Source organism: Nyctibius grandis, chromosome 10, assembly GCF_013368605.1.
Source record: "Nyctibius grandis isolate bNycGra1 chromosome 10, bNycGra1.pri, whole genome shotgun sequence".
NCBI classification, from domain to species: Eukaryota; Metazoa; Chordata; class Aves; order Nyctibiiformes; family Nyctibiidae; genus Nyctibius; species Nyctibius grandis.
In genome coordinates this window covers 25,403,948-25,544,491 of record NC_090667.1, presented here as the reverse complement: position 1 = coordinate 25,544,491, position 140,544 = coordinate 25,403,948, and the positions used below count along the sequence as shown (strand labels likewise).

Genomic DNA, 140,544 nt, shown 5'->3' with positions numbered 1-140,544 from the left:
TGCAAAATATCAAAGCTCTGGATGCATTTATTATGTGCTGAGTAATTTCCTAATGAATTCGTAAAGCTCAGAAAACGTCCCATGCAAGAGGTTCCTTTACATTAGGCTGCTGTTTTCTCACCAGAGCTTGAGAGGGGCCTCTGAGGAGGAACCTCATCGTGTCAGTAGGTTTGTGGTGCTGAACACGCTGCGTTTTGTCATTCCAACCTCGGCAAGACAGATTCTGGCTGGAGGGCCTGGCAGATACCTGTATGGTATTTCCCGTGTATCCACGTGAAGCCCAAATGAAAATTGCTGTTTTCCCAAGAGAAAAAAAAAACAAGTAGCTTTTCAGAAACAGCCAGTTCCAAAGCAGCACTGATGCCTGGGCGAGCTGCATGATGTTGACAAGAATACCAGAAGATGATCCAGCTTTTGGGTTTCCTCGTTGTCCTTTCTGGTAAGCAGAAAGCCTAAATGGTGCGTGCACATCCATGGTCCCGGTGCAGCCCCCAGCCTGGGCGCTGCTGCGGACCCTTTGTGGCCCAAGTGTCTTTACCCAAACACATCCCCACGTCCTCTGGGACAGAGTCAGGATCAGACCGACTGCTATGATAAAAATCACCCTCAGTGCTGAGGTAAGTGCCTTGTGCTCAGGGTCATGCAGACCGCAGCATAGCAGCGAGAAAGAGAGGTTTCCCTGCCCTGTCAGAGTCCAACGGTGCTTAATGCCACCAGGGCCAAACTGCTGCTGCTGCCTGCACTTCTGCAATTGATTTGTGATACTCAGTGGTGAATGATGGAGGGTGAAGCGAGAGGGCAGGTTCCTGCTCAGGAGAAGCAGTGATGTGTTAAATGTGGCAAAATACAGGCACGTGCACGTACATCCCTGCATGGGGCTGTAACCCCCAGCACTCCGTGCTGCTGGGACTGGGCAGAGGAAAACAGGGATGGACAGGGGCTGTGTGAGAGCCTGGACACCCATGAAGGGTTCCCGCCATCCCCAGCGAGTTGCTGGTCCCCTGCAGTGCCACATAGTTTGCCCCATGCATCAAGGGTCCCGGGGTACCCAGCCACAGAGCTGCCTTCCCTGGGGCAATACCGAAGGGGCCAGAGCTAGATGTCTGCCTTGCTGTGAGGCTCCCAGACACAAGCCCAGGGCATCGTCTCCTGAGCAGCAATGACAGATGTTATTCAGAGGGACGTGTTGCATAAGGGAGTCTCTTACAGCAACAGACCCTTCCCCTGCTCTGGGCACACTTACAGCAAGGCTGAGAGTCTTTACACTCGACCCTGTGCAAAACATTGAGACTCCTCCCTCTCTGCGCTGAAACAGCTTCATCCTGCCCCTGGGTGTCTGCCGCGGCAGCGGAGCTGGAGGTGAGCGCCTGGCAGCCTTTGTGCCGTTGATACAGCACTCCACAGTGCCCTGATCTCTCGCAGTGCATTACACCCTATTTAATATGATCCGTAAATCCCCACGTGCCAATAGGGGGAAATGTCTGGTCGGTCTGTAAGGTGCTCAAAGGACACATCTTTTACTGACATCTTCTGTTAACTTCCAGCTCGTGAGCAAAGCCAACACATGCCAGGTGCTGAGACACCCAAGAGGAACGTGTCAGCTCACATCGATCCATCACTCTGTCTCCTGCTGCAGCTTCCCCTCCAGAGCCACCTGCAAGCTACACGCGCACAGACAGAAGGTATTTATACCTTCCTCCGAGTGAAACACGGGGCTTGGTATTACTTTGTGCACTGATCATGTTGAATGTTATCATGGGAACACTTTGCCACTGTTACAAGTTAATGACGCACTGTTTAAATGGGAAAGAGATGTTTGTAGTCTAATTTATAGCTGGAGTTGTAACCCTGAACCCCGTGGCAGGGAAGCCACGCTCAGCCCCGGCAAGGCTGGTGGCCCAGGGGAGCTGCCGCCCTGGCCTCACTCCCTGGGACACGCTGTACCCCTCCTCGGGCTCTGCTGGCCCGGACCCCATCCATGTGCACCCCAGGGCACCCACAGCCCAGAAAGCCTCGGCCACGGGCGTTTACAGTTTCCTGCACAAATGACCCCAGTGCATCCCGAGCAGCCCAGTGAAAGAAGGATAATGGTGCTAATTCATGAATTTGCTTTCCCTTGCTGGTCCTCTGATACCTCCAGCTCTGCAGTCCTCTCAGCTGTAAAGTCGGTGCCATGAGATTAAAACGTACAACTATGTGACACCTTATAAACCACATAAATATGAACTGGCAAGGCCCCTTAACCATGAAGGATTTTGCACAAAATCTTCAGGCACTAATTCACTCTCAGGGCTCTCCTTCCATTGCAGTGGGTAGGCAGTATCATTAGGAAACCTTGACTGAATTATAACCTTTTATTCTTCGAAGGTATCTTTTTTCTATATATCTGCAACAAGGTTTTATTTTGACCCAATCATGAACATAAAAACCATAAGAGATACAAACACACTTCGTGATAGATTTGTTTTCTTTGGAAGAAAGTGCAACATTGTGATGCTAGGGAAACAGCTATTAATTTGAAGGATATTTCAAAGCTAATGGTTAATTATTATCCTGTGGGATTTTTTGCCAATGAAGAGTTTAGTTTGCTGAACCCTTTCCATTTGCAGTGCTGATGTTCTCTTCCCCTGCATTAACATGTTACCATTCAGAATGAATGGCTGTGCTTTTGGCTTCCAGTTTTTCTTCCACATTTTTGACAATTGTTTTTTATGTCTTGTATAAATCACTGTAACACACGATAATGTCAAGCGCATTCAATGCCTGTGAATAGTGAAGTTACTGGTTCTCCTTTGTGCAATAGCCCATAATCATATTTTAAAGCAGTTACAGTCTTTTATCAAGCACATGTATTGGCATATGGTTGTAACTGGATTACTGAGCATACTCTGACAACTCTTAAATAGTTCTCACAGACTATCATGTAAATCCTTCTTAATTCGCCGTTTATTGACCACAGTGATTCTGGATGAGCATCTGGTGCCAATTCCCTCCTGTGGGCAGCGTGCCACCTGCTACCACATCCCCGTGGAAATTCCCAAAGTTCCTCTGGAAAGACCAGTTTGCGTGTTGCAGACTGTCACCGCTTCCATAGGAAAACCATGCCGGGGAGGTCGCGCCGTTTGCAGTGGGTTGATGAATGGAATAGCCCACAGCCAAGCAGACAGGAGCCCCTTAGTCCCACTGGCACCCCACAAGCTCTCTGGAAAAGCCCCAGTCTTGTGTGGTGCAAGGGAGTGGAAACACCCCATTCCCACAAGCAGGAGGGTCAGGTCCTGGGGAGGTGGGAGGTGACACCCAGCGCTCGGGGACATTTGTGGCTGTAACCAGCCCAACGGGACCTATGTCTGCAAACGTCCTGGGTGTCCCAAACCAGTTTATAGCAACACCCAGGACATCATTTGTTCAGTGAAATCTGCAGCCAGTGTGGGTGGAAGGGGTTTATTTTGTTCATTTTATGGGCTGATTTATGGCTTGTTTATTTGGATGCCTCACCCACCTTGCTAATGTTGTAATTAAACCTTGTTAAAGTGCTCAGGCCCCCCTCAGGCATGTGGTGTAACCTTTTTTCCCCCCGAATAATGATTATTATATAGGGTGAAAAAACTGCGTGGTGGGGAAAGGTGTCAGGCAGGCTTGGTTTTAATAAATACCTATTTAGCAGGCAGAGAATGTTTAGTCCTAAATCAAATTGTATATTAAAAGTGGAAATTGCTGAGACTGGTGTTTACCTGTGACACCAAAATTACTTCGTGAAGAAAATAATTATAGATGCAGACTCTCTAACAAACCAGTTGTGAGCCCTCATTAAATAGTTAAAATCAAGATGCTGCTGTGAAGCGCAGCATCAGCACATCATGCGTGTATGAGCTTGGAGGGATCTCTGTGGCAGAAGCATGCCAGTGGGCTGTGTGTACCTACCCCATAGAGCTCTATCCCACATTTTTCTGGTACATTGCAATGCCTTACAAGTTTAAGGTCTTCTAGGAGATAACAAACCCCATGAAGTAATATTAAATCAGGTGAAACAGGCCACAGGGGAGGAATCCTATTACCAGAAAAGGCTGATGAGTTCAGGGAATTAGTGGGGAAAAAATGAAGATTATATTAGTAATAGTTGTTTATTACCTGTAACGAGGTACCAAACCCCCTAATGAGTGAGTACAGAGGCACAGTGCTCACCCATGGCCACGGTGCCTGTTTTGCAGAAGCCCTTCACCTTCTTTTAAAGCAGCGTCAGTTCAGCTTAACTCAGTGCTGGATTTGCGCAGGGACTTCTCTTTCCCTGCAGAGGCAGACCCAGGAGTTACTGCCAGGAGAGAGTATCTATAGATTTGTGTCTATAGAGATACACAGCTAGATGTCTGTGAAAGCCGGTGGGCCAGGTGGGAGAGCCCCGGGATGTCCTGCGGGAGCTGCTTGGCTGCACATGGAGGAGGTGTTGGTGACCGGGTGGCAATGCTGATGGTCCCAAAGCAGCAGAAAACCCCACAATGCCATACAAAGGCGTATTCAAGGCTCTCGCAGGGCCAGGGAGCTGCTCGCTGTCACCTAAATTGCTGTCCTCCTGGGGACGCAGAACCAGGAACAGGGTGGCCCTTCCCTGTAACTCTCCTCAAGTGCTGCATGGTGAGATGGCTCTTCCAGGAACGGTCTCCTTGCGTTTGAGCTTTATGGCTGAGGCATGCTGGAAGCTCACCAAGAACTACTTGGATGTGGACTGTTTTTCAGTGAACCCTGTCCAAAAGCAGAGTCTGTCTTGAAATAGCAGGGGATCCTCCTGGAAGAGGGGTTTAAAGCCAGACCTGGGAGAGTAACTTGAAGGACAAAGATGCTGCCGAGCCTTGGAGAACGGTTTGGTCTGAACCCGGTGTGCTGCGTGTTGATGCACCTGTGCAGCCGCAGCCGGCAGCGTTGGTGCACACAGTGCTGCTCCCCAGCACATGTCATTAACGTGCTGGGAGATCAGTTGTTCACTGGCAGTTTGACAGGGTCTTAAAATTTCTGTTATTTGGGAAAAAAATTGTTGATGCATTAAAAACAGCAGCTCACCACAGTGCCTGCAGCGTAAGGGGCTCAGATATCGTGAGCTGAAGAAATATGGGTGTCTATAGTCTGGATTAGCACGTTCCCCTCCTGAGGATGACAGAGCTGTGGTGAGGGACCCCTGGCAGCCCAAAGACCTTGACTCTTGCCCCGCAGGGACAGTTTGCCTCAGGAGCTGCACCACTTCTCCATGCAGCTCCTGGATGGATACTCAGTGACTGTCAGCAGTGCGAAGAAAAGGGGGGGGTGGGGGGAAAGCTGAATTTTTCTTGTGGAGCTGCATGAAAAAAGTTCTTCATAGAGCTTTTCAGGCAATCAGCCAGCAGTACCAGATGGCACATGGAATTGTTCCTAAAAACGAACTGGTCGCGGTGCTGCCCGACGTAGACGTTAATGGACATTAAAGCCACGCAGTTTTCAAAGAAATGAAGACAGAAGCTCAGGCAGTTTGCAACCTGCTTGGCGCAGCTATACATTGTGTGTGTGTGCACACATGTGTGCTCTTTAAGGAGAGCCATTAGCTTTGGCACTGGTTCTCCAGAGTCCAGCTGTAAGGAGAGCCCAGCGGTGCTCTGGAAGTGCCGTTTATTGATGGGAGAACAACATCTTGCACTGCCTCAGTCATGAGGGAATTTCTTTAACATGTTACACAAGTGCCCCTCAAGTTTGGCCGGTCTGGCCTGAAAACGTCTGGATGAATTTGCACCTTTGCAAATTTTACGATTTCCTTTAGTAGCACCAGCCATTCCCTCCGGGATGGAACTGCTGCTGTGATGGCTTTGAACTCGTCACTGATGAACATCCTCTTGTGTACAGCAAACCTGCTGGGAAAACAAACTTGAAATATAGCAGGCAGGAGAAAGACTTTTCACCCTCTGAGACCATAATGCTTGAACTGTTGGTGCATTTTCACTGTAAGGGACGCTGGGCCGGGGGTCCAGCACGGGGCTTCATGCTCTCCCAGGCACCTCCTTCAGAAAGTGAGGAAGGCAACTCCAGCCTCCCACTCATCAAATCCTTCAGTGTACTTGTCTTAACTAAGAGTAAATGCTAAATAAACACATCTAAACAACTGAAAAGCACGTCAACATCCAACTTCAACATAAAATGCAGTGAAGTGTGAAATTATACCTTTTATTCCATAAATCTCCAGCAACCGGCACAGTTCTATAACTTGTATCACGCTTTAATACTGGCAGAGTTTAACACACCATGCAAGCCCCATAAAGTGATTACATTTCATCTCAACAAAGAGACAAAATCCCAGTTCATTCAACCCCCTCCGTCTGAGAAAGGATTATAGACAACTCAGTGCATGTCAATTTTTCCTGGTGATAAATCCAAAGCAGGTCACCAATGAAATGGTAATGTGGGTTCCCAAGGCAGCTGATTTACAGGGAAAAATAGAGATGTTATTTGGTGTCCTTCAAGGCAGTGTCACCCAGTGAAAGCCCGTTTGCTTTCTGAAACTTCCTGAGGTTTATCCTCTACTTAAAAGAAGCTTAAAAATGTAAAACTTACCTTGAATAGACTATTTTGGCACTTGGAAATTGCCCTTGTGCAAGCTGGTTATGTGCTTCACACCAGATTCCCGTGCAGCTTTTAAAGAGTTATTTCTTTTTGCAATAAGTGAGGTTATACAAGTGATGATGATGATGATAGAAAGCCAGCAGAAGACACTCGCAGATCCACATCTTGCAACACCACCCATCAAGCTCCCGGAGTTCGGACACTCCAGACCTACGGGTCAGGCTGGAAATATTTGTCATCAGAGCATTTGTTGGCTGCCCTTCTGCCAAACCAAGGGTATGTCTGTATACAACAAACCACAATTAATTTAATTTATCTATTAACTGCCCTCAAATAAAGCCTCCAAACTTTAATTAGACCATTGTGATTAAATGCAATTAAAACCCTTAAAGCAAGTCAACAAGGACTGCAGGCACTCTCATTTCCAAAGCCCAGCACAATTCTGCAAACACGTACAGGACCGGGTAATTGAGGGTGATAGCAAAAGATGCTTTTCCCCACCAGGCACAAAGCAACATAGCACCAAAGGCTTTCTACCATCCCCAACTCAGCCTCTGCAACAGGACAAGACCTTGGAAAGGAGACAGGACACAGTGGCCTCCTGAGAGATGGGGATGAGAGGATTAAATGTCCTGAAAGGGGAGAGGAATACAATTGTCTGCCATGGTCTGTGTTGGTGCACCAGCTCAAAATGTGATGATGTCCTTGAGCAGCACTGACAGCAACAGAGCTCGGTGATGGGACGGGCACAAGGGAACTCGCTGATGTTCCCTGTGAGTACACAGGGTTTTTTTTCCTTTATTCATTTCAAACCACTAGGCATCAGGTTGCTTTTCCTATCATGTTTACTTATTTGCATCTCAGGCCCAGCCTTGCTTCTGACCCAAGCAGACTCTACTAACAGGAAAAATGTTGCACAGTGATGGGAAACGCAGTGGGGAAAAGCCATTGCTGCTTCCCAGTGTCTGGTGCTGATGTATAGAGTTTGAGGTACAATGCAGAAATAACTTGCACCAGTGTTTCCATGCTTTTTTGGCTGATGTCCCTCGTGAATGTAGCTCAGTTCCCAGTTCACCCCAAGAAACAGAAGATTTCAAATGGTGCACGCAATTGTATTGCTGTAGTTGAGTCTTGTGCATGGAGAAGTAGGAGGGAAACCATCACGATTGCCAAGAGAGTGACTCTGGGCAGTAGCAGCAGAAAGGATTAAATTATGCTAAGGATCACCTGAACACAGAGTGGGCTGGTGGAAGACATAAAATTTGATGGGAAATTTTTGTATCAAAAAGTTCACAACTTTTCTGGGAGACCATGAGCAGTGGAAGACCAAAATGAGGCAGAAACCTGCAAAGTGAGCGCTATTCAACCTGCCCAAGGCAAAGAATTTGATAATATTATGATCAGTTATGATAAAATAGGCAAGACAAAACTAGAAAGGGCTCTGAGAGGCCAGAAAATGTCATTGGGGTGGGGGGCAGCAAGGAGGTGAGCAGCAAGCAAGAAAAATCAGGTTTCTGTATATAAACCTGAGCCAGATCCCTTGTTCCAGCTCTGGTCATTTCTTTTGCCCTTTAGACATTTCAAAAGCTGACACTATGCTCTAACTCTAACAACCCCAAATCATTCCTCCTAATGGCACCTGTATTCAGGTTTCTATTCGGTGGTGAGTTGGAGTAAAAGGAGAGTTGCAATAGGCACCCCACGGCACGCCGGCCACCACAGCTCAGGGCGTGTACGGCACCAAGAAAAACCCAGCAGGTGGAGAAGTGTTCCCCCAGTTATTTCCTATTCTCTGTCTAGCAATAAAGACACAGTTACACCGGGTGGTAACTCTTAGCAGATGGTGACTTTTTAAAGTTGATTGCTGTATAAATGACACTTTCTGAGTTTGTTCCTTTTAATTCAGATTCTCAGTAGTGTGTTCAAATGTCAGAGCGCATCATATTTCTATCTTTTATTTCCTTTGTGAGCAGAAATCTTCTTTAAGAAGTCTAGGAATTGCGGCGTGGGAGAAAAGATAGGCTCTCTCGATAGAAGTGAGCTACTTTACAAATGTTACAGAATACAATAAAAACAGTAGATGCAAAAAGCCCCACTGGCTTTATTCTCAGTGGAGAGTTTTAATTTCTATTGCACTTTTTAAAGAGACATTTTGTCTGCACCATAATGGTTTGCTGGATCTGTGAGGTCCATTAGCAGCACAAAGGCAGGATTTCCTCTGCTGCAAGCACAGGGAAGTTGGGGGGTGGGTGGAAGATAGCTAATTAATCAGCCTCTACTGTAGGCAAATAAAAATGAGGGGATGGCTGAGTGAGCACTTCCATTCACAGCGTTGCCTGTGGGTTTGTGTCACAGCCAGGTCCAGACAGGGACAGTGATGGAGAGCTCACGGTGACAGGACGGTCGGCTTCCTCACCGAGTCAGATGTGAAAATGGCTTCTGCTGAGGTGATGCAAGTCCTTTAACACCTGATTTAGCCCCCAGCTGCCCTGGAGCCCTGAGCTGGGGTGGCCACGCACCAGAGCCCCGCGGCGTGCAGGGCTTGTGGGGCTGTGCATGAGCCGGACTGGCAGCCACAGGCTTTAAGGCTGCACTTTAGCATAAACCGGAGTCAGAGAGACCAGAGTCAATGCACTTTGGCTCCAGCTGCAAATCCAAAGCCTGTGCAACACCTCCCGAAGGCGAGAGGGCTGTTATATTGCTCCAAGCTACCTACCGCCTACGGCCAGTGGGTTTACCTGCTTCCCCTCCCTTCTTTACTCCTCTGAGCAAAGTGGCTATTCACTGCGGTCACAAAGAGCTATGCCCGTACCTGGGAGCTGCAACTAGAAGGCTTTTCTGGTTTCCTTCAAGATGTATATACATGTTGTCTTTTTAATGGTGGTGTAGCTGGGAACTGTATCCCCCACCCAACCTTTGCAGAAAGGGAGGGTGTTCAAACCAGCGTGGGCTGCTTACACAAACTCAGGAGAATGCAGCACTCGCCCCCGAAGAGGAGCCCCTGCAAGGGCGATGGGTCGGCTCTGAGGGCTTTGCTCATCCACTGAATCAGAAAAGATACATCTGTCAATAACTACAACATATTTTACTGCAGTTTGCTGCCACCACTGCCAGTGCCAGGTGCCAGCAGCCCCGCACAGCCACGTCACATACACCAGACCCAGCCTGCATGAGTTTTTCCTGGGGAAAGCATAAAGGAGCAAATGAACACGGCCCTGCAAAGCCCCCTCCAACAGCCTGTCAGTGTGCTGGGATGCTCCGTGTCACTTCGGTGAGGGACCCTGCGGGGCTGGGAGAGCAGCCAAGGGCCCAGGCAGTGTCCGGCCCCCACAACCACATCCCCAGCTGCAGGCTCGCACACTCAGTGTCACCGTGTTTCCCACTGTGGTTCCTGGCGTGAGGCAGCCCGTAAGGGCTCACTGCCTAGTTACAGCAAGAAGCAGGCGGTTTTGGAGCATCCCAGTGATGCGTCCCCACAGTCCTGCTCTGCTGTAACCGATAAGCTAATCTGGCCAGCCCCATGCACAGGGTCACTGTATGCTCCTTTGAATGTTGCTTTTCAACGACAGGCATATCAGAACCGGCCACAAATAAACTCACCCGCTTGACCAAGCGCCGAGGACTGCTGCCTCCCGCTAACACGCGGCTACTCTGGAAAAAAAGGAGGTGACAAATGAAGCACCTATGTGATTTGTACTGCTGTGGATCCCTCACTGCCGTGGGACAGCCCCTCTGTACAGCTCAGGGCAGCTGTACCAAAATCGGTGCTGTCATGGCAAGCCGAGGGGATTCAAAGGGCTTTGGTGCAGCCGTACCCTGCCCTCTGCAATTCACCTCCCCTCGGAGTCTGTGTCTTAGCCCATTTATTTATTGCACCTCCTTGGCAAAAGAAGGAAAGACATCCCCTGGCCAGAGGAAAATGCCCCAATTAAAAGGCAAATGATGCAGCAAAACAGCAGAGCATTCTTGAGAGCAGCGGTGAAAGCGGCCGCCTCTTGTCCTCGATTTATGCTGCTCCCATCACCCTGGGCATTACATTTGTGCTGACAAGGATCAGTTTAACCCCTGCCTGCAATCTAATAAAAAGCTGGCGTGGTGGAAGCATGCATAATCCTTCTTCAGTGTCCTAGGAACAGGCGCAATAAAAAACTTCTGCTGCTACTGCTGCTCGGTGGCCACAGCCACTGCCTGGAATAAATAACTCCCTGTCCAAAGACCACAGGCTTCTCGGACCCTCGTCCCTTTGCACCACCGCAGCCCAGGGTGGGCAAATCATGTCAAAATACATAAAAATGCCAGAATTACTGTGTGGGTCAGACCAAAGTGTCTGCAATAACTCAGGAGCCTGTGGCCGGGAGCCAGCAAGCCCATCCTCTTCTCCTCCTCCTCTCCCACAGCCACAGGGCGCACAGCCTAATGCCCCAGAGCATCTGTGAGCACAGCACGAGGCCAGTGGTGGTCTCCCACCATCCCTCGGTGTTTACTAGGGGCACAGAAAAAGGAAAAGTCCCCAAAGCTCTGCCATCGGTAAACCACGGGATCTTTCCCCTTCTCGTCGTTAATTGACCGAATCAGTGTTGCAGAGCTGGCATTATGCTCCACTACGCTCTGTAATGAAATCACTGCCTGTGCATAAGAAACAAATTTAATGATATGATACTAATAGGGCTAGAAATTTCCCATGCAAATATTAATAATTTATATCTACTTTCATTTTTTAATACTGCTTGTGCTCTGTAACAAGGAAATACTGAGGTCTACCAGTCCCCCTCATCGATCTTGTCCGGGGAGGGTGCAGTCTTTATAGGGCTGCAGGCAGAGACCCCAGCACGATTTCACTGGAGGTGCAAATTAGCATTTGGAATTCATGTCCAGGCCTGCGACCATGTTTCAAAAAAAAGAGACGATGCTTAAAACACAAGCGCTACCTGCATGGCATCAGCTGGCAACAGGAGATGGACGGCGAGCTATGGTGCTGCCCAGGCCCCTTCCCACGGGCATCCCTGAAACACCCACACCAAGAGTCAGGGCTGCTAATTGCCTCTGCAACGAGCCTGGGTGAGATGAAGCTGTGGCCCAGGGGTTACAGATCACACCAGGCACCTATCTGTGCTTTGAGGCAGCTGGCAGCAAAAGGAGCAATGTTTGGGCTGCAGAGCCAAAGGGATTTGGGCACTGAGGGGGGGGGTGCATTTTGTTGTAGAAGTAGGGAAGGATTTGTGTTAAATGTCCTCTTTTTCAGCAGTAAAAAAGTATCTTAAAGGAAGGGCAGTGACTGGTTATCTGAGGGGTTGAAAGAGAAGCTAATTCCCTCGGACAGGCATAATTGCTGCAATTCAGAATGCTAAAAATGTGAAATTAAGAATAATCAATGGCTGTTTATGAGCTGTGTCTATACTGTGAATTCAGCTAATAAGGAGTAATTACACTTTGCTAATTCCTGGTATTTGTCATCATTCCATTGCAGAGGAGTCCTGCAAAACAATAAAAACAGATTGGCTGCGCTGGGCCCGCAGACTGGGGGCTTAGCGCTGCATGAGCTAATTTCTCTTTTAATGGTAAAAGCGGTTATGATTTCCCTTACTTCTTTCTCTCTCCCAGCAGTGAAGCTGGCGCCAGTGGGCTGTGCTGCCAGGGCTGCGCTACACAACAGCACCCCCAAAAGCCGGCACCTGGCACACCAAAACCCCTCGCCAACCAAACACCCATCCTTCTCCTCTTGTGAAACTGCTTTTTCACCTTTTTCGGTCCAATATTGTGCTATCACCCCTCCTATCCAACTTTGTCCTCGCACATTTCTTCTTCCAGCCCATCCAGCATAGGGTAACCCCGCTGGGGTTTCACCCAGATGCTCGGGGCTGGGCCCACAACCTATGGGATGTGCCATCACTTTGCTGGCATGATTCACTCTTCGGTCAATGAAATAATGCTGTTTATTAACCTGTGCAAAAGTGAGAGGGGAGAGGTGAGCACCGGAGCAGGATGGTTTGTTGGTGAGGGAATAATCCCCCGTGGTGGCACAGGAGGGGGGCTGTGGGGACAGCCCTCGCCCTCATCCACCTCCGCATGTGGCGTGCAGGAAACACAGGTGGTGTTTAACACCAGATGATAAACAAAACTAAAAGGCTCTTTCGTTTTAAAGGTGCTACATTTAACATCTGCAGTACGTGGCTTAGCCCAGCATAAGCAATCTGAAACCGTACAGCCACAGCACTTTTCAGGACAAAGTTTGCAAAGTGGCAGTGGCCAAACCTTCCCTAAGAGAATTTGTCATTAATTTACCCCAGCAAGCACCTCCATGCAAAGCAGCATGTCCCTGCAGGCACTGTGGAGCCCCGCAGACAGGGTATTTTCGGGGGGAGCCTCCCCCCAGTGCTGAGCTTTCATAGCAAACAGCTCCTGGGAAGGACAGTCCTGCAGCCACTGTATTTTTTGGCGGGAGCCACCAGAGCCTCAAAGCTCCCCACCACCTGCTGAGGTCCCGCACGGGGCCCATGCACCCTGCACTGGCACAAGGAGGGAGGAGGAGGAGAGCAGCTCCTCGCCCACCAGCTCACTCCTGCCCATCCCACCATGGTGCTCATCGCAGTGCGGTGACTTTGCACCACAGATTATTCATTCCCCAGCCTGGCAGCTTTTTGATATCACATCTATTATTTTTTTCTTAATTTCTCTTTCTCTGTATCATGCCGAAACCTCCCGCAGAGAGCCTGCAGATGAGGCTGATGTAATTCCGTTGCACTGCACCAGTTAGTTAATTATTTGCTGAGTTGAGACCAAGCTGATGCCCTGTTCCCAGCACTTGATGTATTCACTAACATGATGTGTGATTTAAACGCACCTTTCTGCTGTGTGCCACAGTGGATGGGGAAAACCTGGGCTACTGCAGGGCACAGGGACAGGACACAAGGGCTCCCCATGCCAGCACCAGCGCTTGGGCTCTGCCATAGCCATGTCCCCTAAGAACAGCACACAGCTCCTCATCCTCCTCTGCGTTTTCAGGGAAACACCTTGGTGACCAGCCGGTGAAATGTGCAGTTGTAGAGAGCAGAAACTGTACACACAAGATTTCTTTGTTGGGATGACGAGGCCCCCGGCCCTGCTGATGGTTTTTGCTCGTTTCCTCTGCAAGCAGCAACAACGTCTCCATCTCCACAGAGGACCCGGGGGAGCCTCAAGTCCCTTGAAGCAGGAGGAGAAATTCATCACAAAACAGGTTTCCCCCAGGGCACTACAAGCCCTGCGCCGTGGGCCAGCTCCTGCGCGGGTGGGAAGGGGGGACGGAGCAGAGACATGTGCTGCAGCATGCCGGGGCTTGGGGCGCTTCATTACTGAGCTGAGTCGTTATTGCCAGCAGCTAAACAAACTAATATGAAGGATATTTCCCCGGAGAGGGAGGAGGTTTCTGAGTTAGACTGTGCTGTTTAAGCCCAGACTCTCACCGCAGCTAAAATTTCCGAGGACAGTAATTATCCCAACGCAAGGCCTAGGCCTGTGTTTGCTTTTCTGCTCCCTGTCTGGAAGGTTTTGGTGTAGAGGCTGCGAGCTCCTCCTGCGCACAGCCCCGCACCCGGGGCACATCCTGCACCCCCTGCCCAACACGGGGACAGCGCCGGGGGGAGGCAAAGAAAAGCTCAGCGCAGAGTTTTCTGCAGAGAGCACCCTCAGGTATTAAACTAATGACCACGGAGCAGCGTCAGCCCCACAGAGGCTCCACTCCAAGCCCTCTGCGAGCTGCAGACCCAGAGGCAGCACTGTCACTGCCAGCCCGGTGTCTCCTCCGCTGGCTCTCAGCTGAAAATTGCTTTAAAAGCTCCAAGAGAAGCCATTTGGTTCTTCTAAGTGATGGGAACAGAAAAGAAAAAGGAAAAAGAAATGGGAACACTTGTGTTCTCAGCTGCCAGGTAAATGAGGTTCAGCTTTGGAAAATGTATGGAACCTCTAGTGCTAACTGCAGAGCTGGAGTCTCCAAGGAGCAATTTCTTCCTTCAGAAACATAATAATAACAATAAATGATTAAAAAGAAAACGGCCTAAATCTGTATCTACAGTTAACTCAGGGCTCCTTTGGAGTTCAGGACTGTTGCTGGATAAATAAATGCTTATTTGAAAAGGGAACCTCCAGCCTCCTGCAAACGAGAGGCAGCGAAGCAGTGCTCAGGGCCAGCCTGCACATGTGCAGCACAACCAGGGGGAAAACCCGCTGCATTGGGTTATTCTGGATTTATCCCATGCTGGGGGGACAGCAGTCCTGGCTTCATGCCCACCCGCTCCCATTGCAGCACCCTCCACCAGCCACACTGCCCAACGTGCTGGTTTAGTGCAAGTGCAGAGGGTCAGGCTGGTGCCCACCCTGGGAGAGGTTTTTCCTCTTCTGATACAGCAAAAAAAGCAAGTGCCAAAGTGGATAAAACCTCCAAAGGAAACGCATGAGCTCATGGCCACAGGAATTATTTTTTTTTTCCCTGCCACAGGACAGCTGCTCCTATCTACTGCCAGACACTGTGCCCCATGGGACGGCACGCCAGGGTGCCCAGCCCCATGCCGGGCAGCGAGATAAGGCTCGGGGAGGTGCCATGAGTCACGGAGGGCTGGGCCAGTCTGGGCAGCCACACTGCCATGCTGCCAAGCACATGGTGCCCCAGGTCCCTGGGATGCCCCGGCAGCCACGCAGCCTGCAGAGAGGGACAGCGCGCCCGGGACACTGAGCGGTACGTAGGCTTGTCCATCCCTGACCACAGAAATCAGGTTTCTAGAGCATGATTGAAATAATGCCTTTCTGCAGCACTTTTGACTTGCTGGCAGGTTAGAGGGTTGCACAGGGAAGGTTTTAGTTGTTTCTCCTCCTTGTACTGTGGAGGTGAAGGGGAACCCCACGCACTGGCATTCTCTCTGCAAGGTGCAGCTGTGCTGGTTTAATAGAGAATTAATGAACTACCTGTGTTAACAGCAAGGGCTAAATCCGCGTTTCCACGCATTATGGGATAAGTGGTGGAATCAGCTGTGTAATGTGTGGTCCAGGTCAAACCTCTTTATCCACCATGGCTTTGGATGAATCTGCAGGGTGTTTACTATGCAACGCTCCAGCACACAACCCCGACTGCTGGGACACCTCCCAGGCACCGACCGGGAGCCTTCGGGGTGCTGGCACCCAGGGCTGTGCTAGCTGCCAAAGATGCATTTCAGGTCCTCCCATATGTGCAATTACTAAAAACCAGAGCCCTTCGCCATGGCTGCCCAGCGGAGGGACTGCCACATGGCCCGCACTTACCCTGTAACTTTTTGTACAACTTGCAATCCACGGCACGGGGATCCTCACCGAGCTGCCGGATGCCGTTCCCATGCTGGTGGGGATGCAATCGCTCCCCTCCATCTCTCATCGCTGCTGCAGCTCTTGATTCACTGCTCAGGGAAACCTCACCGGGGAGCCGAGCTCATAGTGATTTAGCTTTGTGCTCAGCGACACGTACAGAGAACCGGACAAGCGGCCGTCAACAATAAAAGAACAAGAGACAGAATCGGTGGCAGCCACAGAAGGGTGATGCTCCTCTGGCATTCGAGTGCAGGACGGGGCCATGCCTGCCCCGTAGCAGGCAGTGGGCAGGGATGCACCTGCAGCAGGCATCAGCCCCAGCCTGTGCCCTTCGCGTCGGCCCCACCGCCCAGCTTCCCCGGCGGCACCTTGGGGTGTCACATCCCGCTTTGGCTGCGGTTCTGCTCCCAGACAGAGCTCGGCAAAGCGCAGGCGGCCTCAGCCCCGCACTCCTGCCCTCCACCACCGTGCATCCTGTCTGGCTTCAGTTTCAGGATCAGGGCCTCACCCCGGTTAACGATTGACTTGTGCTGGGGGCAGTTTCGCCGTCAGATGCCCTCCCCAGCCGTTTGGCAGATGCAGCAGCTGGCCAAGCGTGTTTATGAGCTGAGGAATTTACAAGCCCTCTGGCAAACAGCACTCCCCTGTTGAGTAACTCAGCAAAGCTCAGTTGGATTGACTCCTTTTGAGACTAAACACGGCATCACAGCATCCTCCATCCTCCTGTGGTGGGACCAGCCCTGGACACACAGTGGATGTGCACCCATCCCACACCAGCCTCTCTTCTGCACCCCCACATTTAGTTTCACAGGAAAATCCTGATTTTTGAAGCAGTGACTCACTGGGTATGGGCATGGTGGACATCTGGCAGCCGTCCTCTTTGGAGCTGCATCCCCACTCTGCACCAAAATGAAGGGTCATTTGTGGTCAGGGACCTGCCAGGAGAGAGCGGGATGTGTGGGGCTCAAAAGCAGGAAAAAAAAAAAAAAAACAACAATGCCAGAAGTTTCTGGGGAAGTGAAGTTTTCCTCCGGTGCTGGGAAGAAACAGGAACATTCACCTGCTGCATCCTGGAAAACCTCCCTGCGAGGGCAGGGATCTTCCCTGGTTTCTTCTTGGCAGCAGCAATAACTCTGCACTGCCAAGAGGCACTTCAGTCCTGAGCAGGCTCAGGGTGGAGCCTTCACCTTACAACACCACAGAGCTGTTTAGCAATACTTTTCTGAGAACCTTTTTGTTCCTGGAATGTTTTTTTAAGCAAATAAGTTTCAGGTTTATTAGACAAGTAACTCTGTTTATCACTCACCACAGTTCCTTCCTTTCTCCCTCTCCTGCAAGTCGCTCCCTGGCAGATGCCAGAATACAGCCATCTTTTTTTTCCAGCACAGTCCTGTCCAAAAAGAAAAAAAAAAAAGAAAAAAATCAATCTGAACAATTAAAAGAGATTATAATAGAAACCCCAGGGCAGGGCTACCCTCTCGTAATGCAATCAGGTTCCAGGAATTTCACCGCCCAGGGACTTTGCCCAATAAATTTTACCTGGGATTAAGGTGAAGATAAATAGCCCCAATGAATAAATGTCTTCCCTAAAGCAAGAGGGTTTATCATTTTACTTTTCCATTTTTCTCCCTCTGCAGTGAAATCAATATGTGCATAGAAAAACCACAAATTTGGCGAAGGAGATTGCTGTGCAACAAGCCCTGGTGAGGCTGATGTCCCCTGCAGTGGCAGGGACAAAACTGGGACGGTTTTGCAAACCCAGGGGAGTTTTGCTCCACTCTCTGTGTCCAATTCCCAGCCCAGGTCTGAATCCTCACCAGCTCCAGGCTTTGCTCAAGGCATTTGGAGGGGAACTCAACAGGCCCCAAAAGCAAATCCACACCAATTCCAAAGACTTTGTGACTTCCCAAGGGGGATTTTGAGGTCTGCTCTTCTGCCCCCATCGCACCCACCACCTCACCAGGCACCGGGCTGAGGACCCAGGCATGGGAGAGGCTCCCTGAGCTTAAAAAGCAAAACTTCATGCTGGAAGGAGCAGAAGGCAAGAACCTGGTGCTCTCCCACCAGATCCAGACACAGGCAGCATTTGCCCTTTAAACTGCCCATTTTCAGCTCTATGGCTCCTCCACCAGCTCAGTGAGACGGGCTTGTTCATGCCAGTTCCGACATTAAAACCCATTTCAGGGGTACCGTGCCAGGGGCTGCGATGGGCCAGGACAAGGTGGCGCGGGGAAGAGCTGCAGGCGCTGTGGATCCCCGAGCCACCTCCTGCAGAGACAGATTCCCGCTCGCAGCCACCTTCCTCCAGAGGAACAGCTGCAGAGAGGAGAAGCAAGATGCTGCTGGGAAGCAAGTGTGCTTAGCTGGTGTCCTATCATCAGAAACACACTGCCGCGATATGCAAGGGCACACAAATGCCTTCCAAGGCTTCCTCTGAAATGCAGTTAAGCCATGAGGCCACTCTCCCATGGGAAGCCACTGGCTCCCGCCAGGGTGGCTTCGGCAGCTCCTCCTTGGCACAGCCACACGGCAGATGTGGGCACAGCGGAGGGGTCTCACGGAGAGCGGTTCCAGGCTCTGGCTTGGGACAGCTGAAACGTCACTGCGGGGCTGCCGTGCCAGCCAGGCACCCTGGCCTGCTGCAAACTCCCTCTGGGGTCACCAGCCAAGCAGGAAAGCAGCAGCTTTCCTCCTTCAGTGCAGAGAGTTTTCCTCCTTGTTTTTAAGGCTGCCTAAAAGCCCCTTACGGTGCTGCTCAACCTACCCCAGGGTGAAGGGGAAGCAAAGGGGGAGCATCTGACCAGGGCAGTGAGGGGGGATGCAGGGTGCATCTCAGTGGGTGCCAAGGGAGGATGCTGGGCCCATCCCGCCCAGGGGACCAAAGGAGAACTCTGCACCATGGCCATGGGCAACCACGTGGCCACGGGCAGTTTCCCTGAACTTAAGCCCTGGGAGGGGACCTGGAACAGGGCTGGGCAGGAGGCAAAGCTCTTCTCCTTCCTCATAACGCAGCAGCTTGAAATCAACTTCCAGCCCAGCCCTGCTACAACCCGTTGCTCCTTATTTACCTTTCAAACAGGAAAAGTGACTCTCAGCATAGCTTTTTTTACAAATTTTCTATGCCAAGCCTCATTAAAGGGCTGCTTTAGTTAACATCAGGCTCTTTTAACTCTGAGCACACGTCTCACAGGTGACAATTCGCTTTAGGACTCCGGGGTCATTTCCTGGACGGACGTTCACCAGGCTGCAGCCCTGAATTTCGAAGGTAGGAGCCTGGTGCATGGGGTTACAGGTGCCTGTCCCATCCGTGGGGGTGGCAGCAGGAGAGAGGGGGGCAGACAGACTCGCTTGGGTGGGAAATAGTTCACACTCCAAATTACAACCACTCCCCATTTGCGTGGGTGAAGAAGCTGCAGGATTTGGACAAGTGGAAATATTTCTGGTTCTCAGTCAGGTGTCTCCAAAACTGGCTGCTCTGCCCAGCTCAGCGGCACTGCCCTTCTTCCCTTCCCTTTCGGGTTTTTAAGGAGGATGAGCTTGTTCCCGCAGATTCCTCTGACTGGGCAAGGCCAAATCGCAGCTTGTCCTCAGACAGCATTTTGCAGCCCCTAACATTTGAAATCTACTTTGCATCACCCCAGAAGGAAATGCAGCAAAGCAGTGATCAAAAAATACGTTCCTTGAGTTCATCACTGTCAGCAGAATAGAAAAGCATGATCTGTTACCGAGAAAAGGACGTGAAACGGGAGCGCACAGGGCAGCGGGCAGTCACAGTAAAGAGTTCAGAGGCTTAAAAATGAAACACGCTCAATCAGTGCAGCCTGCTCCAATGTACAGGAGCCAGGATTTCAACATCAGGGTGGGACCAAGCATGTATGCCTGATAGGAATTTATACATCTTTGGTGACCTCTTAGTTATTGCAAATATGCCTAAACACAGCAATCATTCTTTCATCTAATATCTGCCTGGCTGTGGTGAGTTACAGGTATGCTTTATGGCTTTCCTTCTTTGTCCTCAGGGTGACCTGTGACCGTTGGCCACCCCCTCGGCTGTGCTTTCTCTCCCCATCACCATGCGGGTGACAGGTAAGGAGGGACACAGAGATTTACTTTTCTCTGTCCGTTTTTCTATGGTTCTTTATGCCTCCTTCTCATTCACATGACCCCTTCAAAGCCAAGTTACCTTGACCTTCCCCTGCCAGGGCCATGGGAAAGGGCCTTTGTATATGCATCAGGTTGGGAAGATATGGCTATCGAGATGTTCCTGGTTCCATAACAGCCATTCAGCTGCAATATAAGTATATTCTTCTACTCTCTTTCCATGCAGGACTGGAACGTTGTGCTCCGATGAGCGCTGCTGTAAAGCCAAATGCCAATCACATTTGTATTAGCAGCTGCTCAGCTGTAGCTAGTGACTAATTGGGGGATAGCAGCCTTCCCAGCGCTGGGAATGTAAGAAATACTTGGATTTACATAGCTTTCTGACTAATTATCAGATTTACTTTAATGCAGAGAGAAATATGAATAGTACCTCCCAGTAGAAGGATAATGCCTATCTGAGTGTTGCCACACGCTCTAGAGATATTAATTAAGAGATCAGAGTCCTTTTAGAGGATGAAGGGAGGAGTGTTAGCTGCCTTCCCACGCCACATAAGTTCTGGCTGTCACCCTGTGCCTGGTGACCTTGGGATACACGGACCAAGTCCCCAAGAAGCCAGAGGGATGGTCCAGTCCCCAACATACGCTGCTGCTGCTCTCACCTGGCTCCTCTCCTATCCCTCACAGTCATGATCCGGTATGTGGCACTGCTCATCACACTGCTGGGCACATGGTTCATCGTGCAGACATACTTCGATCAGAGCTGGAAAACCATCAGCCTGCGGAGCTGGCTCGGTGAGGCACGGCAGGGCTCCAGCTTGGTCCAGAGGGAGGGTGCGGGTGGCCCCATTGTGAGCCAGACCCCAGAGCTGCGTATAGTTGCCACAAACATTTACACTTGCAGTCCATAGCCAAGGCTATAGCCACCAGCTCTGACCATCAGGGCAGGGAGGGGACAGCGCAGTGGGAAGCTGCACCAGGGTGGGTGGCTCCAGGGGTGTTTGCAGCCATGGGGAGCAGTTTTGGAGAGCCGTTGCCTGAACAGCTGCTCCTGGCTTGGGGAAGAGTCCGCAGCTCCCCGGGATGTCTAACCCTCCTGCTTGGTACCCACAGGTGCCACTGACGAGCCCAGCAGTGAGTACTGCTCTTGACTTCATCTCCATCACACGACACCACTCCAGGGCTGAGGGTGACGGTGGAAGCACGATAGCTGCCCTCAAGGGCCCCTTTCCCACAGCAAGAATCCCACCCTCCCAAACACGGAGGAATTTCCTTACTGCACACAGCAGCGGTGTCCTTAGCGGGCTCTACGAGCACACGAACTTTCGCGTGATTCCCCTGCCCCAGCAGAAACACCCCCGGGCCACAGGCTGCAGCAGGAAGCAGGTCACAGGCATGGCACAGGTCCCTACCCTGGCTGAGAATGGGGAAACTCTAGGCAGAAAAGCCCCAAGGGCTGGCCTTGGATGAGCGCCAGCTCCAAACACTCCCCACCACACACTCCTCTGCAATCCCCATGGTTCCAGCCATGCCGTCCCGCTGCTCACACCCAGAGTGGCATCCAGCACCTCAGCCAGCTCGTCCCATCCCACCCCAAGCCTCGGCACCATAAACCTCCAACAAGAAGCTGGTCCCAGCCCCAGAACAAGCCTCCTTCATTCAATAAGCTGGTCTAGGAGTTGCTCCCTTAGTGATCCACTGTGGCCCAGTGCCAGCCCTGGTCAGCCCCTCGGGGACACGGCCAGTGTCCCCCCCGTGGGACCAACGCCATGGCTTCCAGCTCCACTCCTCCCTCGCAGGTAAGCAGCCACCTCGGCACAAGTGCGGGAACCAGAAGAGCTGCCCCCAGAACCATTTTGCCTTCAAGATCATCAGCGGTGCTGCAAATGTGGTGGGACCCTCCATCTGCTTCGACGACATGATGTAAGCAGCCCATGGCGGGGATGGGGCAGCCATAGCCAGCCTCGGCTTGAATAGAGAAAGTTTGGCCTCTGCCAGGCATGTCAATGGCCATCACAGTGCATTTGTGGTTAAAAAACTTTGGAAATAATTTTCTTTGCTACCGCTTCTGGGGATGTTTACTGTCTGCAGCCACTTTGCCCCATCACAGTTTCACTGGCACCAGCACCTCCAGGGCATCCCTGCACTTACTGGTGCTCTCTGCTTTCCTTTCCAGCCTCATGAGCAGTGTGAAGAACAACATTGGCAGAGGTCTGAACATCGCACTGGTGAATGGTGAGTCGGGTGGGCACTAGCCCCCCTCTGCCCACAGCCAAGGCCCCTTCCTCCCCCAGGAGGGAACAGGCCACCAAGGACTCTGTCCCAGTCACCATGGCTGAGCCAAAAGCACATCAGTCTGGTGTTGCATGGGGTGCACACCAACAATTATGGTTTCAAGCACTGCCAGCGAGATGGGAACAAACCCACTTGGGTCATGCATGATGGCTACATGAACTCCACCAAGCAACACATTCGCCATCGCAGCAAATATGACACACTGAGTGAAAAGCAAAGCATTTCACAGCACGAACCCCAAGCTGGTGGCCAGGCAAAGCCTAGAGCCACCCCAATGCAAACTCACTGTGCTCTGTTTTGAATTTTAACCTTTCAGGAACAAGCGGGCAGCTCCTGAAAACTGGCGCGTTCAACATGTACTCTGGAGGTAAGCGCGGTCACTTTGCTGCTTGGTGGCTCTCAGCCAGGGCTCACACCGGCACCGCTGGCTGCTGGCTACTTCGGCCGCTCCTGGGTCGTGTATTTAATGATAAAGTCTAGTGGACTTTGACCAGGATTGCCAGCTCAGGCAGTAAAAGCTCAGCTTTCCCTGAGGCCATCAAGCTTGGAGTCCTCCTAATGCATCCACATCCAAGACTGGCTTCTCGCTCCTTTTACATGCACGTAATAGCCTGAAAAACATAATTCCACTAAACTGAATAAAGCAGGGCACTTGAGACCTGAGAGAGGCTACTTTCTGAGATCAGGTAGTTACACTAATCCTGAGATTTTGCAACTTCCAGCTCAGTCTTTGAATGCTGGTGATGGCTGGGCAGCAGCACCTTGTTTCCCTGCCTTTCGCAGGAGGATAAATGAGGACCTCAGGGCACAGCAGGCAAGATGTGGCCCCCAGCCCCAGCGAGGCTGGGCACAGGGAACAGAGCCTGGTGGCAGCAAAGACCATGTCCCTGTGCCTGCCAGCTTCAATCTTCCTAACAGCAAGAAGATGCCCTGAGCTGGGGCAGCACCCGCTCACAGCCCAGCTGGCACCGACTTGCAGGGTGCTGTAAATCCCACCATTGTTGCAAAGCTGTTACCAAACCTCTCCAGAGTTTTGGCAGGACTCCTCAAAATCACATCCTAAAAACCACCCCTTTAGTGCTTTTGATTTACCCTTTGCTGTTTGAGCCTTTTTAGGGATCCGTCACCCTTTCTGCTTTTTGGTTTCGCAGCCTGTTCTTAGTAACTCTGGAGTTTTAAGGAGAAACACCAATATCATGACATTTCAGGCTGAGTTTGAGCGAGACACACGGTGGGAGAGGCACTGGGAAGGAGACAGCAGTCGGTTCCTGTGCCACTAGATGGGGCGTTGGACTCAAGCATCCCACGGATGCCACTTGAGGAATAATTCCCACCACACAGCCAAAGGCAGGATCGCAGGGCAGGCAGCTCTGCGGCCAAGCAGGCTCATTTCTGGTGTTGGGAAGTAAATTCACATACTAAGATTTCACAATTAGTGAGCAAACTTTAGACGTAAATTCTCCCCTGCCGGTAGGAAGAAAGTGCCAGCCCCAGGTGCTGCGGGAGAGCCCAGGTGGGAACACAAGATGGGGAACGCAGCCTCTGGGGGCCTGTGCTTTCCCAGGCCCATGGCCCCAAATCCTGGCTGGCACCAGCACATTCAGGATATTTCCCACTGACCCAGAGGAGGTTGCCCCAGCTGCCTTGCAGCAGTCTCTGCTAAATCCCTTTTTCATTTTCTAATGCTCTTCTCCCCCAGACATCAGCAAACTGGATGCCTTCCTCCAACAGATCAAGCATGGCACCATCGTGCTGTTGGCCAGCTACGACGATGCTGCCACAAAGTGAGTTTGGCCCCAGGAGCAACACCTGGCTCCCCAAAACCAGCAGCTGGGCAGAGCTGGAGGTGCTGCTGCCAGCAGCAGGGAGGGGACAGGAGGGGACACCCACCTGGCACCACTCTGACACCTTCTTACCCTCTTTCAGGATGAATGACAAAGTACGGGCACAATTTGTGGAGCTGGGCAGCAGCCACGTGACCAAGCTGAGCTTCCGGGACAACTGGGTCTTCTTGGGAGCAAAAGGGCTGAAGAACAAGAGCCCCTTTGAAGAGGTACGTGGCCCTCCCCTGCCACCAGCTCCGGAGGCCCCCATCCTCTTCATAGCACCTCCCGAGCCACGTCTCACCTACTTCTCTGCAGAAGACGTGGGCCAGCGGAGTTATCCCCCACGTCAAGCCAAGCTGCAAGTTTTGGCATGCTGCAAACCTGCACTCTGCCACCAACCTCCTCATTCATTTTCTCTCTCTTTTTTTTCCTGCAGCACATCAAAAATGATAAGAATACAAATAAATACGACGGCTGGCCTGAGCTGCTGGAGATGGAGGGATGTGCCCCCAGGAAGATGGATTAGCATCAAGCCCCAGCCTGCTACAGAGGTGAGACCAGTCTTGCAAGGACACCAGCCCCATCGTGGGGACCCCAGCCCCATCACACCCATGCCAGCCCCTCCACTGCCTGGTCACACAGCCCAGCAGTGGCTGCGCGCTCTCAGGGACCGGCCGTTTCACAGCAGGGACTGCACAGGGCTTGGAGAAGAGCTGTACAAGTGCCTGCAGAGCCTGAGCAAACACCCGGCCAGGTTTCAGATGAGCTGTCCTCACCTATGGGTCAGTTTGGGGTATTTTATTTTCCTGTCTTTAAAGCAAAAACTGTGTAGAAGGTTTTTCAGATTTCTTAAATAAGATATCTAATTATAAAACTCTGCCTTCTCGCTTCCATTCTCAAGCATCACCCGTGCTTTTCCCTGCAGGCACAGCGTGCCATGTCCTCTGCCACCAGCCAGGCATCACCATCACCCGCCCCACGGCACTGCACACGGGTGCTCCCCCTCCCCACATGGCACAGGGCAAAGTCATCCCTGGGGATGCTCAGGCCTTGGTGGTTTCTCCCCGGAGCTCCTGCCAATCCCCTGCTGTCTCCTACAGCCACCATAAGGCCAGATGGCCACAGGAATGGCTTGCAGCAACACAGGTTAATATTTGCAGACTGAAGCATTTCCCCCACCTGGTTGCATCTTTCCTGGGTTAAATCCAAGCTAAATCCTCCATGGCACGTCCCCAAAGGTCAGGATAGCACCAGCAAGGTGCCAACCCGATTTTGCCTGGCCAAGAGGGAGGGATGGATGTGCAAGTTGTTCAGGCAGCTGAACTTGTGCAGCATAACCAATAGGTGGGAGCCTTTTACCGGAAGAGCTGGAGCCAGAATCCATCTGGAGCGATACAGCACACCCGGGTTGGCACCCACACACCCGCTTCACTCCGAGAGCTGCACCCCAACCCAGGGCCAGCCAACACTGCTGGGAGAGGAGAGATCCCTGCCCAAACGCAGGCCAGCAAAGCCCCACAGACCTCCTTCCAGAGTGGTTCCCATGCTGCTGCCCAACACTGAGGAGGTCCTGGGGGAGCATCTGCCCCCGACTCGTGTCTGGGTGCGTTCACCCAAGCAGCATCGGTACCCAAAGCCTCCCTGAGAGCGAGCAGTGCTGAGATCAGACAAGCTGCGTGAGTGACAGCCCGGGCTTATCTGTCATCACAGACAGGGACAAATTTGCATCATATACAGACTTTAATTTCCTTTGATTGTATCTGATTTTTCCCCATTCTTTAAAGCAGACCAGCAGTTTTGCAGAACATGAGAGCGGAGCATTTCTGCTGGAGCGCTTGGAGGTGTGCAGGGTAACAGGAGGCAATTCTGGACAGCCTGTTCTGCCCCTAACAGCAGGGTTTGCCCCCACACAGCTTCTACAGACAGTTCACATCGGTTACCTGAGCCCACAGGTCACCCCAGGGGAGCAGAAGAAGTGAGGAGCACTGGCAGGATAAGGCCAGAAAGAGACACAGCCTGTCCTGTGCCAGCACCTTAGGGATAAAACCCTGGATCCAAAACCCAGCACCACCATCCGAAACCAGCGAGGCAACCGGTTTTCCCTAAACAAGGAAAAATCCCAAAATAAATTGTGTAACACCTGTAAGAACTTCCAAAGGCAAAACTGAAATAAAACCCCTAAACAGCCATCACAGAGGAATTCCCCAATAGCCGTAGTATTTTATCCCAGCTTATCCTCCTGCGCTCTTAACGTGCACCTGACCGCACCAAGGGAAGCCTCCACCATAAATCGATCCCCAAACCTGCTGCAACAGCAGCGGTTAATCCCAAGCGCTGAATCATCCCTACCCGCGGCAGCAGCGAGAAATAGCACAACGCAACAGACACAACAGCCCTCACATCACACAGTCCCGCCGCACTGCCAGCATAAATATGCCAAGTATTTTAAGCCCCCTCAAAGGATCTAGATTCACTCATAAGCCAAACTGAAAACAGCCCAAGAGCTGCAAAGGCGGCTGCGCGGGGTAAACCAGCGAACAGCAGCAGCTACAGCCCAGAAAACAACCAGCCCCTTTCAGCAGCAGGAAACTCTTCCTAGCCCTGTGTGATGCACATTAGAAATCTGGTTTAAAGCCAAAATAAAGGAAATTTATTTTTCAGCATACTACAGACAGTTAAAACTAGCTCTGAATCTATCGCTGAGCAGTCACTAAGGTACACTGCTATTTTCAATAAATAGGGAGAGCTGGAAGTGCAACTCCTGTGCAGGGACCTTCATCATCAGCCAGTGTTTCGAAGAGACATTCCTACCAAAGTCACTGCATCCGAATAAATAAATCTGAGCTTTTCAGCTTTTCAAAGGTCCAGAATCTGGGAGGCAGGGGTACAAATACGGCTTCAGGAGACAAATTTAACTTGCTTATTTTCTTAAAAGATCTGGAAAGGTTGGTGAGTGCAGGGGCAGCAATCCCCAAATGAGGATTTGTAGTGCCTTGGCATTTTGAAAGCTGTATTACTGCAGAGACCGGCACCCAACTGGCTGGTTTTCACCGTGCCGTATCCCCCAGAGACTCAGCAAACACCAGCCCTGACCTGCCCGGCCTCCAGGATGCAGCTCCAGGTAACCTGGGCTCATGTGGGGGCCACGGTGGGCTCCAGCAGCACACAGGCAGCCTGGGGCGTTCGCAGGAACAAGGTTTGCAAAATCCAGTGCTGCAACAGGAGCCAAGAGCCGGGATGCAGGCAGGGAGCAGAGGGATATTCCTGCTGTATTTTTGGGGTATGGATTTATTTCGGCAAAGCTCCAAAGCAGCAGCCAGGAAGGATGCCACAGGCGAGGACCAACGGGTGCCAGGGCCCCGCAGCCGGGCGAATCCGCGTCCTGTGACATCTTGCCCTGTCAAGTGCAATTACTGTAATCTTCCACAGCCTCTCAAAATACGGATCCCAGCTTAGAAACCGGGCATCCGCAGCATGAAAGCTGCCTTTGTGCCCGGGCAGAGCCTGGGCGCGAGCCAGCCGTTAGGTGCATGAAGAAAATGAGTTCTCCACGTGCTGGGAGAAGGGAGGAAAAGCAAGCTTTCCCACCCGGCCCCGCTGCAGACAGGCTGGATTTCACCCGTGTCTCCCCGCTGAGGCCGCCGAGGGGCCGGGAGCTGCACAGCCGAGCATCCCCCCGGGCGTAACGGGGCTGGTGACCACAGGGAACCGGCCGGTCCCACACCCCGGGTGAGCAGGGCACAGCTGACACATCGGACCATGGGGGCGGCTCACGGGAAAAAGGTAACGGGGCAGTTTTATTCGGGGTGGCTGAAGCGGTGGCGGGACAATGGAGAAGGCACCATCTGCTCATGTGTTGCTTGTTTTGCCCCGCGCGTGTTAAGGCAGCTGATGGTAGCAAGGGATTAGAGGGAAGGGACCTGCTCCCGGGTGCAGGTGTCACTTGTCAGGGCTGGATTAAGTAATTCCATCTAATGGGCTCAGCACAGGGCCCTGCCGGAGCTTTCAGGATGGTGAGGAAGGGAATCATCACATTAGGACAAAGTTTGGCCTTCTGGGTACAAGCATCAGGCTTGCTCCGAGTGCACCCAGCAGCCTGCGGGCTGCAAGCCTGCGGGAGCAAGCTCAAAGTATTTCTTGACCCACTGAATTGCTGCTAGCTCCTCCCGGGACAGGGAGGAGCCAGGCCAGGTCCCACAGCACCCACACACATCTCCCTCTCCCCCAGATCCCCCAGGGAGAGCACCCAAACAGCTCCAAAAGGAAACAGGGCTTTACAGAGTCAGAACCATGCAGAGGTGGCTAGAGATGGTAGTGCTAAGGATGTTGTTAGGTGTCACTTTGCTTTCATGTCTGATGACGTCAGCGCCTAGAGACGTATCATCACTACTCAGTCGTGATGCCCTGATCCAGTATTAGGCTTCTGGAGCTCCAAGCTAAGAGAAATGCACTTGTGCACCACACTAGGTCAGTAACTTCTGTTCCAATGGGGACAGCAGTGACCCTTTGCCCCAGGAGGGACCCTGTGCACCCAACTGCACGTGGTCTGTGGCCTTCAGAGGTGTGGGCACATCCAAACCGGGTGCCTTGCAGAAGTTTGCAAGCCTGCTGTGCTTTCTTCTGAAACCAGAGCCAGACACTGTTGCAGGGGAAACGTGCAAAAAAGCAACCCACTGGCCAGCGTTACTAACACCCAGAAGGAAAATCAGTGCTGACGTGGGACAAGCAAACATTTATCTATTTTCCTGGAGCTCAGAGAGGTGCCAGGTACCAGAGGTGCTGCTCCCAGCCAGCCTTCTGTTTCCCCAGCACCCATCCGAGGGGCCGACGCCACACTGGTTCCAGCACGCAGGGGAGCCACGGTCGCTCCTGGGGCTCAGGGCTACGACAGCACACCCAGGAGGAGCTGCGCTCTGCCCGCAGCTAATCCCCAGACCTTTGCTCACGTGGCCATAACCTTCAGGCCTCGGCGCGTTTGTACGGGCATTACTGAAAGCAGGGAAATAAGCTGGTTAGGTCAGGCTTGGCCCAGTGCCACCCAGCTCAGCCCTGCTGCATTCAAAGCAATCTACGCCAGCCTCCAGACCCCCAGACCAGACAGCTTGTGGACAGCTTTCCCCATTGCTCCCTCCTTCCGAAACACCACGATCCCACCACAGCCCAGCACTGAATGACCTGGCTTTGAAACGCTCCCAGGAGCTGGGGCTCTCCTGTCATGCCAGCTCGCCCTCAGCTTGCTGGCAGCCCCAAACAGCTCTGAGACAGTTTTACTTTCATGGGCACTAAAAGGTCAGAGATTTCACTCCCATTTCATCCTCCCAAACGTTGCTCAGGTTGACAAAAGCCTGTGCCACCACACGGCTAGCACCAAGCAGGGACGTCTGTGCTGGCTCCCAGGTCAGTGCTCTGCCCTTAGGCTGAAGCTGATGGGGGATGGAAAAAAAGACAGCTCCTGCTGCATTTCCAGGGTGGGCATGAACAGCGGGCTCCAGGCCTCCCTGAGGACCAGGTTGGGTCCAGGTGATGGGCAGGAAAGCTCTCCTTCCCTCAGGCCAGGGCACAGGGCGGGGCAGGGGGTTTGCCAGGCACAACCCCCATCCACCAGCTACATCCCATAGGGGACCCGCATGGAGCAGGAGGAAGGCTTGGCACCCCTCACCAGCCCTGCCTGCATTAGCAGTCTCAGCTGCACCCGTTTTAAGCTTAGACCAGAGCAGCACTCCAAGGGGATTACAGTAGTGGATTGTGGAGTGCAAGACAATCCCCAGCTCCACAACAAAAGGGACCGGAAAGGCTGCCAGCGCGGCTCCAAGGACATTTCTACTTTCAAAGGCTGCAGTTGCTCCCAAAAAACCTGCTCCCAAAAAACGCAGTCCCTGGCTGGGGTACCCTTCACTGCCAGGCAAGGGCTGCAACAGGGTTCAGGGGTGCTGCAGAGCCAGGGCCAATTCCTCTGCTCTGCAGAGCACCAGCCCGGCTGGGTGCCAGACTGCAGCTAACATCCCTCTAACCACAGCAAACAGCTTCAAATAATCCCGCAAGCACAGGGTGCCCAGGCAGATGCTCCCAGACCCCCAGGCAGCAGAGGGGTTGTTTCCAGGCACCTGCCCCTCACCGCTGCTTTCCTCCCCAGTTTCTCAAGGCAGGATTTGCATAGCAGCCATTTCCCCAGGGAAAGTTTTCTGTCCCCAAATTCCCAAGAGTGTCAGTTTACACTAATATCAGATGAGCTGAGATTAGCCTTGCTGCCGAGCAGGGAGCTTTGCTCTGTGGCTGGTTTAAAACAACAAGAGGCAGCACGCCAGCGCCAGGGAGAGAGGCTCCGCTTGTTCAGGCAAACCGCAGTACCTGGCTGCCCATGCTGAAACCTGGGGCTTTGAGGGCACACTTTAAAACTCCTCCATCCGAGAGCTGCAGAGGGATGGGACCAGCATTTCTGGGTCTGCAGGTGCAGTGACTGAACTGGGAAGACCACACAGCAGCTCTGCTCCCTCCCAGTCCCCCATGTTGTCACCCACCCCACATGAAAATCCCATCAAATCCTAAAACGTAGCCACCTCTCCCCAGCACCACCCTTGCACATTCATCACCAGCCACCACTCTCCCCCTATTCCTCTGCAAAATGGTAGGAGGGGGAATAATTCTCTTGCTCTGCCCCTCGTTAGCAGGAGGAGGCTCTCAAACAGGTAAATAAGGGCACGGCCCTTCCAGCAGCTCTGCTGTGGGTAATAGCAGGGTCATGTTCCTACTAAGCATCTGTGTAGAAGTCAGCCATCTTGTCTGCCAGGAGAACGGTCTCGGTCTTAAAAAGGCCTGCTGTTGTCACAGGGCAGGGAGAGAATTAGACAGAAAACGTTGTGATCTTCAGGGTTTTCCACCCATCCTGAAGGAGGCAGGAAGCAGCAGTCATATTTTCCCAGCATCACTTAGTGCTGAGCAAGGGACTCCCCTCCCCAGACCCCCCACACAGGTGAACACCCAACAGCAGACATTCCTCCCACGGGACTAACCCTGACAGTTCAGCACCACATGCACGTATCCTGCTTGGCATCACCCCAGCACCAGGTCCATGCATGCAGGGTAACTCCAGCCACAGCAGCATCCACCAGGCTCAGCACTGTCACTTTTCTTGGCTAGCACCAGTTGCAAAAACCATGGTCCAACAGGGAGCAGAGCTCCAAAACACAAAGGAAACATTTAAGGGAAATTTTTAAAGTTCTGCATTATTAAATGAAAGATCCAGATTGACCAAAAAGCTGAGTCTCACCATCCAAGAGCTTAGAAACTCTTATCCCAACTACAAAAGTCCTGGGCCCTTGTTTTAGAAAGCACAAGTAAGGCAAACAAGAGGAGCTATGTCTGTGGCTGGCAGAGGAGAGGTTTCTAATGAGAAAGAAAAGGGCTGTTTCATGCCAGTGCAGCAGAGCACAGGGAGGAAACTAGCACAAAGGTACCAGCACGGTGGCTGTCCTAGTACACGGACATTGATCGCGTGAGGCCAAAGGAGGCAGCCCCAGGACCTGTCATCACCAGCATCAGCCCTTCAGCCACCAGCATGGGCAGCAGCTGGAATTGAAACTGCTTCAAAAATGATATGAGGAATAAGGCCCAAATTGCTCCCAGAAGGGATGGAAGAGCTTGACCACAGAAAGACAGAGAGGGATGAAACACAGCAGCTTGTGACACCCAGGAGAGGCTCCACAGTCCAGCAGCCCCTCTCACGTGAGAGGGGACATTACAGGGACGCAGTCCTCCGAGGCAATGGGCTGGGCACCACTGCCCCATCATGCACCGCAGACCGGCAGGCACAGAGGGATTTTCCTGGGTCTCCCTGACAGCTCTTTCAGAAAGCCAGTAGCTGGTCTCCCTGCCAGCTCTTTCAAAGCATCCATGTGCCCAGGCAGCACAAGAGCCCTCCAAGGGACCCTGCCTGCTCTGCCACTGGAGCAGCAGCCGTCCCCCCTCGCTGGCCGGGGCTGCCGCTCCGCTTTCAGCGAGAAGGGCTGCGGGTGCCAGGGCCCATAAGCAGAACAAGTCCCACTGACAGTCACTGAATGCCACCAGTTGTTTGGTGGCACTGGCCCCGGGAGCAAATCCAAAAATCAGATGGTAACCAGGAACCACTCCAGTCCTGGAGCACTGTGCTCTCAGGGACAAGGGTTTGCCGTGTGCTGCCTGCAACACGCCCTGGTTCAGAGGGACAGGAACGAGAGCTGATGACTTTGGACACCAGAGAAGTCTCAAGAGAGACTTGATGAAAAACCCACTTCGGAGCAAAAATAACATATGCCCAGAAAATAACAGCTCAGGCTCATGAGACAAACACCTGTAAGTCCTCTCATCTGTCTGACACAGCACATCAAAGAGCAGGAGAGCCGGGCCAGGGTAGTCCCAAAACCTCTACAGGAGCCCTCTAAGGTGACTTTATCCTGCCTTTTCTTGCCTCCTTTTCCTCAACTCTAAGTCCCACATGTGGTGACATCTGGGGGCTCTGATTAAGCAGAGACACTGCTCCATGCTTTTGTAACTTCCAAAGAAAGCAAAATAAAATGCTGTAGCATCCCAGCCCTCAGAAGCCAAACTCATTACAGTGGGCTGCTCTAGCTCCTGGAAAGAGATCACAGGTTTATTTCTTACCTCTTCATCCCAATTACCCAGGCAGCACAGGCAAACCAGCTCCAACACCTAACATAACCCACTCCCTGCCTCCAGAGAGGCTGACATTTTGGTCCTCAGAGGACTTATATGGGCTCAGTGCAGGCAGGGGACTACTTTGGACACAGCTGCCCCAGTTTAAGGCTCTGCCTTCCCCAACCTGCACTGCTGCTTCTGCACCTGCGCTGGATCAGCAGCCTGTGTGCTGCACCCTTCGTTGCAGCACAAAACCAGCTGCCAGGATACCCATCCCGGCTCTAGACAGCTGACTTCGCCCTGAAGCAGCTCAGGAGTGTGCACACAAGGGCAGGACACGCAGCCCCTGTGCCAGTAAGGCAACCAAGCACATCTCACCAGTCTGTGTGTGAGAAGCTGCGATACAGGGGTTTGATCTGTGGTTGAAGGTGCTGGGCAGGACGCAGAGGACCACGCTGCCAGCCCCTCCGGAGGACGGGCAGAGGCTGGCCAGCACCGGCCAATGCTGCCTGCAGAATCCAGGGCTGCAAGGGAGCTGTGGAAGAGGGCTCAGGCTGAAGGGAGGTGCGTGATGCGCTTGTAGGGAGACCAGGAAGGACACTGCATGGGAAATGCAGCAGCTGCCAGGGCTGGGATGGCTCAGCAGTCCTCAAATAAAAATGGATTAAAGCAATTAAAGGCTTCGCTGCTTCGCTCTGCTCCTGGGGGGCTTGTTTGAGTGGTGCCTGCTGCCTCCTCATGAGCCCTGTGGTAACAGGGATGCTTCACCTCTGCCTCCGCTGCCTCCTCCATCTGCAGCCTGTGGTGGCATCTCATCCCAGAGAACGGCCAAACCTCCTCCCTTTTGGCCCCTTCCCTTTGTGGTCCCCCCCACACGGGACTCAGCTGGCTGCCACTGGCGTACGCTGCACGCAGGGAACAGACCACCCCGCTCTGCCTCTCCAGCCTGCTACCAGCAGTGCCTGGGGCTGCTGGGGCTTTTCTGTCCTTATTTATCACAAACCCCATTTTTCTAAGCTAAGGGCCAATTCTAGCGACCCTGGTCAGGTAAAGAGCACAATAAGGTGGTGTGAGAAGAGCAGATTTCTGATGGCAGTGCTATCCTTGGCCCCTAACATATAGTCCCTTGTTGTGGAGTGATGATGCCACTGCAGCCCGGTGGCTCAGGACAGCATGGCACAGTGCCAGAAATGAATATGTTCCCTATTCTTTATGTGGCATAAGCCTCAGTTTTTGCAAAATGCCATTCTTCAAGGCACTTGAGTGTCTTAATTGTCTCTCTGCAGCATGGCAGCAATTCGCTCCAAAACTGCTGGAGCCCTTTTGTGCCAGTGACTGACGCTCTTCCCGTGCAGTCAGCACCATCCCCAGAAACAGTGGAGTAATCTTTCACAGTGGTACCACACTCCAGCACAGGGCAAAATAAGCTGCTGAGAGGTAACAAATCGTTTATCCATGGCAACATCTCAACTGCTGCTAACAACAATGAGGTGGGCGATGCAGGTATTGCCAACAGGGAGCAGGGCAAGAATTTGGCTTTGTCCTGGCATGCAGCGGTGCTATGGGCTCTCCTTGCTGCAAGGGACCGGATTAAAAAGCACCAAACTGCAAGCGAGGATTTCCTTAGGACCAAGTGAGAACAGCAGGTCCATCGGCACCACGCTGATGGCTGGATGTGCTGCTCCGGTTCTTGCTGGGGAGCTGCCGAGAGCCTCCCCGTGCCCTTCGCGGTGGGATGTCGGGCTTCGCGGTCAGCTTGGATGCTGACAAATGAGCTTTGCACACCGGCTGCCATGGGGCTGAGCCCTGTCACTGATTGCTCTCATTAATCTGCAGGAAATTTTTGGATGAGGTCTGGCACGTCGCACTCCATCTCCCCAGCCGCAGGGCCCCGCACAGCCGGGGAGCAGCATTTGCTCAGCTTCAGCGGGGGGTTCAACGGGGGTCCCTGCCCTGGGGCTGGTGGCTCCAGCAAGCTCCCCTTCCCATGCTGCTGCTTCCCTGCTTTAGCTTTTTTTTGCACTTTTTTCTGGGCAGTCTGTGAAATCGGACTCGATTTGCCAGCTTTCATGGCCGCAGGAGTGCTGTGCTTGCCTTCTGGGGCCAGCCGTGCCACCAGGATTCAGGAGGGGAGTGGCATGGGTGACAAAGGCAGGCAGAGGTCAGCGCAGCACTCATCTGTGTCAAATTGTGTTTTCTTTATGTATAAAATAACACCCAGTGCTATTTGAAGCATTCACAATTTTCCACTCGACTAGGCAGCAAAGTGGCCACCTGGCCGGTGCTCCCCAAGCGCGGCACGGGAGCCACAGGAACGCGAGCCTGGCCCCATACCCAGCCCGAGAGCCCAGCCTCCTTCTGCAAGCCTACATTTACAAATTGCTGTTGTCAAAAAAATCCCCAAGGCTGACGGTTGCCCTCGTGAGAGCAGCCGCAAGCATCTGCCCTCGGCTCTGCTTTAGCCCAAGAAATGCTGCAGACTTGTAGAGGTCAAAAGACCGGTAATGAAATGTTACACCAATAACTTGATATTTCTTAGAGTCCCTTGCAATACGATAGTGAAATCAGCTATGGTTGTGGCCAGGGACCAGGAGTAATACAAGCTCACAGCTTCGCTTGAAAAACCTGCTCAGCCCCGGGCAGGTGTGTATGAAGGGCTGGAGCCGGGTGGCAGAGTGGCGGCAGCCCGGGACGGGGAGCGATGGGGCTGGGCGCTGGGCTGGAGCAAGCACTGGATGCTGTGGTGGTTCAGAGACCCTGCTAAGACCCCTTCCCATGACAAGGGCAGTGCCGTGGCAGCAGATTCCATAGCTGCTGGCTCAGGAGCACCGGGACAGTTTCCCATAGTGAGCTGGGAGCAGATGAATGTGCATGGTCAAGTTCCCTGCCAGGGAGTAACCCTCCCCAACCCAGCATGGCTCTGCCCCTGCAAGAGAGAGGAGCCTTCATTTTCTTGCAACAGCCCCTATAGCAGCTACATCATGACTGCCACCGGGACGGCAGAGCCCAGTCTGCCAGCTCCGGAGGGAGGGGGGTGTTACACTGCCTTTCCTAGCCCTCAAGAAATTTTGGAAATTCATCCAGCACTTCCTCCAGCCAAGGCCAGTGGGGAATTAGCAGCGATATTAGGCGTTGGGGCAAGCTGCTGATCTTCTCTGTGTTTCTCCTTAACAAGAAAATGGTGTCACCTTGGCAAACATGTGTGCCAGCTTGCTGAATCAAAATAAGCCTCAACACCTCACACGGCAAGATTTCACAGCAACACAATCGAGCTGACAAATTTTTGTGCATTGACATCACAGATGGGAAAAAGTCTTACTAATCCTCCAAAGTTTTTTCCAGCGGATGATTTCACTGAGGTCCCTGGATCAGTCCCAGCTACTTCAAATGAGCACAGATAGACCAGAATTCAGCAATAACACAGGAGATTTAGGCAACAGCTTAGACAGTATCTCAGCATCCAGCAGCAAGAGACATTTTCATACAGAGCACCGAGAGCAGCAAGAGGGTATTTGGGGCTAATTGAAAGCAGTGGTAGAGTACCATTTGGCTAATCTCTAAATCATATGTTTTATGGCTTCATCACACATAGAAACGCTGGCTTCGATCTGCCAACCACCAACGCCCTGTTCCAGGTCAGGACAATTTCTTTCAAAGCCTCTGGGTTGAGCAATAAGACTATTTTAATCAATGGATGGGTTCATTCACTGAACACTGATGTCAGCAGCTGCTGCAGGAACTTACGGACAAAGTACCTTTATCTGAGCCCATCTGCTCCCAAATACATTGGGCAACTTCCACCTGGCTAATGCTGCTTCCCTTGCAAAACCAGGTCTGTGGGAGATTCACATCAGTTCTCAGCCTGGGTGGCATTTTGCCCACTTTAATACCTCTTTATCACCATGATCTGACTGCAGCAATTTCTTGCCTAATTTATTAGCTCAGTTGGCTGTAATGCAACATAGATGCTACGATACTGCACCTTAATGGCACCGTATTGATCTGAACCTGCCTGAAGCCATCCTCGTCACCCTTTCCATGACTCACACTCCAACCACGCTGGCGGCTCATTTCCCTAACTGCTTTCATCTAAGCACAAACATGGTCCAAAATCACCAGCTATCAATTTTGCTGCAAGTAAATATTAGAGCACCCATGTGTAGGACAAGTAACACTGATTAATGGTTTATACGGGGAGGCTGGCTTTAAGCTGCGGTAGGAGCATCGCACTCCCCAAGCAGGGAGCTATGGAGGAGGATGCTTGCTCAGAGCCGGTAGTTCAAGGCAGCCTACACCTGCCAAAATGCCTCCAGACATTTGCTGTAGGAGCTCTTTGCTGTGCATCAGAGTTGGGGCCAGGAACGGTCCTGCTGGGATATAATGATGCCCAGGATGTTTGGGAGTAACATAGAACAGTGAAAGTACATGAGACTACTTGCTATTTATACTTTATGTTGCTCTGTTGTGTTTAACCCCCCTAAATAGCCAGGCTAATTCCAGCTAATGTGGTAAGTGTCCTCACTGACATGGTCAAAGCAGGTTGGGATCCCAGGCAAGAGCTGGCATGTGGGTTGGAAGCAGTACCTGCTCCCATCAGCAGTGTTTCCAGAATCCTCCTTCTCTTGCTGGACAAATTCCCTGGCTGGGGCCGCTGCAGGTTGGTTGCTGTTGCCACCACTGAAAGCACCGGGCGGGCTTGGGACAGCTCCTCCTTCACCTGCCTGCCCCACATGCATCTGTCCTGCTCACCTGCAGAGGGGCACAGTGTTACCATCCGACACTAGATTTTATTACTACTTCTTACTCCTGGCAATATGCAGTCACACTGCACACAGAAGTGATTTTCATATGGAAATAAGAGGTGTTGGGAAAGAGCAGGCATTTTCCACGCATTTACTGCAATACACCCTCCTCATCCGAGCCCTCACTGTGGCAAACGAAGCCCTCTGACTCCTGGAGTACTCGCCTCCCTGCCCAGCTGGGTTGGGGACAGAGTCCCATAACCTCCTTTGTCCCATGGGGAGCAGGCAAAAGTCTCTATCATCTGGGCAATCGTTAACCGCCCCCATGAGCCGTGGAGGTGCAAGAAGCCGTCCTGCTCTGCAAACACACTAGTGGCTCGAGTGGAGATTAGCAGCAGTGTGTTTCCAGCCACTCCATGCCACAGAGGTGACGGGGTATCGGGTACCAGGCAGAGCTTGGACCAGCCTACACGTCCCCTGCCCTTGGCTTTGCCACTGCCAAGGTCACTGCCATGGCGCAATGAGCACAACTTCTTTGGTTGTAGTAGGACTGCACGAAGTTTGTGCTGGGGGACATGGAGCGGGAGGGAGGGCTGGGCTGCCCGGCCAGTCCCCACCATCGCAGGCAGCACCTCAGCCAACGTCTAGCATTAACCCAGCAGAGGAAATGTTTAACCAGCCTCCAAGACCTCCCTGCAGCAGGAGGTGAAACACTGTCTGCCTTCAAGTCCCAGTTCCAGGTGACTTCATCGGGGCCAGAATTTTGTCTGCAGATTGGGAGCCCGGACACGACTGGCAGCAATGCTGCACTCCCAACCCTGTGCTGAGAGTGGAGGTTTAATACGGATACAGGCAGGGCCAGGCAGAGCTGTCTGTTCTGTAATTCACAGCTTACATCGAGGCCCCTCAGTGCTGCAGCCGGGCGGACTGCAAGCCCAGCTCGGCGGCAGCGTTATCTCACTGTCATTGCACTCAAGTCAGCTGGCTGCATTACACAACCACGGGAAAGCCAGTATTTGTGTCGGGTACTCACTTGACGTGTCTGGGGTTTTTTAATACACAGGAGATGTGTCCACACAAGAAAGCTTCTGGTGCCACAGCAATTGGCTAGAGAAATGACAGCCAACATCGCTAGCAAAGTCACTCAGCAGCTAATAAGTCAATCTAATGTACAGCCCCAGTAACGAGGACCCAGCTGTGGGCTCCCCCACAGCCATCTTCCTCTTCCCAGCATTCATTAATTAATCACGCAGCCACCCATCAGTGATGCCCCGGGTGCACATTCAGCACAGCGTTATTTTCTCTTTATGTGTACATTGAATGAAAAGTCCACGTCTCTGCCTCAGCAGGGCAGAGGCAAAGTCCCAAGATATGAACCCTCTGTGGCCGCACGTCCCGGAGAGCCGTGCCCAGAGCCATGCCAAAGCCATGCCCAGAGCCATGCTGGAGCCGTGCCGGAGCCATGCCAGAGCCACGCCAGAGCTTCCCAGCTCTTCTGCCAGCTCCTGGCACGGGGACTCCCCTGGGATCGCTCCTCTGGGGGTGACACCTCCACACAAGACCCCTGCCTGCAAAGCCCCCGCAGCATTCACAGCAACATGGGACCATGCAGGGTGCAGGAGACGCAACGAGTGATGCTGGGATGAGCTCCCCGTAACACCTTCTCCTGGGAAGTGAAGCCACTTTATAAGAAACACGGGGGCAGTTGGTGAATGACACAACTCACTGTCTGCAGGAGCCACCCCAGATAAATATCACCCAGCAATCAACCGCCTTCACACAGTAACCTTCAGGGAGCTACAGGGGCATGGGGAATACAAGGAATACAAAGGCTTTTTGTTAATTCCAAAGACTCAGGAGCACAGGGTGAGACTGCTTACTAATTTAGATAGCAAAGAGAAGAGTTGTGCAAGGAGTTCCTAGAAAAAACAGCTTTGCCATGAAAAGTCCTTTGGTTCAGGACAGGAGGTCCTAAGCACCCCACAAACCCACTGCCCTGCAGAGAGGAGCCCAGAGGTGCAGCTGGTCAGGCACCAGGGCCTATCAGACAGAAATATGCCCAGAATATTTAGCTTGCCTTTTTCCAATTTCTTTTACTCAGTCGAAAGCAGGTGCTGATGGATCACAGCCCTTTTCCACTCCCGCGTCTACCAGCCACAACTACACTTACTCAGGAGCTCAAAGCGGGTTTAAATTGATGCTCTTTTCCCTTTGACACATCTCCAGTGAACTCACAGACCCAAAGCTCAACACCAGGTTGTTTAGTCTGTTCAAAGGCGACCCAAGGGGAGTAGTACAGATGTGATCCACCTCTTTTTCAGTTCGAAATTGAGCCAAATGGTTTTTTGGAGCATGCAAGTGAGCAGCCAGGCCACAGGGCAATGGGTGATGTGAAGGGAATCTGCATGGCCATGAAAAGCTCCTGGGGCATGTGTGGGCTACAAGGCAGGTTGCAGTTTGAGCAGACAAACTGCACAGCCCCCCCCACCTAAAGCCCTCTCTTCCACCACAGCCTTGGTCTAGGGGCAAAAGCTCTGTGGGATCTTCAAACCCCTGTCCGTGTCTGATACACAGCTGGTGGGGCCAGGCTGAGCATGCACACGCGAGCACACGTACGCACATACCACACGCAGGGGAATGCAGACCAGCCTGCCTCTCATCTCCTGCACTTGAGGCTCCATGTCAACTAAATGTAACAGCTCCTGGTCAGGAGATAAAAAAAAAAATTAATAATTTCTTCATGACAGTAGCAAATGACCAGCAACTCCTCCTAGGTTTCATCTCCTGTAACAGAGCAATACCTGTACAGTCCTTTCCCATTTCTCTCTTGTCTTTTCTTCCAGAAAGAATATTCCCTTCAGCCCAAGAGTCCGAGTGGAAGCAGGAAGCCCCGGAGCAGCGGCACGGGTGAGTGCCAACGGCCAGCGCTGCTCCACGGAGGGCTTTGCCAGGCGAGCCGGGAGAGGCTGTGGCTTCCGTTCACACCTGGCACTGCTGAGCCCTTGGCTGGAAAACATGGCTGGGATGGGGACAAAAAATGCTGGGATGTGGAGAGGAGCAAAATGTGGAGAGGTGAATATAAGTGAATATGCACCCTCGTGCCCGTGGCAGCCTGGCCCCTTTCTCCAGTCCTTCACGGGACAGGAGCGTCAGGCCAGGACGTGGCCGTGCCGGTGCATGCACCCATGGGTGCAGGGGTGTGGGAATGCAGCTGGTAGCTGCACCTCGGTGGTGCCCCCAGGCTTCCCTTATCCCCCTCCTCTGGGTGGAAACGGTTTCACCCCATTCCTGCCCACCTCCTGGGACCAAAACGCTGGGCATCTGCAGGCTGGCATGGGGTGACCTGGGCAGAGCCAGACCACAGTGCCCCAGAGCCAAAGGGAGCTGCTGGGGTGGTTTAACTCCTTCTCCTCCCCCAGCTTTGCAGCCTCTGGTTTCCCAGGCCACAGCAATTCAGGTACAGCCAACATGGTACCTCCAGCCACAGTGGGGATGGGGATGAGGGGCCCAATCCAGGCAGGGGCTGAATCTCAGCGGGATGAGACCCAGGGCAGCAGGAGCCCGGGGCAGCAATGCAGCAGCATCACACAGCCCTGGTGCCACCAGGATGCCCGTGGCGCCCGTGCAGGGGCTGCTTCTCCCTCCCACAGCCCTTACCCATGGGGTGCAGCCCCTGCTCCCCCTGGACCGTGCAGCAGTTGGTAGATGATGGGGTGTTGCAACATGCCGGGGAATGATCACGATAACTCGAGCGGTTGCCCTGGTGCCGGGCTTGGCTGTTGCAGTGGTTGCTAAAGAGAGTGGGCGTGCGGCTTCCTCTGGGGCGATCTGATTTCTCCGGGAGTGTGGTTAAGGCACGCTCAGGAGAAATAGTCCTCCGTGGAGCAGGGAAGCGACCTCTCCGCCGGCAGCAGCAGCCGTGCAGAGCGGGCTCCTCGGGCGTCTGGGCACGCACGGAGCTGTTTGCTTTGAGGGGAAAAAACGATTAGCTTGTTCATCCATCCTGGGAAAACATCATCTGACAAGGAAGAGCAGAGGGAGCAAGTTTTCAGGGTGGCAGTGAGACCTTTGGGACCGGCACCAAGGAGCGGGCAAGGCCACCAGCTGCTGCCAGTCGAGCTCCAGCCCTCGGTGGGGTCCTCGTGGGGTGGCGAGAGCAGCAGGCAGGGAGCACCAGTGCAGCGGCCACCTCCGTGTGACCCTCCGTCCCCGCTCCCGACAGAGAGACCTGGCAGGAGCCAGGCAGCTTCGTCAGACCCAGCCAAAAAGTCACGCAGGCACGAGCACAGCCAGGCAGAAGCGGCAGCCTCAGCCCCTGCAGCCCCATGTCGTGGGGCGCCGGGCAGCACCTGCCCCCCGGGCTCCCCAGGGTCACGCTGCGGAAATCAGGTAAGCCCAGAGCCCCCCAAGCTGTCCCGGGGGGTCCCCGCATCTCTGCTGTCCCCCGCTGTGGGGACAGGCTGCTGAGCCCCCGTGGGATTAGTCTGCACTGCATACATGTTTCCGCACAGGTGACTTTGGACCCTGTTTTAAATTTTATTTGCGATACCATGTTACTTTAATGCTTCAGTAGCTGGTTGAGAAGCTGCCCCTCTGCTTCTGCCCCTCAAAACGGACCCATATCCCACAAGAAATTCCCCAAGCAAAGCCACGCTGCGATTCAAACCTCCTTCTTGGAGAGGTGTTGGGCTGGACGGGGGCACTTGCTAATACAATCCCTGCAAATCAGCGTGAGAGGATTTCCACTGTATTCAACAAAATACCTTTGAGCTACCTTAAAACATTCATTAATGATTGATGTCCGTCTCTATCATAGGCAGGCAAATGCACAGAGCAAATATTTGATGAGATATTAAAAGTTAAGTTTGCCATTACCCAAAAAGCCTGCAAAGCATCTGTCAGTGCTTAACAAAACTCAACAAGCCTCTCCGCATGCCACTCGCAGAAGGCATGGGACAGACGTCCCTTGGTGACTGCTAACAGAGTGGGATCCCAGCCTTGTTCTCTTTGCTTATCACAGTCCAAGGTAATTAAATGAAACGATTAACCAGCACACGCAACCCTGTCTGCCTGCGGGCAGAGGGGAGCTTGCTGCTGCTTGACTGTACAGGCATTTCCAGCGTTAGCCAACACAAAACAGGATACCGGTAACTTCTGCACACCCAATAGCTCAGCTAGCCCCAGACCTGCCGGGATTTCTCTCTCCCAAATACACGTGCATGAGTGCAAAGCTCAGCAGGTGACTGTGGTGACATGTAGCGTCCTTTACGTTTGGTGGGTGGCTACAGCTGGTGGCACATGGGCAGCCCGGGCTGAGCCACTGCCTGGCCTGTGCCCCCCTTAGTGGGTGCAGTGCTGGTGTAAATGGGGGATCATGGCCCCATGGGCTGCAGTGCTGGCACGGCGCTTGGCAAGGCTGGGCAGGACTGGGGGACACTGGTTGGACCGGGGAGGCTGGCTATGCTGGTGGGCAGTACAGGCTGTACTGGTGGGAGAACCCTGGCTGTACTGGTGGGAGAACCCTGGCTGTACTGGTGGGGAGCACTGGTTGTACTAGAGGAAAGCACTGGCTCTACTGGTGGGCAGCCCCATCCCCTGCATGTGCTCAGCGGAGAGGCAGAGGCAGGAATGGTGACGCATGGCGGTGGGGCCGGGAGCTGCAGGGCCATGTCCCCCTGCCCTGTTGTACATTTTCATTAGGGTTTTCTTTCCCTTTCCGACCCCGCGACCTCGTGGGGTTTATTCCTGAACGTCAGGGCTGAGCGAAGGCGAGAAGACCTGGGGCACGCGTGTCTGCTGCCCCGAGGTAGCCACCCGATAGCTGGGAACTGCTTCTCACAGCGGCCACATTGAGTTACATTCACCCTATTGCATTATAAATACCAGAATTAGCCTTGCTTAATTATTTAAAACTATAGATTAAAAGCAGACAAAGGCTCTTTGCCTCCTCTCCGGAGCACGCGTATCATTTATCAGTGATACGGTCGTCTGGTGACAAGCAAGGGGGAGCGTGCCAGGTCCATCAGTATGAGATGCCCCCAAGCTGCCGGCACGGCAGGAACCAGAGGAGAGGAAAATCACGGTGAGGATGGGAGCTGGTACCATCTCGCCCAGGGAGGGTAACGATCAGCATCCGCCAATCTTTAGGCTTGCCATGTTATTATCATCATCATCATTATTATTATTATTGACATCATCACCATCCATCACCAGGGCAGTACGCCACAACAGCCATTAAGCTAATGTGAAGGAACAACAGGTATTTTGTCCTGGGCTCGGCTGCGTAAGAGCCACACGCGGATTAGTTGGGGTGCTGAGGTGCATGTTGTGGGCTCAGCTGCAGAGACTCACTTACCAATGGGCTTCCAGTCACCGTGAGCCCAAAGCCTCACCTCCACACTGGGCAGCACTCGCATCTTACCCGCTAAAGCCAGCACCTGGGTGCCTCGTTCTGCCCTGAACCTACCAACCACACAGAAAGTGGCTTTCAAAAGCAGGTGCCCAGCTTCACTCATCCTCCTAGCAGCAAATCCCCCCCAGCACGGTCACACACCCAAAACCTGCTCTCACCACACAAAGCTTTGGGGCTCACAGAGACTGACACGCAATTATTTCCCTGCCCCATGATGCTGACCCCAGCTATTCTGTGTTTCTAAAATACAGTTAATTAATGTTAGGAAAATCATGCAAATTAGCAAATGCCATGAACTCAAGAATCCAAAACAAAAGATAAATTTTCAGCTCAATTCTTTGTAAGACTTAACACCTCCACCTGCACATGCAAACCCTTGTAATCGGGCAAGGACAGGCTGACACCTCTCAGCCTTCCCGAGGAGGAGGGGTGTGAGGGCTGGGGGAAAGAGGGCTCCCCGGGGAGCGGATGTCATCGGGGGCCGTAGCCCAGAAAAGGGAAGGTTCCCCCCATGATTGCAGTTAAACATGTCAGAAACTCACGTTATTTCCCAGGCTCAGGTCACTTGTGTAAATAGCTTTAAACAGCTCTGCTGACCCGGACTGAGTGTGTTGGTTTTGCAGTTTCCTTACCTGCGGGGTGCGTATGACCAGCTTCTTTCAGCAGCCCTTCATTAGTCTGTTGGTTCTTTAAAAAAGAAGCATTCATGAGTAAACCCCAAGCACCCAGAAAACCAGAGGTTCTTCTCTGTAGCCACAGCTTTAAGTGATCGTTTCTGCCCAGGAAACGGTCCCTTGGGTCCGTGGTTTTACAAACCCAGAGCCAGGGCTCTGACCCTGGGCGGCCTGAGGCTTTTGCCCAGTCTCATCCCTTCTACCAGGTAACAGGGTTTCTTCACAGAGTTACAAAGAGCAACATCCTCTGAGCTTGGATCCCATTCCCAGAATAATGCCTCCTGCCTGTTTTTACATGGATGGCATTTTGCAGAGGCCCATTCTCTGCTCAGAAAGCAATTCCCATACAATATCTTTAACAAGAGACGTTTGGTCATCATCTGCCCCTACTGACAAGCCTCCCCCGAGATGCTCTAGTTGGAAAATCAGTTCTCAAATGACACAGACAGCAGAAATAAAAGACTGCGAACTATGTTTGCTTTATAGATTTCAGCTAAAGCTGAACACTGACCTGTGCTGCAGAAGATAATATTGACAGCTTTGTGAGTTCAGGATGCTGAGAACCAACAGGGCAGCGTTGCACAGGGCAGGGCACGCTGCGGAGCAGGGCTGCCCAGGCACTGAGGAACAGAAACTCGGTTTGCAGCTGGCGTGGAAAAGGGATGAGGGACACACAGGGGAAGGGCGAGCGGGTCACAGAGGGGCAGGATGTTGAGGAGAGCTTGGCAAAAGAAAAGACAAGGAGAAGAAAGCATTTCACACGAAAACCTGCAAAAAGCAGCCAGACGCTGACGCCCTGCTGCACCCTCCGTTCTCCTATACAGTCGCAAGTGGAGAGGTGCTGGGTAGGAGCCCAGTCCTCCACCCTGCAGCTTTCTAAACCCAACAGCTATGGATTAATTTTCTTTTCCATCTCTTTTGTTTTTCCCCTTGTAAAGAAAGACTGGAGCCAGGCAGGCAGCTGTAAGCAGAGCTGCACCCCTCGGGTTACCTGCCCTTTCCAGGGCCCTTAATCCCCTTAACATTCCTGGGGATTATTTCCATCCCGACAGAACGGTGAAGCCGGCTGCCAGCGGCAGCGTGGGGAGCAGCACACAGTCCCGGCACACAGGGGCTCACAGGGCAACCCACCACAGAGAGACAAGTTGCTTAATCCTAAATAAATGCTCTGTGAAGGGCATCTCCTCCGAGTGAGGGAAAACCAAAAAGCAGCAGCAGCAAAGGGAAGCGTAGCTCAGCTCCGGCCATAGCTGAGCCTACGTGCCCGATGCCTGTCCCTAGGCATGAGCCAGTCTTCCTCCTCCTTCTCCTCCTCCTCCTCCTCTCCAGGAGCAGGTTAAAACCTTTCTCCTTGCCCTGGGCTGCACAAAAGCCACTCAGCACCCCAAGCAGCACACCGCGTTTTACGCATATATTTAATGTATTATTTGCAACATTGAAGTTTCCAAAGGCATTTAATGTTGCACCAAAACTGCCCAATATCCTGTTCCCCAAAAGATTTGGGCTGAGCATAATCAGAGTGGAAACAATTTGGGACAGGATTGCAGACTCATGATTTTATCGCAAGTCTCCCAGGAACCGGGGAATTTATAAGCGTTTCCAGGCAGTCTGAGCAGGAATTTGGGTTTGCTTTAGGTCAGAACAAACCGAGATATTAAGACATCATTTTTCTCCTCTAGCCAGTCCCACACCCTGAGGCGGGGGGCGGGGGGTGTCGGTCTCTGGGCCATCTCAAAGATGCTGAATATTCCCTGTGGGGTCTCCTAGAAAACTGATCAAGACAGGGAGCTCGTTTCACAGCTGCAGTTGGGAGCGGAGATACACCACGCGTGAAGTCCAAGTATCTGCCAGTGGCCCTGGCCTCCTCATTCAGGCAGTCTTGCTTTTTGCTTACAGAAAAGTCACTCAGAAACATACCTTTCCTAGAAAGCCTCAGGCTTCTAGAAATGAGGAAAGGGAAAATATTTAAAAGCAAGCAAAAGACTATGTCGAAGCAAACACAGTTACTTTTTATAAGCAACTCTCCAAAGCAGATCTATTTAAAAGGTCACACTGTCTTTCCGAGTACAGCAGAGGGTATTAAAATGCACATGTATTTTTTTTGTTTATATCTTGCCAAGAACAATATAAAAATGTCTAACACCTTTTGCTGATTTATGATGGTGGCCAAGGAGGTGCCAGAGCAGAGCCTTGTTCATTGATCTACAGCTGAATCATGCAAAACCAGACATCCTGCTGTAAATCCACTGCAGAGACCTGGCTTGATTTACACCTCCAGCCCTATAAATAATGACAAAAAGCAGCCTGATAGCAGTCTGTCTCCCCTTAAACAGACATGAATTACATCAAGTCTTGGAGATGATAGATCTACTCCACGAGAAACATTTTGCACTGGGTCCCTATCTGCCAACCTGCAGGAGAAAGGATGCCCTGTCCTTACCCCCAGCGTAACTCCAAGCTGCGTTTCAGGCTCACCGATATTTTTATATTCTTATTTTTCTTTTTATGCTCAGTGCAAATGAAGACATTCCTTGAATTGTTCCAGACAAAGGTCTTCTGAAGGTTTAAAGCGTTGTTCTTGTAGTAAGGTTCAAGGCTCCTTCCACTGGAAGCCAAACCCTCCATGTCAGTGTTGGCACATCTAGCACAGTGAAAACCAAGCTCAGAGCTACCTTCTGTGTCCTGGCCCCCCTAGTGTTGTTCAGGCAAATCACACTCATTGTGAGGACCTTTCCATGCTGATTTAACAGCCGCCTGGCCAGAAATGCTTCCAGTCAGCTTCAATTCCTCCCACTCCTTCCTTCTCAGAATTTTCTCCATTATTTCTACCAGTTTCAAGGAAAAGTTCCCCATCTGCCTTCAGTAAATAAGTTGATAAATTGTGGCTTCTTTGCAAGCCTCAGCCACGCAATGTTAAATTGCTGCAGTCTGGAAATAACCACAGTAGCCGATTCAAAACCTCCAGGCTTGCCGTGGTGCTCCCCCAAAATGCTGCATACACAGAGGGTCTCCCAAGGTGGGGGGAGCCCTTCCCTGATCATCCTGGGTGTTTGTGGGGTGGAAACACCACAAGACCAAACTGAGGGGCCGGATGACAGCGTGCAATAGCGTTGTATGCTGCTGAGCGTTAGCCCTATGTGGATGTGGGGACAGCCTGCCCCAAGCAAATCTCCCAGGATCTGGGTCTTGGAGGTAGGGAAGAAGGGACTCCCACTCCTGAGTTGCAAAAGGAAACCCATACACCACCGAGCCGGGGGAAAACAGCACTTTATAAATAACAGTGTTGCACTAGTGCCTCAAGAGCTAGTACAGCTTAGCGGCAGGGCCTGAGAGCCACTTGGTATAGAAAAAAAACTCCAAAGTCACTAGAGTTACAGCCATTTACAGCATCGGGGTTGGTCCTTCAGGCTTGGTTGGCCACGTAATCCTTCCACACTCACCGCTCACTGCATGTTTCCCTAGCAGAACACAACAGGAGGATTTAAGACGGATAAATCCACAATTGACATACCCCAGCCCTTCTTGTGCTGTGCGACAGGATTTGGTACCCAGCTCACAAGCAAGTGCAGGCATGTCTGTCACTGGAGGCAGCTCTGGTCTAAACAACGGCACAGGAACAGTGGGAAAAGGGTGACAGGACAAGACAGGGACACTGAGGCTAGTCGGTTAGTATAGCTGTCCAAAAACAATGTTTCCATTAAAGACACCTGGCATTTTATTTAAGTTACTCCATGGAGAGACTTTATTGTTTGAAGAATGAAGACATTGCTTTGCCATGTGAAATGGGAGCTCATCCATTTCATTCACACCAAAACAAACCTTTGCTTTTGTACCTTCCTTCCTTGTCTTTTGTCTGCGTCTTCTCTTGTGAAAAAAGACAAAAAAAGGGAAGAAATAGAAGAAGAAAAAGCCAAAGCAATTTTACCTCAGTGAAAACCTGACATGTTTTCTCATTGTTCAAAACCTGGCTTTCATCTAACAAAAATTAGCTATGAAATTGTGCTGCCTTAACCCTTGGCTGTTCTTCAGTCCCTGCATCTCTCGGGAAGGCAGCGCTGAGCCCCCAGATTCAGCCTGTGGAGTCCAGCCCTGCAGGGGTTTGAGGCAGCCTGGCACTTGCCATCAAACATCAAACCACGCCACCTTCCCTTCTGCCAGCAGTGATGTATGATCCTAGAGGAAAATAATTTGATACAAGAAATAACTGGTTCCAGCTTCCAAGCACCCTTTAAATATGTACCAAACTATTCACCCCAATTACACTCATGTAATGGGCTCTGATTTGTTTTTCTCTGTTCCCAAAGCACTAGGGCATTGGCCACATTAACATTCAATGAGAAGTTGTTTGATATTGAATCCTTTCTTCAGCAGTATTATTCCTTACACAATTCTGTTTGATTGCAACCCACTTTACTTTTGATAAGTACTTACTGACTATGAAAGAACAACCTAGCCTGCTTTCTCTTGCCTTTTTTTATTGATTTTTCTTTTAAAAGGGTTTTATTCCTTTTATACATGAGATTGCAATAAGAGAGAGAGGCAACATTACTGAACAACTGTTTTCCTCGCTGCTCCACCAACTTCACACTAGGCCCCCAAAAATACTGCAATAATGAGATGCTTACAGGCACAGAGCTGCCTACACCCTTTTCCTGGGACTTTTTGTTCTTACTGGTAAACTTCCAAATTGTTCAAGCGAATAGTCAGGAAGAAATTGCTCTTTCTGAGCCTCTGATTAGACCATACACTGAATAATTGTAGGTAGCCCCACTGTGCTCCGCATTTAAAGACACAGCCCACCACATGCAGTTTGTCTTACAGCTTGTGCTTTGTACTCCCTTTGTACAGGGTTTTTTGTAAAGGAGAAATGTCGAGCACTTGGAAAATACCAACAGTGAATGTGCACTATGGTTTGCCTGAAATCCAAGCTGCCACCACTTCCAAAACAGTGGGCTCTTGTTCTCACATCCAGAACATACAAATTATTACAGCACGATCACACACTGCATGGGCGAATTATGCTTTTCTTGGCCTTGGGCTTGGTCCTGATTATTAGGCCAGCAGGATATCAGCAAAATCTTTCCTTGACAAGCGGTTTCAGATACAGCAGCACTTCCTCAGGCCCATGTTTCAGAAGCCCCTCAAATCCCACAGCATCCCCTTGTGCTAAGGGACTGATGGCCTCAGTAAGGACAACCAGAGCAGCAGCTCGGCGCAGTCCCCATCCACGGCTGTTTCCAGTTTTAGTTAGACCTATCTTGCATTAATTAATCCTTGGCACTAAATGCTGCAGCAACTGAAGTGAGCGGCTGGAAAGTAATTTAAGTGATCTAATTAATATGTGTCTCATCAACAATGCAAAGGGAATATTTTTTAAAACCTCTGAAAAACCTAGACCAGCACACAGAGGCATATGCACACAGACAGTGATGGAGGTCGAGCAGCTGGGGCAGGCACCATCTCTTCTCCTCCATCTTGCCCAGAGGAGGAGAGCTCCAGGGGGTTCCCGCACCACAGCGGGGTGAGACTTCTCATGCAGACACCTCTCTTTTCTTCCAGCATCGATGTACACTGAAATACAACGGGAGCGACCAGACACTGGGAATACCCTGACTAACCCAGACTACCTAGATGGAAACCCAGACCTCATCAAACCTAAAAAGCTCCTAAATCCTGTAAAAGCCTCGAAGAGCCACCAAGAGCTGCACAGAGAGCTGCTGATGAACCACAAAAGGTAAGAGGAGGTCGCAGCCTGCTGCTGAAGCAGTCTGAGAGGTGTTGAGCTATCGGAGCTCAGCAGCTGAGGCACAAGTGCCAGCTACAGCCTGCAAGTTGGATGGGCACAATAAACCCTTTCACTTGCAAACAAACACAGCGTAAGACTTGCTGTAGCCCTTTCCTCTTTTCTCTGATGTGACAGTTTCTTTTAAAAACAGAATGAAAAGCCCCCTGCTCTGCCACCCTGCAGCATCAGCTAGCACTTTTTGGAGTTGCTTGCTATTTCCACCCACCTCAAGCCACAAGTGCCAGAAGATGCGAGGCATCCCTACAGCCCCTTTCTTGGTGTCCCTCGCATGTTTTCTCCCCAGTCCTAGTTTTTCTGTCATCTCCATCACTGACCTGCCAAGTCCCCAGCAATGTACAGCATTCCTGTGTGCTTTAAGGTCAACCCAGAGGCAGTAAGAGGTGCAGGCTGGATGGAGTCATTGGAAGCTGGGAGAGTACCAGGGTGAGACCATCTGTACAAGGAGAAGGCTAATCACTGTCTCTCTGAAAATCAAACGGGTAAAGATAGGCTAAAATTCACATTCCTGACTTCCTACCCCATCACCCCAATTTCACTCTTTGGGGGTACAGATACAACATCAGGAAAATGACACCAGTGACTGAAAATCTATAACCACATCATTCCTTTGCAGCAACTGTCTGAACATCAGTGCAATAAAATCATATTCAGTTCAGAGGCTTTTAAGCATAGCAAGAAATCTGCTGGCTTTATAGTGACAACTTCTGAACACCCTGAAATATTCTGATACAATAGCACTTTGGCTGTCTAATTAAAAGGAGCAGACCCTCTGTTCAAAAGGACGACAGTCATCATGAGAACCAGACACATATATTAATTCAGCAAACAATCAAGCCTGCCAGCGGTGTGCATGAATCAATACTGGCACTGGCTGGGCTTGGCTTTGATTTGATTTTCCAGATCAGAAGAATTACAGGGACCATACCTAGGCTGTTCTCCAGCATCAAGCAGAGGTAACTATACCAGCCAGATATTTTTAAAATTCTCTGGCCTGAGAGTGGCCATACCCTGCCTAGTGATACTGCTCAGTTTAAAGGCTTACCCACCAGCATTGTCTTTGATCTCAAAGAACATTATTCCAGTTTAACCATGATGGAACAAAGAATCAAGAAATCCCTGCAACGGAGGTAGCAGAGACGAATGGCAGCAGACCCCACGGCATCAGACTGAGCTGAACTTTAACCTGGAAAAAAAAAGTATGTCATTGCTTTGTATTCTAGTCCTGTGCCTGTCACCATGTTACATCCACATGTGCCATCAGATGTTGGCAGGAGGCAGCTCCACTGCAGTCATCCTGCATCTCCTGACCCCTCTCCTTATAGTCCTGTATGTCCCAGGCATCAGTTTAAACCTGCTTTGGCTCTGGCCTCCCAAATATTTTTCAGCAAATATGTGAAGCAAACCCTACTGCAAACAATAATCCATCGTTGCTGGTTTCTTGTCACTCTCGAATCCACCAGTTTTGCTTCCTGCTACACATTACTGTAGAGGGAAAAAGGGGAGAAGGGGAGCGAGAAGGATCTGCAACTTGCTTCTGTTTCTGCTTTGCTGTTGGTTTTTCCCCTTAAGCAGCAGGGAGAAGCAACTCAAATCAGCAGCCTGTGCAACAAAAACCTTATCTTAGTCAACACCCCTGGGTACTAAAAACACAGGCTGATTAAATCAGAGAGTAATAACAAATCCACAGGCAACATTGCAAGCTGTGTCTCCAGCAAGCCAAGGCAGGTTTGCCTTCTCTCAGGCATTGGGAAAAGCATTTCTGCAGCATCCAAGTTCTTTCTGCCTTGAAAAAACATCATGAAAGCTCTTGGGCCAATATTACGGCTACCTTCACTAATGTTGCCGTGAACTTTGCCCTGTCATAAAGCAAAAAAATAAATTACAATAGGAAGCATCATTAAACATGGCACTGGAAGGACGCAAGCACTGGTCCCCAGCCATGTTGTGACAGTGCAGAGGTTTGCTGTGTCTGGAGACTGTTTCCCTCTCCAGCCTGCCAGTTCAGTTTCTCATGATGTGAGATACCACCTCAGTGCCTGCCACCTTGCCAAGAGGGCTCCATAGTCCACAGGGTTTGATGTCTCTGCTTTCAAATGACCTTAGCAGAAACCAACCGGCCTTTGGCCAACAGAAACCTTCCAGTGGTGAGGAGAAGCTTTGCACTAACAGCACATCCCGACCTGCTGTGCCCTGGGCAAGCCCTTAGCACAGACATGGGAAGGTCCCCTCCTTGCCTCAAAACAGACCTTCACCCACAGGAACACCAAACACCCTGCATTTTACAATGGGACTTATAAATACTCTCAGCCCATTTATTTAAACGAGTGTTAAAACCCAGCCCACAAAAAATGGCCAGGCCCCACTCCTTCCCCATGTGTGACAGCTACGAGGTCACAACTCTGCCTCCTCAAAAATACGTCAATCAGTTACTTCTAGTCCTGTATTTTCTTGTAAGATTAGTTACATTCCAGCTGCTATTGCAGAAGACAGCCTGCGTAAATGCAGCCTTGACCACCTCTCAATAATCTGTTCTTCAGCGACACAAAACTGTGCAGTTGCTATCAAGCCTCCCCTGAATTCAGCAAACGTTCAACTGACCAGAAGCTTCAGGTTTTGCCCCTCTCTGGGTAGAGCTCAGCAGGGCAGAGAGTCACTGCTTTTAGTGATTTAAGCCAGAAACATGATGGATTTTACAAGGCAGGTTCCTTTTGCCACAGAGGAGATGAGTTGGTTAAACCACTATCCTGGAAGGGCGTGAACCATCCCACGACCACACAGGAGCACGTCTGGACTTGTTCCACATTGACCCATAGCCCTACACATCCATAACTACTCCCCTGCTTCCAGGGGGCAGGAGCTGGTGGGAAGGTGGCCAGGGTCAGTTGCAGGAGGCAAATCTTAGTGTCTAAATTCAGGCACAGCAATATTCAAAGTGTTAGGTTCGTGAAATCTGTTTGAAGAACTTCTTTCATCTCTTTATCATGTATTCATGCCTTGCCTGCATGTCCTTGCCATGTCTCCTTCCCCGTGATCCCACCCCTCACAGAACAGGGCTCGGAGCAGTCCCGCTTCATATGAGACACTTCGGGGGCTGAAGGGGAACCAGGCACCTGCACCGTCAGTGAACGCTCTGGCTTCTAGGGGAAAAGGGTATCTTGCTTCGGCCTCTTGAACACAAATTCTCCACGTCAACAGGGAGATCACTCGACCTCGGCTCTGAAGCAAAGCTGGGATGCAACAGGGAGGAAGGGAACTGCCAGGACCAGGCCTGCAGCCCAACGCCTACCCCTGCTGGTGGGAAAAAGAGCGGCATCAGCTGAAATGTCCTCAGCACAGCTGAACCTGTCACTGATATCATTAAAACCAGTAACAGCAGGAGCCAGCCGAAGGCCCCATTTCCACACCCGACCCAGAAAGCTGTAGAACCTCGGTGTGATGGGATTAGGAAAACTTCCAGCACCACGAGCCCCGAATGCAGAGAGCAAACGCCGTGCACATCCGAGGCAGGCAGCCCAGCACACCGACCCAGCAGCGAGGTGCTCCCAGTAACACCCTCAAAGCCTTGCAGATGGATTTGTGGCCCAGGACTGGTTTGTTTCCATTTAGGACCGCGAAGAGTTTTGGGGTTGCCGGGCTGGCAGTGGTTACACCCCAGAGTGTAGGTGCTCCAGCCCTGATTTATCTGCTTTTTATCCACAGAGGCTTGGGTGTGGAAAGCAAGCCAGAGCTGCAGCGGGTACTTGAGCACCGACGGCGAAACCAACTCATCAGACAGAAGAAGGAAGAGGAAGAGGCAAAGAAATTGCAGTCTCCTTTTGAAAAAGAGCTATTAAAGAGGCACCAGAGGCTGGATCAGGTAGAACTGTGTTTTTGGTCATCCCCAGGTTATCCTAACCACCTTGCACGAGGCACAGACCAGAGGGGAGATGGGTGGGCTGAGGCTCAACTCAAGGTATAGTGTTGCTACTCCTATAAAACAAGGGCCACAGTATGTCCTTCACTGCTGCCCCATGCAGCTGCAGCATCCTCATCCTCACGGTGGGATTCACCTCGTTCATACCACCTTGCCCAGGACCCTTGCCACACACCACTGGCCCTGGGTCTCCTCCAGCTCTCACGTGGTGTCCTTGGGGTGTGATTTCCAGTTCAAAGCATCTGAAATAGCATGAGGGCTGTTGCAGCACACACCACAGAGGTGTTGAGGACCTTGGGGTGTGGGGTAAGAGGTTGCAGAAGTGCTGGAAAGTGCAAACTCTGTTGCAATCACACCCAAGCTGCTTTTGGGAGCAGTTCCTGGCATGTACTCTGGCCAAAAATATGCCTGGGGAGAGCAATAGTCAGTGTGGGTGCTTGTCAGCAGCACAGCCATGCCCCATGCCCCGGGTGCTCTGTGCCTGCCCTCTTACCCAAACCAGTGCAAGCAGCCATCAGCTTGTTAATGCTGAAAAGAAAGTCATTCCCTGTCCTACTTGCCACTTGCAAATGGATGAAACTAATTTATTTAGTTAATGACACAACAGCACCCTTGCAGTAATATCAGCCAAGCCAAGATCACTTGAAAATCAAAGCCCAGCACTCTCAGAGAAGAATCAGGAATATGAAACAAAGTGGTTTAGGGACAGATCCATAAAGACTTTGCATATAAAAGTCAGGCAGTACAATGACTTACCCCCCCTTAGACAATAACCTAATGCTGAGAGTTTTTTCCAGGCTCCCAGGCCTCCTTTGCTGGGAAGGATTCAAACCTCCTCCTCCATCCCAGGTCTGAAGTGAAGCACTCTCCTGCTTTTCTGCTGGAGATGTTCCACCCTGGAAAAAAAAAAAAAAAAATGTTTCAGTTGGCCAGAAAGAGACTCAGAGTGAACATAGCTGTGGTGGTTTGGAAAAAGAGAGCACCGACACGTGCATTACACACTCATTCAGCTTTGGGCAATAATAAGGGGACACCCAGCAATAATGAAGCCTACCTTTTTGATGTAGCTAATGCCCTCTTGTCCTTTAGCATGCACAGATAACAGTGACTCTTCCTTCTTACAGCTGGAGAAAGAGCAGGAGAAGCAGGAAGACCACGCACCAGAATTCATTAAAGTCAAGGAAAACCTGAGAAGAACATCGACAGTCACTGGGGATGAGAAAGCAGCGTAGCTTCTGCTAAAACTCAACAGGGATCCGACCAAGGCCAGCGCTAACACATACACGCTGACATCTCTGTACATGGTGGACATTCACAGCCGCATCGTTGGGGCACTTACGGTTATTAACACTTGCTGCAGTAGAAGGCACAAAAAAGGTTTTCCCAGCTCAGGAAGGTATCATTGTGGAAAAGGTGCAGTATTCATCGAAGAAGTACTCACACGAGGAGATGCAGAAAGAAATTATGTTATTCTCCCTCCAGATTGTGGGTGTACACTAACTTCCAGCTAACTCTTGGTTAACCCTTGAGACACAGTGACCGTTTAAGCCAGGGAAGTCTGTGGCAGGATGGTTTGGGGGACCCTGCTTCTTCCTGGAGGTCGGCTTGCCCAGCATGGGGTGACAGGAGGGTGGCTGCAGCTCTGGGGAACCTCCTGGAAACCTGGTGTAGTAACTAAAAGGGACAATCTGCGTATTATTGAGAGCAGCCCAGGTGACCGTAATGGCTCTCCCAAGGGTCACTAGTATTGTACCAGTGTGCGAGTCAAGCCTGGCTGAGGCTGTGTGTCCTGTGTCCCAGCAGCCCACCCGCGCTATTAGAAAAATCAGCCTCTGTGTGCCCATACCAGTGCAGCACAGGCAGATGCAACTGTTCTTCACGAGCGTCTTTAAACTGCATTTCAAACCTGTTTGAAAACAGCTATTTGGGCAGTTCCATGCTCAGGCATAAAATGCATCGGACTATACCAGCAACGCCCCAAGTGGGAGGCAAACGCTCCGCGCAGAAAGCAAAGGCTGGGTGTTGTCCGCGTGGGTGTTCATGGAAGCGTGCAGTGACCGGGCAGCAGAGCCCTGTGGATGCAGCAGACAGACAAACTGTTTCTTGTCCCTGGACTACTGAGCTTCAGCCCCTCACCCAGCAGCTGGGCTTGTGCTACCATAGGGACCCACAAAAATGTCCTGTGCTCGAGAGGTGGTAACATCATACTGGTGTCAGGCTGCTGTCCCGTTAACCACCCTGCACACAGCTGGCAACCGTAGGCACCAGGGGCTACGGGGCACGTAGATACTGATGCAAAACTATTTGTCAATGCTTCTTATGTCCTTTTCCAGAGGTCAGAGCTGCCTCGTTTCAGTTGCCACCTTGCAAAGCTAAAAATCTTCTTGCTGCTGCTATAGCAAAGCTGAGCTGGATGGTGCATTTGCACTATGTATGGACAGAGCCCACCACATTGATGGGGCATCTGTGCCCTGAGGTGTCCATATCTAGAGCTAAAATTGCTCCTTCACAAAGATCTCAGCTTCTTGCTTCTCACATCAGCCCTGATACAAAGCCTAAACAGCATAACTCACCAACTGCCTTTGAACACTGGCTCTTGAAGGGCAAGCCTCAATGGACCTAGTCAGCTGGGAAGGTAACACCTGGTTAAACGATATCTACTATCCACATCTTCAGCAGATCCATAAGTAAATTAAGGGAAACTGGACATTTATCACATATTTATTAAAAGTTACTAATCCATTCCAAGTCTCTCTGGTCCAGTGGGGTGTTTCATTTCAGAGGGCTGCTGCTCGACCTGGCAGCTTGAGTAAAACACCTGAGCCACATCACGTGTCAAGAGCAGTGATACAGGTATGGGGCTTGCGCGACAGACTGGACTATAAAAGCCCTTAACTCAATTTCAGTCCTTGAGAGCCCCATCTCATGGCACTGCCTCTGTGGTAGTTTTTAAGCCCCTTGCTCATCATGGTTATTCTAAACAAGTCTTCATTTCGGAAAACCAGTTCATATGGTCACTATGGGTTAAACAAGATCTGAAAGGATCTATTATGTCCTTTCCGATTGTGAAGCTTTTCATATAGGTTATGATTAAAACCATGAGGAAGAAGCAGCAACAACCAGTTTTTCAGGGGGAAAAAAAGCCAAATTTCTCCAAGAAAAAAAAGATGTTGCTAAGGATGCTTGTACACAGCTGTAAAGAATGCTGCAAGATACTCTACAGATAACATCGATTTAAATAACAAGCCAGAATTACTGTGCTGGGGTTTTGTGAGGGGTTATGGCACAGATTAAGTAACCTTGATCAAAGAGCTCAAAAAAATTCAGCAAATTAATTTGTAATTTTGCCACAGATGGAAATGCACTCCAGGAGAGGCAATCTGTCGCTCCATATGCACCAGTGAAATCAGAGTTATCAGCTCACCCAGGCTGGGACGGGGGCATTCATGCAAGTCCTTGGGTGGGAGCCATCCGGTAAGGTCTGGGTAAGCTGAGCGCTCAGATCAGCAATGAAAAGGTTGAAAATATTTTGCTGTGGTTTTCTTGGGTATGCAAATATTATCCGGGGAAAAAAAAAATATCAAGGTGTCTCCCTTTGATGTGGTGTCCACCAAGCACTGCGTGGGGCCGTACACCAGCGCAGTCCGTCATTGCTAAGGGGTGTCTGGGTCATTTCCAGCGGGTGTCCAGAAGGGAAAGGGAGGGCCAGGTCACACTGTCCTAACTCAGGCTGAGCCAACAGAGCCACACGAAATCCTTTCAGCGGTGAAGAGACAGCAGAAGGCCCTGACCTGGCCACCCACCTGGACCCCACGGGCTGTGAGCCAGGACCCAGACGCACATCTGCACACTGACCCACCAAATCGGCCACCAGCGGCCGGCACTGGGAGCTCCCATGGGGCTGGGATGGGCTGTAGCAGCCCCATGGCACACAGCGGGGCACATGGCGCTTCATCCCCGGCAAGAGCTGCAGACTCTGGCCCTCCGTGATGGCATGTGGGAAACGATGCTTTTACTGTTCATGCTTCATAGTACAGCAGTGTGGAGGTGGCACCCGAATAAAAGCATCACCAGGAAGATTTTGGGGTATCTTTGTGTCTTTTTCTTTTAAATTAATTCCTCCCTATGCCCCTAAAACACATTCCTGAATAAATGTGGTGTATCCAGAAGATACAGATTATCAGAGTATTGATGGAAGACAATTTTTTGCACTGTGTATGTTGCCTATGTGTAATATAGTCTATATTCTGTGTTGGTGTTTATACAGTTATATAAAGAGATAGGTCATGCAACTCTACTTAATTAACTCACACTGTTTAATGTGGACACTTGTGAAGAAATAAACTAAATGATTGTATATTTTAATCTTTTCCACAAGGAACTGAAAAAGCTTCGAGGATGCAAGCAGACAACAGCCAAATAAACTGAACGAACATAAAAATCAGTGAAGCCCAACAGCACCTCCTTTGTCAATGCTGTGTTAACTTACACATCAACAAGCTGTTTTCATCATCCACACCCAATGCTGCATCTATTGCTTCTCCCCAGACTTCATCTCAATTTACTGAAACTTTAAGGGCACAGAAATTGTGGAATCAAGCTTTGTGCATTGAAACTTCCCATATGTTTGATTTCTAACCAGCCACGGATGCCCACCTGCCTGGCAGGGTAGGACCCACAAAGCCAAGGAAACACGTTGCCCTTGGATTTAATTTAAAACCTCAAGGTAATCCTCAAACTAGTGAGCTCACTTTGTTATTTTTATACATTTTTCAAGTGTTTTAGCAGCAACCAAGACCACAGATTAAATAGATAAGAAAAAGAGGGGATGCTTCACACATGCAGGTCGCACACACCACACTCCCCGAGAACCAGGACTAAAACTGAATGCAGCAAAGCAAACTTTTCCCTCTGAGTGGTTTGTGCCGGGAAATGAAGTACACAACCCACCATGGCAGGATAACAAGTGAGCTATTATAAGCTGCAACAAGGTGGGAAGGTGTTTTGGAAACCTGACCCGAAGAACACATTTAGTCCACGAGCCCTCATCCCTAACAATGACCTGACTGCCCACATCAGTGCCACAGGGTGAGGAGGGTTGGGAACGCTGGGTACCTCCCAGTGTGGCAACCCCAGCAGGTACCTGGTGTTAGAGAAATGGATCCAAGCACCATCGTTACCTTGTTCTGAGCGGGAAGGTGGTATCTCTGCCATTAAGGATATTGCTAATGAGACACAGAAGTCCTTCTCATTCGCTTTGCTGCATTCAGAACCCAAACGCACCATCCACTGCCCGTGAGCACCCTCATTGCATTACAGTCAGCTGGTCTGATTTATTGTTGCTCCTCATAGCTGCTGGGCTCGGTTCACTCAGGCTCAAGCTTAAAATTATAGTTATGCAAAACCACATCTGATTTCCCACCCTTTGTTTAACTTCCCATGTTAAAGCAACCCTCCGGTATGGTGAATCCCACCTGTGTCACCTCCTTCCCTGACGAAGCAGCTTCCAGTGAGAGGCAAGCAGGTCTGAAGCAGCAGCACAGACTCACCGATGACCTGGGGGCCGGAGGGACTCCTCTCCGGTCAGGCTCCCAGGGGACTGTGAGTTGGCAGCTCCTGCCCAGTGGACACCAGGACAGACTGCAGCAGGGACAGATTCAGGACTGCCAGAGATGAAGGCAGCACGCACCCCGTGGGAACCTCCCTGTCCCCTGGCACCACCCAGCCTGCGGGGCACACCCCCGGTCTCCCGGCTTGCGCCCCAAACTGTGGGGAGGGCTGAGGGCAGTGCCATAAAAATGGGAAAACCTTGAGCAAGTCCAATCCACAGGCGAGGAGCGGCGAGAGCCCGAGGGGTGCTCTCCTCCACCCTGAGCAAACGGCAAAAAAAGACAAAAAATAAAAATATTGGGGCAGGGGCAGGGTGCCATTTTGGTGACAGAGCTGGAAGTGCAGCCCCCAACGCACAAATACCCTGACGAGAGATCAGAAAAATGGCATTTATTTTTTAAACCTTAGAGGTTCCGGCCCTCCAGCCCCGGGAGCTGCGGGAGCGCAGCGCGGGCCGCTGCCGGCAGAGGTCAGCTCCGCACCCGCGGAAACACTCCGGGGGCCGGGCGGGCCCCGCCGGCCCCGGGGACAAGGCCCGTGCAGGCGGACGCCGGGCGGGCGGGCAGCGGGCAGGCGGCGCCGCGGGGGACGCGGGGGACGAGGTACGCGGGGTTCGGCGTGTGCGGGGCGGACACACGCGGGTCCGTCCTCACGGAGCCCCACCGCGCGGGGAGCCGGCGGCCGGGCCGAGCGCACCGCGTCCCGGGGCGGCTCAAGGGCACCGCCGGGTTACTCCGATCCGAGGCTTTTCTCCCTCCCAAAATAAGACACCCTGAATTAAAGGCCTGGCTATCAGAAAAGCAAGAATAAAGAACATCTTTGCGAGAGTTTCCAGAGCTTAAATTTCTTATACTATTAAAAATAGTCCAGGAAGGCAGGCAGCCTCTTCAAGGGAAAAATCTGCTTCATTTTCCGCATACCACATTTTTTTTTTTTTAGTACTATCCTGTGACACATCCTACTAACACAGGAATTACAAGGTGAGGAGTTAATGTAAAGCCGAGCGCCGTGGGAAGCAGGACGGAGGGAGCGCAGGGCCGGGAGCCCCTTTGCAGGCACCCACGGGCTTGGCAGCAGCACCCGCGCCCAGCGTGGGGAGGGGAATGGGCCAGGGCCAGAAACTCCCTTAAACATTAACCCATAGTTGTGAGATATTCCAGCACTAATTTCTCATAAAATATTGGGGAGAGACTAGTGAAAGAAAAAGATTTTATGGTTTTTTTTAAAAAAAAAAAAGCATAAAACCTGCATTTTGAGCTCTTAAACATCCTAAATTTTCATTTTCCAGATCATTGCAATGAGGACAAGACAGTGCAACCCCTGGGGTTTTTTTTAAACTAACATGGAAATGTGTCTGTTTGTGTACAAAGTACACTCCTACACCTGTTTGGCTGAGCGCACTGCCCTGCAATAGCTGTGCCCGCAGCACAGGGAGCTGTGCCCCCGGCTGCCTCTGCAGCTACATCTGTGCCAAGCGACTGAAACCGCTCCTCGCTGCGCCCAACACCTTCATCAACCACCCTCTGAAGGGGTGCCAGCGCCTAACGAGCCCCATTCCTTCCCAGAGCAGCTCAACCTCCAGGATGGCTCTGCTAGAGACTGGAAAACACTCACAGGGCTCCATGCTCGGCAGCGTGAATCCTGACCTGGCCAGCGAGAGGCAAACGGCCTCCTTCAGCGTGGAAAAGCTCACGGCCCGGCTGGACGGCGGCGAGGAGCAAACTCGGATACGGAGGGCGGTGGGTGAGTGAGCCTTACAAGGGCCCTGGCTGCGGGCTGGTACAGACCATGTCCACGTCCCTGCTGCTTCTGCTCCTCCTTTGCAGCACAGGGGGTTCTGCTCTCCCAGATATTTGCTTATCGCCTGTCTCTTAAAAAAGTGGGAGCGTGGAGTTGCAGTCCCCTGTTAGTGTAAATCAACATGACTCCTCCACAGCCACTCCCACTGCCTGAAGCTTTTCCCCTTCCATGCTCCCATCCCCAGTATCTGGCAAGACTGGTTAAACTGGGACACAAGGACTGAGGGTCACACAGGGAAGCACCTCTGTGTGTGGGGGATGCGCATGGGGGTTAGTGCTGCTGCACAGCGATGCACGCCACGCGTGAACCACAGCTGGATGACCCTCCTCAGCACATCGGGCTCATTCGGGTGGGGAACTCCTCACATGGGTCAGCTTGGCCAGGCTGAGCTGCTCTCAGTCGTGATGGGTGTGCCAAAAAATGACTGTGTGCTCAGAAGGAACAGAGAAAAAAAAAGTAAGCTCTTTTGTCTCTGTAACTACCCCCATGTGATACCCTTATCAAATGAAAATGGCACAGGCCACTGGGATCGCACGCATCATGGTGCAACTGGAGTTCAGTAAAACCTTAAACATGGAAGGACTCAAAGGTTTCAAGGCAAAAAGGGAGCAATGGGAACGTTCAGGCTGACACAGAAAGAACAAACCCAGGAGTTGCTTCACAACGCTGCGAAGGGCCAGTAAAGTCCCGAGTCAAAACGTAGGTGCTGAGTGGGACACTCAAACTGCAGCTTTTGCTGCCATCACAGCACGGAAACAGCTGTTAGAGTCAGGGGGATCCATGGCATTTTCTGCGTGAGGCACAAAGTCACTCCAACACCTGACCAGGGACGGTGCCTTACCCTGCAGGGTCACTATTTCCACCAACAGACCCCTCTCTCAGGCCCACTCAGTTCCCCTCCCCTCCTTCCCCAAACCCACTGCTTTTCAGAGTTAGGTGTGACAGCCGTCAGAGCCGACGCTGGCAAAATAAAACCTGCCTGCCGTCACCCTAAACAGTCACAGCATCGGTATCCACGACCCCAGTCCTGTCTGCTCCTCCTGAGCAGGGCTCGAGGTGCTGCCCACACCCCTCCAGCCCCAGGAGAACCAACTCTTCTGTCTTGCTTTGCAGTTGAAGCTATCGAATGCGATCCTGTATTTAGCAGAGAAAATCAGTATTTCCAGAGCCAGAACGAGAGGTACGAAGCAGCTGTCAGAAAAGGTGTTCACCTCCAGAAAAAGATGCATGAGATGGGATGGACTGAGGATGGACCTGAATTCAAGTACATTTATAGGTGATTTTTAATTATTTTTTAAAACGTACAACTAATTTTTTGTTAAAAGTTCTGTGTGCCAACAAGAATTGGCTTTAGCAAAGGCTGGGAGAGGCCAACAGTTGACAGATAAGGTTTTGATACAAACGTGCTGCAGGTTTTTACCTTAGCAGCACGCTCGGGAAGAGGGAAAATGATGATACACAGCAGGGAACTTCTCAAAGAGCAGCACACGGCTACAGCGTGATAGATCACAGCAGTTCACATCCCCAGCATGATATTTCCACTTCAGCAAGCTCCTTACCTGTGCTACAGCTCTCATACCACCCCTCAGACATTTTTAAAAGTATAACCAGAATTGGAAGTGGTGCTGTTTCAGTTATGCTACTGACTTACAGATAAATTAAAAATTACATTTTCTCTATCTAGAAAACCCATATTGTATCAAAAAAGAAGAAAAAAAAACTTAGTTTGTAGGTAAAAGGAATAACATATTTTTCACAATCCTTTCCTTAACACTTTGCATGGGGTTGAGCTCCACACTTTAATTTTAATTGCTTGCCCCTCCTCCTTTCCCCCTTTGCTAAATAAAAGAACCAGTTTGCTGTTGCCCGGTGCACACTGTTAGTCTGGTGGGGTTACGTACCCAGTGAGAAGGTGCAAGTTCAAAAGTGTCATTCAAAAGGGCAATGCCCGAACCTTGCAAATCACCACTGACGCTCAAAGTCACTTTCCAATATTTCATCATATGAATGATTATAATTTTTTACACTAAGCTCTTTGCCGCCTACAGCGAGTGGGACTGATAAAGGGAGAAATCTTCCATCAAGAGCTCTTGGACCTGATCATTATATTCCCAATAAAAAGCAGCTCTCCACTCCTCCTTCAGAAGAAAAAAAAAGTCCCAGCAGATTTTAGAAACCTGACAAAACTCAACCGTCTGTCCCACCGAGGCTTGCTTTTATCAGGCCCCCTGAGGCCAAGTGCTTCGTCAGGGCCAGCCCTGCGCTACCACATTTTGCTGGATTTAGAGCAGAGCCACCTTGCAGGACAGCTCTCGTCTGGTGAAACACCAGGTGAGCACCAAGCTCTTCCTGGTGCCAGACACAGCGAGTCACTTGCACACATTTAAAAGACAGCTTTTTAAATCACAGCTAAAGTAACACTATTTCTGGATGGGCTGCCAAGGGTTCATTAAGTCTCTTTCTGTTAATCAAAGCAATTTGCCTTTAACTTCTTTGTTCATATTTTGCCCCCCACTTTTTCAGCATGACTGATTCTCTCTCAAGGCCAGTATAAAAGAAAGGTCACAGCCATGTGTTAACAATAAAAGGTATCTATCTAGAATGAGCTGCTCACTAGAGCACTGCAGTAAAGCAACGTGCTAACAGCCACACAAGCTACTGAGAACAGCAGAGCCACTTATTTTTAGGTGTGAGAGCACATGTGCTTATATCTGTGAGGTGATTCAACCATATTCTGAGGAATCCCAGGAAGAGAGACTATGTTCCTCATATTTTCTTAGGATTTCTCACACACACACACATACACAAAATAAAAACCTTAAAACAAATAAGTTTCTGATTTGCACCACAGAAATTACTGTACTCAAGTTCCCATACACAGCTTCTGGAAGAGTGCTTTATAGGATGCATGCAGCCCTATCATCTGGTGATGGCAAAGGACCTGACCAGACAATAAACCAGGTGTTACAAGGGTGTATTTTAATTTTTCCACAAGGCCAAGTCTCCATGAACCCCAGTATTGTTCACTGACAGTGACTGAGAGCAACCACCCAGGGAACAGTACAGCAAGGAACCCAACGTACTGAGGTATTTCCCCAGAATGGGAATGGGACGGTTCAGGAAATCCAGGTCGCAGATGCCTACATATGTAATTCAGTCTAATGTGCCCCACAGTGAACTGCCAGGGTTTGGGGGTTTTAGGTGGTGGGGTTTTTTTAGCTCAACCTTAAAATGTGACTTAAATAATCAGGAAAAAATTCCTATGAAGTAAAATAAAGATACAAAGGGCTCACAAGCTATCAGAGCCACAGGAGCTTTGGAGATGGGCTGGTTTTTTAGGAGCTCAGCATCTGCTGCTCAGAACAGATAATTCTTCCAAGAGCAAGGGAAATAATGAGCTAGCAACACTTCAGCAAACTGTGTTATGAAAGAAGGAACAAAAGCAGCTTGGAAAAGCACTTTTCCTGCAATACTGTGTTGGTGCTGAACGTTGGGTAAGGTATGACAACGCAGAAATCAAAAGGCAGCAGGTGGTACTGTCTGGTGACCGCCGCAATGTCACTGCATCATGCATCACATCCCTGGAACTTCATCCATGTAAATATACCCCTCGTGCCTTCTCCGCAGGGCGCTGTCAGGAGACGTCGCGTTTCTCCTTCACCGCATCTTCATAAGAAGTATTTCAGTGCTGGGCTCCGACCAACAGATCACCAAATGGATTCCTCTCGCCACCCAGTATCGGCTCATTGGTAGCTACGCCCAGACTGAACTGGGGCATGGTAAGGCTGCAAAGAAAACGCAGTGTTTCTCTAGGACGAGAGGCTCTGGCCCAGATTCTCGGGGGAATTTGAGTTCAAGTTGTCCATGCTTCACTGGGGCAGGGGTGGCTGAGGGGGGAAATGCCACCTGCATGTTAGAGGTTGATGTCCTCAGCGTTCCTCCACAAGCTGGAGATGCACTGGCTTTGGTTTTGCCAATGTGGAAAAAATAATGAGCGAGGACGAAAGCTCGTGGTTAGACAGCAGGCGGTCAGTGTCGGTGGAGGGGGTCAGCCGGGCAGCTTGCCCAACTTGATGGCTGTCACCATGAACCAGGCAGCTTGCCTGAGTACCATGTGGTTCAAGAGATCTTTGCAGGAGATGGTGTGGGGTCACTGAGAGCATCATCCCACAGTTCTCATCAGGAGGGTAAACCACAAAACCCTGGTAATACCCACACCAGCCTCCAGGGATCCTCCACTCTCTCCATCCTTATGATATACCAGGAAATAGATTTTTTTTTTTTTTTTTGAAGGAACTTATCTTCAGGGTTTGGAAACAACAGCAGTCTTTGATACCACTACGCAGGAGTTTATACTGAACACACCAAAGATCTCTGCCATGAAGTGGTGGCCTGGAGACAGTAAGTACCACACAAAATATTTTGGGTTTCCTCATTTGCCTCCTTCAGTTACTCGGTCTGCCCTGCTCAAGCTCCATGTTGAGGGCCCAGGTGCTAGCAGAGAACTTCAGTAAGAGATACACACATTGAAAGGCAAGTAAGAGACCAAAGGGTTTTGCACAAGTTCAAAGGCCAGAAGGGAGCCACCATCATCTATCAAAAGCCCTTGGGTGGCAGGGCTGGAGAACTTCGCTCAGGGAAACTCCTGCCTCTGCAGGAATCAACCTTCTCTTCTTTGTAAATAATACTCAGACAACCAAAAACTGCAGGGAGGTCATCAGCATAAAGGATCAGCATAAAGGATTCAAGTTTTCAGCCAGTCTCAACACAAAGGATTCAAGTGTGCAATTCATGGCTCCCTTCAGGAAGGTATTTCACAGAAAATAACTGGAGTTACTCTAACAGCCACAGCACTTCCCACTCTCAGCACTGCATGAACTTTACTTATTTTTTCTCATCTGCTTATGCAAACTGTTCCTGCAAGCCTCACAGGCAGTGAAAGAGGCAGAAGGGTGATGCAACTTCTGAGAGCCAAGGGCAGGCTCAGAGCGCAGATTTAGGCAACCTCCAGCTTCCAGCACCTGTGGATCACACCTACCCTGACGCGTATGTTAGCAAGACCTAACGCACAATGAGCATTGGCTACTGTTAACTGTGGAAGTGTTTGTGCTGTACCTTGTCTTAAGGGAATGGGGCTGTTTTTCTTCTCGCAGTGGGAAGGTCGGCAACACACACAGTGGTCTTTGCTCAGCTGTACGTCCACGGCAAGTGCTACGGCGTGCATCCCTTCATCGTGCAGATACGGAGCCTTCAGGACCATTCACTCTGCCCAGGTAAATGACTCCAGACACCGCAGTACTTGTGCAGGTGCTCTGCCTATTTTGCCCTCAGATGTTTTCTAAAGCATTGGGCCCAGGGAGAGTGAGCAGAAAGTTATAATCACCAAAACCAAACCAAGGGGGACACCCAAGGCATAGCTATCATTAACTCCAACCTTTTCATCTAAAGGAAGATTTATTGCATCCTAAGCCCTCTTCTTAACCAGAACGCCAAGCTGCTTTGACCACCTCTACATTAACACCTCAGTTCTGACCCCAGCCAACGTCAGTAACAGACGGATCACAGAAAAACCATGAGGCATTCAAAGCGCCTGTTTCATCCCTGAGGCAAGATCACCCATGCTGGGGAAAAAGCAGAGCTGAACGCACCCTTCCTTTGAGATCTCCAGCCTGCTGCAAAATGGGGAGAAAAAAGTTCAAGTGGAAATAAGCAGGCCATGTTTTCTCTCACTGCAGGCATAACTGCAGGAGACATCGGTCCCAAAATGAATTTTGAGCACATTGACAATGGCTACCTCATGCTGCAGAACGTGCGCATCCCCAGGGAGAACATGCTGAACAAGTTTTGTGAGGTACGTACAGACCCATCACAGACACGCCCATCAGACTCTCATTGCACAGCGAGAGAGAGAACAGGAACCTGCCTAAATTTAGGACAAAAAACTTGCTTTGAGGTGTCCGCAAGTCTCTGTGGTTTTATCAAGGGCAGGAGTTACCTGAACCCTAAACGAAACTCAGTGTCAGGAATTCCACGTTCAGAGGTTGGGGAACATGGGGCAGGCAGAACCTATCTGAGCTAGAAGCAGTAAGAGTTTATCTCTTCAAATTGGTATGTTTCATCCATCATACATAAAAATATTCAGTTTTGCATTCAGTGAAGGATTTTGATGTCCATTTTATTCTACGCATAGAGATCACACAACCGTCCTAGTATGGAAGCATTGAAGAAGGTGGCATCTAATATCCTCTCTCTACTCTAGGTTCAACCAGATGGCACCTATGTAAGACAGGGGTCACAGAAGATTAATTATTTCACCATGACTACAGTGCGCATTTCCCTCATTTCAGACGAAGTTTTAATACCTCTAATGAAAGCTTGCACCATTGCCATACGATACTCTGTGGTTCGCCGACAGTCCAAGTTAAAGCCTGGGTAATGCCACGCGAGTCCGCAGCGGTGGGAAGGGGACCACACTCCATCTTCCCCCCACACCAGTCTGTATTTCTACTTTTCATCTTATCTTTCAGCACGTCACTGGCTTATTTCCTGGCCCAGATAGGGTATTACTGACGTGCTGCCCCATTATTTACATTAACGAGCTTCAGTTAAAGTACAAGAGAATGTTTACAGTTCTTGCTGAGATAAGTTGCATAGTTTGAATAGCTCAGTGGTTCACAGAGGCAACTTATTTTTCTTATAACTGGCCTTCCCGTGTAATCCCATAACTCAGCAGAATCCAGACAAAGCAGACAAGTTGCTGAATTCTTATTCCATAGCATCCTACTAGTGGGCGCGATATTAAAATACCTTCCAACATCCACAATTCCAATATCCACACTTTACAACACTGAATTTTATTAGTCTGGTAAGAATCTCCGTAATTTTTAAATAGATATTTTCGTTTGAATGGGTTTCAAAAATTTCCACTTAAATCTCCTTCCAAAAGCAAGAAGATCCTAACGAGAACGTGGTTTGGTTCAAACGCAATCCAAACACAAGAGCACAGCATGCTGAGCTATTGTAATGACCAGCTCCATCATTTGAAGTCCTAAGCGTACTAACCACAGCAACAGTGGTAAAGAACATCCAAAAAAATGCTCAGAAAGCTTAAAATAATTTAGACTTAAATATTTTCAGAGAACCTTATCTACACCCAGGGCCACAAAGATCCAGTTTGAAAAGCCAAAGCTTTTCAGGGTGCAGTGCCACCGCCTCCCCTATAACACCTAGCAGCTTGCTGCCCTGGAAGGCTTCATCCTCGTCCTCTCCCACAGTCCCTGTTCTCCCTTCATAATGACCCATCACACAGAGCCTTTTCTACACTGTTAGGCTGGTTCAACAACACAGCAGAAAACCCACTTTTTTTCTTAGTCGGGCTTGTTTCTCAAACAGCTTGTTTCTCTTAGCAAGCCGGGCAGATTTGCTGCCATGACATCAGCTCGGTCCTGTTCACATACTGCTTCTTGGTAATGAAAAATGCCGTCTGTCATTATGCGATAGGTAAACTAACAGTAGCTATGCCCATGTCCACACTTTCCCTACTTCATCAGCTCTCTTCCAACAGGCAACAAGAAGCAAAAATCCTTGACTACCAGACTCAGCAAGAGAAATTGCTGCCCCAGCTGGCAGCAGCCTATGCCTTTCATTTCATCAACGACTACCTGCAGGAGCTGTTCAACAGGGGGTACACAGAGATCCAGAGGAAGAACTTTGACACGCTGCCAGAGGTGAGCTGCTTCTCATCTCTAAATATCACAGCATTTGCTTTACCACCCCAAATTTTTCTTTTTGGGAACTATTACAGAGTGAAAAGTCCTTGAAAAGCATGTCCGTTGGATAAAAACCTTGTTCCAAGTAGCTGGTGGCACAAAGTGTTATTTCACAACTCCATCTACAAATGCACATGCAAATATTCACTTCTGAGCCAAAACCAAAAATGTGACTTTTTAGATAGAACATAAGATTTCGCAACTGGAAGCCTGCAATGAAAACACACTCTGAAAAAGGGCGGCCAAAGCCACTGCTGGTTGAGAGAAACCCAAAAATGCATAAGCTGACCACAGCGTGCCCAGCGCGAGGGTGTGCAGCATCCCCGGCAGAAACGGAAGGCCAGGCTCAGGGAGGTGGGTGCCACACCAGCATGAAAAGGAGGATCTGACAGGGACTTCATGCCCAGAAATTGCACAAAATTAAAAAAGGAAAAGAAACTTATTCTGAGGATTGCTTTAGAACACTTTCACCATTAACACTCTGCCTTTTTTTTTCTTTTTTAAAACAGCTCCATGCATTTTCTTCAGGCTTTAAAGCCATGGTTACTCAGTACAGCACTTCAGCAGTGGAGATCTGCCTCCGGGCGTGCGGGGGACATGGTTACTCCTTGCTGAGTGGACTCCCTTCCTTGTATACCAAAATACTTGCTTCTTGTATTTATGAAGGGGAAAACACCATTTTGCTCCTGCAAACTGCCAGGTAACAATTCAAATCAGTTCCTCTAAAAGCCTGCCCCCTCATTTATTCAACCTCTACCACTTCTTCTCCAAAACCAGTAAAACCAGCTACTCCTTTCTCACAGCGCCTTCTAAAAATACAGCTCAGGACATAAACTACTCATGTCTTCTGTCTAACAGGCCCAGAGGTGTGTGGGAATTGGATTCTCTCTTCTGGTTTTGGTTTTGGGACGTATGCAGGTGCTGTTCTGCATAACCTCATTTTCCTCTCTGTCTAGCAGCGCAGCAAAAGCATTGCTGTACAAGTTTTGCCATTTATTTTTTTAAGCAATCAATGTAACGTGATATTCGTAAAGTGAGGTTGATTCAGAGAAGGCAAAGTTGTTGGATACTGAAAGCGGATGAGTCATGCTCCAGGAACACCACTTTCCTCCAAACACGCAGACTGGTGATTATCCAGAGTAGATTAAATACAGGACAAAGAAACCACAACTGCTTGAACTTCTAATAATGTGTTTTTACTAAAAGGAAAAGACCAGTACACTTCCCACGGACAGAGGTGCTACCACGCAGCTCTGTGCTTGCGTGCGGACGCTTCTGCACTCCTTACTGCCTCTTCTTGCAAGATCAATAGCAAGGTTAAGAGAAATGCTGTAACCTTTTACTTCCAGACCTGGTCAGTCTAAGTGATAGCAGAGGTGCCAAAAAAATAAGGGAGTGGGGAATGCTCCTTGGAAACATGTTTAGCTCCAAGAAAGGGTCTCACGTTTGTTAACACAATGTGACTGTGTGTCGGGGATCACAGAGGGTAAGACCAAACCACCATTAAGACTCGCAAAGCATTAAGACTCAGGCTGCAAAGTTGATAATGTATCATCACCATGCTGCTGGGACTGCTAACAGCCACAGCAAGTTTCTTTCTAAAAATTCATCACTGCAAATTGCTGTAGCACTGAATACGGTAGACAGCCTACCCCTGAGACCCATCACAGATCAGGTTATTGCGAACAACATGCAAAACAAAAGGTCATTACTTGTTCAAGTCCATTCTGGACCACTGATGGGATGGGTCACACCTTGCTGCTCCTCACCCGAGTCCACTTTACTTTTCTGCATGACCATTTGCTGCATGGGGATCGCAACCATACCCTGCTCTGACTGTTACCCTCTTCCCAGGTTCCTGATCAAGTGCTTCACGGCAGCCAGCGCTGGCCAGCCTGTTCCGCCATCTGTCACCTACCTGGCTGTGGTGAAACCTGGGAAGTGTCCAGCCAAGAACAAGTTGGATTTTCTCAGCCCGGATATTTACACTGAGGCCTATCAACACGCAGCAGTCAGGTCAGTACGGAGGACAGGAGATGGGGTTTCTCTCTTTGATACCAGATATGCATTAAGAGCTCAGCTTCTTCTTGCTTTAAAGGGAGGTAAAATAACATAAGTTACACAAGAATTGACACCATCTGCTCCTGAAAGAGAAAAGCAAGACTCACACAGGATTAACAGCCACGTCAAATGTTTAATATGAAGCTTTCACATTCAGAACAGTTGATTCTATACCGAGCTGATGGCACTATTTAAGTAAATCCCAGACCACATCACTGAGTTGCCATCCAGTAAAACCTTTAGGCAACTGGACCCTGTGCAATTCCATACAGAAAGTCAAAATTTCACATACCTGTGAAACTGATGTTAGTTTTCAGTTAACACCGCAGCAAACACAGAGCCTCTCATTCTGTCTGCAGCCTTTCAACTACACCTTCAACTACTCAACACAAATAGAAACAGTATCATGAGGGAACTCACCAGTATCATGTGCATGGTTATGGGCCATATAGGCGTCATCTCTGAAAACCAGGTAGACAGATAGACAACCCTGCTGTCATTCAGTCACTGTAAAAACAGAGCCACTCTTCGAAAGCTTCACTGGCAATGGGAGCAGGATTTGGATCCCTGTGTAGAAAAGGAGAAACATAATGTAACATCAGTCCAATATTATCACCAATTTCTTTTGTTTTGCAAACTCTCCTTACACACACACCCCCCAAGAAAAACTCATCAGACCCCCCTGGGAAACTACCCTGGAAGCTGAGAAGGCAGAAATCCTTCAGTACTGGGGTGGTCTGGGTGCTTCTCCCCATTTGTATTTCGATTTTGCATAATCTTAAGTTCGCACATACTGAGCGCAGATAACTCCAAATGTCAGAAATGCCATTTTGCCATATGATCATACACGAGGCTGAGTATGAAACGAGTGCATGTGGGCTGCTACATTCATACACAATATGCTTTTTCAATTTTCCAGACTCATAAGCAGCGCAGCAGCTAAACTACAGGGCTTGATTCAGTCTGGAGTCAAAAAGCATGACGCGTGGAACCAGTGCACCGTGCAGCTGGCGCAGGCTGCGAAGGTGAGCAAAACTGATCTGCTTATTTGACATTTGTCTTTAGGATACAATACGCAACAGAAACTACATGATTAGCTTAAAGTCTCAGCACTGTTTATTGTTTTCTGTTAGCATCTAAGGGACACCACAAAGACCAGGGCACCATTGAGGGGGGGGCTCAGGTTCTTTGCCCACCATCCTGTTGTAAAGGGGCTGCTGGGAAGGTGGCGAGCCCGGGTCCCAGGTGCCACGCTGAGACGCATCAGAGGGCGCCCTGCTCCGCGCTTGCGAGCGGCGGCAGGGCGGGGTGGGAGGGAGGGGCTGGCCCCTTCCCAAAGCCCCAAGCAAAGCCCATTGCCTCCCGAAACAGGGACCCTGGCCGGGCCCCAGCCCCTGCTCCGCGGAGGCCAAGGTGGTTTGCAGCCTGCAGCTCTGCATCCTTCCAGCCCTGCAGCCCTGCCCCGCCGAGGGGGAGGTGGTTTGCAGCCTGCATCCCTGCATCCTTGCTTCCCTGCATCCTTGTTTCCCTGCATCCCTGCAATCCCTGCTCTGCAGAGGGAGAGGTGGTTTGCAGCCTGCATCCTTGCATCCCTGCCCCACAGAGGGTGAGGTGGTTTGAGATCGGATCATCCTGAGTGCCATCACACGGCCCATGCAGGACAATCGGGGCATCAGGGCCAGCCAACATGGATTCATGAAGGGCAGGTCCTGCTTGACCAACCTGATCTCCTTCTATGACAAAGTGACCCACTTAGCAGATGAGGGCAGGGCTGTGGATGTATCTATCTAGACTTCAGTAAGGCATTTGACAGTCTCCTACAGCATCCTCCTAGACAAACTGGCTGCCCAGGGTGTGGATGGGTGGACCCTTCGATGGGTTAAAAACTGGCTCGATGGCCGAGCCCAGAGAGTCGTGGTGAATGGGGCAAAGTCCAGCTGGCGGCCGGTCACTAGCGGTGTTCCCCAGGGCTCAGTTCTGGGGCCGGTGCTGTCCAATATCTTTATAGATAGGTTAGACATTAGGAAGCATTTCTTCTCAGAAAGGGTCATTAGCCATTGGAATAATGGCTGCCCAGGGAGGTGGTGGAGTCACCATCTCTGGATGTGTTTAAGAAAAGACTGGACATGGCACTTAGTGCCATGGTCTAGTTGACGTGGTGGTGTCAAGGCAATGGTTGGACTCGATGATCCCAAAGGTCTCTTCCAACCTGATTGATTCTGTGATTCTGTGATCTTTTTATAAGAATCCAGCATTTCTGGCTCCCAGAGGAAAGCCTCCCCAAAGCCACCCTGCTGAAAGCTGGTGGAGTCACAGCAAGGGTGAAACACACCTGGTATTTCTTACATCTACCACTCTCACAAGGAGAGATAACTGCAGGAAAAACAATGAAAAGCAGTGATAAGTGCAATGTTAATTACTATTGAAAGAAAAATCAAATCAAAGTCAAATTAATAAGATATTCAAAAACCAACTCCCAGTTCACATAGACAGGCAATCAGCATGCCTTCAGCTGAAGTAGGATCAGGACAGCAGCATTTGTTCCCCAAAACAGCAGTTAGTTAGTACAGAACCAAGCAGAAAATAAAGCAAGAGGGGAGAAAAGTCCTAAATCTAGATGAAAACCAAAACCACTGATACTTCAGTATCTCCAAAAAACAAAATTCTTTTTTAAATATGCAACTAAGTGCAATTCCTCTACAATTATGGTGAAGGTCCTTCCTTCCTTCCTTCCTTAGGAAGCTGAGGAAAGGAAGATTTTGGAACAGATCCACGGCTTGTTTTAACTTCATTCAATTTTTAATGAAAAACATCTTGCTGTAATCTAGCATTCAGCCAGAGCCAGCCCAAATTGAAATGGACTTAGCAAGAAACCCCTGACAGGGAAAAAGGAACCCTACCCACACCTAACTGTGTTGATACCATCTTGGTAGGGAACAGTCCCCTCGTAGTCAGTCAAGTAGATGAAGTCCTTGATGAGTAAAACTCTGTCTCAGCAACAGCCAAGATCCTTTCAAAACCATGGGAAGCGTTGATCCGCTCATACCGGTAAGCATGGTTATGATCCTTCAGAACAAGAACTCACTGAGTAAGGGAGCAAAGACTTCATCTCAGCAGCAGCATTTTTTGTGGTCACCTGTCTGCCGTGCGTCACCCTCCGCTTTCAATTACACAGACTCAGTGGAAGCAGCAAGTATTCAATGCTGTAAGCTTGAAAAAGAACAGAAAAACTGTGCAATTGCCTCAAAAATAAAGGAGGCCTCCTATAAACAAAGTGACTTTTTAAAATTACTTTCCCAAAAATTGTTTAAATGTAAATATATTGTTAGTGGAATTAAACTGAAGCAAAGTGCTCCTATTTGAGATTACCTCTAGAAAAGGCTCTGACCAGCACGCCCTGCACACAAACCTGAACAAACCATTCCCACCCAAACGGGTGGCCAAGGTCTCTGGGCTGAAGAGCAGAGGAGACCGCGTGTCAGAGGAGGAGCTGGAATCCATCTCCCTCTGAGAAGTGAAGAGGAGAACCTTCTGAAGAGCCTGACATACGCAGAGGGCTGGCTGTGGTATTGTCAGTGGCGATTGTGCTGCTAGACTCTTCAGAAAATGGGATCTGGGCCCCCAAAGTTTCTTAGATACTTCAGGGAGAGGAAGAGTCACCCAAAACCCTTGAGTTTCGCCCATAACTTTAAAACCTTGATAGTCTGCTGCCTTCTTGGGGCACTTCTGTATTTACTTCTTATTCCACACCTTCCCTGGAGACTCACCCACACGACTGGCACGGCAGCTATATGAACTGACGCCTGCCAGCTCTCAGCTGAGTGCCTCAGACACTGGGTACAGCTTCGCTGCAGACTCCACACGGGTTAATTGCTTGAGTAGACACCCAGCTTCTCAGGCAGGTTCTGCAGTCCACGCTGGCCTCCACACTGCTTGACTGTGCCAGCAGGAAAGAGCTGCAGTGCAGGTGTGCCGTGCTTACACCCACAGCTGGGAGGAGAACTGTACAGCGGGGGAGTGAACCCACACAGATGCCAACACCACCAGCCACCCGCAGTAATGTTGGCATAACAAGAGTCAGCCCCACAAACAGGTGGAGCCAGCCTGCTTCATGTGCTCTGGACCTCAGCGAATATTTCTGTAACTTGGCAGTTAGACACTCTACTGGTGTCTGACCCAGAAATTACCAGTTTACTTAAAACCACAAAAGCGAGAGGTAAATTTGGCTGTTCTTCCGTGACAACGGATGTTTTCAGAGCTGAAACCCTACAGACACTGAGCCCAATGTACCATGAGCCCAAGGTCTTCAACAAAAGAGTTTTCTCCGGTTGATGTATAACCAAGATTCCCTTGCTAGGGGTCAACATAAGCACATTCCAATGAGTTTCCATCACATATCATCAGAAATATTTAGAATACACACTACCATGATCTCTGAAGTCGTTTTCTAGAGTTTACAAATACCACAGTGTTGACTGTTTATACCCCCAATTCTCTCCTCTCCTGTCGCTGTAAGACATGAATGCAAAAGGCCTCGTCAACCAGCAAACAAAGAATACAGATTGGAAAAGTGCCAGGGAAATGAAAAGGGTTTATATTCTTTGCTAGAATGTTTGAGTCACTTGGCCTACTAAAAGTGTTTTGAGGTGCATTCACTGTTGACTGCACTTGTTTTCCAGGCTCACTGCCACTTCATCACAGTGAAAAACTTTGCAGAAACTGTGGAAAGACTCGAGACCAAGGCTGGCATCCAGAAGATTATGAAACATCTTTGTGACCTGTTTGCATTACACGGGATCTTCTCAAATGCAGGAGTCTTCTTGCATGATGGATACCTATCTGGAGCTCAACTGGACATGGTCACAGCATTGTACCTGGACCTCCTGGCTGTCATTCGGTGAGCTGCTCTAGCATGAGAGGAGATACACAGCTATTCAGTTTGTCCCTGTGATAGATATAAAATGGTGCTGCTGTACCTATGGCAACATCTCCAATTCACCTCATTCTGGTTTTATTTTCATTGCCTAGCAGCACTAGAAATTGATTGAAACATCTACACAGAGCTCCTTTTCACAGCAAAACAGACCTAAGTGTCCAGGTCCTCTGCAATCTCTAAATTAAAGTTCTGTAGCATGAAATCTTAAATTATAAATCAAGAAATCCTGAACACTTTCTACCTTTTGCAGTAGAGCAAAAGCAGGAAAACATGTAGTCAGAGCAGCGCTGGCAGGAGGCAGCCACAGCAACCGATCATACACTGCAAAATCTGCTTAAGCCGCAGCTAATACAGCCTACTCTGTTGCCATGGCTGAGTCCAACTGGTACCCAAACAATCCTGCCTACAGCTAGTTCAGATGCATCTGCTCGACTCCGTTTATTACTAACTACGTGAATTCTGAGATACGCTAAGGTTTCAACTTACCACAACGCTCACAAAGGCTTTTTGACAAAGGGTTCATCTTTCACTGCTCAGCGGTGTTTGTCAAGGACAGATTAACTTACGGTGCAGAGAAGTAAGTTGCTACTGCATGTAAAATTCTACTTAAGCCACCTAGAGAGAAGCGGGAATACAGCATAACCAAGAGCTGAACAGGACTGAGCCAAACAGCAAGCTCAGAACTGATGGCAGAATTCAAGTTAAGCGACAAGATTAACATAACATTTTCAAAAGCCTGACACAGCGTCATCTCTGGAATTCATCGCAACTTCTCTGTGTTAGTCCATGCCTTGTTAACAGGATTTAAAAATGGAGTGGGTATTTACCTGGGTAATTAAAGTCAGTTATTTACAATTAGTAGAAAGGATACAAACACTTCCCAGTCTGTAGCAAAAACCCAGCCTTTCCCCAACCCCCAAACAGCCCTTCCCCAAAAGGAACTGGTAGATGCAAATGCCAACATTTGAGCAAACTGCTTTGCAGCCCTGTATGTCAGGTGTGGGGTACAGCCAGCACGACTTCCTACACCCAGGACAACAGGAGGACGAGGGAAAATAAACCGTCTCCTGCTTAGGAGAAGACGCTGTCATTACATACTTGCCCTTATGCTCTAGCTGTCTGTTGCTGACTGCTGTCAGATTGGCCCCTGGGCTAGATGGGCCCTTGGTGCGGTTCAGGGTTGCTTTGTTCTTACGGACACAGAGAGAGTAGATGACCTTGGCACCCCATGATGAGGTAACAGAAATACTTAAGAGGAGATGAAGGCTGGAGAGGGCAAAGCACTTCACATCAATCTAGTAGCAACCTTACTCCATTTTGTAAGACAAACACATACAGCATGAGAAAAACAAAACAAAACAAACAAACAAACAAACAAAAAAAAAAAAGCAAGAACTGGCAGAGTCCGCTGAGAAAACATCTGACGTGATTGAGTCCTAAATTAGGGACAGACCCCAGGTGATTACAAGACCCTGCAAATACCCGTTCAACAGCACAGACAACTCCGGGCGTTAGTAGAACATGCCTCTGAGGGATCCAAACAAGCAGGATTTTCCCCACAGTGTAGGCAAGGGGAAAAACTGGCACAAGCTTTTTAGGCTGAGGCACCTGGACAACTGACTTTCAAGCTTACCTTTGACTTCCTTTCCTCCCTTACAAAGCAATGCCCGCTTCCGTAACACGAATATCATTCCCCTGCTCCTTAGGAAGGATGCTGTTCCGCTGGTGGATGCGTTTGACTTCACAGATAAGAGCTTGAATTCTGCGCTTGGCAGTTACGATGGACAGGTTTACCAACGGCTTTACGAGTGGGCTCAGAAGTCACCGACCAACAAGCAGGTATGGATGCTGAAGTACAGCCAGGAACTCCTGCATTTGCCAGAGCAGAAATTGATTGATTTTCTTTTAATAGAAGCAATACAGATAAAAGTAAGTGGAATAAGAGCCTTTAGTCCTTAGTATCTCACTCTGAACAATGACCTGTGGTACTCCAGTTATGCCACCTAAAGTCTTAGCTCAGACATTTACCCTAACGATGAATTACAGCCCCCAGAGTACTAGAGCTCATACCTAGGAGCTGGACTGTCGTGTGCCACCAATGTGGTTTTGGCTTTTCAGCTTACATCACTGAGGTAACATTGTATAAAATAAGCTAAAACAAAAGTCTGTTTACGTAGTTTACATATTATGGCTGCAAGACCCACTAATTGCAGGGTATTTTCCATTCACTGGTACTTTTACTAGCGCAATACTTAATTTTTTTTTAATAATATGTTTAACCAGAAAGAGTATAAATGTTAAACAAGGCAATTTCATCCCTCATGGTCTTTAGCATTTTACTTTCACTTCTTAATTCATCCATATTGTGGAGTAATATAAAATTTTGCACGATGCAAATAGCTATTGCTCTGTTTGAAAACTCATTTTGCCTTAAGTGAGATTTTTACTGTGGTAATCAGGAACCCCTTGAAATTCTACAGCTGAACACAAAATTTGCCTTCAGCAAACGTTCAAGTTCAAGCATATTTTTTTGAAGTGAAATAGTAAGCTGTTCCATTTGGGACGAGTATTGTGTACTGGTTAGGAAGGACAGCACATACTATAGGGAAAGAAATCTTGCACAGCTGAAGTAGCTGGCTGGGTTTTTTTAAGTAGTCTAGCTTTCTGATGTCAGAGATCATTCTTAAGAAAAAAATTATAGCCTTTTCCTTCTTCTTAATGACTATTAATTCCTTTCCACATTCTCTTTCTGAACAGATGAGCCCAGCCTATGAGAGGTATTTGAAGCCACTTCTTCACAACACGCTATCGAAATTGTGAAGACCATGATCTAAGCGAAGGCCACACATTTCCTCCTGTTCTTTGTGCAGCAGTACATTTATGAAGCATCAGTAATGACTAATCAGAATTAATAATCAGTTGCTTACTTACAGTTGCAACAAGTATGAAAGAAGGTTCTTAGCCAGCTATTTGCATTTAATCAGACAGAAGCCAAACAATGCTGAGTGGTCCCCACTGCTATGAGGCAATCTAGTCAGACATAGTCTAGGGTTTGTCGTTTCCTAACCTGAAGTGTCCTGATAGCATCAAAACTATGCCATTTGCCTTTCTTATTCTTTTTCTAAATCCACTATATGACAATTAAGGAGAAAAAAAAACACATTATGAGCTCCCCCTCAGTGTGTTGTAACTGTTCAGTGCCTTCAAAAAAAAACCATCAAACCAAAAAAACTCACTTTACTGAAAAATCCAAGGAAGGTAAAATTATGGTCCTTGGTCTCTAGGACAACTTGCTCTCTTGGATCAAGAAGTGTATTAGAGAGTATGTCTGTTTGGACAATTAAAAAAAGCTCTTAACTTGCTCAGCGGTGGAGTATTCCTGGCTAATGAAGATTCAGACAAAGCTGATGCCAACTCCAGCCTGCAGAATTTACTTTCCCATTAATAAAGCTGCTCATACTGTCTTTCTATAAATCTTGGGCTCCAATAAAGTGTATTATTTGGAATGCTGCTTCTCTAATTATTTTACTTCATAATTATGGAAAGGGCAGGCTGATCCAGGCCAGTCATTAATTTGCTAGTAAATGAAGTGTTGCAAAGAACATCTTGTGATTATAATTCAATGCCAGTTAACACAGATATTTCTTACCACGTGTTGCAGGAAGGAAACAACCACTTTTCCTGAGCTTCATCAGTTCAGCTTTTCTTTCCTCCCTTATAGGAAGAATAAAGCTCTTACTGCCTCTTATTACAAAAGTCAAAACCCCTACAAGGTATGAAGAGGGGGAGACGAAATATGACAAATACACCCCTGAGACAGGCCTTCTGAGTGAGGGGTGGGATGGAAAGCTCCCACCTTAAAGAACCAGCAGCTACCATAGAAATCCAGACCCCCTCTTACACCCCCAAAGAGCTGTGATCCGCACCGCCCAGAGAGCAGAGCCGTTGTGGTAAGGAACACTTGTGAGGAGAACTTCACAGGAGAACATGATCCATCCATCAAAACGGGTATCAACTCTCTTACTCCCAACAGCATTCAAGTTAGAGCATAACCAGAAATTCTATTAATAACTATGACAAAGTGCCCAAGATAAGCAGAAATGGCTACTCAAAATTGAGTAAAACCACAGAACTTGAGTGCCTTGACTTCAACATCAGCAGAAACAGCACTCTACAGTTAAAATTATATATATAAAGTAACCAGATAAATCACTGACAAACGAGACGCTACTTAGCGGCTACAAGTATTTAGGCTCCATCCCTGTCCCTTTAGCCAGTACAAATACTTGCCGTCCTTTTGTTAGTCATAATGCAGTTTTCAAAACACAAGCTTCTTCTATAATGAGGACAGTTGAATCAACTGATTAAGATGAAAAGGAACAAATACATCAGTAACCGAGGAGAAGAGAGCCCTACCAGAGCTTCTGAAGTACTCTGCAGAACAGAAAATCACTTTCTGTGTGGGTTTTTTGTTTGGTTCATTTCGGTTTTTTAAGTATTAGAGTTCTAGAAGACAAAACAAATACAAAATAGCATTCTGTATTTCACATTTTTATTAGCTTCTTGCTGGCAGGCATTACACTTGGGAATAATATTGCACCAGGCATTAAAAATATGAATTCTACCACAGGGACATTTTGCATTTAGAATCCAATATAAATATTTCTAATCATATTTCCATGGCTACAGATAATATTTGGTTGCTTGATTTATATGCATAGAAAGAAACAGTTGTCATAACTGTAAGAAACTGTACTTATCAAGTACTTTTAAAGGGTGGGATTTGTTTTGCTAGAATATTACAATACTGTTTATTGATTTAGAAACTAAATTAGTCTATGATAGCAGCTTTTCCCCAACTGCATCTTAAATCTGTTTGTTTGTTTCTTGCTCCCAGTATCGTAGCATTAGATGTATTAGAAACCATTTAAACGGAGGTAATTTTAGCACTTTAAGTTGCGTCAGAGAATTGTGTTAATGACACAAAATACCCTATTGTACTAATTCTTCAGACTCCCTCTTTCAAACAAAAAAGGTGTCTTAACTGAACAGGCACATGCATGTTTTTTTCTGAACAGGACAAAAGGACAGAGCTGCTAGAGAACGAAACTCCTCCAGCCCTTACAATAAATAGTCATATAAAAAAAAGCCCACATTGTTGCTTTAGTCAAACTCCAGACTCTCTTGGGTATACTGTCCAATTAAGTCGCTAATCACTGAAGTGGCTCCTGTGGAGTCAGAATCAGTCATCTGTTTTCCGTGCCAGTCTACAGAAAGTCCAGTTATGCTCCACTGTGTTTTCATTGGCACGCTCACTCATATGATGAACTCTGGTATTCCTGATCGTGAAGCCTTGCTTTGTGATGTACTCCATCAGATGGACTCTGAGCGACACTTCCTGGTGGTAATCGCATGGCCCAAAAGTGAAGGAAACCTGGCAGTCCCTGGTGTCCATCATATGCTTATTCCACTTTGTGAAGTAGTTTGAAATGCCTTCCAGTAACGAATGGACTTTTGTCGTGATAGTGAGCTGCGTGATGATTACAGCCACCGGGTTGGAGTACTTGGAGAGCTTCCGGGTGCTGGACAGCTCCACCACCTCCTCAAAGGTATCCACAGGATACAGCGGCTTGGGGTCATTAAGACACTGAATGAGCGGTTCAATCTGATAGAAGTCCGCTTCTTTCCGAAGTAGGTCGAACTCCTTGAAGTCCAGTGGCAAAGTGAGCTCTGAGGTCCTTAAAAAGTTAAGAACATAACGGAAAAGTGGTCCATCTCTGTCAATAAAGTAATTGCCCTGAGAGTCCCTGGCAGTGGGGAAGTCTCCCCTGAACATGGCCCCAAGCATTGAGTCAGGATATCTCGTTAGAGTTGTGAGGGATGTCGTATACATGTGTCCACCCACATTTAGCGTGACTGGATCAGTCATCTAGAAAGAGAGAAATCGCAGAGTTTATCAAGCCACCACAAGAAGATTCAATCACCTCTCTGACACACACAGCAAAAACTGTTTGAAAACTGCAGGCTCAGGAGAGAATCACGCTTCTCCCATTCAAAGCCTTTAAGTGGTGTTTAAACCCGAACAAATCCAAGCCACCTAGCAACAAGGCACAACTGGCAACTAGACAGGATGATACTTAACATTCAGAATGCACATTTCCAGAACGCTTTAGAAATCTTAACAACTGAGCTACTGCCACAGAAGTAAGTTTTGCATTTGGGCAACAAGTTTTTTTCCTATTCTACAGATGGGGAAATGAGAACAGAGAGATTTCCTGAAGAACAAGTTAGTCTGAATGAGGCCCATCAGTGTTCCTTACTTTCAAAATCTGTTTCTCATTCTAGGAAAAAAAAAAAAGAAGAAGAAAAAAATAATCAGCTGAACAAGTCTTAAACCTCTCTCTCTCCCTCAAAAGAGGATGACAGTGCAAGTTTAGACACAGGACCAAGAGCTCACAATCAAAATAATCCACACACTGGTTAAGAGGTATCATTAAAACAAGCAAACAAAAAAGAACTTTCAGCTTTTAACTCTAAAAAGAAGTATTTCTTAGCAAATTAGCATGCTGCATAGAAGAAGGGGGCAGAGCACAAACCAGTCTGCATCAGCTTCCAGATAGCACATGAGGAAGCAAGAGAGAAAGGAACATAAATCCCATCTGGCCACCAACCCTAACAACCAGGACTGAGGCCAGCCAGAGAAAAGAGACATATGCATGGCAGCAGAATGTTTAGAGAAAGAGAAGAGGAGACAAATAAGATGTGTTTGTCTAGTTTGAAACAGGCTTTACAAGGAAAAATACTTCTCTTTATAAATAAAATTACAAAGTCCTTAAAATTATATGTAGGAAGCGCAAACTACTTTCAGCCTTTGTGTGTTAGGAAAACGGTAACAGTGAGCTTAAGGCATTAGTTAAGTACTCACTGACTGCCTAGGAAATACGAATCTGAGCTCTCCCCATAAAAAGCATGCGAGGTGAAGCACTCCAGAGAACGTAAAGTAAGCTGTTGTAACACACACAGTTTTTCTTCTCACATGACTGAAGCTCTGGATCTACACAAGACAGATCTGGAAGGATTCTTACTGCAGGAACCTGAAAGCCCCGTTGTACCGCACAGCGCACACTTACACAGGCTCCTTACCATATATCCCCAGTCTCCATTATCCATCTGTTCAATTGCTTGAACTGTGGTATTCCAAGTTTAACAGAAGGCTGCTGAAGGGATACGCAATTCACCTCTTACTGTCTCCCTGCAGGAAAAAGTACACACAAAAACACAAAACAAAGAACAAAAACATGGCAGAGCATCAGTACCTACAAGAACAACCGAGGGGAATGCTTTCTAATCAAAGGCAGGCTCTCTGCCAGGAGAGCATTCAGCTACAAAGCCACATTAGCAGGAGAATCTACAAACGAGCTTTTGCCTCCTTCTCCCTTCACGCTACCCGCAGGACTGCCTCCGGAGCACACGGGTAATCACTCCACCAGCTGTCTGACCATCCCAGTTTTGTTAAATAACAAGCAATGTGCCTCTGAGGATAACTTACATTCACAAATGGACCACCTTTCACCTGGGAAACTGTGAGTACTTTGAAAGACAGATGTCCTTTTCCCAATTTAAAAAAAGTTTATTTAGCCACCAAGGTCATACATGTGATCTGTTAATATCAGTCAAAATTCCCATGCTCCAGTTTCAAACTGCGCAGAAGAATAAGTCAAGCATGAAAGTCAATGAACAGTAAGAAGAAAAAAAAAATCTCACTGCGGAATTAATAATTCAGTAGTGGAGAACTGCAATTGATAGCAAGAACATTAATCTACAGACAAAGAGTACGAATGGACTTCACAGACTCTCGAAAGAAATCTCTTCAGGGACAAGCCAGAGGACATGAGACATGTTTTCAACAACGCTCCAACAAAAGCAATTTGAGAAGCGGTTCACGCCATAACTTCCCAGAAGATGCTGAACTGCTGACTTGCATAACAAGGGGACTCTCTCCACATGAGCACACCAAGGGAAATCCACAGTTCGGGTTGTGCAACTCGAGGGCAGGAAGCAATGACCCCAGACACCAGTGGGGATTTTCCAAAGGTGGCCTGTCAACCAAGTCAAGCGCAGCATGGACAGAGAAGCCAGGCGTCAGTAAGCCTTTATCCCTACCCAGAGCCTGCCTCTCTGCTAGAACTGCTGAAAATTTAGGTCAGTCTGTTTTAAGTAGGGTGCAGCTTCTCAGCTTTGTTTATTTTTACATCTTAAAGACCAGACAGTTATCAAGACTTCTGCTCCCATCTTCTTTAATAGCAAACTTCAACACACAGTCACCCAGCTAAAAGCAGCATGAAGATTTAGCCGAGCCAGAGCCCTACATTCCAAAAAAACCTGAAGGTTCACAGTTAATTCCCAACCAAAAACATTACTTGCCCTTCTCATTCCTAGCAAACAAGGTCAGTCTCATTCACTGCAGAACAAGGCAGCACATCCCACCTCTCTGGGCTCTGCCACCCTGCCCAAACCCACAGCCTGGGCACAACAGCATCCACCAGGTCAGGCCTTCAGGGGCCAGCAGCACGAGCACAGCCTCAGCTGCATCTCACATGTATTAAAGAGTAGAAAAAACAAAATCAGTATATGAAAACCATGAGGTCAGACAACAGAAGATTAAGGAATACGAAGATACAGAACTAGTCATACCAGGATCCTATTTTTACAAATTAGAGACAGATCATGCCTCAAGAAAGTATATTAAAGCACACCCCTCCGACAGCAGATAAACCTGGAATGCCAGCTCTTCTGCCAGCCTAGGTAATTATTTTAACTGCTCATAAATCAAGAAGTGAACTCATTCAGGTTTTCTTTATTTGGAATTGTCATTCAAGTACAGCTCATGAAATTTTCTCAACAGCCCAGACCTTTTAAATCCCAGCACTTACAGGTGTTATTCTGGTCAAGTACAACACCAGTATAACACGCAGATGTATTAACACCACAGGAGAGACTGGTACAGATTTCTGATATTCAAGGAAAACATTCACTTGAAAGTGAAATTAGGCAGCCAGACAGAAAATTCACTGGTAGTCATGATAGAAGAGAACTGCAGTCTTAATAAAATTAACTGGAATTACACATTCAGAATGTTTCAAAGACAGACAGATGTCCATCAGACTGGTGGACAGAAACTATGTTATTCTGGTCAGCAGCTAAGTCCACACTACAGATGAATCAAGACTTCTTTTATCATGGAAAGAAACAGAGGACACCGCCTGTCTGTAGGAGAGCATGAACTAATCTTTGATCACAGCACTGCTATGTAACACCAGAGTGAATAATTTACGAGAGCAATTAGCTGAAATGAACCCAGCCCTCAACATGTAAGTGGCATCAAGAAGTCTCACTGACTTTGTGTGAGGACCCAGAATCACCAGGTACGCACAAACCTCCCTGGCAAAGCCAGCGCTGGAGCAAGACGCACAGCACGAAGGGATGACACTGGGAGGCCATCCTAAAATGCCTGAGTGTGACCACAACTACGCGCTGCTTCCCTCATCAGCCTGGGAGCTCTGAATCTCTATACAACTTCACAGGCAAAAACAGCTCTGTTCAGGTACAACCTGAGATAAGGACTAGCACATCACATCACAACAAGGGTGGGGACGTACACCCGTCATGACGTACACCCTGTCAACGATGCTTTAAATTCTTCCTGAATGAAATACAGTGATGCATCGGTGGGGGTGGGCAGACACTCACTCCATCCATACCCTGGGATGGGCAGCCTCAAGCCAGCTCTTGTCACCATGTCACACAACAACATACCGCACCCAGGGACAGCCTCGCTAATATGGCTACTCATGTCCAGACAGCAGATAACAGACAACACACAGCTGTATCCCATGACAGCCTGCCCTTAATAACCATACGAAATACTCATTTAAGATGAAATTCAGCCAGACAAACTGCTGATGCCGTTTAAGCCGGACAGGATGTCACCCTTTGGTGAGCACAGAAGCGCACTGATTGTGTCAAACCACAGTCCTGCTTTCCTTAAGCTGCTTCTGCGAGTAGGGAGAAGATACACAGCCTCAACACAGTCATCACCGCTGCTGACACAGCCCAGTACCAAGCACATCCAAAACGGGAAAGGCACAATGACAAGCGAGTACCTTTGAAGAACTGCACTCGGGTCATCATTTTATACTTAATACACCAAATTGGATACTTGCATTTATGAAATGCTCACTCTTATTTCATGTATCATGACCCAGAGGATTACAAGGCTATTTACCAGCAACAGTACTGCAACAGTTGGTCCCACTAACTTCAGCAGGGCTTCTCCCAGAGCAGAGCTGCTAACGTGCAACCATTTTGCAAGCTGAAATTCAGAGAAAGCAAGTGAGAGTCAGCTGAACATCCACATCTGTGAACACACACAAACGTGAGCTCAGGACAGGCCAGGGGATGCCAGCAGCACTGCCAAACGTTTGCAGCGCAGGGACCACGTGCATTGCCTTTGGTCATGGCCACAGGCTATGCACCGCACCTGGAGAAAACCACTGCACTGGTGTCATGCAGTTACTTGAAGGAGGAGCAGAAATACACCTAACAGTTAAAAGACAAGAGGCATGCACCACCTGATTTGCTCTGAATGCTTTTTCATCTAGTTTTTCCAATAAAAGAATCAAAGGATTTACCTGTAGCACCAGTCTTTAATGGACAGTGTGGTATCAATATTACAACACAAGCTGGTCAACCTCCACACAAACTGTTTAACCTTAATAGTTACCTTAGATTTCTAGGTCAGTATAGAGTTGACAGGAATGCTACAAATGGCAACTTAAAAAGAGCAAAAATAGGAGTCTACTTATATAGATAAATATACTTGGTATTTCAAGCTACTCACCCACTTAGTGAGCTCCCTGCCTCTCACATTCAGATCTTCAAAGATGAGAAAAAGAAACTTCTGCCCTCAGCACAGCTACGCTGTACATGGACAACCTCTCTATTCCCCAGCCAGTCCTAACATTTGAAAGGCAAGTTTTTATTGTAAATCATTATCGGTGACTCACCTGAACTGACAAAAACTAAGCTAGCACCAGTGATGACTGTACTCCACCAAACTGTACAGCGAGACGACAGTCTGCAGAGCAAATCCATGAGGATCCAGCCCCGTGCAACCCTAACCAAGGGACCGAGAAGGAGGTAAGCTCTTAAAACAACTGGTTACCGAATCTTCTGGTAATTCAGCAGATCAGCGTCACTAAAGAAAGCATCCATCACCTTCTACATGTCAAGTTTATCATGACTAATACAGTTTATTAAAAACTAACTTAGTTCTTGCTTTTCTTTAGCTGCTTTCTACTAATACTTTGTCTTCACCTCAGGCAGGAGCGAAAAATGCTCACGCTAGTCACTCAGCATTTTCACTCCTTTATGTCTAATTGCTTCACTACAAATTCCAAGCTCCTGAAGTTTCTTTCCCTTCCCTGGGGAGCTCTATGACATCCTGGTTTAAGTCCAGGTTCCAAACTTCTATTTTAACTGCTACTTGTTTGAAATGCCCACATCATGACATTACTTTGCCCCTCCTCTCATGAGAGCTGAACGAAGACACTCGTATCTAGCCTGGTCCTGCTGGCCCTGTGCTGCGGCAGGAACCCCAGGCACCCAGGCTTTCAGCACCCATGACAGCAGCTGGGTTTTCCCCATGTATGTTGCTTCTGTGAAACTAACCAGTAGTTGTGTGAGGAAGTGTGTCTCCAAACAGTTTTGGAGGAAGGCAGCGGTCAGAACCAATGAGCCTCCCTGCACACACCAAGAAGGCTCGGCACATGCATGGACCAAGGAACAGCAGCAAGATGGGGCAGAAATCCTGCAAGCCCAGGCCAGAGAGGGGCCCAGGCCTGCAGCAGGAGCCGGGAAGTGCTGGTTTCCATCACAGAGGAGCCAGAGAGCTCATGGTGGAAGAACTCTCCCCAGGATCACAATGATTCAGCAAAGATGCTGGAAATGAACCCAGACGTTTTGCCTCTCCCCCTGCAAGTGACTAAAGAGCCCAGACCCTCACCCCCACCCAAAACCAGTGTTCCAGCTCTGCCTCCTCTCCCGCGTGGGGCAGGAAGACCCACTCCCGTCCCCACGGAGGGCCAGACCCACGTATCCCAGACCCTCCCTGACAGAGACGACCGCCGGGCACCCCGGCTCCCACCCCGGCATCCTCCCCACTCCTTCTCCCAGCCCAACCGGGAACAGGACCCAGGCACCAGCCGTCCCATCCCCACCCTAACACCGGGGCCCCGGCATCCTGCCCCACAGCCCTCCCCCAGCACCGACAAGCCCCGGGAGCCCAGCCCCGCGCCCTGCCCCTCACGCCCACCCGGGACGCGGCCATCCCGCCTTAACGCGCTCCCCCACAGAGGGTGCGGGCACCCCGCCCCACACAGGCCCTGGGGCGCCCGGCCCCTCAGCGCTCCCCCGCATCAGGGCAGGCCCCGGGCGCCCGGTCCCGCGCACCCCAGCCCCGAGGCGGCGCGGCCCGGCACTCACGGGCGCAGCTCCCGGCGCTGAGGCAGAAACCGGCAGCAGCAGCGGCGGGGAGGACGGAGCGCGAGCCCGGAGTGGAGCCGCCGGTGCGGGCGGGGGGCGGAGCGAGGGAGTGCCCTAATCAAGCCCCGCCCGCGGACCACGCCCCCTCCGGTGTGTTGGGGAGGCGAAGCGCCTCAGTGCCGCCCCCGTTCGCCTCGGGGCTGGGGGGCGCGGGGCCGGGCTCCCAGGGCCGGCCGAGGGGGTTGGGAGGGGGCCCGGCCCGGGCAGCCCCGTCGCCAAAAGGCGAAGCCGTGGTCGCGGGCGGGGCGCTCCAGCGCGAGCCGCGCGCCTTCCCCCAACGCAGGGCGGGCGCACGGTTGTCCCCAGCGGGCCCAGACGCCGCCAGTGCCGCCGCCACAGGGGACCGGAAGTGACGTGAAAGAGCCGCGCCGCCCTCCTTCCGCCGTCGCGCGCGCAGGTTCTCGCGAGAGCGCGGGGAGGGGGCGGAGCGAGGCAGCTGGCAGGGCGCACGCGGGGGCGGGGCCTCGTCGTCACCGGCGGCGCGCGGCGCCCGGCTCCCTCGGCGCTAGAGGACACGGCCAAGATGGCGGCGGCTGCGGCGGCACTGCGGCACCTGGCGCCCGGCACCCGCCTCGCCCGGCTTCCTCCGCGGGGCCGCGCCGCCGGGCGGCTGCTGCAGCAGCAGCGCAGGGGGATCCGCCTCTCCGCGCCCGCCCCTATACAGGTAGCGGGGCCGCCGCGGGGAGGGGTGCCCCGAAGAGGGGTTGGGGGAAGGGGGCTCGTCCCCCTCAAGGGAAGCGTCCGGCCCCAGGGCGGGTGGGCGGGGAGGTGCGGTGACTCGCCGCGCCCCTGGCGTGTTGGGAGCCCGGCGGCTGCGGGCCGTGCCCCCGCCCTGCCCGGCTGCCGGTGTCTCGCAGGTGACGGTGCGGGACGCGCTGAACCAGGCGCTGGATGAGGAGCTGGAGCGGGACGAGCGCGTCTTCCTGCTGGGCGAGGAGGTGGCCCAGTACGATGGCGCCTACAAGGTGCGTGGATGCCGTTACCGGGCCGGGAAGGGGCCTCAGGCGGGCCCTGACTCCTCTCTCCTGCCCTGCAGATCTCCAGGGGTCTCTGGAAGAAGTACGGGGACAAGAGGGTGATCGACACCCCGATATCAGAGGTATGGCTGCCCCTCCTGCCCCGGGGATCCCTTCATCAGCTGCTCCCCGGGGCTTACCCTTGGCTTCCTTCTCTTCCAGATGGGCTTTACAGGAATCGCTGTCGGTGCTGCTATGGTTTGTAAATTTCCATTCCTTCTGAATTAAACATTTAAACTATTTTTATGTAAAAGCATACTAACATATATTTCAATATATTCAATAGGCAGGGTTGAGACCCGTGTGTGAATTCATGACGTTCAACTTCTCCATGCAAGCAATCGATCAGGTTATAAACTCCGCCGCCAAGACCTGTTACATGTCTTCGGGGTCAATCGCTGTTCCCATTGTCTTCCGGGGCCCCAACGGGGCATCGGCTGGAGTCGCCGCTCAGCACTCGCAGTGCTTCGCAGCTTGGTACGGGCACTGCCCGGGACTGAAAGTTGTTAGTCCTTGGAGCTCAGAAGATGCCAAAGGTCTGCTGAAAGCGTCAATCCGGGATGATAATCCAGGTGAATACAGGGAGATCATGGCAATACTAGCACTTGATCGTGAAAAGAATGTCTGTTTTTCCCTCCTGCCCCGTTTAAAACAACAAAAAAAATTGTTAAACCCTAAAACACTTAAAAGTTGTAACTACCTTAAAGCTGCAGTAAAACAATGGCACGGAAGTATTGATTCAAATACTTCACTTTTTCCTAACAGGCACTTGCCTTGCTAGCAGTAGACTCTAATTTTGTGCTGTTGCCAGCTGCATATCTTTAATGCCAGTTTGGTATCAATGAGGAAACTCAGAAGTGGCATTTATGAATCTATTGTAAAGGGGTTAAAAAGGATGAAGATGAGTCAGGAGAAGTTCCTGCATATATGCCAAGTAATTCATTTTTACAGATCATGAAATTCAGATGATAAATTCAGGATGTCAGTAATTAAAAGCAGGGCAACCTTTGTCTTTATTTCTCACAAACATGCGTGCAAAATCTTAGACCTTCCTAAAACTAACGGTGCTACCGTCATGTACCAAAAGTTAAATATCTGATCTCATTTAAGACTAGACAATTTTTTAAATAATTGAGCATTGAAGTAAAGACTGATTTTTATTTTTTTTTAATTGCTTCTGCAAACATACTCAAGTCCTTGTTGCCTGGATGGGCTTAGTCTCTTGAGCTAGTCTGCTGCAGTACTGTTAATCATCAGTACAGTCTTCTGCCTGCAGATGTACGCGTTAATCCAAGTATGTTTTCTTCTAGTTGTGATGCTGGAAAATGAATTACTGTATGGTGTTCCCTTTGAAATGTCTGAACAGGCACAGGCAAAGGATTTCGTTGTTCCAATTGGAAAAGCTAAAGTAGAAAGGCAAGGTAAGCTGAGAATACAGTTTGTTTCCTTATTAACGGAACTGCTTGGGGACTTTTTTTTATTTTTTAGCCTTTTTGCTATTCAGAATACTGCTGTCATAGGGCACAGAAAAATATTTCTAATATTAAGTGTTCAAATGTTATTTTATCCTGGAGTATACTTAATGGTTCTGTTGCGCATATAAAGAAAAAACACTTGATTCTCTATATCTCATCTAAAACTATACCTTTCTAACATATTTGTTCCTTAGTATAGAAATGGAACAGATGATGTCTGAAAAACTTTTTTCCTCACCTTAGTATGTAACTTTTGTCAAAAACACAGCAGAGATCACTAATATTTCAGACCATTTGTTAAGAATTTGCCACTGAATTATATGGATGTTTGAAAAGGATAATCTGAAAACTATATTAAATCTCTCCTGAGTTCCTTGAATTAAAGGGTAAAGTTGTGTCTTCACATAGTCTTCCTGCTACCACTCTTCATGCTATGTATGGGCATAGAATACTTAGCATCTCAAATAAATGTAAGGAACTTATATTTACAAGAGAATCCTAACATTACCTTGAAAGAAGCCTGAGGTCCAGAGAAAAGCTTTCAATCTTAAGGTGTTTTTTTACTTTTTTAACACTTGTTTCTGTTCTAGGAACTCACGTTACATTAGTGGCGCACTCAAGACCTGTTGGACACTGTTTGGAAGCAGCTGCTGTACTTGCCAAAGAAGGTGTAGAGTGTGAGGTGGGTGGGGTTTCTGTTGGTTTTCTCTTTTCCTGGAGTGGGAAAAAAAAGCAGAGGGTCTTCTCATTGAGGCTCTGCAAAACTTCAGTGTAATAACTACAAGCTTCTTATGTTTGTAAATGCCTTAACAGTTAGTGAGCCAAGCACATGCATTTCATGTTTCTGCATTTGACCTTTTCATCACAAAATTAAGGCAGAACTGCTAACAATTTTCAGATTGACCTAACTGCTCAGTAAGCAGAACAACAACAGTATGTATTAGTGTGGCTGTATCTCGACACAGCAAGACTCACCTATCTGTGATTTTCCAGGAGCCACCAGAAACTGTTCTGCAGAGTCTCTGCCAGGATAAAAAGTTAGACATTTTATTAACTTTAGTCTTGAAAGTCAGAGTAGATGAAAGCGCTAAAGGACAAAACTTAGAGTCCCTTTTTTTTTTCCAGGTTATAAATCTGCGTACCATTCGACCAATGGATATTGAAACCGTGGAAGCCAGCGTTGTAAAGACAAACCATCTTGTAACTGTAGAAGGAGGCTGGCCACAATTTGGAGTAGGAGCTGAAATCTGTGCCAGGATCATGGAAGGTACCGATTTTTTGCAATGTACATGCTGATCTCATTCCCTAGGCTACATCCTGACGACTTCTTTACAAAGCCAGGTGAAGGCAAAGTTAGGTGGAGCTTTATATCTGAGGAGCTTGAGCCTAGCTGTTTTGCTCTAGAGATGTTCACAAGGTGGATCCAGCTCATATTCTGTTGCAAGTAATTCATATCCCAGGGACCTGACTGCGTGAGAAGCAGGATGGAAACTTTTTGTCTAAACCATAGTACATGAAGACAAATGAGCAGGAACAGCACTCTCTGGAATATTAGAGCTGCAGAAACAAAATTGTTTAAATAGATTAAGATTCAGAAATTGAATTGAGGGAAAACTGTAGTGCACGGCAACATGACAACTGTCTTCTGTTTCAGGATCTGCCTTTAACTACTTGGATGCTCCAGCTGTGCGTGTTACCGGTGCAGACGTTCCTATGCCTTATGCAAAAATTTTAGAAGATAACTGCATACCTCAAGTGAAGGATATAATATTTGCAGTGAAGAAAACTTTGAATATCTAAGTTGTAAATACATGTTTTAAAGTCCCGCTTTAAAAAGTATCAATGGTGTAGGGCAAGTTGTATGCATAACTTTGTTGTATAGCTACATGAACTTTTGTACAGTGGGGAAAGTGTAGTGACCTCCCAGAATATTTATATGGGGTTACCCTTTAAGCCACACTTTGTATAAGCAACAATCTGGTAACGCTTGTTTGTTCAACAGTACAGGTGGGTTAGTGCTATTGTATGTGGAGAAATCCAATTGTAAACTCAGAGTGAAGAAAAAAATCCTCTGTTTCTGCTTGGCTTGTAATTACCAGACTAGCGGTGTTAACCTGGCTGTAGTGGTGGTTGAGTGAAGAACTGCGGTGAGCAAAAGTCCAGCCCTGGAGTGCTGTACAGCTCTTTAGGAGCACGTGGTCGCAAGGCTTATCGAAGGTGAACGATCAGACTGGAGTGAGTGAAGCCTTGCTTTTCAGTTCAATAGTTAAGTGCAACCAGCTGCACAGGTGGCTTTGGAAGCCTGTGGTATGGGCTAAGGGGTGGCTGACATGTTTAGTTTTAAGAACACTCCGCTCATGCAGGAAAGCTTCTGCACAAGAGCTTAAATAAAGATCCTGATCCTCTTCAGTATATGATGGGAAACACTACCTAATTTTTCTTCACTAGCTGCCACATACAGCGATAAAAAATACTTGCCCAGATGCTTTGCTTTATGTGTTATTTTTTTAAACTCATCACATGGGCTAACAACGGCATGCTCAAACTATAGTTCTTACAGTGCAAAGTAAGTTATTTTATTCATCCACATGGAGCCTGGGTCTGCAGTGGCAGCACAGATTGTGTTTGAAGAGCTGGGAAAGAGTTGCAGCAGCCTTTGGGCAGATCACCACATGCCAGGGTTTAGCTAAGGGGCCAGTCGTGATGGGCAGGGATTGCCCCACGGGGCTTTGTTCAGCAGCTTCTGGTACAGAGTGAAAGCTGCCTAGAGGAGGCTGCAGTGTCGCTGGCTCTGTACCCCACGAAGGCTGCCTTTATACTGAACTGTTGGGGAGGAGATACTTACCTGTGTAAGTAGACAGAAGAGCTCGGGTCCTGTTTCAGTCAAGGGCCAGGAATACCTTTCAGGGTGTTTCTTTTTAGGAGAAGTGCTCTTAGGTTCTTAGGAAGTCTGGCTTGCAGGTGAAATCCTAGCTGAATATACCCACCACCACACTGCTGAAGGAATTCCATTAACATTTTAATAAAAATGACTGAATATCACAGGTTACATGAAACTTTGTACAGACATTCTCTGCATAGTAACAAACACTGATGTACTTGAATTTAAAAAATGGATTATCTATAATCCTTTAAAGTGCAATTTCTTTAAGGTTTTAAATCAAAAAGGATCTTTCAATAAAATTTAAGCTGTAGAATTAACTTGAAGTAACTTTGCATTTAACTAAATCATGAGTACTATCCCAGTGCCCTATTAAGTCCCATTTCAACTGTTTCCTCATTTAAAAACACTTTCCCTTAGAGTTACCAATAGGATGTCCATTTAAACAAGTTTAATGAAACAGGATTTTTACTCCACCAGCAAATATGGTGGGAATAAGATTTAATTCTCCAGTTCCCTCATCTGTGCAGTATGCTTTAAGGGTGGGGGCAGGGGAGTGTTGGATTATCTAAAACAAAACTTGCTGATTCAGTGCAGCAAGAATTAAGATGAGTTAGAACTGCATGAAAAGTGTTGAAAAACTGAGCAGACTGAAACTACATTGCTGTAATTTGAAAAAAAGGGGTGGAGTAGAGCTAGAAAAAATGCATTAATTCACCATGATCATGGTCATTCCTATTTTCAGATTTTTATTCAGCTATATAGAAGTTGCTGTACCCCTGAAACTGTAGCTAGAGAAAAAAGTTCTTGAAACCAAGCAAAGAATGGAGTACTTATCACAGCATGGCAACGCAATTCAGACAGGGTGGTGCTGCTACTCAAGAAAAGCTGAAATAGGGGTAAACGGAGCGACTTGCTGTATGGTGGATCAGTCACTGGTCTGGAGGGTCTTGTTCTTAGAGGGGAGAGGGAATTCAATCCTGGTGTGACCAGTGGCCTCAGCTGATCCTGGGAGCACTGTAGTCGCAGGTCTGTGTTTTCTTCAGAGTTCCTTTCTGAAAGTTTTGAATGGAGCTGAGTAAGGCTCCTCGGCTTGCACTGACATCGGGCTGCAGGCTTGGTGGCGTTGGCACCTCTGTACTCAGAGGAGGAGCTGCTGGTGGCAGGGGCGGCGGTGGCGGTGCTGGGGGTATCAACGATGCTCCTGTTGAGGAGAGAAGACGTGTTTGATTATGTCAAGAAGGTCATGCCGCAGAGGACTGCAGCTCTTAGCTGGACTTGGTCAGTCCTGCACTAGTCACGTCATTCCTTGAATGCCAGTGGAGGGTGAAGAACAGAACGGATGAAAAATGCCCAGGTGATCAGATCCCTCTATCTGCAGGTGAGTCGTGTCATCTGAGGCACCTCTGAAATGAAGCCTGAAGTGCCTTAGTACTTGGGGATGCAAAACATGACTCAAATGTGATCTTGCACTGAGGCAAATGGAGATCACTTACAGGACTTCCCAGCTTCAGCTTCTCTCGTTTGTCCCCAGTGAAGCAGTTTGCTCTTTGGGTCATGAACAGTAACAAAGACTGGAAGCAAATCTTACTACTTGTTCTTATTTACATGACTAACTTTACATTCTTATGAAGGACCACATCACTGTAGTATTTGTGATGACTGCTTGTTCAGATTATATTCCATTTTTAAAGTACTAACTGCAGATAGAGTTTTCTGGAAGTGTTCTACACTTCCACAGTACTGACAGACTTTCTCCGAACATGTTGTAACAAGTGCTTGTTTCACAGGCTGAATGAATCACAACCATCTGGCGCTCACACCGCTTGCCGGCCTCTCCTGCTCCCACCAGTCACCTTTGCACTCCGTCCCTTGCTTTCTACCCCAGTCACATCCATCTCATGCTTCTCATCCTGCCTCAGCCTCCACCTCCTGACTCCCTGGGAAGCCACAGCCCGCAGCAGTGCATGCAGGCAGCTAGCCCTGCAGTGAGGGCCTGCGTGGAGGTGCTTCCTTGCAGCTCAGATTCAGGCAGGTGGCTTTATTTGCCCTAAGCAGCTCTCCCAAACACCCTGATCTTGTGCAGCTCAGCTGCTGCACGTTACACCATAATTTCTACACAAGTACAATGAAAGATCCATGCTGGAGTAAAAGCAAAGGGCTTCAGAGGTCACCCCTTGCCATTCCACAAGACATCCATGTGAAGGTGGCATTTGCAGCACATGATATGGGGAATGATGGGCCTATCATGTATTCTGGAATGAGCATGGGGCATAATGATTAATATCTTAGAACTATTCAACAGTGAATTTTAACTTATGATCACCCAGATCATAAGTTATTCCATAGTGAGACTGACTAGAGAGACAGATGGCACCTACACACTTGCTTTTGGTAGCTCTAACCTATGAAGAGGAATATACTGGTGAGTGGCAAGAACTATGATACAATGCAAAACAACATGAGGTCAACCAGGAGACTATGGTTACTGAAGTAGAACTGCTTGCTGTGAAGTAAGCAAATACCAAGCAGTTAAAGGACATAATGCCACACAGACTCGAGGTATTTGATGAAGGATAAAGCTCAGCCACAGAAAACAAAAAGCAGGCAAAGCTCTTTGTGCTCCACTTCTCTCTCAGTTCCTCACTAACACTTGCTTGCAGACTAACAAGTAACAGTAAAAAAGTAGCTGCTGTAATTAAAAAGATGAAAGTCGTAACTCAAAGCTCCCTCATTTTCTATCTGTACCAGTCTTTGAAGGGAGACTTTTCCCATATGGCAGGCAAGCTCAAAATGCAGAGTATTCACACCAAGCATTCAATTTTGCTAGGGTACGTTAATACATGCTGTGATTGTAGCACTTCCAGCTCTTCAGGAGAAATTCTCATTGGCATGAAAACCACCTTCTGTTACAACAAAACATGAACATTTCACTCTCCTCCCTTCCAGAGGAAATACTCAAGTTCTGGTAGAAGTATCAGAGATCAACTGAAACAATTTAACATGCCTGGTGCATGTGATTCAACTGCTCTCTTAAGCAATCAAAACATTACACAATGTTAGCACAAACTGAAATAAATTGTATATTGATGCCTTGGGGCCATCTAACTTATCCAAATCTACTTTTTACACTAGCCAAAGATGTAAGTCAATTTATTATTAGAAATACTGGAAAACCATCCCCTAGGTTAGAGTCCAGTTTCTCATGTGCATACAGACTGCCAGCAAAGTGCAGCAAAGCAAATCTTGACACTTTGCCAAAGGAAGAACAGTTAAAGTAACCACTTTTGTGGTTCAAGTGGTCGCAGCAGAGCACTGTGGGACTGGCATACCAATGCTATCACCAAACTGATCAGATGAACTGCTGTAAAAGAGCCAAGACCAGCTAATCATAAATGAAGTGGCTTGAAAGAGATGCAAGAACTCCAGAGAGCAAAGACAAGATTTTTGGCTGGAGCTGCAAGGTGAGGCTGAAGAGGCTATGAAAGTAGTTGTACAAGATGCAATAGAGAATGACCATGAAAATAGTGGCCAGGAAGGACTCCATTTGGAATACAAATACAACGGTAACACATGCAGCGAAAGAAGGTACACATTTGACAGAGAGAGGGGCAAAAAAGCCACAAAGTGCTTGGATCACTAAGTATCATTAGGTCAAGATTCCTGGTGTTATCTTCAAATTTTGGTCTGGTTATTTTACAATGGAGGCAAGGCAGAAAAGACAGGGAAGTAGAGGGAGAGGCCACTTCCAGGAAATTTGGTAAATTCCTTAGGACTAACTCCTATTGAAATTGAGCTGCTGACAACATCATACAGTTAAACTCTTGAGAGACAGACAATGACACTCTTACACCTCAGCTCTGCCTTAAAACATAAATACACACAGTTTTTTGGATGGTATCTATCTGACTAGCTATGAGCATTACATATTGAACCCATTAATTAAGAGTATGGTTCTGAAAATCTCCAAATCAATTCGTTTCAAATAGTCAATCAGAACCAAGCTGTCCTTCCCTTCTTGACATGAGTGGTGCAAAGGAAATCTTAGTTCACACTGGTGTACTCATATGTGGTTACATCTACAGATCAAATTGTTCTGTCCAACAGTGAAATATTTTCCTGTATTTACTAGAACAAACATTTGAGACAAGTGCTCAGTTATAACTAGACCTTTCCAATACATATGTGGGAAGAAGTTGCCTGAAAACACACATTTTACTCATTCATGCAGTTGTAAGAATAAAACACTCAAACAAGAACTTACCAAGGGTTTTTTACAGGGACATTTTTGTTAAGAGAGTGTGTTAAAAGGAATAGGAAGTAAATCAGATGCTGTAAACTTGATGCCTGAATTGAAACAAAAACTTAATTATGAATTTAAAGTGACAGTAATTGTGCAAACAGCATTAAAAACTTGGCTGAGAATGGGAGGCAAACAAAGAAAATAATTTTAGTGATAGAGTTTTTAAAGATGCTGTATTTCATTAAAATAATCCATAGGAATGTTCAGATCTTTTTCTTCTATTCCCTCCCAATACTAAGCAAGTTCAAGATTTGCATTCAACTTTCCCATACAGAAACAGAGCATCTTTAAAGAGATAAATCAGCATTAGCTTACTTTTCCGAAAATTCACGTTCAAAATGATGCATGCTCTATTGAAGACAGCAGAGAAAGAGAGAGGACATAAGTTAATCATCCGGTTCTCGTGTCAAAGTAAGAAAAACAGATACTGTTAGCTGAAAAGTTAGTACAAAAATCAATACATTCTTATTCACTGACAAATATGAGGATAGCAGGTCGACTATTTCATATTACATATACAATACTTTGGTTCTGAATAACGAACTACAATTTCCCATGCTATAAGCATTATTATACTTGATGAACAAATAAAACACACATGCTTTCAGTTGCACATGCCATAATTCAAGATTTACAGGATTAAAGTGCATTTAGAGAGATTTAGCAAGAAATCTGCACGAAGATTAGCCATAGAAGACAAAATCCATGCAGTTCAAGGAACCCTTCCTGTCGTATTAACACCGGTATTTACACTTGCGCTCCATGGATCAGAGACACGCAAGAACAGCACTTGCTAAAGCATTACAATTGTCTTACAGAAAGGTGAAGAGCAGAAAAGATACACCATATGGGTGTCTATGAAATGTATGTTGTACTGAAGGATTCGGAACAACTGGCACAGAAAATGATAGCTAAAGTACAACTTTCTCACTTTTATTCCCGCAGGGAAGCAAAACTGGCACCCTCAAAACTTCTCTCTTGTAGGAGAGCTCTCTGGTATTTTATGGGCTTACTGGATGTAGAGAAGGTGCAGTGAAGTTTTAAATAACCCATACCACAGTGTTCTGCACCCCTTCTGATCCTAGCCACGGCTCATAGCCCCAAAGAAAAATAACAGATTTTCAAGAAAGCAAAGCAAAGAATTGTGCAAGTGGAGAAAAAAGAATCAAACATTCAAGGGAGAATGTCAGAAACGTGGGAATTTACATTAGAATCACTTGCCACAATCTAAATAATGCATTTCAAAGATTATACTTAGCCGAGTACGTGCAACAAAACCAGTCCAAAACATTCTAGTCAATGAGAAAAGCCCACAAGAGCCTACGTTTCTAGTAGACACCTTTCCCCTTAAAGCAGGTTATACATTCGATCCTGCGGTTGCAGCTATCATTACAAAGACAGCTGATGCCAGCAACAATTTTCTTTCTTAGTATGTTTTACGTGGACTATACCAAGCTCTCTACTGCAAGCTAAGTCTCGCAAAACCTTTTTTCAGAGACAAAGCATGTCTCAACATGTGAGAAACCCCCTGAATGAGGTTACTTCCCCAGGGCATGTCAGCCTGGAGCCCGTTCCCCTCTGGTCAGTGTCTCTGGCTCCGCACATACCCACACATTACATTCATTTGGTTGGTTACAGGCCACGATGAGGGCAAGAGCTTCTGTTGGGTACGCTTCTCCATGTCAGCCTTCATTCTGCCATGGCATCATATCGGCAAGATGCTTTGACATGCCGTGATTCTAACACAACCATGACCAAACCAGAAAGACAGACTGAAAGCCTCATTCCCTTTCTGACAGTCATCTCACCACGCTGATACACACAAGCAATTTTGGTTTAGAGGTAAATATCCTTAGTAAGTACAAGGAAACTGGAAGAGAGTTAGTACATCTAACAAATATCCTTAGTAAGTACAAGGAAACTGGACCTATACAAGCTATAGATCCATCAGTTGTCACAAAGAAAGTCCTACCATGGGGCCAGTGAGTCTTTCACCGAGTCATTAATAGCATAATTGCTTAGAATAGCTAAAACTGCAACGTTGCTGGTGAAAAAAATTAAGCACACTAGCTTTCTCTTAGAGCTAATATCTGAAGTTTCTTCTATGAATCCTACTCACCAAAGCATTCCTGAAATGGTGGCGTTTGCCTTTACACCTGATCAAATGCATCAACGCCATCAGCACACTAAAGCACTTTCCAGTTTGAATGCAGTAGGGCAACATGCACTGTGTCGGTCGGGGCTGATCACCACCAGTCACCGTGAGCTCACTGGCAGCAGGATGACCGACACACTGTGGTTTGAACAACAGCCAAGTCTGGAGCACAAACTTGAGCCATTCTCAGCCATTTGAACCACGTCTACACATAAACCTGCATCACATGCTTAAAACTTGAAAAATCTTTCAATCAAGTTCCAACATGTTAAAGTCAAAATGTAAATAAAAGGTAGTTTTATTGCAGGAAAAAAATGTTTTCTAAACATCTGTCCATTTTGGAGGCATAAGGTTTTCTTTTGCATTTTCAGCTACTTCCTTTTTAAAGCATACAGAACCTGAAATAAACCCTCCAGCTAAGAGTCAGTACATCCAGAGAACAGCACTGTTATTGTGCAACACAATAACAGTAATTATCTTGTTTAGACTAACTGGGAGAAGTTAGTTCATAAAATACACACTTCAACATACCCTCAACTTGAAGGCAAAATGACCAATTTGAATTTTGGCATGACTGATTTCAATTGGCACTTAGTGACATGGTCTAGTTGACATGGTGGTGTCAGGGCAATGGTTGGACTCCATGATCCCAGAGGTCTCTTCCAACCTGATTGATTCTGTAATTGCATCACACAGACTGCAGTGTCCTTTGAAAGACCATCCACAGCAAACACAAATTTGATTGCCTCGCTTCAGTTAACAAGTTGTGCTGTATAGAAAGTTCCTGGGACTTGGAATCATATGGCATGAGCCATCATAACAAATGGCAATGCTATGGACTGCTTCCCTTCTAGAAAGGTATTCCATTGACACCTTTTGCCGTTAACGTTTGCCAGTGCTCCTCTTCCAGCCTTTCAGACTGAAGCACGTCCACTATTGCTCAATATTCAGATCTGTAATCAAACTTTCACAAGCATTTCTATTGCCCACTCAAGCAGATTCTTCACCACTTCCCACCACCTGTCCTAAACATTAGCAAAACTGGTTGCACAGCTACCCAGCAAATTGGAAGAGGGAACTGGCTAAAAATAATAAAGATATTTTTTAACCCAAATCAGTTTCTGACTTGTTCCTACCAGTTCTACTGGTGTTACCAATGGGCTGTAGCAGAACAGGGGAGATTTAGGCAGCCTAAGCCACTGAATTTTTCACACCCAAAATTCCTGAAACATCACAGCAGTACAGGCATAAAGAGACAATACACAAAAACAAGAGATCAACAAACAGTACTTCAGCGTCAACAGACCATTAAAGTCAGAACAAATGCATACTGCAACATGAGGGCCAGAAAATGTCTGGAAAGTAGCAATGTTGGTAGGACTGGAGTAATAGAGACTTTGAAGCAAGCACGTTTACTCTATGGGTAAATCACACCATGTGTATCTCAAGAAAGGTTATTAAATGAAAAAGAACAGTATTAAAAGGTTCTCTATGGCCCTTAAAAAGAGAGCAAATGCCCCCATTCAGGCTGACACAAATGTCATCTCTGTGTTCCATCCTTGAAAACCACCATCCCTTGACCATCCTTGGGAATAACACCCACAGTTGTGGGGATGGGGAAATAAAAAACAAAGAAAAAGACAAATACTGTAATGACTGTTGGACTTACCTGCTGTAGAGGGCGGAGTGGGGGATGATGGAGATGTTAATGGGGAACTCGCCCCAGAGCCTGCTAAATAAAACAACAGTCTAGTAACTAAAGCTGTGACACTAACATTCAACACAGTCAGACAAGATGGATTGTTGGAAACTGGCCAACTTTATTGACTGAAGATGCAATCCTGCTTCCACTGAAATCTTGGGAAAGATTCCCATTCATACAAACAGCATCACTCAGACCCGATCTGAACAGAGAGAGACTTAACAGTACACAGTATCAGAGGAGGTCCAAACACATAAGAAGCGCACTCAACAGTATTCCTCAGTGGGAAACACTTCTTTTCTGTTGCTTAGGCTGTTGGATTTCAGCGTCCAAATTCTGTTCTCCTTAAGAGTTGTGCCACTGCACGGATGGCACCCCATTTCTCCTTCTAAGAGATGATTTTCAGTCAGTTGCTGTACTCCACAAGTTACTCTGATATCTGACTATTCCACAATAGGCTGCTTTTGGGCACATTTTAGCCAGGCAAGTCAACTCTGTTAAACTGTTTGGTAGTACCAACCATTCAACTAAATGAAGACCTGTCAAAGGCTCTGTTGGTTTAGAATTTGGCACTGAAGCAGCAATTCAACAGATAATTTTCTCATTCATCTTAACACCTTACTATGGAATACAGATCACCACAGAGTTTCTCCCTGAAGGCTGCATTATTAAATGGCCCATATAATGGATGTTATTATTATTCCACTCAAATGTCAAACAGAATGAAGAGACTGATTTTTTTTTTTTTTTTTTGGAGGAATGGGGCACAGAGGAGAGGACACACTGCTTTATATTAGGCAGCTGAAAATCTAACACTGACAATATTTTTCAGCCCTTGATTTATCTATTGTTAAATAGCCAAAACAGTGGTATAAGGCTCTGGTAGACCAATATTAATGTATAAACTGATAGTGACCCTGGATCTTTTAAGCCAGAAAATGACAGCAACAACAAAAACATTGACATAGCTGTGTAGAAGCAAGCTCTTCTCTCTGTAGTTACCTGAGTTATTTGAGTTGCTGTATTTTGCTGAGTGTTCTTCCCCACTTTCATAGGCAGAGCGTTTTGACTTCTTTAAAAAAGAGCAGAAGAAACAGAAGATGGGAATGAATAATCACTTTCCACGATAAGGATTGAACTGACACAAGATTTGTAACAACCATCCACTGTATCACACAAGGTTTATCAATGCCCAACACCCCTCTCCCCACACCCAACGTGCTGCCATGATGACAACAGCAGCAAGGCTGTTCTGCACTCAAAGACCTCCAGGCAAGCAAGCAGGGCAACTCCAGTGTCCTCTGACCACAAGGGAAAGGCAGAAAACTGACCCATGAAAAGGAAGAGAAACACAGACAGCGTGCTGCAGGGACAGACTAAAAAAGGCTCCAATACCCTCATGGGGCAGCAGGAAGCAGCACAGACTGTCATCTGTGTATGAGGTGTTAACTAAGCATGTTTTCATACAGGAACCTCAACCAGGTTAAACCAATATGCAAGTCAGCTACCATTGTAACTTAAACTTTTTAGGAAGTGTATTGCTTAGCTACAGAAGTGAAAGCGATCAGCAAGTAGTACAGAAAAATACAGGACAGAATAGACCAGCGTACCTGTAGTTGTGCATGCTAAACATTCCAAAAAGATATACATCTTTTTCTGTGTGAGAAACCTGTTTAAAGATTGCTTACTTTTCGTGCTAAGATCTTCCTTTTCTTTTTTTCTTCTTCAGAGCCATGATGAGATTGAGCTCTTGTCAGCCTTCGGTGCTGGTGAATCTTCAAAATGAAGGGGAAAAAGAAAACAGAAAAAGACCATGTTAAGATTGTAAATGTTCTGTTTGGGGTGCAAGAAAACACGCTGCAGCCACTTTACATGTTTAGTTTTTTCGTTTTTAGTTTTTATCTTTACTGTTGCTGGTAGAGGATGGAGCCTCATACTGCAGTTAAAATGATCCTTTAACTTAGGAGCCACTGCCTGTGAAGCTGCACCACTCAAAACAGTGAAATGTCATAGAGTCAACAGCTGTTCTACAACTCCTCATACTGCATTTTTGGGAAAGCAAATCTGTTGATGAAAGCCTTTATTACTTAAAATCACTTTGAGTGAGTAAAAATTCACTTTCCCCATGTAAAAGTGATAAGAGAAAATGGAATATCTTTAGGAAATACAGTAAAGAAATGCAGACGTTACCAATTTCTGTTCTTCTGTTAATCGTTTTTCTATGCATTCCTTGGAGGTTTTCAATGCCTCTTTTAGCTTAGTAGGAATCTAATACAGAATGGGGAAAAAAAATCATAGCACAAAACATGATAAAGGAAAACATAACTTCACTGCTCAAAACTCACCATTCATCTGATCATGTTGCCCATCTAAAGCCCCAAGTTCTGACACTATTCCCTTAGTGAAGGGGAAAAGAAGACTCTAGATGCATGTTTTCCATTCCAAACCTAGGTACAGATCTAACAGCAGGGACACAGAAACATTGAATAATGGAAGGGATACTCTAATGGCAGGGACAGCTAACTGTTTTGATACTCTGGTCACATCCCCCAAACTGCCATGAGGGTGACAACACAAGGCACACAGCACATGCCCTCCAGGAGAAGTACTCTGGGGCAGCTCCCCAATGGGAGCAGATATGGCTCCACAAAAGTCCCAGCACTGCAGCGCTGGAGCTGGCAACAATGTGCTGATGGTGTCACCCAGCAAAATCAGTTTCCACAGGTCTTAGCAATTTGTTTCCTCTCACTGCAAGGGACCCACATTACTTAACAGCCTCTGCTCAGATACAGTGCCATCATCAGTCACACAGATTAGCTCCAGCACAGGAATTACACTTGAACACTCATGGGTCACACTGTGTCCCCTTCTAAGGGGTAATACTTGAATACAATTCACCAAAGGAATCCAAATACTGATGGCAATTGCCATAAAGCCAAATAAAGCCAGCTCTCCTCTACCCTATTTGTCAATTAATGCACAGCTTACCCACAGCCTGGCACTGCCACAAACAACAGCAAATCAATGTTCAACTCGTACCTTAAACTGTGGTTTCTCGGAGTTTGTTAGCAGGACATCACTGAATAATCTGTGAGTGAATGAAAAAAGGAAAAAAAAAAAGGAATATTATTCCCAAGAGATAGGCAGAACCACAGCAAGAATACTACTGGTACTGTTCGCTCAGCTCCCTCTTTCTCCTTTTTCCTCTCTGTCCTCATCCCTAGGCCACTGTTTGGTTTTTTTCCACAGGTTTTTATGTACTGCTTTTTATTTTCCAACCACTGCCGTAAAATTAGCAGCCTCCAACCCTCAGATGTAGCCACTACTGATGTCAGAGTCAGCAAGACTGTGTGAAGTATTCTGAAAGCTGATAGAACAGGCACAGTTATCAAAGGCAGAGAAGAGTTTGCCCAAAACAAGAACGCCTTTTCCTAAAAAGTATGTGCATTCTTTACTGACAAAAGATTACCAGGGACTTTATTTTAAATTTCACCTAAACAAAATCATTGTTCTTTTTAAGAAAACTCTCTTAGCATAACTGTTGTTTTATACATTAACAAGAACCATGTGAAAGATCAATGAGTGAACTTAACATTTGAAAAATATCTGCATTCTTGTCTGTATTCTGGCAAAGGCAACTAAAGCAAATATTCTAATATTTTTGCTCTCCCCTCTATGGTATCAGCAGCAACAGCATAAAGGATTAATACTTTTCCATCCAAAACAAAGACACTAGAGGGCAATGGTAGTCTGAAAATAAACTGGTTAGTCCCATTCAAGATACTCTGTTCTGGAGAACATGCTAGAAAACTGTCCCAGAAAGAGATCTCAAGCCTGGCTCCAAGATAAAGATTTCTGAGATATTTTTGTTGCTGTTCACTATGGAAAATTATCACACGTCTATAATAGAGAAAACAAATTCAAGTCTAGAATCAAGCTTATAAGAATAGTATTCCATGAAAAAATTCAGATATAATTCAAGTTTTAAAAGACTTTTTAAACGCCTACGAATATTCACCCTTGTTTAACAGGGCATTTTTCTGACCCTTTCTGATTACCTGTCCTTGCAAAATTAAGCAAACTCATAGTTTATATGGTTATAATAAATAATAAAGCTTAGTAAATATTTAAATTACATTAATTGCATTGCACATCTACTTAGAACAGTTGTGAAGAGTATTGGTATGAAGGGAATGTAGTATAATGTCCTTCATGTCAGATAGAGCTGGGCATGGATTGTTTGTTCAACATCTTTTAACACCAGTATATTTCTGTATTCCCAGAATTTCCTTACAGTATTTCTCCCTTGCTTACATTCTTCGCTCCACCTCCCACCTCCTTTAAAAGCAGAGGAAGGGAGGAGTAGAAGGAATTGAAGGCTGAGACAAGCCTGCAGTGTCTCTTCCCAATCAGGAAATATCAATCTTGGAGCATGCTCTAAATGTAGTGATCTGTATACTGTGAGATCAGACCCAGATTTAGGAATGGGCAATCTGTCATTTATAAGGTCATGATTCTGGCACCTCGTATTAAAAAAAAAAATAAAAGAGCTCCCCACCAGGAACTGTGGTTCTACGCTCAGCATGCTGGTAACATGTAGCAGTACAGTGACAGCAGATAATTTCCCTGGTAATATTGTCTGCTAATTGGAGGAAGGGCGGCACTGCAGACAGGTATGACCTGCAGCTCAGTCATGCCCTGACATTGCTCCCTTCCTGCATCCTAGTCTTGCTCCATACCTGCCCTTACCACTTCACTGCATCACTGGGAGGACAGCCTGTAAGGAAATTTATTCTGTCTATGCTTCAGAGAAACCCTAAGCCAGACCTGCAAGAAACCAGCCAGAACTTCTACACAACATTTCATACCCAGACCCAGTCTATAAATGTCACTGCAGAGCAAAGCAAGAGATCTATTTGCTCGTCATAAGTAAACTGATAGCAAAATCTACTGAAGCAGGTCTGAAGGGGACATGCAAAAAGACTCCTTATTCTAAATGCTTTAAAACAATCTGTATATGATCTTAATCATGCTTGCACTGCTTTAATAGCTGGATCAATTTAAACCATAGTACCATGCTAAATAAAACGCATTCATAACAGCTCCAACACACCAAGAGACAAAGAGACGTTAAATAAGCATCTATCATATTCACAAGGGATGGGTTCTATTGTCACGGTTTAAAGCTGGGCCAGTTATTAAACCTGTGGCAGATGCCCTCTGTTATCCCCCCCCCCTCCCCCCAAAGGGAAAGGGAAAGGGAAAAGGGAGAGAGGCTTCCGGGTTGGAAAGTTAAAACAGTTTTAATAAACTATAATAATGAAAAAAAAAAAATATAATAATAATAATAGAAATAATCAAATATATACAAATATATATACAAAACCAAGATTGAGCTCCCCTGAAGTCAGCCACGTCACCACCGGCACTGCAGGGCAGGCTCCGGGAAGGCCCAGGCTGGGCCTAGCAACGGTCGAGAGCTGTATTCAGGGATGCACGGATCGGGATCGGGGGCAGCAGGAAAACAGACGGAGTCCTCCTTGGACACCGGCCATAGCAGAAAAAGGGCGCGACCCTCGTGATCCCCCCCCTTTATACCGAGAATGACGTGTGTGGAATGGAATACCCTCGTTGGTCAATTTTGGGTCACCTGCCCTGTCTGCTCCCCACTGCAGCTGCAACCCCCCTTCGGCTCTTCACTTGTAAGCAGTGAGGAATTCATCAGTGACCTTGGTTTCTCTAAGAATAAGTACAGCAAGAGCCTTACTGCACAACATCCCTACCGGTGCCTCAGCGATAACTACAAACTTCGGGCGTTATCAGTCTTGGAGGCAGACACTGTCTGCAAACATGCAGTTACTTAGAGGAGACTTAGCTGAAAGCAAAAATCACTGAAAGGAAAATCGGCCTGGTTTAGGCCAAACCAGGACATCTATAAAGCCTATCAATTTTAAAGCTTCATTTGGGATACACTATACGTCCCTCAGAATGAGGAGCAAATCTTTCTAAAAAGGAACAAAAGCAAAAACATTCTTCCTCCTAATATAATTAAAAACATTGCTATGAGCATAAAACAAGTAAAACAAGACTTACGGCATCTGTAAGAGCCGTGAAACAGTTGGCATGCCATTCTTCATAGCTTCACAGGTCAGAATGGATTCCAACACAGACACTACCAAAGAAAGAATAAGAACGAACACATTTTTGCACGGCAGGATACCAAATGATTTAGAATGAATGTCTGGCACTGCTGTGTGATGTTCCCTGAAGTATTGCATCAACTAAGCAGTAATGAAGCTCTGTGGCATGTGTTTTTTATTATAATGTTACTATTACACATACAAACTTTTCAAGAATGTTAGACATGAGGCAAGGAAATCCAGACATATAATTACTTATTACACACTGCGTTATCACTCAGCTAAAAAAAAAATTTATTTATATGCTACATGTATTTCAGGAAGAACACATTTTCTATTTTTACAAATTACTAACTAATTCTTTCCGGTCACAGGCTGCAAAGATCTTAGGCTGCTATTTCACAGCACTTCAGTTTAGGTAAGAGTACCCAGGGAGCTGAGCCTGGCATTTTCCCGATTGTATACAAACCAACAAACACTGATGGTGCAGGAGGGAAGCTGTCTACTGGGATCGCATCTGGGGGTCTTCCGTACGTCATTTCATACAGTAAGTGTCCAAAGCAATGTACATCAACACCTTCTAAAGTCTGTGGAGGAACAAAAAAATAAAAACACAACTTGCTAGAACTGATCAGTTTTTCACAACTGGTTTGAAAACATGCGATAACCCATTAAAGAAAAAGAGTGGTCTTGCATTTGATGACAGAAAAGAGGAACTATTAAGACAGTTCCTAACCACAACCATTTCCCTGCATAACTTTAGCCCAAATGAAATCTTCACGCCTGAAGCTAAAGAAGCTACTGCTGTCTTTCTGTATGTGATGATACAAATGGGACAGCAGTATAGTCGTGTTCTGTAAAGAACATGTAAAGTAGTAAACTCTTTTCATACACAGCAGTTTAGAGAGCCATACATTGACACGAAGCACAACCAAGCACATTCTCCCAGCTAAGTCAAACAGCAAAGAATGAAATTTGTAATATGAGCAGCTGTCACTTTACAGGGAGGCAGGTAAAAAGACATCAAAAATGCATACCAAACAAACCTAGGAGAGGCTCTTTCATTCCTCCTTAGGTTTGTACAAGCTGTACATACATGCTAAGCTCCCAGACAGCATATTTCAGAGATTTTTGAATCATGTTTAAACAGAAATGGCTCCTCTTACTAGAAGAGGCGTAGAGCTTTGAAGACACTAACAGATTTGGACTAATCATGAACTTTTGATCGTTTCTTTGACAACACAGTAGAACTTGTTTAGCAAGGTCAGCAAGCAACTGTCTCGTGATGCTGTATGGAATTTATTACAATGAGCACCTAAAGGCAGGGCAAGATGCTGGCTAAAAGACTGCATTGCTGCAACACGGCAAATTTGTTTTCATATTTTTGTAGGAAGAGAATATTTTGCTTTGCAAGCCTGCAGTTAAGAGACACCCTTCAAACAAAGAAAACACAGCTTTTAATAGCTAGATGTCTGCAAGCATCTAATCAATTTTCACAGTATCCACCAAAGACAAGGCTGATTACCACTCCCCACTAAGACCAAGTAATAAGCTGCACTCATTGTACAGACATACAAGTGAAAAAGTGTGGTAGACAATATGCACATTCCTATGAAATACAAGACCAGGGAGGTAAGAGACCTTAAAAATAACTGCAGTTTACCTCTATTTGTGCCAGCACTGCTGTCAGGAAAACACTTGCCTGGACACCCCTTCTACCTGTTTACCTTTGGCCTCAGCCTCACTCTAGTGTGCTGCAACAAAACTTCTGTGCAGCCAGACACTGATTTGGAGGAAGCAGAAAAGGGATTTGATGGAGAAAAGCTCAGATTAAAGAAGGGGGGTGGAGACAGGGTTTTTCATTCTAGTCAGTTCTCCACAAACAGAAGTTGAGGGTAAAGGGATGCATAAGAGTCAGCTGAATTAATTGTCTGAATCTTACATTAATTTTCCGAAACTGTGAAAAGTATGATCGATAAAATGATGGAAGTCCCAACAAGGAATTTTCTAGATCCAGTAACTTGCAGGTGTCCCCATCCAGCATCACATTGGCAGAGTGAAGATGGCCGTAAGGAAATCCTTTCTCATGCAAGAATTTTAATACCTGAAAAAAATCCAAGACAGAAGCACTGTCACAAGATGTTCTGATGATCTCAAGATCTCAATGCTCCAATACTAAAGCAGATACATAATAAATGAGGCCCCTATTTGGAAAGCTTGCTCAACTTGATCTTCTATCTACACCATCTTTGGCTGACTATTCACTTCCATTTCACTGGTAACATCTGTCACAAAACAAACAATTTGATGCTGATCCTCAAAGCAGGCTTACAGACACCTCCCAAAGAGATCTGGAAATTAAAATTTACAATTCTACTGAATATTATAGTTTGAATAAAAATTTAAAAAACACATTAATGACAATGAATTTATGGCACATGTTCTGCAGGCTATGAATTACTTCTTTCCCCTTTCCTGCAAGGAAAAAACTACATTATCATCTCTCTCCCACTTCAGCTCCACACATACCAACTGCCTTTTTTTTTTTTTTTTTGGTCAGAAATGGTCTCACACATACATATCTAAATTCAACACCCAACAGCTAATCTCAATTTACATTTAGCTTTGAAGTCTGCTGCCGAAATAAAGCTTGTATGCTCAAAAGTTTGTCTACTTTTTCTAGATAAACCAGTTGGTCTCAAAAAAAAAAAAATCATAAACGCTGGTAAATAAAGCAAAAAGAAAAAATACCTCTAATATTTGCCTTCCATATGTTTTTATTTGCTGAAGTTCAAGACCTTGAATTTTTTTAGGATTGCAATACTTCTTCAGGAATGGGTCTTTTGGCTTTGCCTTTAAAAGAAACACACATATCAAGTATCATGCCCAGAAAAGCCAGTAATTGTCTTAGTTTGCTTAGCAATAGAGGGTAAACAGTTTTATAAAAGACATACTATGGTCATTCCAGCAAACATTCCACCATTTGAGTTGGGGACGGCAGGAGGAAGATGTTACCTTATAGATAAGGTCCTTTAGTGTCCCTTTTTCACTGAATGGTCTAATAACCAGCGCTGAAGATTCATTGGCAGTGGCAAAAGTGATTTTGTAAATATAGGGATGCTACCAAAAGAAGAAACTGTAGGTAAGTTTTAGATGACAGACTCTGTAATTCATTTTTGCTCGATTCACAAGTAAAAAAGATCTGCCTGAATTGTATGTTTAAAGTAATAAATTGGATTCTGTCAGTGACATTTGCTCAAGTTATTCAGTCTTAAACTTGAGTGAATGCAAAGAAAGCTTCACAAGAACATTGTTTAATTTCCACATAAATAATAAAAGAAAAAATCCACCATCTTTTTTTAACAAAACAGACTGGCAGTTTAGACAAATGAATAATCCAGCCCCATTAATACTTATACATGAGCAGCTTTACTGCAGGTTTAAGTCACGCTAAGCTAATAAATTCATTTATGGCTTTATACAACTATGGCACGTAAGGAAACTCGGCATTAATAGCTGTCATAACAGTTTTATGTCCAGAAATTACTAAAATGGCTTCCTGCAACTTTGTTAAACCAAATGAAACAGGACAGTTGGAAATTACACATGCAACACATACTTTAGTTGAAATTGCAAGTTAGGAAAAGACCCCTTGCTCATGTTCTATTTTAATACATAAATTTCAGTCTGGTTTGGGGGTTGAAAAGCCTAGTTTTCAGCCTCTTCTGTTGTGTGCATCTGCTGAGTTTCAAGACTGCCCAGAGGTTTACCAGTCTAAATACCATCCTTTTCAGCCAGTTGCTGAACATCCTTAAAGAGTAACTCTTTTTGGAGTCAAATGCCAGTTTTTCAGACAGAGATGCCTATTGGATTTATAATGTGGCATTGCACAGGAGCTGAAATTGTACAGCCTCCGTTGTACCTCTACTAAGATATCCCTATCTTAAGTTCAAAGAACTGAAAAAATAATGACACTTGTTGCACTGCCTTACCCACTGCTGCCCGAGACTATCCCCAGCACATGGGTTAGCAATTACACCTAGACATCACTATCCTAACAGCCTAGAAGTGCTGAGGAGCTGAAATAAAAGCTCATGATCTCACATTACTGCACAGAAGAAAAAAATACAATTAACCACAACTCTGAATGTCCTGTAATAATCCTGCAAGATTATTATTTGTGCTGAGAACATGTTTCCTCATATTGTGTGGGAAATGTAATTAAAAGGTTCGCACCTCTTTAAATGAAAGCAGCTCTGAAATTACAAACTATGTCTACTAGGCTACATGTGTTTTTGCCAGATCAGTTCTTGACAAGTACTTTTGTGCTAGTACAATTTAAAAATCTTCAAGTAATACTCACAGAACAGGAAGAAAGAAGTTTCACAGCATACTGTAAGTCTTTGTCAGACAAATATTTATCAGGGCCAAGATCAGCCTGGAAATAAATAGGAAAAGAATGGCATCATAATATATGTTGCATTCCATAAAGAAAATGTGATCTATATTCTGCTCTCACAAATTAAGACAGCTACTTGAAGGTACATTTTGAAGAGCAAGCAACGAAATTACACATACAGAATGAAACTTGAAGAGGCTGAATAAGACCATGGTTTCACAACACTGATAGTAAATAAGTATTATTGCCTCCTTCCTCCCTCGTATCTGACATGCGTAGTAACCACTGAATGAACTCTGCCAACCCCAAACTTGGGGACTGTGTGCATTGTGAACTGATAAGGCTTAAACCCCCACCTTCTTCCTCTCCAGCAAAAAACCTTCCCTCCTACTGTAGGCTTTAGTGATATCTGCTCCCAGTGAAGTCTCACAAACAGCTGTGCTGATATAATTAAGAGAGCAGCACATTTCAGCATGGGAACACAAGCAAGTGTTTAGTAACAATAAACTATTTGGTGCCAATACATGTCTACCTTAAAGGAGCAATTCATGCCTCTCTCACATATCAGTTTGTCAGTAAAACCAAAGATCCAAGTAAGGAAACCCACCACATTAAAAAAGATCACCTTGTTTCAGTGAGCAAATTTATGCTGTGGTCAACAGCTACATCATTACAACTGAAGAAACAGAGGTGCAAAAATGGGAATAAGTGACCAGGCACAGAAACTTGCAAACTGGATTTGCCACCAGAGGAAAGAAACATAAGAAGTTCCTACACCACACATCCACCTAAGGGCTTTCAATGCTCTTTCAAAGCCTGAGCTCTTAAGTCTACCTCTCTGTCACTCACGCATGGTAGTCAATATAAATTAAATAAGCCAGATTCTTTAAGAAAGACTTGAGTATGAGATGAAAGTATATATACCCAGCTTAACATTAGCCGTTCCTTTGGTTGATTCTTCATCTTCATTAAGAAATATTTCTTACGTATTCGCCAACCTACAAAAGAAGAGTCATCAACAGCATTAATTAAAACACTACTAAATCACATGGCTTACAGGCAGGACAAGGTCTGTAAGCAAAGATAGTATTGTAATCTTAGGACAACTCATATAGATGGAAAAAAAAATTAGACAAGTTTTCACACATACATGCTCTTCTTACCTATGTCTTTTAATGGTTCTACCACTTCCCACTTTGGCTCTGATCGGAAGAACATTGAAACATGCTGTAAGGCAATTTCTGGAAAGAAAAAAAAAAAAGTTTAAGAGACTACTTAAGATGATTAGCCACATGGTAGGTAAGGTTCAATGCCAGAAGGAAGCCTGCAGGAATTCAGACTGAAAGTCAGCAAAATCACTTTAAAAGGAAATCAGATAAAAGCACAGTTAAAGGGCGTTTGCATTTCTAACCTGAGAACTCAAATCTACAGAGAAAACAGAGAAAGCACTGCCTTCAAAGAACTTAGCTTACTGTGTTTGCCTTCTATCTGTACTAGATCTACATTTCCAAGTCCAAATCCAATGCTCACAGCAAGGATTTCCCACACTACATTAGAATACAAAATGTTTCTACTATACCTGTAAAACTGCTAACTTTTACATCTCTTTAATGTGCATCTACATTGCCATTACTACATGTAACTAATCAGTTCTGTTTCACTATGTCTTATTCTGTCCTTTTCTGTGCAGGCAAAGGTATTTTGATAGCTATCATGATCCAAGACACATTTCGGGGGGAGGGGGCAGGGAAGGTCACCCTTCTGGTTACTGAATTCTCCCACAGCTCAAAACACAATTGGTTTATTCATGAAGCGATTTGAGGGGAAATCTCAGTGAAAAGTGGTGACAGCAGGGGGAGAAAGGGAATTATGCCAACAAGGAGTTTTCTCTAACGTGACTTATCCTGGCATAGAAACACAGCAAAAAAGTAAGGATGCGCCAATCTTTCTGCACTGTATCTTCTCTCTCCAAAACTAGGCTATGAAAAAGAGAGAGAACAGTGCAATAAATATCAGCTCACTGCTCCAGTATTTAAGAAATGACAACCTGATGGTGTCTCCAAAGACCATAGGCAATGACTTCATTGCTATTAACTTCCCAGCAACTTGCTGAAAAAACAACCTTGATGAAAGCGCTCAAAATTAACACAGAAGTCACAGTGTCTCCTTGAGGACTGACATTGCTTGCTCAGCATTAGCCAGACAAACTGCATCCTTACAGAGTTACTAATAATTTACAACTCCTCCACAGCTTATCATAAACATCCGGGAAATGTTCTTTGCACTTTGAAGCTGAAGACACAAGAATGTTACATAAAGGGAGAGCAAAAAGACAAGTGAAAAGGAAGCAGTAAGTTCCTGCTTCAGTAGGCTCTGCTTTTATGAAAACAAGCTTTGCATTTTGCAAAGAGTCAGTTTGCCCCTGAACTAAATCTGCGGAGTGGGGTTCATCACTAAGAGGAAGTTTTTTTCAGTCTATAAGACAAATATTTAACAATTTCCAATGGCTGAGCCTGAAGTCGGACAAATTCAAAGAAGAAACATCTAATAATGAAAGAACTGATCACGGGGATATCATTTTAAGGGATGCAGTGATTTTCCAGTATTTGAGGGGGGAGGGTGTGTGACTTATTCAAGGCTTGAAAAACTATTCAACTTAGCTCAAACAATTAGTTCTAGGAAGTCTCACAATCCAAAGTGATAGTGGGAGCTAGACAAGACGACCACAATTCTTCCTGTTGATTTGAAAAACCTCAGAACCATGATGAATGCAAGATTCAGCGTTCAGAAGACTGGGTGTTTTAACAGAATGCAGAGCTGACAAACTTAACTCCACCTTACACTCTGGTAGAAAAATAATTTCTAAACACCAACCCTCCCTATTTGTCATGAACTGTGAAAAAGTAGATGTCACTCTCACCAACTCCCTCCCCCAGGTTCTGCTTATATAGATCTTGACCCTCATCACTCCTCTGTAAAATAATTCAAATATTTAGATTTGACTATTGCAGAATGATTCATGCACAGAGTTGGAGAAACATTATCATAAATAATCACATGCACAGTATTTTGAAGGTTGTTTTCCCCTCCGCCCCCCATGCTTCAGTGTAAACCCTTGCCAGCAATAACGGAAGATACACACACACGTGAAACTGTAATGCAGTTTTGCAATTCCTCACTTACCAGTGTAGTTTACGGAATAGTTGTTTGGGTCCAAGAATTTTTTTACCAGTTCACAGTTAGAAAGTATGTGATGGGAAGTAATTACATCGAGATAGGCCTGGAGTCCCTTCTGTCTTTCAGCTATGAATTCACGCTCCATATTTCCAATCAATTTTTTTGGAGGAAGAGGTAGACTTAGAGTTGAGATCTTAAAAAGAGAGGAAAAATTACTAACCTTGCTCTCAAAATGCCTCAGGGATATAAACCAGCAACCCAGAAAGCAAGAGACTCTCAGCAGCAAGCTAACTACTGGATAACTCTTTTTGTACTGTGTATATACAAGCTTTTATGGTTTTTCTAAGTACTGGTATCAGGGTGAGCTAGTCAGACGACAGCTCACATCCCACTGTGAAGAGATTAGTAAGTGGAACCACACTGCAAATGCGAGGAGATAAATTTTTGCTAGTGAGTCACGCATTTAATATAACTGCACAAAACTTTCAGATACTAAATGGCTACAATTTTCAGCCAAATCCTTTCTATGACATACCTCTGCCACAGCACAAAAACAATTCACACCTTACCATTTTCTCTGGATAAGATTTATGCTTTCTTATTTCATGAAGTGCAGGTTAATAACTTTCCTTTGCCTCTACTGCCTTTATAGGTAATTTAAAGCCCTTACTGTCAATATTTTAAATCTGTAATTTCAAATATGGTGCAACTTTTCCATTTTCTCTTCTGAATTTGTTGCTGTAGAGTTTTTAAGCAGCTATACATCTTTCAACTCAAAATAGTTGCAATCTACCAGTGGACGTGCAGTAGTTGTTTTATCACAGAATCAGTCAGGTTGGAAGAGACCTCTGGGATCATCGAGTCCAACCGTTGCCCTGACACCACCATGTCAACTAGACCATGGCACTAAGTGCCATGTCCAGTTTTTTCTTAAACACATCCAGAGACGGTGACTCCACCACCTCCCTGGGCAGCCCGTTCCAATGGCTAATGACCCTTGCTGAGAAGAAATGCTTCCTAATGTCCAACCTGAACCTCCCCTGGCGAAGCTTGAGGCTGTGTCCTCTTGTTCTATCGCTAGTTGCCTGGGAGAAGAGGCTGACTCCCACTCCGCTACAACCTTCCTTCAGGTAGTTGTAGACTACAATAAGGTCACCTCTGAGCCTCCTCTTCTCCAGGCTAAACAACCCCAGCTCCCTCTCAGCCGTTCCTCATAGGTCAGACCCTCCAGACCCTTCACCAGCTTGGTCGCCCTCCTCTGGACTCACTCCAACACCTCCACATCTTTCTTCAAGTGCAGGGCCCAGAACTGGACACAGTATTCAAGGTGTGGCCTCACCAGTGCCGAGTACAGAGGGACCATCACTTCCCTAGACCGGCTGGCTACACTATTCCTAATAGAGGCCAGGATGCCATTGGCCTTCTTGGCCACCTGGACACACTGCTGGCTCATATTTATGTTGACATAAGTGATCCAAAACTTCAGATAAAATCAGAGACATAATTCAAAACAGGATGATGAAAAAGTGTACAGAAATTCAAGCCTTATGTAAGTCAGATCAAAGAGATCATCTTTAGAAAACAAAACTAGGTTGCACACAGTGTTTACGTTCAATTACGTCATGTGAATTGCCAGAATAAATTTTTCATGTTGTTAACACATCGTTGTCCTGCAGATCAAAGCACCTGCCTTGGGTACGCTGAATCTCCGTGGGAGTTATCTTTAAGAAATGTGTACTGCATGAATCAATTACACTAGATGCAATAACCTCATTTCTAAAGCAAACAGGTCACCAGGGAGAAGATCGGGACTTTTGGTGTTTGAACAACTTTCATTTTAACTAGTGGAAAAAGTGAAGGACTAGTTCAACAAACTGGGACAGAAGTAGCAATCCCTTTCCTTTTTTTCCTCCTCTTTTTGAATACAGGAATTGTGCCCCCCGCCCCAACCTTCGCACTTCTGCTTCTCCTGTTTCTGACTGCAAATCATGGGCTGAAAAAGAGCCATAACTACACCTGAATGACAGAAGATGTTAATAAAAATCATTCTATCCACTGAGCATTTTTAATGCTTTTTTACAGCCAAGGGGAGGGGGGGTAAATATATCCAGGAATAAACCCAAAAGCAACAATATACCACTTAAAACTAATTTGGTGAATTACTGGCTGTAACACCAGAGGCATATAAAATTTTCAGTTGGCAGACCACTCTTACTTCAATTCAAAAACAAGTTTCTAAACAAAAACTAAAGCCATTTCTGGTATTACTCACTTGAAAAGCATGTCAAATCATAATCACCTTTACCTTCTTGACCTGACAGCTAGCTACCATCAGAAAAAAAAAGGACTCTAGTTCAGATGTTTTCAAACCACTATTATTTGTTTTAAAATTTATTTCAATAAACCACACATTTGCTATTTTTCAGCAGAAAATAACATTCACCCCCAAGTTTTTGTAGCTATCTGCCAAAACACACAGCATGGTAAGAACACTGCCTACCCCAGAAGAACACCTCACTGAGGTCCTGGCCTTGCAAAGACCTCCCTCATGCTTTTAAACACAAACGGTACTTCTCAGTGGCCCCAGCTCAGCACTGGAGACAGGATGGGCTTCGCCACAGAAGAACCTGGGAATTAACATTCTTATCTTCAAACCACTGCCCGCTCAGGAATGTCTGTTCAAAAGCTGCAATAAAATGCTTCACAAAAGCCAGGTATCTTGCTGCAAATACTGTACTAGTAGTTCACTTATGAAAACAGAAGCGCAGCCAATGATCTCCACACATCTCTGTCAAATAAGCAAAAAGGGAGAAATGCAGGACCATCTGGAAGGAGCTTTTCAATCCAGTACACAGCTCAGGGAATCCGGCTTGAAACTTTCTGATGCAGATCAGGGTCACAGGTATACACGTCTCATTATTTCCAAGGTGTTTGGTAGGACTGCATCCCCTAGCCTAGACTGTTTGGAAATTCTCAGTCCTTACTGTTATTGCATAGGTAGCACCAGATTAACAGCAGAAAAGTTGCATTCCAACTCAACTGCAGCTGTGTGTTCAAACACAACCACCCAAACCCACAGAGAGGTCAAGTATGCCACAAGAACTGGAGAACTTGGGGCTTTACACCCAAAAGAAGCTCCAGCAGTTTTTTCAGCAACATTTTAGTTTTGAAGGAAGGAGAATGGGTTTTGGTATTTTCTTATTGCTCAATGCTTTATACTGTTTGAGGGGGGAGTTTTGTTTGTTTGTTACTCTAATTTCAATATACACAAGATGAGAGTTTAAAGAGTTTAAAAACAAGTCATAGGATCTGAATATTGTGATTAAATATTGTTGCTTAGAGCTCGAGACGAAAAGAACTGAGGAGTGTTGCATGTCTTAATGTATCAGAAAACTTCAGCTCCAGCATCACAAAGACTAGTTTATAAAACCTCCAAAACAGTGGGAGAAAAGATAATTTTAATATACTTCTCGCCAGCTACTGTCTCTGAAGCCCTGGCATACGGAACTAGGCTGGAGGAGCAGTGGTGTTTGTCAAAAGCAGAGTTGTGCATCTTTGATAAAGGCTTAAAACTCTTCCTGCCCTTCTGCTGGGCACATAACGAAGAAATTCACCTCTTCGGGCGGCTCTCAGTCCTAGCCAGAAAAGGCTGCCTCCAAGCAGAGACACATCTTTGCCTTTCCAGACTGCAGAAAGCAGAAACAGGAGTTTGAACATCAAGGGGCGAGCAGTAGTTTTCATTGAAGGAGACCAAGTGCTAATGAGCACAGCCTGTTAATTTAGCCGCTCTCTGCATACCCTCCTATCCAAGTTAGAGGTATGTCTTGATGATTCTGTTTGATCTCTACTAGCCATCCAAACAGCTGACATTTTTGTCCCAGATCTTCGTATCTTAGAGCTGCAAAATCTCTCATTTCAAAGTCTTTCTTGTTCCACTCTGCAAGGTGCTGTTAAATAGTTTCCTGAACCCTCCACTTTTATCATTCACCTCTCTCTCAGATACAAAGGCCTTTTCTTTCTGTACTACATCATACATAACCTATTTACTTTCACTTTCTAGACCTTCCACCTAGGCCTAACCTTTCAGTACCTGCCATTTCGAAATTTTAAGTCTTAAAGGTCCATTGCCTTTTCTACTAAAGCTGCCTCATTTGAAAGTTAAGTGAGAAGGTAACAAAGCTTTCTCATGCCTTAACATGTTATTCCCCACGGTTAAGAGGAGGTTGTTATAGGTGGCTGCAAAACTGAACTCTTTCTTCTTTTTAAAACTTTCTCAGAATTCTCTCTCTGTGATCTCTATCAAAACTTGACTACAAGTAAGACTACAATGACCGCTACGTCCTGTGATGGACTAGTACCATCTCATTTCCTTGTGTTCCCATGGGTGCTTACTAATCTTAAATCTTGGATTTCTTTGGAGCAGGAGACATCTTGGTATTGCATTCATTCAGCACATCACACAAGAGGTTTCTAGGTCATGATAAAAGTTCCTACATGCTACTGCACATTCAATAAAATAATTCCACAACACAACCATGTTGCATCTGTTGAATCATGACTAATTTGCTCTCCCATCCACCTTCTAGCACAGTAATCAGTTATAGCAGACAATCAGAGTGCACAGTTCAACATCCTTACATGTTTTTGCTCACTGAGGTTCACCACGCAGATAGCTGATTTCATGGGGGGTGGGGGGGAGAGGAAGTGGAAGCAGTATTAAGCTCTTGAATTCACACAACATTTAACAAGGGAAAAAAAATTTCAAAGTCACAAAAATCTATCCTCAAATCACAGAGGCATTCACTTTTTATCTTGCTTGCATAGTACTATGGAAATCTCAAGTAACAAGTTTCACTCATGTAGATGCTAGTCACTGCTTCTTCCCCCCTTTTCCCAAACACACTCATATACCCTGCTTTTTCCCACACATACTAAAAAGAAATAATTGTCCTAAAAAGCAAAAGAAAACACACAGTAAGTCTAGTGTTTAACTAAGGAACACTTTCCAGTGATACAGAAAACCATCACATGATAAGCAGCATCTGGTAGTGCTTTTAGACAACTATAAATAATGAGACACGTAGCACTTCAATGCTGAATTTATAAGGCCGGTATGTGCCTTGGCTTTCTTCAAATCAAAGGAGGAACAAATAATAACACATCAAACCGGAACAAGTCACAGTACTGAAGGGAAAGATTCAGTATCTGCCAATTTCCTCCATTTCGATATAAATTGGTCCTGTTGATGTGAAAATTAAAATTTTACAAGAGAAAACATGAGTGAAAAAAGTATACATTCAAGTTACATTTGAAGTCACAGTTTGTCTTTACAGCTATATTAATTTGTATTTTTTCTTCACTGCAATATATAAAAATATCACAAACCATTTAAAATATATCCTTCTAAATGACATTTTATATTTATATATCAAGGGTGAAAGTTACCTGCAGGCTATTATTAAGCAAGTCAAAGTCACTGTATCGCCTCACAATCTGCAAAACATAAAGACAAAGTTGAAGAAACATTACTTTTCCCATTAGCACTTTACTTTTCAAAATCACATCAGAGAAAATTAATTCCCATTTATAATCATCTTATTTTAACCATTTTTGTACAAATGCATAACTGCTGGATTTATGTCACCTGGCCAGTGAGCAAAGAAGAGTTTTTAATCACTTCTCGACCAGAACAAAAATGCATTTCTAAACATTATCTTAAAACAGTCTAAAAAAAATATTTGTGAGCAAAGTGGTCTGCAAAGAAAGCATTTTTGCCATATTAGATGTAACCACTTTCCACAGTCATCTCCATTACTCCTAGGTTTCGTTGGTCATGGATTAGCAAGGCTGTGATTTTAGCACTAAGGAAGGGAAACTGGCATTTGAGATTTAAAAATGATGGTCATACCAATACACAGCAGTAACAAATGACAGGCATTTTTCCTGGAATAGTCACAACAGCAGCAGACAACATGCCTAATGCAGCTGGCAGCAATACTGTTTTTCTCTTAGTTTTTGACCAGAAGTATTTAAGCACTTCATGTTCTCAATTCCAAACCAACATTTCCCTCTCAAGTTCAAATTTAAAAAGACCATTTTCAAATTTTTCCTAAAAAGGCATCCTGGTTACATGAACCACAGTTTAAGAAATTACCTGCCAGCTGTTTTCTGCTGAAACTCCTCTCTGAACACGGATTATGTATTCCTAATAAAAGGAAAAAGTTATTAGAAATGAGAACTAATGAGCTGAAGAAAGTTATTATGTACTTCTCCAAATATGATCACTATCTAATTAGGAAATATCCAGAAAGAAAATCCAGATGCCAGATTTTAAGTGCCTAGGTGAAGGTCAGAGCTGGGTTTGCTCAGACTCATCACTAGCAGCTGTCTCCCTCTGCTTCACGGAGTAGAAGACAAGGAGAGGTCCAAGAGCTTGCAGACCTGTGAAGCACGCAAACAGTTTATTTTAGTTAAGGAAAAAGATAGTAAGAGCATACTCCCCACACATCTCTACCGACAACAGCTGGAGAAACCTCTCCTCACCTCACCTCCAATATCTAACAAGTAGCCCCCAGGAATTACTGCTGCCATGATAACAGAATAAAATGCCAGTAAATATCTACAGCTGCCCAACATCTGATTATTTTTGTACAAGAAAGGTTACCACAAAAGCTTTGGTGTGTACTTGAGTAACTAGAATGTATCAGTTTCTCATTATGATAATTCTTCATTTATAACGCATGCTTAATGTTAATTATTTATATATTAACTATGCAGATATATCTAAATGTCAGTGAACCACTTCTAAGTTTTAAGAATTAATAATTCTCCCACCACAATTACATTCATAAAGCACAATTCTTTTTAATCACTTCATTTCAAGCTCCACTGTACCTTTTGTAGACTAATACCTGGTCAATACAGCTATATCATTATTTGAGATTTATCTAATTATCTCAAGAATAGATACCAAGTATTTTGTACACCTTCAAGGAAGCCATGATTTCGTTTACCCCTACTCTGATTAAGTTTGAAAACAGCTCTAAAAACTCTTGACATTTCAAAGATCATAAACGAGGCAAGTCCTTTTCCTAGAAAGCCTATAATCTCCATTTTAGATATTGTTTAATTAGCAAGGAAATAAAATTAATCTGGGTTAAGTGTAGTAACAGATATTTCCTTCAATATTTGCATACACAAAGCTCTCTAAATGCAGCTCTTTTAAAAGTCTTATTACACAGATAATCCCATGGCCACATAATTTACATTGAAAAATATGAAAATGGAGAGCCAAAAAGTAAGGTGCTGCCTGAGAAAATGCAACTCTCAACACTGAAGAGAGCTGGAGAGCACCCAGAGTCAGAAGAGGCGGAAGAAGCCACACGAGTACCTATGCTTTTACACTTTCCTTCCAACTGCATCAGTGATGCTGTAGGAGAGGCCTGTGTCCCCAGCGCCTTTTAGGCCCATTACCCTTCTCTGCTGTGCTCGGCCAGGGGTGGCAGGACCCACCCCCCATGCTCAAAGTACCGCAAAATCCCCCAGGCCTCCGCACCGAACACGCTCAGTCGCGCTGCACACCTGCAGCTACGAAATTCAAAGTGAGAACTAGAAATTCTAGAACAAATACAAATTCAAGCCATGGCTCACAGTATTTCTAAGCTGGAACATGCAAAAAGCTCTTTGCATTTGTGCCAAGCGACGCGTGAGTACCCACCCAGTTACTGCCTGCAGTGCAGCAAGCATCACATGATAAATCATTTGTTATTCAGCTCAGATGACTTCATTCACCCCAGTACAAACTTTCAAACGTATTTTATGCAAAGCACGGCAGATCAGAGCATTATGCACAATTTTTTCAGATATTAACATTAATGCTGCATTCTAAACTATCATGAATAGACAATAATGAAATAACAACAAACAAACAAAGGCATTTCCAGCACCTTGACTTTATATACCAAATTTGTCCATTCTGTTAACAAATTCACTTAAAATATCCTTTATTATCAACAGCTGTCAAATATCTGTGGCAATTTTGAACCATCCTGCCTTGAGAACAAATTCAAGACTAGTAAGCAAAGTGATTGAAAAAACGTCATGTCCTAGCAGCTTAGTTGGAAATGACAGAAATCGAAGATGTCACAAACCAAAACATATAACTATTTTACTGGAATTAAAGTGTCTCTTTTCAGAAAGTCAGCCTGACATGTTCTCTCCATATTCTCTTCTCTTACCCATTTGAAATTATAATTAAGGTATTTTCCTGCAAAACAAGAAGCCCAAATCCTCATAAATAGTAACAAAAATCCACAGAGCTGATTGCAATTCAACCGGTGTAATTATGTTTGGAAACTGTGTGACAGAAACTGATTAAATGGACACCTGGAAACCCAGATTCACCACTAACATGGCTTTTCCTGTTCTGTGATCCTTGCTGCATTTTGGGAAGTAGGGACAGGCTACTCCACACACAGCCAAAAAATTGCAGCAACTGCTTATTCAGCACGGCTCAAAGGAACGTTGGCTGTTCCTCTGAAAAACCACGTCAGTGATGATTCACCATGTTCAGTCATTCATCTTTTCTAGGATTTTGAAAGAAGCAGAGTTGTTGCTCAATCCCTTGTAGCACTTACTCTTTATCCAGCAATTAAACTTTTCTGTCGTACCCCAAGAAAACGCCCTTGGGCAGGCAGAACACACAAACTCATTAGACAACCATCAAAGCATCTTATTGCAGACAACCACTCTGATCAATACAACAGTCGTCTCTTCTGGAGAGCCTAGTGATAAACAACTCAGGGCTCAGAGCTCATTCTCACAGTAAGATTATATTACAAAACAAGATTTGGGCCACAATTATTTTTTCCACGCAGACTCAAGCATTTTCCCATCCAGTTCTGCTTTGGCACCCTAAAGCACTAATCGAGCCCCCTCTTTATGTCACGGGATTCACAACCTGAAACAAGAGAGCATCACTCTCCAGATGTGGTCGTTAGTTCTGCCTGCATGGAAAAAGTAAGTCCCCACCATGTTCTCTCCATCAGCGCTGACCATAACGAAGAATTGCCCACCTCAGGGCTCTCTTGTCAATTCAACTAATGAAAAAGCCTAAGTGGTCTTCCGTTGTTTTTTTTTTTTTTTCCTAAAATTGATAATGAGATTGAAAGTCAAAGAATAGCTGTAGTAGAAAAGCCATGATACAACACCATTCCCAATATCTGCCATGGCTACACAGAATCAGCAGACCGCAGTATGCCAAGTTTCAGTGAGAAGTTGATACTTCCTATTGCCTCCAGACGGCAACAAGCTTGTCTTGGAATTGTAATTAGCAGCACTGATATATGCTTCCCATAGGACCAAAGAAGAGCTTTCAACTCTGCAAGGGAAAAGCCTAAATGCATAAAAGCCTTTATTACTCTGCCAAATTCTGGTTTGTTTAGGAAAAAAAAATTTGAATTATGACAATTTTCTTCTGAGACAGCCTGATTTGATAGTGGTACTGAGGCTGTGCCCATAGGAAATAAATGAAAGTGTAAGGAAAACAGACAGGCACACTCAAAACCACTTCTGTTTAGCTACATCATCTAACACAGGAAAATATGATGGAAAAGGCTTCAGAAACGGCCAGTAACTACCACGGTTCACTCCTGCTGATGATTTTAGGGATCAACAACCAGGCTTAGCGAGGTCTAGGTTAGCTACAGTCATGCAGAAATGGCTAAAATCTTTCCTATGACTCAGTTTACCAAACAACTTCAAAGGAGCCCTAACAGCTGCTAGCTGGCAAAGAAAGGTCTCAGCGTTCAGAAGAGACACAAACTCCCGCTACTGATTTTACTTGTGGGCAGCAAGCTCCCTGGCAGCAACTACTTAGGAGCCACCAACAAGACAGGCCGTAAAACCATTCCCCAACACAACCTCCCTGGGTACCTCCAGACTCCCACACAGGTCACGTTTGTACATCTGCTGCTCCTCCTACTAATACTGCCAAGCCAGATCCTGCCGCAGGCTTGATATTCCAGCAGCAGTTCAATATACATTTTTAAAGATGCCAAGCAAAGCAGTTTTTACCTATGGGATCATTTCCTGGCTGCTCTGATTAGTCAAGAAAGCGGAAACCAGTGCTAGGAGGAAGAGGTCAGGAGTAGGGAAAGCTGTATGACCCCAGTTGCACACTGTCATTTCCTAAAATCTTCTTCCTACCCCTACAGAGTGCCGGGTGCAGTTCTGAAAAAGAGTCTTTTCCAATCACGCACGTGGATCAGTGACCACCACACTGCATTTCTCCAATCCTTTGCCAACAAGTTTCACAACCACTGCCTGGGATTAACATTATCCTGAACTTACCCATTTTCATGCAGAGCCAATATTTAGGTGGTTTTCCCCCTCAAATTCACTAAGATTATTCCCTGGTATTCCAACACTTGTTAAAACATCAACATCAGCAGCTCATAGCTGCTCAGGTAATTTTGTTAACATTCCTAGGTGAAAGTTACACAGCAAAGCATGTTTATCATCTTTCCTAGTTTTTGAAACAGAAAGTAAACAGGAAAGAAACACTTTAGCAGAGACAAAATAGGAAAGAACAAGTGGTGAATTTAGAGATTCATATAATAAACCGCAGAGTCTCACCAATATTGGGTAATGCATTCTGTTTTCCCAAGAAAATAAGCCTCTCCATTTCTGGCTCAGGATAGTCAGTCTATTTTTCCACAGATTTCTGCTGTACATCTGTTTAATCCAACAGGCTTGAAAAGCCAACCCTTATAAAGATCCAGGTCACCTTCAGGTCACATCAACTAAAAGTTTGAAAGGGCTTTATTTTAGAAGCATTAAAGAGAGGAAAGCCTAATTAAGCATGAATACAATCCCTGCTTAAGTAGTCTGGATTGGAACAATTTCTAGTAAGAAGCTCTTTTAAATGTTTATTTAGAAAATCTCTCACGTGAAAAGTAGCAACAAAATCAGGAAAGCTGCTCAGACCCAGGGACCTCTTCACTACAGGGCATAGTATTTATTTGCTGTTGCACAACCTGCCATCAAGCCCATCTGAGGCACGAGCAGCAACAGCAGTGTTTACCTGCATTTTAAGCAATGCACGTGTTTGTCCAGGGACATTATACAGTTCCACCCACACTGTGTCACTGGTGGAGTAATGAGTAAGCCATTCAGTAAGTGAAAGCTATGAAGCAGGACAACTGCAGAAAAAAAATAGGACACACATTTACATGTAATGAAATGTGCCGAACAAGAAAAGCTCTGGAGAGAGACAAGAGAAATAACAGCTTTTCAGTATCCTGCATCACCATGGCCTTCACCAGAAAAGCAAAACACTCAGTATTTTTCAGGAAATACTCAGTAGCCAACAAAAATATTCTAATTACACTGCAAGATCTCTAAGGCAATGGGTTTACTAAGGTATGATACAGCAACTAATATTTTGACTGCAATCTTTGCAGGAGCTACAACCACAATACTAATTTAGTAAGTTCACCAGTGGAAACCATAAGGTTGGGATATCTGAAGTTAGGTGTGATGAAACAGCTATCTTTTTTGAGCTCAAACTGGTGGGGGAGAGGTGGTCAAGCTTACATATGAAGTCCAGAGGAGGAACTGCATTTCCAAAACCTCGAACAAGTGAACTCTAATAGTTCCCTCTCTAAAGCCACCTCTAAAAGTAACTTCATGAATTTTTTTTTCCAAAGTGAAGGCAACCTTGCAGAGATTGAATTCCTTACAAAGAAGATGTGCAAAGTTCTTTACAAGCTTTTAAAATAAATCCTACAGTTCTAGGAACATATGGCGCCATTTTTGTATCACAGAACAATACAGGACAAATATAAATGCTTTTTCAACATTTTTCTAATCTAAAAGCTATGAGTGTCTACATTCATCATTGCTTAAGGAAAACTAAAAACTCTGGAAGTATGTTACGAGAGAGATTTATTTCAGCTCTTCGTTTCCAAATGCCTTTAAGACAACAATGTACTGGAGCAAAACTGGCTGTTTCACCTCTTCAATTTCAACATGAAATGCATGAAAAAGGAAAATCACTCCAGAAAAGAATTAAGGAATGTTCAGAAGTGTATGTATAACTTGCTAGTGGTTCTACTGCTGTAAAGTGCTCTAAAACTTGTATGTATAGATGTGCAGTTCTTATTAAGGAATATATCTGGATTATTGTGAAATAAAATAGCATCCTATTTTAAGGCTTAGAAAGAAAGTCACTTTTAAATACTGAATATACAGATGAAATATTGCAAAATGAAGCAAGTTCAATAGCCAAAATTTATTAAAGCTTTAGTGCTGAAAATGCCTCTGTTGTCAGAACACAACATTTGGCATTAAGATGAGACACCTGCAAACAGCTTAACATATGGGATGTAATTCCACTACTATTGCATTCAAGGAATGCAATGGCAATAAAACAACTTCATTTTCTGCAAAACGGTTGGTACAGTTCCCTGTCAAGAGCACTGAACCATGCCTATGAAAAGGTGCCCAACACAGCCCTGGAAGTTACACAGTTACTCTCTCTTCTTACACAGAGCTAGTTATTGAAGCATATAACAGGAGACAAAATGAAGCCGACAGGGTTTGCTCATGTAATTTCAAATCTATAAAGTGAGCTAGCATTGGAATGCGCCTGCACTATAAATTTATTTGGCTTTCAAAGTGAAAAGGACTCCGTAAACACTGCACTATAGAATTATTTGTATGTAAGTGCACATTCCAACAAAACTCAGACTGCTTGTAGCACACCTAACCAGGGAAACAACTTCTGTAAAAAAGAAAAGGTGTCATTTTCATCTTCAGTTATCATTGGAAATAAATACACAGAAAGAAAACCTCAGCTGACAATTTGTTTGTTGCAACACAAAAGCACGGAGATTATGTACCAGCTGAGATATACTAACTCGAGTAAGAACAACTGAGCTCTTCTGACTGGAAAAAAAACCATAAAGAGCTTGTCAGCGTATCAGAAAATTTTGCAGCTGATTTCCTAACAATCTAAAACTCACCTTTGCTAGGGGGTTGACATGCTCTTACTAAGCAAAAAGTGCAAATTCTCAAAAGTACATTCTAAATACTAGCTTTGTCCTTCCTTAGGTTTCTGGAGAATTCAGGTAAGTATGTAGTAGTTTCAGGTTTTGTTTTCAGTTTTGTTTTTTTTTAGTTTCACCTTCATCCCCAGGAAACAGAAACTCAGCCTCTGCCAAGTACAGCCCTTAATTCAATGCTATTAAGTTTACACTTACCCAGCCTGTTGTATAATTTAAATTAACAGAAGCTACTTAGAACAATAGATAAGCAAACTATTCATTTGACACAAGCTTTGGTCCTCTGCATGGTATTTCACCATGTCTATAGAGCTTTTCCTGAAATTCTTCGCCTTTTCCTTAGCTGGTTATTCAGAAGACTGTCTATTTTCAGCACCCATAGAAGGTTTACATTATTACTAGTTCAGTTGCCACGTTAAAGTTGCACCTAACCTGGGCCGAAATCATCTTCATACGGGTCCTTTTATAAGCAATGATCTACAGGAAAGAAATTATAAGTGCAAGTTTAAAGCAATTCTTGCAACACTAAGCAGCATTATAAAATCTTAATATGTACTGCTGACAAAAGAATAGAAAATTTATTCAGCTTTGTGTTTCAGCTTTAGAACAAGTCTAGCAGGTGAAGATCTAGTTCTCCAAACATTAGTTTGGGATGAAGAATTGACTAGATCTACATCTTTCGAAGATACTGCTTTGAGGTGGGATGAGGAACAAACACAAAACGCGTTCAGTTAATGACAACCTACTTCCTTAAGTCTATAACATAAGAGAGTAAAATACAGTCTTAACACCCCACAAAAGCACTTCAACCCTTATTTCTTAGAGGGGCTTCATTTACACACCTCTTCAAACACAAGGATCTATTTGTGCGGCTTATTTAAACCAGGAAAGTTCAAATCAGGGACAGCATCACCCACCAATAAACAAATTATTCCAATACCAGGGACATAAGACGAAGTGTCCAAAATGACAAAATAGTTGACTGACATCAAATAAGAAACCAAGTCTGTGTTATGGCTTCCTGTATTTTGTTATCCCACACTGTCTCTATATAAACCATCTGTGCTACACACACTTCAAGCCATCTTTCAACTATCAACAGGGCTTCTGCAGTAAAACAAACAATTACTAATAGATGTAACTTAGAGACAGATTATAAATCAAAAGGCACAGTGCTCCAGCATTCTGTTATTAACAGAAGATCAGAACAAATCAGTAGAGAATTTCTTCTGAACATCCATTAGTAAGAGAATACAGAGATGAAAGACAGAGGAGGGGAGCAACATTTGCTATCATGCTCAACCAGACAAGACAACAAACACACGGAGTCTGGATTGAAAAACTACTTCCAAGTGCTCATTCTAAAAGAATTTTATGGCTTTTTTTTCCTAACCAGAATCATGCAAACCAAAGGCAAGAACACAAAAAGCTGTTGTCATTTGCACTAGCAAAAAAGTGTAACCCCGCGTGATGGAAACAAGTTAACAATGAAAGTGCGATCTGGGCTGCTAACTGGGAAGTATTAGAAGTTACACAACTTCTCATAGGACTTGGCACAGGCACCCCTCAGCTATTGAAACAGGTAAAAAGTATCAGGCTTGCCAGAAAATAAGCCTCGTTAGTAAGGGGAGTTGCAACAATTGAGAGCCATCACCTGCTAAATTCACAAGATCTTCTGGACAATTTCTCAGGATGTAACGTTCAGAGGGAGACTGGAACATTAGTTAATGCGAGTTCCTCACACACAAAAAAAACACTTCTTAAGTGGGGATTACTTATAGGAAGAGTATTTAATAAGACAGTCTACAGATTAGTTGCATATCCTGTAGTGAACCTACAATTATTGTCATTCAAGTTAAGAGTATTCACCAGATGCAAGGAACCAGGAAGACAGATCAACAACGCAGTAATCAGAGCTGTGTAAGGGGCAGAAGGAACACCCTCTCTCCAGGTAAAACATGCTTCCTGCTAGCGTACCTGCTGCTGAAGTACCTCTGGCCTCCTTTTTAGCCCAGCATCACCACTCTCAGCTAAAGCAGGAATCAGAAGTGACAGCCAGTTCTCTCTCTGATTCACAGTACTGCTTGGTCATAAATAAACCTAGCTTTTAAAGTGGAAAATAACTGCAAACAGGAAATTATGAAACTTGGGCTATGACTGCGTGCTCAAAGACAGTACAACTCGTATGGGCGGCGGTGTGCATGTGTGCTAGACATCCCAGAAGAATTAATCTATGACATAAAGTCACAGTAGGGCTCGTTCTGCTGCGTGTCATCACTCCCCACAACAAAGAAAGTGGGGCTGTACCCTCAGCTACGTCTCTGCAGCTTTACAGCCTTCACCACACTCGCACAGCACGACCCGGAGGCAAACGTAGCCCGTTCCAATGTAACTTCATCACAGCTACCGAAATGAGGCAACCGGAACCCATCTCTGCTCCAAACGCTGTAACAGACCCCAAGACAAACAGAAATTACAACGACTCGTTCACTCCGAGGGCACAAGGCCTCCCGCAGGGCGGACGCGAGCCCCAGACAGACCGAGCCCACGCGCCGGCTGCCCCCCGCACGCCCCACACGGTGCCAGCACCGGGAGCCGTGGCAGCTGCAGGAGGGAAACCCGCTTAACGGGAAGCCGGAGAAGGGGCCGAGCAACCCCCGGCTCGCTGCAGGAGACCAGGCAGCGGCGGCACCGCCACATCCCCATCGCGGGGGCTGCCCGGGCTCCCCGGGTGGTGCAACCCGCGCTCCTGCGGGCTCGGCCCCGCTGCCTGCCCCACCGCTTCACCCCCCTCAGCACCGCACCAGCTGCCCCAGGCCCCCGCACAGCCCCAGCCCACCCACCCCAGCTGCCCCGGGCCCTGCCCCAGCGCCCTCCCCGCCTCCCGCTACCCTCGGCCTCGCTCCTGCCGGGCTGAGCCGCAGGCCCCCGCCCCGCTCCCCCTCCCGCACCGCCCGTGCCCCGGCCCGGCCCCGCGTACCCCGGACACCCTCCCCGAACCCCCCGTTACCCGGCTCCCTCCCATTACCTCACCTCGCTCCCCCCGGCCCCCCACCCCCGGCACCGGCCGCTCCCGCCGCCCCCCGCGGCCCGGCCTGCCCGCCGCCGCTCACCGTATGGGAGTGTAGGCTCTGGCTCGCCTCGATCTGCGCTGTCAGCGGCACCGTGTCGTCCAGCAGCACCTTGCCGGCCGGCGGCTTCTCCATGAAGGCCATACCGGGGCGGGGAGCGGGGAGCCCGTGCACCGCCAACCTGCTTCCCGGGGCAGCTCCCGGCGCGGCCGCCGCTGTCAACACGGCAGCGCCGCGACGCCGCCGCGGGGCCTTAGCGCCGCCGACCGCCCCGCCTTCCGCCGCCGACCGCCAGGGGGCGCCCTGCCGCGCCGCGCCCGCCCGCCCGCTCGGGGCAGGCCCGGCCTCGCGCGGCGGTTCCCGCTCCCGGGAGCGGGCGGCGGCGGCGGGGCCCGGTGCGGTCCGTGCCCCAGGGTTAGTGACCGGGGAAGAAGCTGGGGATGGGGGGGGAGGGGGGGGGGGGGGGCCAGAGCGCCCGGTGCTTTGCACTCGGTAAGTCGCCGCGCTGCCCCAAGTCTTCCGCGCCCGGTGCTCCGCACCGCTCCGGTGGGGCACGACCGGCTGCGGTAGCTTCAGCGCGGGCTGCGGGCAGGGGATTAGCTCTGCTGGCCCTCGCAGAGAGAGGGGGAAACTTAGAAGGGCCGGCACGCTTGCTGCTCTTTACCTTTTGGGGGGGGTTGGGTAGTAAAACGATCATAAAAAATTAACTAGTATCTTCTGCCCTGTTTGTAGATTTTAGTTAATTTTAATTATTTTTTTTTTTTTTTGCAAAACGCACATTTAAAGTTGTTGTTAAATTGAGTTCCACAACCCAACTTTCATTGTAGCAGCATAGAAAACTTTGTTTCACTAATACTCAGCACTTGGGAACCTACTGCCTGTTAACACTTGTCTGCATTTCGTTTTGTCTTTTTACACCAAATAGAGGAATTACTCTCACTTAAGATGTAGTAAGTGAGACTGCAGAGCCTGAGCTCATTGTACATTTCGAACAGTTTTTTTAAGCAGCCTCGTCTCCCTGTCTTGCAGCCCCACGCTGACAGGAAAACGGGCTGTGCGCTGTGGTTAAGCAGCTAAATCTCAGGCTGGAACAGCAGCCTTCCCAAACCGCTCCTCCCGCAGTGACCCCGGAGGTCAGAGACAGATTTGATTCCTTTCATTAACAGGCATTAACATGACAACTTCCCATCTAGAGAGGCAGGTGAACAAGGAAGGAGGGAAGGAGCACGCCTGCTTTGACAAACAGCATTTTGTACGGCGAAAGCCAGTGACGAGGCAGGGACCCAAGGCAGAGGAAAAGGAAACGGGAAGCAAAGCAGCTCCTACAGACAAGAGATAAGGAAAGCTCTCCCCAAGTACTGGTGCCATGCTGCGAACGAGCCCAACCGTGTGCCTCAAAAATAGAGGGCACATTGAAGTCAAACAGCTTAAACAGTTCCCCTCCCTCTGATCCAGTCTGACTGCACACCTGGGGCTTGTTGTTTCTGTGCAGTTGCATTTAAGAACAAGACATCACACCCCGACAGTGTCAGTTTTACCAGTAGCCTTCATCACAGTTTGAGGACAAAACTCTCAATCACAAACAACTTTTGACGTTATTTACAGCCAAGAAAAGTTATGGATGCATTTCTGCTGCAGAGAAGATGGGGGGATAACAGATGTTTTGCCAGAAAATGATATGAGCCACCAACTGAAGACAGCCTGTACTTTTACTCCCCATAGTGTATAATAATCTTATGTTGGTACTAAAATCATTTAACCCGGATGATTTACTAATGAATTTAGCAAAAGCCTACTTCACCAGCAACCAAGGTACTTTCAGTGGGCAAAGGGGAATACATGTTCACATCGTCAAATAAGCAGAGAGAAGCTGTACGGTTAGTACTCGACAAACCTGCTCCTGCTTGGCTTGTCCACAGGAGCACGAGGAGGCAGCGAGTACATGCAGTGACAATACGGCTTTTTAAAAGCCTCCTTCCCGCTGCTTCTGGGAGGCAAGTTTCAGAGCCATTTATCATTAAAGGTAAATTTTTGTTTGTTTATAATCAGGTTTTGTAAGGTATCTCAAGAATTTGCAAGTATGAGAGCCACATCCCCCGCTGTATCAGGCAGAGTATGTCATTTATGTGAAGGCTGACTATCAATTTGCAGAGCTAACGAAGGCTTTACTAGCTAGAACATTGCAGAAGAGCGCACTGCACCAACATCAGCTAGAGCTGCCACGGAGGTTACAACAGATATTGCAGTACATGTGTGTCAATACCTCCACTTCTGTCCTGCTTGTTAAACACACAGCACTGTCCCCTCCCTCCGGTGCTTGTTAGCAATTTAACAACTTTGTAAAGAGTGAACAAGTTTTAACTGAACTTAGCTAGTGTGGACTGTGATTCTGCCAAAAAGAATAGCCTCAGTATAAGCCTTGCCACTCCAGCTTCCCCCTGTAGCAGAGCAAAGGCGCATCTAAACGTGCCACTTCTGTCACCGTGCCTCATTCCATTGGTTTCATCATGGCAGTATGCAGGGAAAAATGACAAGCTCTGAGTTTAATGCAGTTCTATCAAGTTTGTGCACTGTCTTTGAAACATTTTGAAGGTTTTTGTTGCAAATTTACTGGATTAAGTGATGTCACATAAAAAGACAGAGTCAAAACCAAGCGTGCATTTGTGACCTTTATAGTAAAGCAGCACAGGATCTCTAACTGTCTGACACCATGACTTTCACCAACCCTTCCATAACAGTCTTTCCACTTTCTTTGACTTTACATGATACTGAAATGTGTGCAATAGAACCCTTCAGTCGTTTAACTTCTGCTGCAGCTATGACTTCTTCACCAGTATACAAAGGAGCTGGAAATCGGATCTCCTGAGAAAGGAACACACAACCTTGACCAGGCATTTTAGTACCCAGAACTGCAGAAATAAGTCCATTGATCAAAACTCCATGTACAATAGTTCTCCCAAACCTAGATTTCTTTGCAAAATCTTCATTTAAATGCAAGGGATTTGTGTCACCTGTTAAATCAGAAAAAGTAACAACATCATTCTGTGTAAAAGCTTTGGTAAGTTCGGCTTTGTCTCCAACTTTTATGTGTAAACTCTGAAGTAAGGGACGTCCGAGCAGTGAGTTGATAAATGTTAGCTTTGACAAGGCTCTTTGTCGGGAATCCCCTCCAGAAATTCCACGCCTGAAGGGCTGCAACATCTCAAGCAACTTCTGCTTCGTACAACCAACCCAACGACTGCATTCAGTCCAAGACTAGCTCTCTACTGTTCCCAGACAATGCAAGAAGAAATGGAGATGTCTAGTATGGGGGGAAACAAAAACAAAGCAAGAAACAAACTAAAGTGTTAAAAAAAACCCAACACAACAAAACACCATCAAATGCACTCAAAGTTGAAAATACTTAAATTTCCCTTTTACGTAAGAGATTAAAAACTTAAAGCTATGCCTCCACAGTTTTTTGTTTAGCCATTGCTTCAAAGACAAAGAATTCTTGGAACACATTTTATTAAGCAGCATCCTTCGGAAAAAATAAGCTCTATGCATTTTTAAATAAGGTCAGTTGACAGTGACTATTAGAAAGGGAAGAAATGGGGTAGCAGGCATGAAAAGACTGGACCAAGATGTGGGTCAAGAACAAAACCTCCCCGAAATTATTTTCTTGCAGATGTGTTAATGAGATCAGGACTTCTCACTGGAATGCAACCATAAAGTAATGAGACAGCCACTACTGTCAAATTTTACAAGACTCATTATAAGATAGGAACTGGTTAAACGCAGGCCTACACACCCGCACTCAAAAGCATTTCACTCTCCAGCCAAGAGGTTTCTGCATCTAGGCCATCTTTCTATGAAGAGGCAGCACGCTCAGCAAGCCAGACAACCTTAGAGCGAGAACTGACATTTGGGGGAAGCCATCCAGCTCCCGCAGCGCTTTACCTGCAGCACTCGAAAGGCACACCTCCTGTTCTGGTAGAAGCCCAGCAATGTTAGAGCACTCCACAGCTTGACGAGGCCACTAAGTAAAAAGAAAAAAAATTATATTAATAAAATCTGATTTTTGCAGTTTTCCTGCAGCATCTTAAATAAAAGCCTGTTACGTAAAGAGTAATGAAACCTTAACTGAGTTTAACAGCAGGTAATTTCACCAACGAGTTCTAGTAGCAACTCTATGCCCTGAAGGGTTATTGCAATGACTGCAGTCTCTTGTCCTCGACATACAGAGATACATACTGTACCCTTTTCAAGTTCACTTGAATGGTCCTGTTCTTGTTCTTTCTGTGCCTTTAAGATGCTTCTTCCCCTAAATCACCTGCAGTTGTCTTCACCATTTAAATCTGGTAACCATTCTCATTTTCACTATAGAAAGAGATTTAAAGCCACATACTTCAATGGTCCTGCCAGACCATTCCGTTTTAAAGTAGGAATAAGGCACTGATGCACGCAGGTTACCAAATCTTAGTGAATTTTTATTTTCTGCATACTCTATGCAGACATCTGCAAGTTAGGCTTAATTCTTCAAAGACCATTCTTAGTTTAAAAGTTCTGTTCACTTTTCATGGCAGCATTTGAAGTGAAGATACTGCACCTTACCTGCTAATAACTCTTAATATGGCAGACAGAGTTTTTTCCTCATATGTTAAGACATCAACAGGCAAAGCTGCTCCAACCTACGAAAAAATATGTTATTAAATAAGTACCGTCCTATGCTCTTATAGCGGTTTATAAGCAAGTGATTTCACTGCCAGCATGTGACATCATTAAACTCGTTATGGTTATGCTCAAATCTCACGAGTGTTTCAGCTACACCACCACCAGATTTTATCCAGCACGCTTCCTCTCAGAGCTATTTACACAGAAGCCACTTTTAGTTCCGCATCACAGCTGGAGAAACAGGGACCCAGCGGTGATTGACTTGCTTAAAGTGACCCAGCAAGAACAGTACTTCGGACTTCCCCACGCAGGAAGCTGTTCCCTTTCCACAGTTCTCCTTTTAAAACCCCACTACAGCGAAAGAATCAATACCCCAAATTCTAAAAAACAGGTATGCCGGAGTCACTTGACTATATACGCTAAGACAAAACGAACAACCCCAGTTTCGTGGGCTGGAGAGCAGGCACCAGGTTAAGGGAGAGGCAAACCGAGGACGCTCCCCCCGCCTCCCGCCTGCCCCTGCAGCCTGCCCTCAGCTCGGCCCCCCTCCCCTCCCGCTCGGACCCTGCTCCGCGGCCAGGCGGGCTGATTTCGGGGGCAGAGCCGACAGAAAACCGCCCGCGGAAGGCCGGCGCACGCCGGCCCGCTCCCGCAAGGCCCTGCTGGGCCCGGCCCGAAGCCGCCAGCCGCGGGAAGGAGCCCGGTCCCGGCCCGGCCCACCTCTCCGTGCAGCTCCCTCAGCGCCGACACCACCAGCTGCTTGAACTGCGCGACGTTCGGCCGGGCCCCGCCGTCCGGCAGCTCCCTGCGGGGAAGCAGAGCAGAGGGCAGCCGGGGGGGCTCCCGCGGGGGTCCCGGCACGCACACACACACACGCACACGCGCACACACACGCGCACACACACGCACTCACAGGCGCACGCGCAGGTAGTGGTGCTCCGCCGCGCTCCGCAGCACCCGCCGCTCGAAGGTGGCGCCCGGCGGCTCCGCTCGCGCCATCCGCCCTCCGCGCCGCGCACGGCCGCGCGCCCTCGCCCAGCCAATGGCGCGGCGGAGCCGCCCGACCCCTTCTACGGCGGCCCCGCGGGGTCAGCTCCCCGCGCCCCGCCTCGGCGTCGCCATGGCGACCGGGCGGCGCGAACGGGAGGCGCCCGGTGGGAGCGCGTCGCCTCAGGGCCGGCCCGAGGCCGCTGCCCGCTCTCCAGTAGCCGCCGCCGACTGCTCCGAGGCGGCTGCTGGGGAAGGCCACTGCTCGCCACGGCTTCAACCGGGGCCGAGGGACGGCCTGGGGGAGCCGCCGGCGTGGGCACACGGCCTGGGCTCGGTGACTGCTCTCCGCCGGGGAGGGGAAATGGCGACTTCCCAGCTTTACCGGCAAGGAGAGCGGCAGCTGCTGCCCAGCTGGGCATGGGCGACGGCAGGCGTTGGTCAGCAGGGCTGCGGGTCGGTGCTTGGCCTCGCAGTGCTGCGCCCTGGCTGCGGGCCAGGGCCCAGGCAGGGCCTATGCCCACAGCCCCGAGACACGCCGTGGGGCAAACCCGAGCTCAGCCTTCTCAGACTGAGGAAGGCAACGAGCCGTCTTTGGGTCTGGAATTAATCTCTGGGAAGCTGTGGGAACAGATGGTGTTTCCGAGTGCTACATGCTAGCTTTTAGCTTCAGAAAGACAAATATTGAATGCTCCGCAATCAACATGCTGTTGGAGAGGGGCTAGCAGAGATGCTCCTTCACTGCCCCGGTAAACAAATTATGTTGGTCCTGATGCAGTTCCTGGTGGAGTGTGTTGTCTGGCACCATAACAGGTTACAAACACTGAGGGCATTGTGTTTTCCTAGCCTCTATTTTGCAGTACACACACCTGAAACAGACTTGAAAAGTACATAGAATGAGGTTGGCAGCATGTCTTTGCATCTCACTGGTCAACACCCAGTTGAGGAGATAAATACAATTTTAGTACCAGCACGACTCCTTGTAGCTTATCTGGATTGGTGTGAAATACATCCTTTGAAGAGAAACAGCAGAAAGGATGGAAGTGTCTTTGCTCTGCCAAAATGATCAAACATCATCCTCACCATAAGATCTTTACAGAAACTTACTTCTTTTTAAAAAAACAGTTTATCCAGGAATTAATATTCACCCCAGCAGGTAACACTGCAGCAGCGTAACACCCACGTGATGCGCTTGAGTTAGAGCCCAACTCACAAGACACCATTTGCTTTTGCCATCAAGCTGCTCACTCTGTGCAAAGCAACTTCAGAGCTCAAGATGTTTTCTCTGTTTGGATGGGGGGGTTTCTCTCTGTCCCATGGGGATCCCGGCCTCCTCTCTCCCAGGTGCCTGGCAAGCTTTGGGCCTGAGCCCTAGCACACTGTCGGGCTGTAAAGGGGGTATCTCCCTCCCTTTCACAGGCACTGATCTGTTTTCATCTTCCTACTGCTGATGTGGCGCAAAGCCTGGAGACAGCGTATTTGTGTCAGCTAAAGCCCTTGGTGATTTTAAAGAGGTATTCATACGAAAATAGCAACATATCGCACAAAAGCCTCCCCAAGAGGTTATCTAATCCATCCCTACCTCAGACAGATACTGTAAGCATTCAGCAGAGCTGGAAGATTTCACGCTCCCCAAGCGGTCTAGTCTAGCTGTCTTCCAGACAGATCTTTTCAATGCTTAATCAACAGCTTCCCTGCTGTAGCTTACGCCCCACATTAATAGGGCCGTCCTAATCACTATGGGATCATTCCTCCTTGTTGAAATCTTTCATATGTTTGAATATTCCCTGCCCCCTTTCCCTCAGACCTCCTTCCCACAGAAAAAAATAAAACCCGTTTTTCCTTATCCTTCTGTAAAATGTAACATTTTCTAGATACTTGTTTATCCTGCTGCTGCCCTCTGGCCCTTTCAGGTGTCAATGTCTTCCTCAAGTTAAAGTGCCCAAAGCTGAGTACTGTATTCCGGCAGAGGCTTTCTCATGATTAGCACCACAACCCCTCTGAACTACTCTCCCAGACTAACTTGAAAACTGTAAATAAAATACTAAGTGTTTAGAAACAAAACTTCAGCAAAAGCAAATATTGAGCATTTGAACAGGCAATTTCACATGTACCAAAGTAGTTTTCTTTTCAAATTGTTAGTTAGGTTACAAAAAGGCAGCTTGCCACATGAAATTCAGTAGCTGTAAGTAACAGACCTTCAGGAATCTTGTGTTTCTCCCAGGAATCGAGAACCAGTTAGCACAGTGCTCAAACAATAAATCAGTTCTACGATAATTTGGCAGACATATCAGAGCAGCCAGTTTTATTGGGAGCAATAATATCTACAGAAACTGGTATTATTTTTAAGATATTAGTAAAATTGTATCACCACACAGCAAAACTTGGTGGTCGGAAAAATGTGTAAACCTCTTTTGGTTATTGCAACAGGGTGAGTGCTGTTCTCCGTAAGGCTCT

The 140,544-nt window shown here is 47.2% G+C and overlaps 8 protein-coding genes across 15 annotated transcripts; 4 read left to right on the top strand and 4 right to left on the bottom strand.

Annotated features, from left to right (window-relative positions):
• Positions 1 to 19,094: 19,094 nt before the first annotated feature.
• On the top strand, positions 19,095 to 24,803 carry FAM3D (FAM3 metabolism regulating signaling molecule D). The gene is made up of 10 exons (XM_068408976.1): positions 19,095 to 19,153; positions 19,908 to 19,974; positions 20,674 to 20,781; positions 21,100 to 21,120; positions 21,786 to 21,909; positions 22,163 to 22,221; positions 22,598 to 22,648; positions 23,981 to 24,065; positions 24,208 to 24,334; positions 24,544 to 24,803. Exons 2-10 carry the CDS (start codon positions 19,962 to 19,964, stop codon positions 24,631 to 24,633), a joined length of 678 nt encoding a protein of 225 aa, XP_068265077.1. The 5' UTR covers positions 19,095 to 19,153; positions 19,908 to 19,961; the 3' UTR covers positions 24,634 to 24,803.
• A 15,523-nt stretch (positions 24,804 to 40,326) lies between these two features.
• Positions 40,327 to 55,517, top strand: FAM107A (family with sequence similarity 107 member A). Its single transcript, XM_068408977.1, has 4 exons — positions 40,327 to 40,387; positions 50,126 to 50,300; positions 54,072 to 54,228; positions 55,410 to 55,517. The coding sequence occupies exons 2-4, from the start codon at positions 50,131 to 50,133 to the stop codon at positions 55,515 to 55,517; spliced, it is 435 nt and encodes a 144-aa protein (XP_068265078.1). The 5' UTR covers positions 40,327 to 40,387; positions 50,126 to 50,130.
• A 4,872-nt stretch (positions 55,518 to 60,389) lies between these two features.
• Positions 60,390 to 79,967, top strand: ACOX2 (acyl-CoA oxidase 2). 2 transcript variants are annotated; one of them, XM_068409256.1, is made up of 15 exons: positions 60,390 to 60,497; positions 61,184 to 61,638; positions 62,809 to 62,971; positions 65,323 to 65,474; positions 65,989 to 66,096; positions 66,849 to 66,968; positions 67,431 to 67,546; positions 67,955 to 68,127; positions 69,260 to 69,422; positions 69,974 to 70,164; positions 71,319 to 71,480; positions 72,445 to 72,550; positions 76,205 to 76,422; positions 78,168 to 78,300; positions 79,219 to 79,967. In XM_068409256.1, the coding sequence occupies exons 2-15, from the start codon at positions 61,479 to 61,481 to the stop codon at positions 79,279 to 79,281; spliced, it is 2,028 nt and encodes a 675-aa protein (XP_068265357.1). In that variant the 5' UTR covers positions 60,390 to 60,497; positions 61,184 to 61,478; the 3' UTR covers positions 79,282 to 79,967. The 2 variants fall into 2 exon arrangements, with proteins under 2 accessions (XP_068265357.1, XP_068265358.1); XM_068409257.1 differs by having other exon boundaries at positions 60,393 to 60,497; positions 61,466 to 61,638.
• A 1,029-nt stretch (positions 79,968 to 80,996) lies between these two features.
• Positions 80,997 to 89,398, bottom strand: KCTD6 (potassium channel tetramerization domain containing 6). Of its 2 annotated transcripts, XM_068408877.1 has the most exons (3): positions 89,005 to 89,398; positions 83,605 to 83,713; positions 80,997 to 82,390 (listed from the first exon to the last, which is right to left on the bottom strand). In XM_068408877.1, the coding sequence occupies exons 2-3, from the start codon at positions 83,629 to 83,631 to the stop codon at positions 81,704 to 81,706; spliced, it is 714 nt and encodes a 237-aa protein (XP_068264978.1). In that variant the 5' UTR covers positions 83,632 to 83,713; positions 89,005 to 89,398; the 3' UTR covers positions 80,997 to 81,703. The 2 variants fall into 2 exon arrangements, with proteins under 2 accessions (XP_068264978.1, XP_068264979.1); XM_068408878.1 differs by lacking the exon at positions 89,005 to 89,398 and having other exon boundaries at positions 83,605 to 85,635.
• Positions 89,399 to 89,572: 174 nt separating this feature from the next.
• Positions 89,573 to 94,756, top strand: PDHB (pyruvate dehydrogenase E1 subunit beta). Its single transcript, XM_068408875.1, has 9 exons — positions 89,573 to 89,728; positions 89,922 to 90,029; positions 90,101 to 90,163; positions 90,243 to 90,278; positions 90,367 to 90,652; positions 91,391 to 91,501; positions 92,146 to 92,237; positions 92,681 to 92,822; positions 93,210 to 94,756. Exons 1-9 carry the CDS (start codon positions 89,588 to 89,590, stop codon positions 93,353 to 93,355), a joined length of 1,125 nt encoding a protein of 374 aa, XP_068264976.1. The 5' UTR covers positions 89,573 to 89,587; the 3' UTR covers positions 93,356 to 94,756.
• Positions 94,757 to 95,344: 588 nt separating this feature from the next.
• On the bottom strand, positions 95,345 to 132,708 carry PXK (PX domain containing serine/threonine kinase like). 6 transcript variants are annotated; one of them, XM_068408873.1, is made up of 19 exons: positions 132,490 to 132,708; positions 122,467 to 122,517; positions 121,758 to 121,805; positions 116,319 to 116,505; positions 114,299 to 114,376; positions 114,060 to 114,133; positions 113,100 to 113,174; positions 111,752 to 111,856; positions 111,488 to 111,589; positions 110,679 to 110,840; positions 109,206 to 109,323; positions 108,690 to 108,768; positions 105,636 to 105,684; positions 104,787 to 104,864; positions 104,285 to 104,371; positions 103,599 to 103,668; positions 102,564 to 102,626; positions 98,701 to 98,783; positions 95,551 to 95,640 (listed from the first exon to the last, which is right to left on the bottom strand). In XM_068408873.1, exons 1-18 carry the CDS (start codon positions 132,589 to 132,591, stop codon positions 98,728 to 98,730), a joined length of 1,584 nt encoding a protein of 527 aa, XP_068264974.1. In that variant the 5' UTR covers positions 132,592 to 132,708; the 3' UTR covers positions 95,551 to 95,640; positions 98,701 to 98,727. The 6 variants fall into 6 exon arrangements, with proteins under 6 accessions (XP_068264970.1, XP_068264971.1, XP_068264972.1 ...); XM_068408874.1 differs by having other exon boundaries at positions 102,564 to 102,623; XM_068408869.1 differs by lacking the exon at positions 98,701 to 98,783 and having other exon boundaries at positions 95,345 to 95,640.
• Positions 132,709 to 135,103: 2,395 nt separating this feature from the next.
• Positions 135,104 to 135,648, bottom strand: HTD2 (hydroxyacyl-thioester dehydratase type 2). Its single transcript, XM_068408959.1, has one exon. It carries the CDS (start codon positions 135,646 to 135,648, stop codon positions 135,142 to 135,144), a length of 507 nt encoding a protein of 168 aa, XP_068265060.1. The 3' UTR covers positions 135,104 to 135,141.
• A 13-nt stretch (positions 135,649 to 135,661) lies between these two features.
• Positions 135,662 to 138,117, bottom strand: RPP14 (ribonuclease P/MRP subunit p14). The gene is made up of 5 exons (XM_068408960.1): positions 138,014 to 138,117; positions 137,821 to 137,905; positions 137,041 to 137,117; positions 136,387 to 136,465; positions 135,662 to 135,748 (listed from the first exon to the last, which is right to left on the bottom strand). The coding sequence occupies exons 1-5, from the start codon at positions 138,097 to 138,099 to the stop codon at positions 135,692 to 135,694; spliced, it is 384 nt and encodes a 127-aa protein (XP_068265061.1). The 5' UTR covers positions 138,100 to 138,117; the 3' UTR covers positions 135,662 to 135,691.
• Positions 138,118 to 140,544: the final 2,427 nt, after the last annotated feature.

Excerpts from the sequence above, each read along its gene's own strand:
- RPP14 (XM_068408960.1), bottom strand. The coding sequence starts at position 138,099 with ATGGCGCGAGCGGAGCCGCCGGGCGCCACCTTCGAGCGGCGGGTGCTG. Across the intron at positions 137,906-138,013 it reads CACTACCTGCGCGTGCGCCT|GGAGCTGCCGGACGGCGGGG; the intron begins GTGAGTGCGTGT and ends GCTTCCCCGCAG. Across the intron at positions 135,749-136,386 it reads GTGCCTTTCGAGTGCTGCAG|ACATCTCCATTTCTTCTTGC; the intron begins GTAAAGCGCTGC and ends CCCCCATACTAG.
- FAM3D (XM_068408976.1), top strand. Across the intron at positions 24,066-24,207 it reads TACGACGATGCTGCCACAAA|GATGAATGACAAAGTACGGG; the intron begins GTGAGTTTGGCC and ends ACCCTCTTTCAG. Across the intron at positions 24,335-24,543 it reads ACAAGAGCCCCTTTGAAGAG|CACATCAAAAATGATAAGAA; the intron begins GTACGTGGCCCT and ends TTTTTCCTGCAG.
- PXK (XM_068408869.1), bottom strand. The coding sequence starts at position 132,591 with ATGGCCTTCATGGAGAAGCCGCCGGCCGGCAAGGTGCTGCTGGACGAC. Across the intron at positions 121,806-122,466 it reads CAGCAGAAAACAGCTGGCAG|ATTGTGAGGCGATACAGTGA; the intron begins GTAATTTCTTAA and ends TATGTTTTGCAG. Across the intron at positions 114,377-116,318 it reads CTATTCCGTAAACTACACTG|AAATTGCCTTACAGCATGTT; the intron begins GTAAGTGAGGAA and ends TTTTCTTTCCAG.
- PDHB (XM_068408875.1), top strand. The coding sequence starts at position 89,588 with ATGGCGGCGGCTGCGGCGGCACTGCGGCACCTGGCGCCCGGCACCCGC. Across the intron at positions 90,653-91,390 it reads AATCCGGGATGATAATCCAG|TTGTGATGCTGGAAAATGAA; the intron begins GTGAATACAGGG and ends GTTTTCTTCTAG. Across the intron at positions 92,238-92,680 it reads AAGAAGGTGTAGAGTGTGAG|GTTATAAATCTGCGTACCAT; the intron begins GTGGGTGGGGTT and ends TTTTTTTTCCAG.
- KCTD6 (XM_068408877.1), bottom strand. The coding sequence starts at position 83,631 with ATGGATAATGGAGACTGGGGATATATG. Across the intron at positions 82,391-83,604 it reads ATGGAGACTGGGGATATATG|ATGACTGATCCAGTCACGCT; the intron begins GTAAGGAGCCTG and ends CTCTCTTTCTAG.
- HTD2 (XM_068408959.1), bottom strand. The coding sequence starts at position 135,648 with ATGTTGCAGCCCTTCAGGCGTGGAATTTCTGGAGGGGATTCCCGACAA.
- FAM107A (XM_068408977.1), top strand. The coding sequence starts at position 50,131 with ATGTACACTGAAATACAACGGGAGCGACCAGACACTGGGAATACCCTG. Across the intron at positions 50,301-54,071 it reads CTGCTGATGAACCACAAAAG|AGGCTTGGGTGTGGAAAGCA; the intron begins GTAAGAGGAGGT and ends TTTTATCCACAG. Across the intron at positions 54,229-55,409 it reads GGCACCAGAGGCTGGATCAG|CTGGAGAAAGAGCAGGAGAA; the intron begins GTAGAACTGTGT and ends TCCTTCTTACAG.
- ACOX2 (XM_068409256.1), top strand. The coding sequence starts at position 61,479 with ATGGCTCTGCTAGAGACTGGAAAACACTCACAGGGCTCCATGCTCGGC. Across the intron at positions 66,097-66,848 it reads GAAGTGGTGGCCTGGAGACA|TGGGAAGGTCGGCAACACAC; the intron begins GTAAGTACCACA and ends TTCTTCTCGCAG. Across the intron at positions 69,423-69,973 it reads ACTTTGACACGCTGCCAGAG|CTCCATGCATTTTCTTCAGG; the intron begins GTGAGCTGCTTC and ends TTTTTAAAACAG.